Here is a 144,179-nt window from a genome sequence, read left to right as displayed (position 1 = left end):
CATGCAATAAAGGTTCCCTCGCCCTGTGAGGGGGGGGGGGGGGGGGGGGGGGGTTGAGTTAATAAAATGTTTGCTTTGTCGTTTGTCGATCAATTTTGTCTCTTTGTTAATTTTCCTTACTTTTCAAATTAAAATGTAAAAAAAGACAAGTGTAATGGTGTAGGAAGTAAATAAGTCTACCTACATATGGATAAAGGTTTCCTCCACTTGCTCACCTGTCCTTTAAAATCTGTAATAGAGCGATGGAGGAGGTCAGGCTCAGGGCTTTTTAATTGTGACCACACTCATTCCTGAATCTTAATCACATGATTTTAAACTGAGTTTACATTACAAATGAAAGAAAGGGTTACATTTTGTTTTAGTTGCACAATTTTGTTGAGTTTCTGTCGGGCGAACCAGCTGGAGGCTTCTGTAGTGGAGCAGCTATTTAAAATGCAGCGAGTATCTTTGTTAACCAAGCTGCTTTTCAAAGTGGACAGTTTTTAAGTGTTGCAGGAAAAACAGCCTCAGTGAGTGTGTTTTTAAAGAGCTGCAAAGGACAGAGGCGTTTGTGAAACCTGGAAGAACTTCAACGCATCCTCAACTTTAACATTACCACTGACCTTACCGCCATTGTTTGGATTTCTCTTACACTGCAAAACAGCCATTGTCAAGTGGAATAGAATTGACCCCTGGTGAAAACAATATCGTGAAAACAAAAAGTCAAATTTCTTCATCTTCCGGTCTCCACCAGGATGTTAGTTTTTCTCGATTGCTTTAGCAAGATTTTCAAAACAGTGCCCGGTTTTTCAAAACACTAAACACAATTAGCACAATTACACAACCAATCAGCAGAACACCTCAGATCCTTTGCAAAATGAATCACTCTTGTAAAAGCTAAACTCTAATTCATAAAAATAACATATTTTGTTACCATATGAAACACACACGTTTCTTATGACTTAATTCTGTTTGAACCAGTTACACACTGCTGTTGCTAACCTAAAACACCTTTAGCAATTCTACTTCTCAGTGATTAGAGTACTGTAAGTGAGGTACACAGAGAAAGTGCAAATATACAATACATTCACACAACACTACACAAGACCAATGCTGCAGACTGATGAAAATATTATTTCTTTCTATATACCCAAATCTATCAACATGGAGAAACAAACATGTCCCAGTTTTCATGCTACTACTGTAGTGTGCATAACACTGTAAGCTCAGCAAATAACAGACTAACAGAAGTTCTGTATCAGTACAGGTTACAATTACAGTGAAAAAAAAAGAAGATCTGAAACAAACTGAAAATAGAGCTGTTCAGGCTTGTACTCTTATCATGTGACAGAAGTTTTGTAGTGATAGGACAATGCACAGTGGACTTATGAAAACATCGTGTCCTTTGGCGAAGGATGATCCTTCGCCAAACATCAATGTTTACATGGTTTGAGGAAATGTCACAATTCTGACCTTGATTCAATGACTTGACTGAGCTCATTTGAGCTGTATATCTTAAAGCAGCCAGGAGCAGTTCATCAAAGTATAAAACATGTCACTTCCTGTAGCCACCAGGGGGCGCTGTAATTTCAAGTCATAATTTCTGTGTAGATGTCATCAGGATGGCACCCTTGTCTTACATGTCTAGTTTGGACTCGATTGGACAATGTATGTCCGAGATACAGAACCTCGTGTTTTGATGGCGTTTAATCAAACTCAAGACGCCACGCCACGGTCACACGGTGTGACGAAAGGTTAATCTCTTAATCACTTTTTATCTCCATCTTGTTGTGATGGCACTGATCTTAATTTGAAGTTAATCTGATGAAAGCCCTGGGACAAGTGCATCAAGTAAAAATGTGGAATATGGAAAAAAAATGGCCACTTAATCCAAAATGGCGGCCTCCCTGTTTGGTCAAGCATACCTATCCAAGATATTTTTTTGTTTGTTATGAAACGACACATGTCCCGATAGATTTGTATAAATGTCGGCCATCGTAGTGCCGGGGTTGCCCTATAGGGGGCGCTGGTCAGTTTTTTTGCCACGCCCATTTCTTAAAACCATATGAATATCTTCAGGGGGGGGCTGTTGTTACACACATGTAGTTTGAGAGAGATAGAATCATGAACACTGAAGTTACAGCAATTTCGTGTTTCACGGCGAGTTGATGAACTTTAATGCCACGCCATTCATATGGCGTTTGACGAAAAGTCACGGTAATCTTATGTCTTCATTGTCAATGTCTTGGGACCCATTTGATACAGTTTGAAATGGTTGAGGTCAGTGGATGAGGAGAAATTCATCCAAGTGTAAGACAAGCAAAAAACAAGACATTTCCTGTTGCCACCAGGGGGCGCTGCAGTTTTAAGTCATCATTTATGCATAGATGTCATCAGGCGGGGACTATTGTCTTACATGTCTAGTTTGGACTTGATTGGAACATGTATGTCCGAGATACAGATGCCCGTGTTTTGATGGCGTGTAACCAATTTTTAACGCCATGCCACGGTCACACGGTGTGATAAAAAAAAAATCCCTCAATCATTTTTTATCTCCATCTTGTTGTGATGACACTCATCTGAATTTGAAGTTGATCTGATGAAAGCCCTGGGACAAGTACGTAAAAGTAAAAATGTGGGATATTGCCAAAATGGCCACTAAAAGCAAAATGGCGGACTTCCTGTTGCGTTTTTCATAATGCTCCATGAGACTTTTTTTCATGACTGGTCACGATACACCTATATCCAGATTTTGATGAAAATCCGTTATGTGGAAACCTAGGGGCTGGTTCCAGGGGGCGCTGTAGAGCCATTTTGCCACGCCCAATTCCAATTACTCCAGAATACTAAAATATCCGCAGACCTTGAATTTCCTGCAAAGTTTCATAACTTTTTGAGCATGTCTAGACCCTGAAAAAGCCCCCCAAAGGGAAATAATAATAACTAGGGCTACGTTGTAGCACTTGCGGGCCCGAGCACCCGCACGTTGAAGCCTGTTGCGGTCGGTGGAGAGAGCGATCGATGACTAAGCGCACATCATCGATCGAGCATGCACTTTTCCACGTTGCATGCGTTTTGCGCTCTGCGGCAGTAGGTTTGCCAGTAGGTGGCGCCATCACTATTATTACACACAGACTTATAGATCTGTTCAAGTAGCCGCTCTGATGTAGCGTGAGCAGTTTCGTGTCAATTGGAAAATTTTACCACAATGTAATTTTCACACTGATCAGTAGGTGGCGCTATGACCCTGAACTAATGTTTATATATGGAGCTGTTCAGATCAGGATTGTGATCATAGGTCAGAAGTTTGGAGCCGGTTGGATAAGGCAGTGTGGATTAACAAAGTACTTCCTGTTTCATGGATAATCAGTAGGTGGCGCTATGACACTGAGGAAATATTGACACATAGAGCTGTTCAGGCTTGTACTCTTATCATGTGACAGAAGTTTGGTAGTGATAGGACAATGCACAGTGGACTTATGAAAACATCGTGTCCTTTGGCGAAGGATGATCCTTCGCCACACCTCAATGTTTACATGGTTTGAGGAAATGTCACAATTCTGACCTTGATTCAATGACTTGACTGAGCTCATTTGAGCTGTATATTGTAAATCAGCCAGGAGCAGTTCATCAAAGTATAAAACATGTCACTTCCTGTAGCCACCAGGGGGCGCTGTAATTTCAAGTCATAATTTCTGTGTAGATGTCATCAGAATGGCACCCTTGTCTTACATGTCTAGTTTGGACTCGATTGGACAATGTATGTCCGAGATACAGAACCTCGTGTTTTGATGGCGTTTAATCAAACTCAAGACGCCACGCCACGGTCACACGGTGTGACGAAAGGTCAATCTCTTAATCACTTTTTATCTCCATCTTGTTGTGATGGCACTGATCTTAATTTGAAGTTAATCTGATGAAAGCCCTGGGACAAGTGCATCAAGTAAAAATGTGGAATATGGAAAAAAAATGGCCACTTAATCCAAAATGGCGGCCTCCCTGTTTGGTCAAGCATACCTATCCAAGATATTTTTTTGTTTGTTATGAAACGACACATGTCCCGATAGATTTGTATAAATGTCGGCCATCGTAGTGCCGGGGTTGCCCTATAGGGGGCGCTGGTCAGTTTTTTTGCCACGCCCATTTCTTAAAACCATATGAATATCTTCAGGGGGGGGCTGTTGTTACACACATGTAGTTTGAGAGAGATAGAATCATGAACACTGAAGTTACAGCAATTTCGTGTTTCACGGCGAGTTGATGAACTTTAATGCCACGCCATTCATATGGCGTTTGACGAAAAGTCACGGTAATCTTATGTCTTCATTGTCAATGTCTTGGGACCCATTTGATACAGTTTGACATGGTTGAGGTCAGTGGATGAGGAGAAATTCATCCAAGTGTAAGACAAGCAAAAAACAAGACATTTCCTGTTGCCACCAGGGGGCGCTGCGGTTTTAAGTCATCATTTATGCATAGATGTCATCAGGCGGGGACTATTGTCTTACATGTCTAGTTTGGACTTGATTGGAACATGTATGTCCGAGATACAGATGCCCGTGTTTTGATGGCGTGTAACCAATTTTTAACGCCATGCCACGGTCACACGGTGTGATAAAAAAAAAATCCCTCAATCATTTTTTATCTCCATCTTGTTGTGATGACACTCATCTGAATTTGAAGTTGATCTGATGAAAGCCCTGGGACAAGTACGTAAAAGTAAAAATGTGGGATATTGCCAAAATGGCCACTAAAAGCAAAATGGCGGACATCCTGTTGCGTTTTTCATAATGCTCCATGAGACTTTTTTTCATGACTGGTCACGATACACCTATATCCAGATTTTGATGAAAATCCGTTATGTGGAAACCTAGGGGCTGGTTCCAGGGGGCGCTGTAGAGCCATTTTGCCACGCCCAATTCCAATTACTCCAGAATACTAAAATATCCGCAGACCTTGAATTTCCTGCAAAGTTTCATAACTTTTTGAGCATGTCTAGACCCTGAAAAAGCCCCCCAAAGGGAAATAATAATAATAATAATAATAATAATAATAATAATAAAAATCCTTACAGATTCAATAGGGCCTCTCACCATTCGGTGCTCGGGCCCTAAAAAAATCCTTACAGATTCAATAGGGCCTCTCACCATTCGGTGCTCGGGCCCTAACTAGGGCTACGTTGTAGCACTTGCGGGCCCGAGCACCCGCACGTTGAAGCCTGTTGCGTTCGGTGGAGAGAGCGATCGATGACCAAGCGCACATCATCGATCGAGCATGCACTTCTCCACGTTGCATGCGTTTTGCGCTCTGCGGCAGTAGGTTTGCCAGTAGGTGGCGCCATCACTATTATTACGCACAGACATATATATCTGTTCATGTAGGCGCTCTGATGTAGCGTGAGCAATTTTGTGTCAATTGGACAATGTTAACACAACTTAATTTTCACACTGATCAGTAGGTGGCGCTATGACCCTGAACTAATATTTATATGTGGAGCTGTTCAGATCAGTATTGTGATCATAGGTCAGTAGTTTGGAGCCGGTTGGATAATGCAGAGTGGATTAACAAAGTACTTCCTGTTTCCTGGTGAATCAGTAGGTGGCGCTATGACACTGAGGAAATATTGACACATAGAGCTGTTCAGGCTTGTACTCTTATCATGTGACAGAAGTTTGGTAGTGATAGGACAATGCACAGTGGAATTATGAAAACATCGTGTCCTTTGGCGAAGGATGATCCTTCGCCAAACATCAATGTTTACATGGTTTGAGGAAATGTCACAATTCTGACCTTGATTCAATGACTTGACTGAGCTCATTTGAGCTGTATATCTTAAAGCAGCCAGGAGCAGTTCATCAAAGTATAAAACATGTCACTTCATGTTGCCACCAGGGGGCGCTGTGATTTCAAGTCATAATTTCTGTGTAGATGTCATCAGGATGGCACCCTTGTCTTACATGTCTAGTTTGGACTCGATTGGACAATGTATGTCCGAGATACAGAACCTCGTGTTTTGATGGCGTTTAATCAAACTCAAGACGCCACGCCACGGTCACACGGTGTGACGAAAGGTCAATCTCTTAATCACTTTTTATCTCCATCTTGTTGTGATGGCACTGATCTTAATTTGAAGTTAATCTGATGAAAGCCCTGGGACAAGTGCATCAAGTAAAAATGTGGAATATGGAAAAAAAATGGCCACTTAATCCAAAATGGCGGCCTCCCTGTTTGGTCAAGCATACCTATCCAAGATATTTTTTTGTTTGTTATGAAACGACACATGTCCCGATAGATTTGTATAAATGTCGGCCATCTTAGTGCCGGGGTTGCCCTATAGGGGGCGCTGGTCAGTTTTTTTGCCACGCCCATTTCTTAAAACCATATGAATATCTTCAGGGGGGGGCTGTTGTTACACACATGTAGTTTGAGAGAGATAGAATCATGAACACTGAAGTTACAGCAATTTCGTGTTTCACGGCGAGTTGATGAACTTTAATGCCACGCCATTCATATGGCGTTTGACGAAAAGTCACGGTAATCTTATGTCTTCATTGTCAATGTCTTGGGACCCATTTGATACAGTTTGACATGGTTGAGGTCAGTGGATGAGGAGAAATTCATCCAAGTGTAAGACAAGCAAAAAACAAGACATTTCCTGTTGCCACCAGGGGGCGCTGCGGTTTTAAGTCATCATTTATGCATAGATGTCATCAGGCAGGGACTATTGTCTTACATGTCTAGTTTGGACTTGATTGGAACATGTATGTCCGAGATACAGATGCCCGTGTTTTGATGGCGTGTAACCAATTTTTAACGCCATGCCACGGTCACACGGTGTGATAAAAAAAAAATCCCTCAATCATTTTTTATCTCCATCTTGTTGTGATGACACTCATCTGAATTTGAAGTTGATCTGATGAAAGCCCTGGGACAAGTACGTAAAAGTAAAAATGTGGGATATTGCCAAAATGGCCACTAAAAGCAAAATGGCGGACTTCCTGTTGCGTTTTTCATAATGCTCCAATAGACTTTTTTCTATGATTACTCACGTTACACCAGTGTCTAGATTTTGGGGAAAATCGCTTTTGTGGAAACCTAGGGGCTGGTTCCAGGGGGCGCTGTTGAGCCATTTTGCCACGCCCAATTCAAATTACTCCAGAATACTAAATTGTCCGCAGACCTTGAATTTCCTGCAAAGTTTCACAACTTTTTGAGCATGTCTAGACCCTGAAAAAGCCCTCCGAAGGGAAATAATAATAATAATAAAAATCCTTACAATTTCAATAGGGCCTCTCACCTTTCGGTGCTCGGGCCCTAACTAGGGCTACGTTGTAGCACTTGCGGGCCCGAGCACCCGCACGTTGAAGCCTGTTGCGGTCGGTGGAGAGAGCGATCGATGACCAAGCGCACATCATCGATCGAGCATGCACTTCTCCACGTTGCATGCGTTTTACGCTCTGCGGCAGTAGGTTTGCCAGTAGGTGGCGCCATCACTATTATTACGCACAGACATATAGATCTGTTCATGTAGGCGCTCTGATGTAGCGTGAGAAATTTTGTGTCAATTGGACAATGTTTCCGCAACTTAATTTTCACACTGATCAATAGGTGGCGCTATGATCCTGAACTAATATTCATATATGGAGCTGTTCTATTCAGGATTGTGATCATAGGTCAGTAGTTTGGAGCCGGTTGGATAATGCAGAGTGGATTAACAAAGTACTTCCTGTTTCCTGGCGAATCAGTAGGTGGCGCTATGACACTGAGGAAATATTGACACATAGAGCTGTTCAGGCTTGGACTCTGACCATGTGACAGAAGTTTTGTAGTGATAGGACAATGCACAGTGGAGTTATGATAACATCGTGTCCTTTGGCGAAGGAAAATCCTTCGCCGCACATCAATGTTTACACGGTTTGAGGAAACGTCACAATTCTGACCATGATCTAATGACTTGACTGATCTGATTTGAGCTGTATATTGTAAATCAGCCAGGAGCAGTTCATCAAAGTATAAAACATGTCACTTCCTGTAGCCACCAGGGGGCGCTGTAATTTCAAGTCATAATTTCTGTGTAGATGTCATCAGGATGGCACCCTTGTCTTACATGTCTAGTTTGGACTCGATTGGACAATGTATGTCCGAGATACAGAACCTCGTGTTTTGATGGCGTTTAATCAAACTCAAGACGCCACGCCACGGTCACACGGTGTGACGAAAGGTCAATCTCTTAATCACTTTTTATCTCCATCTTGTTGTGATGGCACTGATCTTAATTTGAAGTTAATCTGATGAAAGCCCTGGGACAAGTGCATCAAGTAAAAATGTGGAATATGGAAAAAAAATGGCCACTTAATCCAAAATGGCGGCCTCCCTGTTTGGTCAAGCATACCTATCCAAGATATTTTTTTGTTTGTTATGAAACGACACATGTCCCGATAGATTTGTATAAATGTCGGCCATCGTAGTGCCGGGGTTGCCCTATAGGGGGCGCTGGTCAGTTTTTTTGCCACGCCCATTTCTTAAAACCATATGAATATCTTCAGGGGGGGGCTGTTGTTACACACATGTAGTTTGAGAGAGATAGAATCATGAACACTGAAGTTACAGCAATTTCGTGTTTCACGGCGAGTTGATGAACTTTAATGCCACGCCATTCATATGGCGTTTGACGAAAAGTCACGGTAATCTTATGTCTTCATTGTCAATGTCTTGGGACCCATTTGATACAGTTTGACATGGTTGAGGTCAGTGGATGAGGAGAAATTCATCCAAGTGTAAGACAAGCAAAAAACAAGACATTTCCTGTTGCCACCAGGGGGCGCTGCGGTTTTAAGTCATCATTTATGCATAGATGTCATCAGGCGGGGACTATTGTCTTACATGTCTAGTTTGGACTTGATTGGAACATGTATGTCCGAGATACAGATGCCCGTGTTTTGATGGCGTGTAACCAATTTTTAACGCCATGCCACGGTCACACGGTGTGATAAAAAAAAAATCCCTCAATCATTTTTTATCTCCATCTTGTTGTGATGACACTCATCTGAATTTGAAGTTGATCTGATGAAAGCCCTGGGACAAGTACGTAAAAGTAAAAATGTGGGATATTGCCAAAATGGCCACTAAAAGCAAAATGGCGGACTTCCTGTTGCGTTTTTCATAATGCTCCATGAGACTTTTTTTCATGACTGGTCACGATACACCTATATCCAGATTTTGATGAAAATCCGTTATGTGGAAACCTAGGGGCTGGTTCCAGGGGGCGCTGTAGAGCCATTTTGCCACGCCCAATTCCAATTACTCCAGAATACTAAAATATCCGCAGACCTTGAATTTCCTGCAAAGTTTCATAACTTTTTGAGCATGTCTAGACCCTGAAAAAGCCCCCCAAAGGGAAATAATAATAATAATAATAATAATAATAATAATAATAATAATAATAAAAATCCTTACAGATTCAATAGGGCCTCTCACCATTCGGTGCTCGGGCCCTAATAATAATAAAAATCCTTACAGATTCAATAGGGCCTCTCACCATTCGGTGCTCGGGCCCTAAATACAGTTCAGAAAATGCTACACATCACTTCGCCTAGCTGGATCTGGCCAGAGAATTTCATCAAAATCACAGGCGATAACCTCATTGGCAACACAACGTGGGAAGAACCGTCTTGAATGTCGACTCTGTCCTTGCACAGATGCAGCTTCGATTTGGTCACAGGCCTCCTCCATGGCCTGAATGAGGGGTACCTGAGCCTGGGGCCGGAGAGAGTAAACCCTCCACCGCCATCCCGAGAAAAACTCTTCAATTGGGTTTAGAAATGGAGAGTATGGTGGAAGGTGTATTACTGTAAACTGTGGATGGTGTGAAAGCTCGTTCTCCTCCTGCTTCAGGTCTTCCTCTTCCTCTACCTCGGCCTATACCTCTGGCACGGCGACCGCCTCTCCCTCTTCCTCCTCCTTGGTTTCCCTCCTCACTCTTCTTCTTCTGACTACTTCCATTTTGGTTGAAGGCTGCATTTTTATAGTGCTTAAACCTGATTGGTTTGTCTACAATTAAGCAGCCATGTGTTTGCGCACCTGATGGCTGTGTATAAACAAGGATTGTAATTTTAATGAACAAAGTCATTAACGTACAAAACAACTATAAACACTAAAGCGGAAACTTGATAAACACTAAAGGGGAAAACTGGAGGCTTACACAGGAGATGCAGAGGCTCAGGAGTAACAGGATACAGAGATCAGGACAGGAGAGCAGGACAAGACATCACAACGGTTGGACAAACGACCCGACGAGGAAAAAGGGGAGCACAGAGACTTAATAACAGACACAGGGAGGGCAGGGGCAATTGGATACAGGTGTAACACATGAGTACCGGTGCAGGCAATCACAGACAGGAAGTGAAGAACACACACGAGTAGCAGGGCCTAAAAAATAAAACAGGAAACAGAAAATACTCTTGATAAAGAGGTTGAAAACAAAAACTAAGACGACAAAACATTACAATTGGCTCATAGGGATGGCCATTTGAGAGTCAGTGCTTTGGAATTGCAAGGAAGTGACCTCATGCTATACTTCTGTGTCTAATGTTACAAGTGTGTATAGTGTTTTGCATTTGTTTGGTCCATGTCCCATCCACTAACATGGAGAAGCTGGCTTTAATGATCTATTCTGCGGCCAATCACCAGGGGGTAATTAAAAAGCTTTGTCTTCACTTTTGGGGAGCGGCCAGGGTCAGCCAGTATATTTATAATGAAACTGTGTGTGTGGTTGTGTGTGCCATTTGTATTCAAGTGGAGACTGACTAAAGAAACCCTTGACACCAAACAGGCTAATGAAAGAGTAGCCGCACTGCCGACTGACGAGGCTTTCTACTGGCCCTCAGATAATAATTTGCTCATGTTAATAAACTGCAGTATAACATGAACCCATCACCCGCTTTGTGATCCTCGTGATTTAGACAGAAATGAGAGAATTTTGACATATTTTGGTTCATTGTTGTGAAATATCCAATTTGACAAGAAATGTGGGAGGAATTCTAGTTGCTGTGAAATGTGACTAATTAATGGAACCTCAAAACCATTTCAAGTCACCAGTGGTAGTTTTTAATGGTTTAATTCATGTAGTCACAGAGTTATCCTATTTACATTCATCTTGTCAGTGTAGGCTGGGGATAGAGTCAGGACCTGCACTGTTGATTCAATTTCAAATCCGTCAAAGGTCAAGGTCACAGCACTGGATTAAAATACCTACATATAAAAGGGAAATGCTCTTTCATTCAGTTACAGATTGTGTTAATAAACATGTTCACATGTTTATTGATAGCAGTGGTATAAGCATCGGCACCACACCAAGGACTCACAATAAATACATTCCGTGCATTGGGTTTTATTGTCTCATTTAACAGTTGAGTAATCATTGTGTTGTTTTCACTCGCCTGTATCTGTCTTTTTTTCAATTGTTTAGATCTCAGCTAACTAGTTCAGTGCCTGCTCTAAACCTTCCTATTTATAATGGCCTGTTCTCTTGGCCTGTGACTCAACCTTCAGACCCAATTTATCAACTTTTCGAGATAAAAGGTCTGTAATTACCTTAATAAAAAGCATTGCAGCAGTAAAAGCAATGACGTGCCTTTTTAAGTTCAAGACAAATCGCCTGCTGGAAGTGATTCTGAATGTTAACACGATTGTCATCAGCACCGATGACTCCTGTGAATGTCTATGTAGATGCCACACACACTACTCAAACCCAAGTCCTCCTCACTCTCAGTTTCTCTCTCTCTCTCTCTCTCTCTCTCTCTCTCTCTCTCTCTGTGTGGACTGAGCATGTATTTGCAAATTGTGCTTTTACCATAAAAATTCATGAGTTCAGACTGTTCACACTATTCGGACTCAGACAGTCAGAATGCTATAGTCCCAGACAGTGTCCACATCCTGCCAAGTCATTTTATCTTCATTCTTTTAACGAGTGCTGAGACTCAAATTAGAGACAGTGGACTCGGAGGAGATAATATCACAGTAAAAAGAAAATGTATTTAGAACTGATCCAGATGCCATACAGCGCTTTGCTGTTGTTTTTTTAATCTTTATTGTCCGGAAGTGTATTATAAATGTTCTCTCGGGGCAAGAGACAAAAAAGTACAACTTCATTCATTACCTGTAGCACTTGAGAAATGTCCTTGCAGCATAGTAGACTTACTTAGAGGAAATCCTGCAGAGAATGAACGGGATATTTCCGAAGCACTGTATCTTATTTTATTGATTTGCAATAAGACAAATCATTAGACAATCAACCTGCCTCCTGCTGCCGTCATGCCTTGTGCACTTAAGGACAAACCCTCATCAATCCAGACAGTCTACACACAGTATCCCCATGTTGTCATTGTAATTCACTTCCCTGCTCCCTGAGCTTATTTCCCTCCAATCAGAAGATAACTTGTGCAGAGGGAGTCTGGTGGTGGTGGGGCTGAGGGGGATCAGGGAGGTATGAGCATACTCTGCAGCACATGTCTGTAAACATAGCAATGAACTTTAAAAGTAATTTATTCAGCAGACAGGAGCTGAGAAAGATTGATGTTCATATTTCATCCATCAATGGTTTTCATAATTCACTCGCCTGGTGGACGGGTGCAAGTCAGAGCTTGTCAAGCAAGCCGTTGCAAGTACATTCTCGATTCAGCTGGCTTATTGATAATCAAGTCTTGCCAGTAAGCAAGTCTTGTGGTACATTATGATCAGAGCGAACTTTGGTGTCTCAGGGCTACTGAGGCAGTGGATCTACAAGAGTCTGACAGGACCCTGAGCACACTGCACAAAGCCTGACAGCCATGTTTTCACAACCTTCCCACTGGTGACAAATGTATGAATCTCTATTCTACACACAATTGCAAATGATAAAGAAACTCTCTCCAACATTTGCCATTTTGCTTTAGCTTATGTCATAGTTGTCCTGGTTTTAGGAGATGTCCTATTCATCACTTTCTAATATTTGCGTCTCAATTCAAGAATCTATAAAATAACAGCGTTAGAAAGAACAGTGCATCCTTCCCAGATGAGACTGTCTTTTTATCTCAGAGAAACAGTATTAGCATATTAAGTTTTCCTCAACTCGTAAAATTTCTAATAATCGCCAAGCAGTGTCCTTTAAATGAACAACATGTGATAAATACAATGTTAAAGATGCCCTGGTATACAGTCTATAACTCTTTAGTGAGGCGCCTGATGTCAGATGATAGTGATAATGATGCTGCTTGCTACGTTTAAAGTTTCTTCGATCCCAGAGCAGAGGAAAATCCACTGACCACCACACAGTTCTCAAAGTTCCCGGGTTTTATTTTCCGATCAAGGTGAGTTTGAGGATGATATGAGGAGGCGAAGAGCGAATGATCCGCTCGGAGAGTCTCGCTAGCGAGGAGGGAAGGCAGGAGAACCAGAGAGTGAATCCACTGGTGAGGAAACAAACTGTCGATGACCCCTTGCCTGTGCACACACACACACCTGCGGAGGGGAGACAAAACAAGGGACGGAAAAACACCGGGAGGCCCAGAGGTGCTCTGACACTACTGGTGGCAGGTTATCCAAGTTTTGCACAGAAGTCACTCTTTGCCGTTTTGAAAACAATTGTCTGCTGTCTCAAAGAGAGATTCATACTTCAGTGCAGGTCCTCGGCAGAGGGAAATCTTCAGGATGTAAGTTCAGTTTACAAAGCTTGAATAGAAAGGCTTTTGTAACAAGATTCAAGATTCAAGATTTTTATTTATAAAATGCACAACAATAACATTAAGCAGTCGCTGGCAGTGAAATGCTTGAGTCACAGGCTCTCTTCTAGCAATGTTCAAGTAATTACAACCTATTAAATAAAATAGAAATAGTATAAAATAGAATAAAATAGAATATCAAAATTTAAAATAGAAATAAAGTATATATATCTAAATATATATATAAACAGCTGAAGAGAAAATAAAACAACAATAGTGCATTTATTTGCAATATGCAAATATGTCACGGTGCTGGTCTGGTGGAATTATTGCAGTTCAGAGTAGTTTAAAAGTCTTATGGCCTGGGGGATGAAACTGTCTGTGGGCCTGGTGGTGCGGGCCTGGTGGTGCGGGCCCGGATGCTGCGGTACCGTCGGCCAGACGGCAGCAGGCAAAATTGTTTATGGCTGGGGTGAAAGGGGTCTTTAATAATCTGGCTGCTCTTCTTCCTGCACCGCTGAGTGTGGAGGTCCTCTATGGATGGTAGCGCCGTCCTGGTGATGTGCTGGGCGGACTTCACCACCCTCTGTAAAGCCTTATGGTTCAGTGCGGTGCAGTTGCCATACCAGGCGGTGATGCAGCCAGTCAGAATGCTCTCTATGGTGCACCTGTAGAAGTTGCAGAGAATCCTGGAGTCCATGTGGAGCTTCCGCAGCCTGCGGAGGAAGAAGAGCCGCTGCCTGGCCGTCTTCCTGATGGAGTCTGTGTGATGGGTCCAGGTCAGGTCATCAGTGATGTGGACCCCGAGGAACTTGAAGCTGCTGACTCGCTCCACCGTGGTCCCGTTGTTGGAGAGGGGGTTGTGTTCCACTCCTTGTCTCTTCCTATAGTCCACGATCAGCTCCTTCGTTTTGCTGACGTTGAGATGGAGGTTTTTGTCCTGGCACCAAGATGTCAGGGATCTGACCTCCTCTCTGTAGGCCTTCTCATCGTCGCCGGTGATCAGGCCTATGACAGTGGTGTCATCAGCAAACGATGGCCTGTTGTTGCTTTGTGTTTCAATGATTTAGAGCCATATATTGTCTGGATAGTTGGCTCCACATTACACAAATATTATCAGTTCATTTGGTTTATTCTTCATGAATTGCACTCAACGCAACTGAACAGCTCTTTTATTGTGTTATTGTTTTGCAGATGTTTGTTAGGTCATTTCATTATCTTGTGTTTTTTTGTATTTTTAATTGACCTAAACCCCATTGCCTTTGTGAGTTGTACTGCATTGCATTTTCCTAAATGACTGAAGGAGTTTTAAAAACCTTTCAGCATATCCAGGTGTCATGCAGGCTTTTATACTTGTAGAGTTAGTGCAGCTGCGAGGAATCTCCTGCACGAAGTCTCCTTCTGACTGAGGTATCTGCTTCTTAGCTATTAGCCCACCACAATAACAGAGTCTCTGAAAGAAAGAAATCTTATGAAAGCTGCTTGTCTGACACCAAGTATTAACTTCATTCAAGAGCCCTGGAACATAAGCACCAGAGTGTAGTGCAACAAACATTTGTCGTTGTCTTGGGCATTGTCAAAATAACTTCAGTAAAATAATAACTGGGAGATCACAGACATTATAAAAATGATGTAACTGATACAACGGATTTGTAATCTTTTAAACGTGCTGGTGTCTACATTCGATGATCCAGCTTGTTATTTGTTGTGGATGTGTTTTTGGTTTGTGTATCTTTTTGTGGTCACTGTTTCCAGGATTCAGATGACCAACAATTTCAGCCATTCTCCCAAGCCAGCACCCTGCTCTGCCCCTTCAGCCTCTATAATCCTTTAGCGGGTTTGTTCTAGGATTCTGCCTAGTTTGGTACTCTCACAGAGTTGCGTGATCAAACGTAACTTCAGAATAAATAAAAATATGGAGGCAGACTGCCTGCGTTGTTAGCAAGTTGTTTGTGTCATGTTTTGCACACAAAAAAAATTAAATAAGCTTGTACGGTTGCCAGAATTGAACAAGTTTGTCGTCCGTCTCTACTGTCCATCTGGTAAGGGATTTTTTTCTTTTCTTTTTCGGTTCAACATTTTTCAGATGTATAGACAAATTCACAACATCTGACTGGTGATGGTTCGCTGACAGCTCACTCTCGTCGGCTATTGCAATTAGTGCTCACCCACCCAAACACTGTTTCTTTCATACTTCCAAAAGTGTCCCCGTTTTGAATGGTAACTATCAAACATGAGTGATTATTAAGTCCAATAATCCTCCAGTGTGCAAAAGGCTTAAGGGGTCATTTGGTGGCACATGTTAGATTGAATGTAATTTAACAGCTGAGTCGCTCTGTAATTATTGGTGATAATATTTTATAAATAATAAATCATGTATTTCATAAAACAGGGGTGTATTGTAACCCCAGAATGTGATGAGCCAAATGTATCAGCAGTATGTATGTATCACTCCTTTCTAGTGAATTACATATTCAGAGCCTTCCTATTTGGTTGTTTTGCTGCTATTCATTTTGCATCAATTGGAACCATCCTATTGGCATTCTGCAGACTGTCTTAACCTGTCAGCCGTAAATAATTATATAAGAAAAATAATCAAAATGCAAGGAAGCTTAGGCCTGTCAGTTAATGTGTAATGAGCAATATTCAGCCTGCAAAGACGAAAACCGATCCAGTGGAGTAATTCCTTCTCCCGACTCCTTTCATTTTTACAAAGGGAGCAGTCATGAGACAACCCTGTTCTCCGCCCGACCCGGATGTTTGTGAGAACTTGACAAAGAAACTTTTCACAGGGCTCTCAGACAGAGACACTCGGAGGCCACCATTCAGATTGGAGCTGTCATCGTTTTGGCTCTGCCACCGCAGAAGTAGAAATCTGGGATTTGAGTTTCATATGTCCGCCAGCAGCCTGTTTGTAACAAGCAGCAGGTTTCAGGCCACGCGCTGATTCTCCCACAGAAAGCCGCCTCGATTCAATTCTCCTTAACGTTACGTGACTAACTGCCTCCCAAATGTCCTGCTGAGACACTTGTTTGGATTTGTAACAGGGCCGATAAATTCTCTCTCGACGGGCGGCTCAGACACTGCACCACCTCCGGATGACCACGGCTGACAGCTTATCATGGCCCACAAATTTTGTTTTGCTCATTGTTCATTGTTTTGACAGGGATGGATGTCTCAGTAAGGCATGGAGGACAAATGATGACAAATCCTGTCCCAAGATCCTGGAGACTGTCAAGGATTTTTTGGTTTTGATACTGGGGTATTTTTATTTTCTCAATGGACGGGTCATTTAATCTCGTACGTCTTCATACTTCATACTAGTTTATACAGAGAGATATCATCTGTCAATCATAGAGAATGTTCAAACCCTTCAAGTACCAGCACAACAACACAACACACGAAAATCCACATTACCACTAAAATAAAATCTATGAATTAATCATGTTTTTTTATATTAAAAACATGATTCTCTTTTTAGAATTTAACAAATAGAATTATATTGTTTTGAACTATGTTTTATACAAATTGGTAATTTTATAATTGTTGTTTGGGTCTCAATCAAAGGTTACCAGTTGAATCTGGAAATGGTATTGAATAAAAAACATAGTTTATTGTTTTTCAGAAGAATTTAAAGATAGTGACTACATTGCACATCATTTTTGGTCTTTTTGGAAATTACGTGGAAGAACATCTATTACAAAGCAAATAATCTGCAAGTAATTACCACAGCATAGTAGACATTTGACAAATTATTTCATCCTCATAACAATACTTATAAATAACAGTGTCATTCAGAACCAGGAACTCCACAGACTGATGCCTTTTGTTTTAGTTGCTTGAACTTTCCCATGACCGCTGTAACATTCTTTACTTGTTTAAATTTTCTACTCAACATTTTTGTTCACAAATAGTCAATACAAAGATCAGATAGAAACATCACAACACAAAGACAAACTACATATAATCAAATGTAGCTACTTGTTTAGAGTTCACTGCATCAACCAGTCCTTCATATCCAGGCTTCTTTGTTCTGCCTACAGGGTTTATATCTTTTCAATCTTTATAATGGGGGAAAAAAACAGAGCCTTCAACTAAATGTCTCATATTGATGTGTTCTTGTGTGAGTGTCCATGTCCTTTGTCTCTGTAATGCTGCTGCAGGGCTGAGGCTGCGTGCTCCATGAGTGCCAGTTCTAAGTCCTTCAACCACTTATTTAAACAAATACAATTAGGTTTCCTCGCTTTCCAGCTCTTACCAATGATTCTTTTCACAGATAGCAATGCCAACATTATTAATCGTCGTGTTACTGGAGTTTTAATCCATCCATTATGTTTCCTAACAAGCATTCTTAGGGATACTGATACAGCTTCATTTATTAAAGAGCTCAACTTATTTTTAACTACTTCCCAGAATGTCCCCACTTCTGGGCAGAGACATAACATTATGTATCAGTGATATGTAACCAGTGCCAACATAAATCGGGAATATTGAGTTCGTTTTGTCCAGCTTCGGTCGGGTTATTTATGTTCGGTATAAAATCTTCAACTGTATAAATTTGTATTTAACACAATTTGAGAGATAAGTTATGTGTCCTATTATGGTCTCCCATTGTTTTAGTGGTGAGTTTTTCCCCAGATCACTTTCATAGTGGTATGTATTTTGTTCATGTCATTGCAGAAGGATAAAAGTTTATAAAGTTTGGATACCGTAACTTTATTTGTTACAATCTCTTTGGGTAGTAAATGAGAGTACATTTCGATATACATTTCTGCAATATATATTTCAACTGTAAATAATGCAGGAAACGCAGATCATTACAATTTTTATCTCCTTAAATGGCATTCTTTCCTGCTCAAGGATGTCTCCCAAATATATATTAACATTCTGTATTGTCCACTTATTGATTGTTTAAATTTTTTTATCTTATAAAGCTTCAACTTTCCTCTTCTTCTTACACTTTAAAGGAAACCAGTGCAGTGTCCGTTCTATACCTCGTTGTTTATTTGGCCTGTGGTGATGCTGATTGCAGCTTTCTTTCTGAAACTGTAAAAGGGATGTACAAAGAAAAAGTCCACAGAACCCTGAAGCTGCACCAGCCCTGCTGCACAAAGAGCTGTTCACCTGTAAATTCAAACTTCACTGGAGCTCGACTCAGAACCGTGAACCCGACAATAAGTTGTAGCTGTCATGAACGTTTGAATATCTTCACTGAGTCCTCTCCACCAGTGCTACAGAGTGCTGGTCATCTGTTTATTCAAAGTTTAATGTTGAGCGTATCATGTCTTAATCGCACCAACTTCAACGCTGCTTTTCTCTTTTTCCATTCTCTGATAATAACATTAGTGACTCTTCACCTGTGACTGAACAACATTGCAGCCGTGACGCTTCTCCTTATTATCATGACGACTGTCAGCAACAGGGCATGGGCCAACATTACCTTAACTCCCATCTCTAAACCGTCATTGGCTACGCTCGCCTGTGTCTATGAACCAGACTCTATATCAGGTTTAATAGCTTAGACTAATGAAAGACCACCCTGTGACCTGCAGCAGTATAAGGTAATTATTTCTCCATAATTAAAGTGTAATGTGGTGTGTTTCCCTTTTTCTTTTTAAACTGGAAATAATTTATACACTGAGGCACATATTGTGCAAAGAGCCATTGTATTAGCCATGCTTATTACGCCCACGCATAGCTCATTCATAATTAAGCTGCATATCTTAATAGCTGCAGTTGAATTGTCTCATTTTACTGTGTGGATGTTTAATAGAGGATGGGTGGAGGTTGAGTGGGCCTCGCTTTATGTTTCACCAACATTGGTGCGCTTGACTTCCAGTAGGTTGAATGTGGCTGAGGAATGACGCTGTTAACATAATGTCACAAGACAATATCAGACAAAGGGCTGATGGATTTAAAGAAGTAAAAGAGAATGTGCATATCGTAACAAATCATTTTAGTCCTTTAAAACGGGAGTTGCAATAAAATCTTGACAGTCGAACACAGACGGCTGTTGAATAAATCAAGGTGTTATTCTGCCTGGTGCCCCAGGAGACAAAACCTCCGCTGTAAATGTGAGACGTATGAGACTTCCTCTTTTTATTTTACACCGGTTGAAAATGTATCCACTCTAGTTTGGGCATTACCTGCAAAGTCGCACTTAACCGGCTCTTCCTCGTTCTGGCAGACGGCCGCCTCCCTGGGCGTGACTGCGATGAATAAAGCTTGATATGGAGTAGTGGTGTCGGAGGAGGGGAACAGCCTGGAGGCCCTATCCGTCGGCGCCACATTCATCTCCCGGCTATCAGTTTGAGGAAGCTGCCCTTCAAAGCTCTCAGAGGGTGAAGCCGAGACGATGCAGATAGATAAAGCTCTATTGTGCCTGTCAACTGACGCTCATCACTGCGCGCTTCCCAGAGCAGCGGTAAAGATGGATGAGGTTGCCACTCGAGCTCGCAAGCCGCCACATCCCACGTCTGCGGGACGCTGATGGAAGGCTGTGTTAAAGAGAGATAGGACTTCTGTCCGTCTCATACAGGTGTGAGTCCCCCCACTGTTCTCCATATGGATCCTGCACCAGACAGACAGTCCCCACTGCTCTCTGATCCAAAGGGTCTAAATGTGTGCTGTGCTGGTAAAGTGGCACTCCATGTATCACAGTGGCACCAGTACAATTATTTCATTTATACTGGTCGCTGCCAAAGGCTCATGTGTGCAAGTACAGGGAATCTAAATGCAGGAGATGAGGTGTCATTCTGTGCAGCGGCTCCCAGTGTAATTTCACGTGTAGGCTACATGTCTTGCCTATAGTGCATTTGAGAATGACCACATTATTTTCTCACACATGGATGAGGAAATCATAGCAAGTAAAACTGTTTAAATGTCAAGTAATCATTAATCACTGGAAGAAAAATGAAATTAAACAAATTAACAAATAAAATTAACAAATAAAATAAAATGGGGGTTACAAAAAATCCATTGTATAACTAGAAGGGCATGTCCTCAGTATTTATTTTCTGTCTGTTCTGCGGTGAAGTGCAGATCTGTGACCGTGTCCCAAACGTCCTAACTGGGTTCAGAATCTGGCAGAACTTTTGCCAGATCAGCCGGTTTGAACGTGGTCACAGAGTGTGATTGAATTCCTAAAAGATCAATGATGTGTCTGTTGGAACGGTCGAATTTGAGGCTTTTCAGAAGTTTTAGTCATCTGTTTTGCAGTAAAAGCAGCGCACTGGTTTAATTTCCCACATGGGTGCTGTCAAAACTCATTATAAACTGTAGTGAAGTTCTTTTTAATTTAGCTGGAGAAGTGTTTTACATTCTGTGGCTAAAAAACTTCTCATGACATAGAAACAGATGAATCATACTGTCTGTATTATCCGGCCATCTGTGGCTCTTAGTTTTCTTTCTTTTTTCTCACTTCTCACTCTGATTATTGCAGAAAGTAACGCTCGCTGTTTGCATACGATCAGTGTGAGCAGCCATGTCACAATTAATCTGTTTAGAGTGAGTATAAGGGTCACTGTTTCTGGTCACGCAGAAAACTGATTAGGATGTGACACTTCACACAGTGTAGCTGTGCTCTTCTGCGTATTCCACGCGCGATCCACAGCAGAATAGACAGAGAAAAAGATATTTCACCAAAGTTCTGATGCTTAAATTTTTCCAATATTTCACAAACATACTAACTAACCCTTTTTGCAACACTTCCTGTGGACGATCCGTTTAAATATAAAAGCACTCCAGTTTCCGTTTCTGCTTCTGTTGAATCCATTAATTTGCTTTTAAAAGATATTCAATATGAAATATTTGAATGAGCACAGGATGCATTGCTTTCAATTGTATATTACTGGTCTTTATTTGACTACACAAGACTTATTTATACAAGGATATACAGTACGTATGGAAATGTATTTTTTCAATGGAAGGATACAGCCATTGAAGAAATAACAGGACAAAATAAGCGCTGCTTTAAGAATGCTGGTTAAAGCACATTGTTGTTGATTCTATTTTTATCAATATCTATTCCTGCATACAAATTAATTAATTAAATAAGGAACTCTTAGCCATTTATTTAACTTCAAGTTACTTATTTATTTATTTTAGCAAAATAACATTATTAAAATTCACAATATGTTAAAAAGTTTATACTTAATTATACATTTACACAGTTTGAGTATAATTAACTTCAAACAACTGGAGGTAATGGCCTTGCTTCTTAGCTAATTAGTTTAACGCTAACTTCCTTCTGGCACAAATTGCACAGGGTCTATCCAACATTCTCCACAATTTATTTTTTCAACATACAAGGTGCTGTACTGAATCAAACCGGAGGGGTGGAGTTCAGCATCACATCGGAGATCACAAAGTTTTCAATGGAAATGGCTACACTTCGAGTTAACTCGCATACCGACAAAAACCTATCTTTAAACAGGGTACCTTCAACAGGCATCAAGAGTACGAGCCCTGCATTTGGTAGCTGTACGTGCTCAGAATCGTTGTGAGCATGCACGACTCTATACCGCTAATTGAGAAAATGCAATTTCTGGGAAATGTTGCAAAGAAAGTAAAAGAAATTCCTGGATTCATCCATTTATGGATCTGCTCCAAAATGTAATGACAATCGGTTGAGAAGTTTTTTGCACACAAACAAAGCGGATGAGAACATAAACTCGTTTGTGGAGACACTGATGAACTCTTGTTGATTTCAATTATTTCATTTTTATGAAATATTTTTTCATTGAATTGAGAAGGAAAGAAGTTTTAATTCAAAGCACAGAAACTGGTTTAAATGTCAAAATTATCAGAGTTGACATTTGCTCTGATAATGGTCAATTATAGAAATCATTTATTTATATGACCTTTATTTAAATATATAAGGCTACTTTATAGCACCTCTCACCTGAACACTTAAAGTGCACATGACAATCAGAAGTCTAATCCGCTGGAAGGTAGGCAGCTCTACTTGAGCAAAGATGTTATGTGCCTTGCTCAAGGGCACCTCGGCAATGGTAATGAGGAAAGGATAGCACCTCTGTGGTAGTTCATGGGTCTTTAAAATTGTTTTTATTTGACAATAGCCTTTTACTAATCAACAAATGTGTTTTTGACAATTGCAATTATCCTCAATGACCTGAGCAGCTGTTTGCTCTGAAATAAACAAAGTTTGCCAAATTGAATTAGATGAGTTCCCCATAGATTGTTCTCATAAATATTGTGATAATGCCGAAAATGTGTAAATTGTTTCATAGAAGGTAAATTATGACCAATTGTACATGTAATGCAGTTTAATATTGAGTTGGTTGTCAGACAACTGGTCGTGTATGGTTCATGTATCTGTGTGAGCATATACCTGCATAATAATGAGAATGCGACACAATCGATAAGCTGCTTTCCCTCCACAGAACATCTGGCATGACCTTCTATTACAGATCCAGCTAAATAAGAGTGGATGATAATGATTTTTTTTACTGTCCCCGGCCTCCACATTAATCTCTACGAGCAGGTGTTCACACACTCAGGCCTGTGTTTGCATTCGGTTTGTTAGCGTTGTGCTAGTCATCTCACTGCCGTCCCCATGCCGGGTTGTTTATTCTCTTCACATAATACACTGTGTAAGCGGCGTTGTGGCACGCTGGAGCGAGCAGAAATACAGACCAACACTTGAGCGGGATAAGAAAAGGTAAATGTGTGAGGTTTTTACTTTAGTCTCCTATGCAAAATGTGACAAACAGAAGTTATAGCCTTTGTACTGTTCATATGAAAATATAAGTTGTAAGCAAAAGGAGTATATGCTTAATATATTGCTGTTTTTGTCAAGATAATGAAATCAGGAGTCAGTATTTCCTCTGTCAGGATGGGTTCCTCCCTATAAAATACATTATGCTTTAACCATGTTTTTTGTGAACTATTCCGGTAGTTTTGTGTTTAATTGTGCCAACAAGCAAACAAAAGCAGGTAATGACCTAAAAATCAACTAAACCTGACACTTTGAGCTGCCTCAGCTCTCACCCAGAGAAAAACTGCATATGGATGAGGCATCAGCTCAGATAAGAGCATCAGCATCACAATAAGCAATGAAAACACTGCACTTCTGATCGTGAGGTGTTATCTGCAGTGATGCAGGGTCAGGACCAAAGCCTCCGGAGTCCAAAGAGTAAACATTGAAAGCAGATACCAAAACCCAGAGCTGCTTTGATTCAATGGAAACGTTTTTGCTGTTTTTTTTTTTTCTTCTCTTTTGTAGAAATACAAGAGAAAAATGGAGACCCTGACACCGCTCGCTCTTTCAAGCCTCTTTAAATAACCGCTTACTCATCTGTAGTGAGACGTGGCTTGAAGTGTTGCTACCTCCACATTGTTTCTCTTGGAAAATGTTGAAAGCTCCGTTTTAATGCAAAGCTGCAGGCCTTTGGTTCGCCTTTAAATAGGACAAAGAAGCTGTTAAAAGACCTGAATTATTGCTTAGTGGAGATAAATAAGTAGTTTATAGTTCTACTTCACAAGCAGACTATTGTCTTCGGTTGTTATCGCAGGCATCTTCAATGTTATAATCAGTCATTGGGCCGATTTGAATGGAGAAAAGTTCTCACTGTGCTGTTTGGTGTTGTGTGTACCCCACTGATCATGGCCCAGAAAAAGGTAAAGGAGGGACTTATCTGAGGAGATAAGGAGGAAAATAATTGCCAAGCGTGGTCAAGGTGAGGACTGCAAGACCAAGTCGAAGCAGATTGATGTCCCTGTGTCCACTGCTGCTAATATTATTAATAAGTAAAAGGACCGTGGGAGCGCAGCCAAGCCTCCATAGATGTGACCACAGGAGGGTAATTGACCCCAGAGAGAAGAGAAGGACAGTTCAGAGGGTGTGTTTTGTTGAATGACGGTGGACCGCATGGCAGAAGACCCGGGAAGATCCCAGATTTTTTGACCTTTTGCCTTTATTCTACAGAAGAGAAAGGTAACAAAAGGTGAAAGGACGGGTGTGACATTTAGTAAATGGTCCGAGCCAGGAGTCTAAATTATGATAAGGTGATTGTAGACCTCATCTTTGCCGATGAGGTATACAACATAACCGTTCGACTCTCAGGTCACAACAGAAAACCCAACTTTCTAAAAAGAAACATAAAAGAGTTAAGTAAAAATGTATGTTGATTAAGCCTTAATGTTCTTGGAGGATGTCATTAGGTCAGAACCGTACACATAGATACTTCCTTCAACCCTCCAGAAATAAGGCCAAAATATCCTCAATACAAACATGGCCATCTTGCACCAATGACAGCATTTGGAGCCAGCCTGTGCAGTAGAGATCAGGGGATAAAGCCCCAGTATATTGAGGTCTTATCCACACATGCACCCGACCAATCAACAGTCAATTAAGACGTTTTAATATAATCAATAACAACAAATAATTCAATCAACCTTGTCAGACAGATGAACACTCAGTGTGATAAGAATTTACCTAAAGCGACAGAAACCAAAATGTGTTTAGTTTGGTCCGTGTCCCATGTGCTAACATGGAGGAGGAGGTGGATTATGACCTAGCATGTTGTTGATATTTTTTTTTCTTTTCTGGTCAGATCAAACAAAGTATGGGCTCTGTTCAGAAAACATGAAAACAACCTCACAGGAGGCCCAGTTGTGTTCTGGTCACACCGTCCAGATGTTGTCATTCATATTGCCATTAACATTGTCATGGCACTGAAAAACTCAGAGCCGAAAGGCAGTGGGAAGGGAAGAACAGGGCGGAGCTCTGCTGCTGTCCTGGTTCTGCCAGCTCACTGTGACATAGAGCCACATTAATCACAACCATCCAGTGGACAAGGGGAGAGTCCAAAATTAACATGGCCCCAAATTTAGCCCATTTTGACGACAGAGACGTTGCTACCCCCTCCACAGGAATACCCTGGCCCAAATACTCCCCCTGTCCCTCCGAAGAAGTGAAGACATCCTTCAGCAGTGTTAAAGGTTAAAGTAATCTAAAAATAATTATCTACAAGAGAGACACTGCCAGCAGGAATGTTTGGTTAAAATTAGACACAAAGCATATTGCTGAGCATGTACTATTTTGGAAAGGTCAAATTAATTTATTATGCAAAGCTAATTAAACACACATCAATCTATGATAACCCCCGGTCTGACTGTGTGATTGCTTGAGGCAGATGAGGCCCAGATAACTCTGCAGAAAACAGCCTCTTTCCACACAGGGATACACTAAAGCTCAGTGTATTGATTTGGTATTGATTCAAGGTTCAAGACGTAAAAGGACCTCCGCTCTTAGTTGCATATTTTTTTCTGGAAAGGCACTGCAGCAAATCACATACCGTTGTGTGGAGAATACAACTGGAGGATAACAGAGTTAGGATACAGTAGGGAGGGATTTTGCAATGTGGATGCCGTGATTCGCTTCTCGGCTGCAGGCCCCTGCTCGACGAGATGTAATTTTTGTCACCGCAGATTGAGCACCTCTCAGTCCACGCTGCAGGCGGCTGGCACTCTGTTAGTCATGGTGACAGAGAGTGCAGCCATTTATCAACCTAGGCGATTTCTTAAATGAGGACGTATTGGCAGGTGTCCAGGCTGCGCGAGGCAGAATGAGGGGCTTCGTGTCAGCTGCAGCCAAGAGCGCCGAGGGGACAGCGGACTTCTTTTAATGGGGAGAAGAAGTTCAGCATCGGTGGCCAAAGACACAAAGTCAGTAAATGTGAGCTCTCCGAAATTTGCAATCACTGCATTGTCGCAATAGGCCCCTGCACGCTGAGTGCATTTTAATTGGCGACAAAAATGAAGCCTTGAGAAATAGACAGCGTAGAAATACAAATGATGAACAGGAACTGTCATGTAGAAATATTCCTGGGCCGTCTGTTCAAATATGATAACAAGACATTTTCCCTGTATAAATCAATAGAGCTGCCCTGTTATCAATTCTAATATTTTTTGCTAAGGAGGCAACGCAGTCAAACTGCAGAGGCCACATAATGAGAAATGGGACAAGCTCACTGATTAATTTATAACAAAAGAGTCAACAAAGGACAATGTATTTTATATCACCTGCTGGAGACAAGATATGTACGGGGGCTAAATTATATTTGTTGAGATGCAAACATAGATGGATTACCTCTGTTCCCAAACAGTCAATTAAAATGCAGCGGATTCACCTCGGCAGACGCCACCTCCTGCTTCTTTTTTTCCCATTTTAATTTATTTCCTTATATATTTATTTATTCGTTCAAGCAGGCAGCGGGATGGAATAATAAATAGTCCTCTATGGTGGTGGGTTAAGACTCATTAAAAATGTCTATAAAGCATCAGAGCCAACTGAGGCTGTGTACCGTGTGAGTAGCCTGCAAAATAAATATTGTGCCTCAGCCATCTTTTCATTCAGGGATTTACATTAATAAGATAGTGGGTGTGTGGTAATCAGCTAACGGCATGCCGAGGGCTAATAGCCACGAGGTTGCTTTACAATTAGTGGTGATTGTGGTGGACCAGTGTTTGATTGCAGGCAACAGCTGAGATTGTTCATTACAGAGAAACCAACTACAAGTTGTTGTATTTTTTTATTTAACATGTAATGCTTCGCCCCCTTAGGTGAAAGAAAACTCCAGCCAATCACAAAGTGTACTAATAGACCTGTGATTCCTAACACTTAAAATAATCATTGAGGCAAATATGCAGACATCCCAATGTGAACAAACACAGTCTACATCAGTGCTCTGGGTTTTTAAGTTTTGTGTGTTTATTAGCAAGAGGAAGGCCCTTCCCTTCTAGAACTCACATAATTCTAGCCAGTGCAGCACTTTGAATACATCAATTAAACAATCCTCTAACAGACCTCCATTCAAAAGGACATAATTTAAGCCCTTACAGTAGAACAGCGTGTAAAAATAGCAGCCCACTGGTTTAGGTGGTTTTGCGAGTCCTTGTATCATATCTCACAGCACTGTGTTTGTTCAACAGCTCAGAAAGTTCAAGCTGTAACCAGTGAATCATGGAGAAAAATAATCAAATGTTTAACAAAAGATATTGATATTCCGGAGTTATTTCAGAAATGGCGCAAAATGGAAATGAAATAAACTAAAAGTTTTCTTTTCACATTGGTCGCATGCAGCAAATGAACTTGTCGGTCTTCAGCTCAAATCTTCACTGGGGCTAGTAGGACAGCATAACAGAGTGGCTAGCATGGGTTTAGACTCTTAGGTCTTATTTATGCTCTTTTTACTTACAAAAATACATATGTCCATTTCAAACAATGCAACCTTCACTCCCCTTAGGTTTTTTCTGTCTTCATTCAACAGATTAGTCTTTTAGTATGAGAGCAGAACTGATTGATTTCATATTCAGATTCTGTGAATCCTGCACTCACACTCAAATATATCTGGCTTGTGTCTAGATCTCCTGTGCTCCAGCGTCAGCTTTTCTCCTCATACTCATGCTCGCTCTGTGCTCCTGTGACTTTTTGTGCAAAAAGTCTGTCAAAATCCCCCAACCAACAGAAGGTGCCAGGTGTAGTGTTGACAAGTGGCAGCTGCAGCTTCATAACATGGGCGCTGACATGAAAAGCATGACGTGTGACGAGGCACAAACGCATCCAGTGTGGCCCAGGGATAACAAAGCCGGGGAAAGCGAGAACGGACGCTAACATTTCCTACACTCGCTGGAAGGATGGAGAGAACTTGCTGGTCAAACCATGTTTCAGACAGAGGCTGAAAAGAGGAGCTGCAGCAATGGACAGTCTGAGGAAGGTGATGTGTTTTCTGGGCAGTAGAGCATTAACAAGTAATTATTAACTGATGATGAGCAGACTGCCTTCTTTAAAATTTCTGACCAAGTTATTTAATCTGCCTGAAAGTTTAAGCCATTTATCTAATTTCTTTATTATGTCCCATGATTTCCAGTTGCACTGTTCTTTTCTGTTCAAAAATGTGCGCAAATATGGACAAAACCATTGCAGGGTATGAACAGACGACGACCTCTATATCTGTACCTAATTTTGAGCATTCAACTGCCTTTAGTCTTGTTTAATGTCATGTTTCACAGTTGTAACTGCTCATTCCTAACAGGCCTGTGAATGCACGTTTTGCTATCTTGTTAAATTAACGACATTTTCCCTCACTGCTAACATTCCCTCCCACTGATGGAACCTTTATGAAACTCACTGTTTTGCCCCCCGAGTCTTTAGGCTAATGTGAAGTTGCATGTGTTTGCTTATTTTTCTTATTAAGAACCCCAGTGGCCAGTAATATCTACAAAACATTAAAAAAGGGAACATGAATCATACCAGGGTGGCAGATATGTGAAACAAGGTAACAGAGGAAACGCAAACCAGGTAAAAAGACAAAGTGTAATGAGGATGCATCTGTTCTGGAGGCATTTTCGTGTTTTTTGTGAATCAAAGCTGCAGCTCAGGAGGATGTCGCAGCAGGGTGCTGCTTCCTATCAGCAGGGAGGGAAACTGATTCCTCTCTATTCAAGTCTTCAGTTTGACTTTAAAGCCCCGTTGGACCAGACCTCCTCTGACCCCTGCATTAATGCTGATCATAATGCTTGATTGAAAAAACTTTTCAGGTATGTGGTCACGCTTTCGATTTAGGCATTATTACAATGAATGCATAAAAGCATGTCTTAATGACAATCTGGGCCAACAGAGTTATTCAAATTCATAACCTGGGCAACTGCGTCACTATGCCTCAGATTCTGTGATCTTTATTTCCTATGGAAATTGAGGGCAGGACAAAATAATTCAATACCAGACCTCTAACTCACCAGGGTCAAAGTTGGAAAGGAATTAAATCTATTAGCTTTGCATTTATAAATTATTAAATGGTCAAATTATCTTTCTAATCTTACAGTTTGCATAATAAATTTTAATGTTTTTTCTCTTATTTTAAACAAATATAGCCAAGTTAAAAAGTTGTGCTGCAGAAGTTTGACTGCTGTTCTTGGATTGCTGCCTCCAGTGATGAATGAAGAGACAAACCGGGGTTTTGACCTGCGAACACCCAGCTGAGTTTTGCCTTTGGCCTCTCCTGAAGAACCATCAAAGATGTTTTACAGACTCGTTTTGTTGGGATTTCTTTTTGTAAAATGTCCAATTCCTGGTCTCTGTTTTCTCGTTACGCTCTATCTCTAGAGGGTGATACCGAGTTGGCAGACATACAAGCTGCGGTGCAATACATCCGCCTTTGCATTAAAAGACGGAAAGACCCTGTCTCTCCTCCCCCAGCCCCTTTATGGTGGATTAATGATTTATTGCTCTGGCTTCTCATCTTACTTGGAGGGGGGGCAGTTTAACAAGCGCGCTTGTATTCTCCCCCGGCCTTCTGATAGTTCTCACTCACAGAGAAATGTGTTATGGTGCCACTGCGTGCAACACAGCTGTGACCCAGTTCAGAGACTTTCTCGCCAGAACAGCCTCAGCGGGGAGCGGAGAAATCCAGCATGAAAAGCAACCCCGATGGGCACGGCTCACTCTGCACACTGCTCCAAAAACCTCCGTCCTGCTCCTCTGCCATCTTCATCACGGGCGGGCACGCTGATGCTCACGTCAGGAAAAGTGACTTAATTTCCCTGCACTGTAATGATGATGCGAGTCGGGTAATTTAGGTCACGTGCCAGTTACTCGTCTGATCTGTAACGACACATTGCTCCATTCATTGGACACATACTGTAGCCCTTGGAACAGATGAGTGGGTGATTGAACTGAATTGGTTTAATTTTATTTGTATAGCGGCAATTCACATATACATAATTACTATGTAAAGTGCCTTGAAAGTCTGTTGAGACCTTAGAAATGATAGAGAAACGGTTTCAGTTTCAACAACGAGCTAACATTACGGACTGTGGGGAGATAAAAAACTTGATTTGGGGGCGGCCATTTTCCTCGTCCAGTTGGAGATAGCAGAGAGAAATGGGGAAGAGAGGAGAGGTGGTTGTAAAAGTGCTAGGTAAGCAAAGTGCTGTAGAAATGTGTGAATGGGTGAATGTGAGGTGCCTTGAGTGCTTTATAAATGCTGTTCATTTACCTCCAGAGGGGGAAAAACACCTTTTCACTCATTGTTCAGCAGCAGGTTCGAGGTTCAGAGGTTTGCGATGCCACCAGTGTTTGTCCTCATGGAATTCAATTTGTTTCTGTATTATCCCAGACACAGGCCAAGGAGGTGCACACACATGTGTCCAATGTAGATACAAAGAAGAGTGGAGCGTTCGACAGGTTCAAATGACGTCTAAAGCACAAGATGGCTGCACCTGTACCCGGGATTTGTCAGCTTGATTTGTACATTGGTAGGTCTATGGTACTTTTTTCAGTTCGTACATTCCACATAACTTTCGTGCAGGAGTCGCCACACATGACTCTTCTGCATTATCAAGCCTTAATCGCATCTAGACAAGACATCCATTAGAGGGACACACAAGAGCCAAGAGGTTTTGATAACAACAAACATGGCAACAGTTTAAGAAGTCCCTGTGCTCGGATGACACAGTTTCTTCCCAACTCATGACGTCTGTCCTCAAAAAACTCCTTCCCTCTCGCTTGAACCATTGACTGCACTGTCCATCACTTTTGTCATCTCTTGGAACATTGGTCATCGTGTCTGCTCTGGAGCTGCCCAAAAAATCTGCAACCTTTGTAGTTTTCTGCAGGAAATCAGATTTTTTTTATTGCACTGCACCCACTCTTAAAGATGTTGTTTTCTAGATTTCATTTGCACCTACAAAATCCTGCAAAATTGTATTTGATTTTACCCGTGGGCAATGTTACACAGAGATCAATGTCAATTCAAATCGCCATAACAGACTGGTTTGAGTCCACTTGGCTGAAAATCTGAATTCATCATTATATAAACATATTCGCTGTATTTTAGGATTCAAAAGCACAATGATGATCAGTATGCTGATTCTTTTGAATGTACAAAGAATTAAACTTATTAAAACAGCTTAAAGATTGGCTCCAACCCCCCCCCCGACTGTCAAAGGATAAGCATTATAGATAATGGAAGGATATTTAAAGAATTTACCTTTCATATTTCCGAGGTTGGAAGCAAACTCTTCTGAGAGCTCGTAGACGGAGCCTTTTTATTAATGCTGAAATAACCTTCAGGATGTTCTCTGTGATTACGGGTGCTTTGGTGCTTCACCAACATCATAGCCATAATCCCTGGCAAGAACACCCTCCTGGGTGTTTTTGCTTGAGGCATAACAAACACATAATCAATACAGTTTGAGTTTCTGGCTCTTATTTTCCTCCAGGACCTAATACAACCAAAACGGTGTGCATCTTCTAAAATATCTGTCTGGTCTCTGCAACCAAATATGCAATGTTTAGTCTCCAGTATAATCAACACGTTTTCATTTAGTTATTACAGATCATTGAAAATGTACTGTAGTGGGCATTTAATATGTGATCGACCAGAAATTTGAAAATAGTGATTGGAAAGAAACAAATAACACACTCCAAGAACCAACAAATAGGATTTGAAGGTTTTTCTCTTTAGTGTTTTGTGGCTGAATATTTTAAATCACAGTTGATTTCACGACAGCAGCAATTTTTTTATTCTTAAGTATGTGAAGATCTAAATCAATTAAATCTGAAAGAACCTTTCCAAAGCGTTTGCCTCTCTGCTCTCTGTGGGCATACGGATGTTTTTTCCTTCGATAATTTATAGTCTGCAGTATTGCTCTCTGAAATAGCTGTGAAATGACTTTTTATTAAGTCATTTAATTTAAAGCCCTATCTGTGCAGCCTTCACAATAACCTTGGTATCTACCGCACTCTTTTACTATGGATCATTTTTTATACTGTTCAGGTCGTATATATATTTGGATGGACTTTGGTCGTCATTGCCGACAGATTTTTAGTTTCACCTGTTAATTGTGAAGACTCTTGATATATTTGGACTCCATCAGAGCAGCACAAGCTTTTAGTCAAGTTTAATCAAAGTCTCTATTTTAAAAAGAGTGTTTCAACTGAAAAAAAATCAACCATTGTTCACTCAGATTGTTTGATTCCTTACTTTTAGTTTGAGCTCTCTGTGCCTCTTTGATTAAATTGGCAAACTGTTTTTCATTTATCATTGAAATTCTTAATGGACATAATGAATATATTTTTTCCAAAGCCTTTTGTGAACACGTGGGTTTGAAGGAGTTTTTAAGTGTCCAGATATGGGGGACTGTACGTGGATCTCTGCCGGGAGAGTTGGGATCTCAGGCAGCTGAAAAGAAAGAAGATAATGTTGTCACAAAATTCCTTGCGGCAGCACTTTATAGTTTCATCAAGATAGAGATAGAAACATTGGAACACATATATGAAAATCCTCACACGACTGGTTGAGCTGCTAATAAATTAAATAAGGTTTATCCTTTTGAAGTCCACGTTGAATTTGTCATTGTCACTGTAGGGCCTAGACATAATTGTTGTTTTACAAAATTCCATCTACTGAAATGAATCTTCTTTAATCATCAAATGAAAAGAAAAAGCCTAAAAGTGCAGTTGTCTTCTTCTCTGACCTCATGACGTCTTCCATGGAGGTCGAGGAGGTGTCTTTTTATTTTTGACCTGGGGAGGACCTGCAGTGGTGTCGGCTCCGCTGAACCCAGCTGGTCAAATATAGGGAATAAGAAACTGAATGTCACCCAGTAGAGCTTATACCCTGTAGATCATATACCAAATCAATTAAGCTGCAAATCACATACACTCCTAGTTATCAGTTTCCTAAACACGTCAGATTAAAAAAAAATTCGATCAAGAAGTGAGTTATGTTCTGAGGAATCAGTGGAAATGTCAAAAAACATATCACGATTTTATGGAGAGAGGGAGAAAAGCATGCGCTGGTTCTGCACCAACATTTAAAGAACTGGATCTTGGCACATATGTTGTTCCTGGAAATCTGTTGAGTAGTTTTTTTTCTTTATCCTGCTGAAAAACAAACAAACAAATGGATAAACAGGGTTGAAAAACCAGCTCAAAGAAAAAAGGCTGGTACTGGCGGCCCCTTATGGGATTGTGGCACTTGTCCGGCTCAGCAGGGAGCGATGCCATCACTGCAGAGACGTCCTGGTTAGGACTGTTGTTCAATCACTGCTCTTGACTGTCACTGCCGCTGCCTGTGGCCTTTTGATTGAATGTTTTCTGTTCAAACACAGAGCTCCCCTTATTGGCCCCTTTCATGTGACAGTGATCTATATACAGGTAATTACACCTGGCTGTGATGGATAGTGCTGTCAGATTAACCATGATTATCCTGAGATTAAACATGTTTCAGAAATCCCAAATGTCAAAAACTATAACAAGGTCACGGGACGACTTGGTTCTCTGCTTCAAACAGATTTCTCTTCACGTTAAAAACAGTGGAGGCCATGTAATGTGAAAAACACCACTCCATGAATTCTGACAGGACGCACATGGCCCTTTATGAAGAGCCATGTGAGGCCTCGCTCGTGATGACTAAACCTCATAGCGCGGTCGTCACGTTGTAGAGTGTGAAAACACACTCATCTGATGTTTAGTCTGACAGGTCTGACTGACTGAAGCCTGTCAGAACAGCGACAGATGACAGTCAGTGACGTGGCGTCTTCTGTCAGTGTCGGTAAGGAAAACAACCCAGGAAATGGAGGAAGTAATACCCAGTGCCCTTTTCTGTTGGTGATTTGTCTTCCTGGCATGAACGTCCTAATGAACATAGAGTTCCTTTTAGACCTCGGAGAGGCATTTATCTCAACTGTCATCAGGAGAAACAATTTCTTCTTAATTGACCTCCATTGTTAGGTAAAGGTTATGTGCAGCATAAAAAAACAAAAAATCTCAAGGTTGTTCTCTGAAAGCTGAGCTGGGCCCCCGCCAGCCAACCAGGCAGGAGGAAGCCAGCATTTCCTGAAGTGAGAGGACATCCGCCAGAGAGACGAGGCCTATAAGTCTAATTGGTCTGATTAGAGGGAGCCTTAAGCCAGCACTTTTGATTAAGTGGAGTGATGGAGGCGATAAAGGCCGACTAGGAGGTGGTGCTGGTGCGTTAAGTGGACAAAATGAAGCGAACTTCACTCTTGGCTGGAATGAGTGGGATCCTGTCTTGTGTTTTAGTTGCCGTGCACAGTGATATGTGACCATATCTGTCATCATCTCACACCAGCTCTGGCTCCGTGCGTCCTCCTGCTGCAGCCGGTCACCGACTGACACATAAGTATGGGCGGACTCAGGGATGTTTCTGCCTCAAGAGTTTCACATTTTCCTCCTCAGCCGACATTTACTAATCTTTTTTTGTTTTATTGTTTTGTGTTCATGCTGCTGAACCCGAACTTTGTCTTTGCGCCCTCTCCAATATGCACAGTTCAACATTTCCATTGTGTGTGTCTGTGTGTGCATATAATAAGCAGATTAGATTTCATTTTCCCTCTGAGATACACCAACAAGTAAAATTTTAGTTTAAAAACAATAAGTGGGGAAAGGAGAAGGACCAGTGAGGCTCTGCAGGTGTAGAACATAATCTTTCTCTTTCCTGCACCTCTGGTGATGTTTTGATGTTTTTTGAAAGGAAACACTTCAGTAGTCTCATCACTCCAGATTAAACACACAAGCAAAAACAAACACCACACATAATGTGACAATAGAGAATTATTCATGCACAAATGCACTCTCATGCAGATGCTGCCGTCATCAGTCTCAGGAGTATTGATAAGGAATCACTGATTACATTTACATAAACAGCAAATATTCAAACTAGTAAACTTATTGAGAACAAGAGTGCCACGCAGTAGAGTTCATACCTTTGCCAAGGTCCAGCAGTCCCCTTACCTGCTGCACCAAATTGCACACACCAATAGATATTATTCCCTTAATATAATATTTTTTATTTTGTTGTTTAGAATGCAATTTATCACAGTGACCTTACACGAACCTAGCAAAAAATATGTAGATGGTAACTACTCAGGTTGGCAGAGGCATAAAACCACTGTGCAGTAGTTTTAGTATTTAGTATGTTTGTGTTAAGTATGCCCTTAAAAACAAGATGGTTAATTTCAATGGGCTGAAATTGCTAATAAATGTTTATATTTCAGATTTTGTGGCTGCCGCATAAACCAGCCAAATAAGTGTGATTGATTCATTTAAGAGTGACACAGTTCAATAAATACTTTGGGAATTAATGCAAGTCACTTTTCTACTTTTTGTATGATACGTATAATGGTAATATACATTAAACTTAAAAATGCATTTCAACACAAACTTGGGGGAGTGAAACATTTTAAAAGGTTAAGGGGAAGAGTCTTAATGACATTTCTCTCTCTGGTAAATAAACTGACGACTACAAAAGTCATTGCCTCCACAGCTCCTCTTTAAACATTCTGTATTTAACAAACAATATGTGTGCCAGGAGGAGTTTCTCAATCATCAGAAGACCTAGTTTGATGATGTCGTGAAGCAGCATCGCGTCAAGGAAGTTGTTTTCACCACCAACGCCAATGAAAATGTATCTGACGTGACTCAGGCACAAATCAGAGTATTAAGGGTTTTCATTCATTTTACGCAGCACAGCAATGAATATTGTTGATCCATTATGAGAGACCAATAAAAAAAAAAAGACCTGCTAGCATTGAGTTTTTCCTTCATCATTTGTCATTTGAAGTTATGAGGGAAACAGGTGAAGTGGCTATGGCTAAATTCAGAAGCGATCAAAGTGAAATGTTACCTTGGATAAAATTGGAGTTTTCTCTGGGTTTGAGCATTGTTGGATAATATACAGACACTTGTAGACCACATACATATTTTGAATGAGTAATTGTTAGAGATTAAATCTTTAAAGACTAAAGTCAGATGGCACCATTTGACCTTGTATTGTACAGGATATGAGAACGTGAATTTAATTCCATACACGCCTGTATCTAGACACGTTTATGAGACAATATCACAACCAAGTGACACAGCTCCACTGTTCTGCAGCCGGAGCCTGGACACAATTGTGCACTATTGTTGCTCATTCTAACAAACACTGTCCACTCACCATGTGAGGAAGAGGGAGTCTCAAGAGGTTCCTCTTTTCATGATACACGTCAAGTCCTTATTGCCTCCAGGTTATTAAAAGTAAATGTTATATTGACAATTCAATCACTCAGCCTTATTGCTTTCTCCAAGACACTAACAGAAAGCGCTTGCAACTGAGGAAATGATTCTCGGACCCCTGTTTTCAGTTACATGCAAAGCTTACGCTGCGAGAGCAAAGGTCACGCTGAGAGTCTGTGAATGTTTTTGTAGCCCGCCTCAACCCTGCGTAATTAGCTTTCCACGACAACTCACACTTCTCTGGAGTCTCTGGAGAGGTTAGAGCAACCTGCTGTAAAATGCAGCTGGAGGTTTTGCTGAGCACACACACACACACTGCGTGGATAAATTCAATGCAAATGTGGATTTTTCATTTCCTGTGTTCTGCCTCTGTGCTGCATATCCAAGTGTACGTTGGTGGTTTAATTGGAAAAATGTCATTTGGTTTCCTTTTCAACGCGAATGTGTGTTTATGAAACCCTCAGCATCTATGCCAATCCTTAATAAACCTCTGCTTCCTCTCAGTCTCTGCCCGGTGACAGTTTCCAAAGCTCTGACATTTATATCCAAATGGTAATTGATTCAGAGGAGCCTGTTAGTATGCAGCAACAATTTAACAACTCTTCTCTTGGGGGAAGGGATCAAGCCCTGGAAAGGGGAGACAAGATTTTGTTTGGGCTTTTTTTTGTATGCAGCTCCTCTCTCTTCCTCTTCCTCCTCCAACCCCCCCCCCCCCCCCCCCCCTCAAATCTGATGTGAGATCAGATTTGAAAAAGAGAAGCGGCTTTGTTTTTCGCACATTTTGCTTCCCGACTCGACACAACTGCAGCTCATGCTGTGGGACGCCGCTGAGGCTGTTATTGATTGGATGCCACTGACAGAATGGACTTTGTCACAGTCGGCACTCTCTGCTCGGGCTGCAGGCTGTGTTTACTGGTGCGTCCTACCTGCGACATGGAGGCACCGACACCAGCGGACAACAAAGACGACGACGACAACAACAACAAGACGAGGGACTGTGAGCAGCAGTAATCCACCCCAGATAGTGTCTGGCCTGCTGAGTAGAAATAATGGCATCACATCCGACGCACGTACTGACTACATGAGAGTTGTCATTCATGATTAGTGCTCGGAAGCTTTGCAGCCATGGACCGTTACAATTATGACATACTTAACAAGAACAAATGAAGGAATGATTGGCCATAAATTGTGACCTCTAGCAACTGGCAGCCGGGTTCATGTTGGGCCTGAGTGTGCGTTTTCCGTGTAACATCTGCTAACACGGGTGAAGGTAATCGCTTATTACGAAAGACGCGTTCAACAAAACAAAAACAAATCCTGGAGTTTAAAAAGGAGCGATTGCTTTTGTCTCCGTTCGTTACAGCAGTCCGGAGCTCCTCCTACAAAACAGTGGCCCCGGCACTCGATTTGAAGTTGGGCTATAGAGCAGAGGTGAAATGAGTTTAGCGCCACAATCTCAGCTAAACAAGACAAATGCACTGTGATCTACGGTTTACACCTTCTAATCTAGCCTCCCTCTGGATCATTAGTGTTGCACAAGTGATGATAAGGAGGGAATAATCCGCTCTCTCAGCTGTAAGGCCTCGGTTTCCTCAGGCGTCCTTCTTTCATTACACTCAATTTTCTATTGGAATCACTTGAACCAGCGCGATGAGGATGCACGACTCCTCTTTCCATTAGAACAATAACCTTAAACAAAAATTATTATTATTTGGTTTTATATGTGTGCCAGACATATATCAGTGACACAGTGTCCCTCTAAAGACCAGTGTTCTCTCTTAAAACTTCACTTTATTTGCCTTTCTTCTGACGGCCCGATGTCGTCTATAAATGTGTGTTTATTTGTCACAAAACGCCTGTGATGGTGTGCTGCACACACACACACACACATACTTACGCACACACACACGTACACACACACACACACACTCTACTCTTTTTGTTCTAGTCTTTGCAATCAACAATCTCCTCTGAGGAAATCTCAGTAATTTCCTCTCCCTCCCTCACACACTGATTCTGCACCTTGAGTTCATACCCCGCTTTTACGCAGCATCTTAAAAACACACAAAAAAGCAAACAATCAAACAACTATGCGAAAGTCTTATTTCCCTTGACCCTACTTTGCATTCTTTAGGTATTCATTACGTATGCTTTGAGGTACGACTCATCCCCTCACACACGGTTTAGTGTAGTTTATAATCCACTAGCATGCATCGCAGAGCAGTGAGGTGCGTCGAACCGAAACAAATTACAGGAATCAGCTCAGTCTCACTGGATGCCCAGCTTTAGTAAGTTTGTTGAAAAGACAGAGTTGGGCGTCTGAAACTTGGAAGACTCCTGCAGATCCACTGTCTATAATAATTTGAGTCCGGTTGTAATATTAAACTGGCCGGAGAGAGGAAGAGGCAATTTAGTGTAATAAAGTGAGATTCAACACCACACTTGTTTTGTAAGGACCCTTAGACTTTCTTCATTTTACGGTCAAACGAACTGACCAAAATTCATCCTGACCAAGACTTGTGGTCATTGTCTGAATCAAACAGAGCCGTGGTTAGATTGGTTTGCAGTGTGAAAACACTTTAGTGAACAATTGACACTTTCTGCAGTTCGCAGAGTTGCTTTTAATCTTCACCTCCGACGATATAAAGTTTGAATGACAAGGACCTTCCTTTTGCTGGTAGTTATACCACAATACAATACTGGCACCGGAACTAACAAAGTGAACCAGTTCATTCAATCTATCATTCAAACAAAAAGACGACTACCCACCCAACTCACTACACACGCCGACATCAGACACGCAGTCCTCCCACAAACGAATCAATGTCAAGCATAGGTAGACGCAGCCCGACAGGACGAACGCACATCATACAACATTCTTTAGTCTGTGCCCTAAATTAAAATGTGAAACAAAAAACTAACCTGATCAAAAGTAAACAATGTGACAAAGACATGGAGCTTGATTCTGAGTTTTAAGTGTGAAGTTTTCAAGGTTGGAAACATCTCAATGATCCCAGGCAACCCGAAACCTTTTATCCATATTGTTGCTGCTTTAAGTTAAGAGGCACAGTATGGAGGATCCGACACCTTCAAGGTCATTGGGATATGTGCTGCACAGCCTCTTTAATGATGCACATGCAGCCACACCAAAATGGTGATAAGATGCTCTTGCATCGAGTTTTGAGCTCTTGAAACATTGAAGCCTCCTGGCTCATTAACAAAGGCGACAGAACGGACCCTTGAACAGGGCCGCTGTCAGAGGAGAGCAAATTCCCCTCTGCAACAGAACTGGGGCAGACATTTTGGTCCGGTGCACTGAGTTAAGCCAAATCATTACCCAAGTAAAATCCCTGATTGAAACGCAAAATATAGACCAGTTAGATCCTGCAGAGAAGAGATGGGACCTAGTCATTGTGTTGCAGGAGGTCTAAGCTTTAATGATTTAAGAAAGCTATATAACTAGGATACTTAGCTGCTAAGCTAATGTTAGCTGAGAATTAGCTCGCAAACTGTTTACATAGCGTCGACTTCTTGTTCTTTCCACAGCTTCGAATATTTAACGAGGTTGGATGCTGCATTTTCTCCATCTCTAATTTTGGAACCACACAGTTTGCAGACTGCAGTGTGTTTTGTGTTGACAACCTTGTCATTCTTGGATGTAAATGAATAATCATTGATATGTTTTTTGTCCATTTGTGACTCATTAACTTCATGATTTTCTACTGAAACTCAGAAACCATTGTTGATCAGGTGTAAGTGAGTTGCTATAGGAGAGGCATAGCAGGCAGTCGCCTGGGGCCCGTAGCAGAGAGCAGCCGCCAAGAGCTACCAATTACGCTAGTCCACAGCAATGATAATTTAGCCCCTGTCCCAATACACCCCTTAGCCCTACCACTGTGGCCCCATGCAACTAACTTTCTGCCAAAAGACAAGAATGTCTAAATGTGTCTGTAAAATGTGTCTGGGATGAAAGTGAAGGTTTAGACTTAAACTTTACTTCTTTACTTTTATGTATGTGTCTGCACAGTATGACAGTGTTTATAGTTTTGATTGTAAATATACAATTTTGAAGAGTAAAATATTGTGGTCTGGGGTGTGTGTGTTTGGTTCGATGTAAGGCTACACAGGTTCCTTCTCACCTGTTGCCCCCAAAGTCCCTGAAGCACTCTTGATCTGAGGATTGCGTGTCGCTTGATGGTAATGAATAGCATTCATTGATTCAGCAAATTGATTAATTCTTAGGACAATTTTTGAATAACATACTTTTTAATCTAGGGGTTTAGTTGAAGCTATCGAGTATTTTCCAGTCAAAAGGCTCAAGTCCAAGTGAAGTCAGGAGTCTGGTCTTGAGTGTGAAGTCAAATGTATGACTCAACTCCCACTCAGCATGTCACGTGACCACAGTCCTCGCCCTGAAAGTGGGACAAATATCTGTGATACTGATCAACGTGACAGATACATGGTGACTGCTTTCAACAGCCGTCCCCCTTTGGTGTGAGGAGCTGGATCCCTTTCCCAGTGAGATTGTTTTGTGCTGCTGCTGTGGTAAGCAAACTCCGAGCTCCAGATCTCTTCGGTGTCATCCACTATTTCTTTCTTCTGTGGAATTATGGTCTCATTATTCTTCAGCCAGTGTCGACCCTGCCGTTACCTGTCAGCGCTTTTTGCTGAGGCTTGCGAACTCCGAGCTGTTTAACACTAATGGACAATCCCTCTTCCCTTTGTGCGCAACATGCCATCTGATGTGGCATTCTGACTGACAGAAGAACGGAGGGCCAATTTGCAAATGCTGTCTTCCAGAGCATCCAGTGTGCAAAGACATTCATCAAAAGCTCTGTGCACTTTTTCTTGTCTCCTTGTCATATTATCTGTACAGCGCTGTCAGGGGCGCTGTCGAGTTTTTTAAAATTCTTTTAAAAGGCCTGCAGGGGTAGATCACATGACTGGTTTAAAGTATGGGTGAACAATTAAAGTCCACTTCTTCTTCCTCCTCTTTTGTCTCAGATGAGCAGTGTGAAATAAGGTGCTTTGGACAACTAAGTCCTGATTACATGCATTCAACCAGAATTCCGTCTGAATATTCTAGAGCCTGTCACAGGTTTACAATGGTTAGAAACTGTAGGATGATGGCAATGTTAAAAACATCTATGAGAAGGGGCAATGTGTGGCTCAGTATTTTGCCCGAGGACACTTTGGCATGCAGACTAGGGAAGACTCGGATCAAACTACCGACAATATGGTTAGAGGACGAACCACTCTAACCCCTGAGCCACAGCCGCTGGTTTCCATATTTTTTAACTTGACCATTTAAAACAATGCAAAGTCCACAACAACCTCTTATCAAAGTTTCAAGGAAGCAAATACATCATAAGCCTAAAATTAAACATAATTTTCGAGCTTATGCTATTCAGTAAGTTGCAAGAACGAAGCTAAACAAACACAAACAAAACTCTTTATCAAGCATCTGCTCAGATTCATCTTGTGACCCCATTCAATTATATTTTTTATTTCTTTTTAGTATAAATATCTTAAATAACAACATCCTTTTCATCTACTTTATGTAATTAAGATACAAGCAATATATTTACAAGTACAGTAATACAGTGTCATAAAACAGTAAAAACAAATAGAGTATATAAGAAAGGAGGGGTTGTAGCCTGCTTCCATTTGATTAAAATTAGTTTTCTATAACTAAGAGTAACAAAAGAATAGCAATTTGACCAATGCCTCAGGTAGATGAAAGCTACATAATGGATACCAAAGTTTGCTGGGAGAGTATTTTATGAATTTATAGGTATTTTAAGAGTCTTTGATTGGGCATCAAGCCCCGGGTGCCGGGCAAAACCAGGTTGTACTAGTATTGCAGGAAACTTTTTACAAGTCGATGAGAAGTTCTTGAAAATGTATTTGACCACTCGCATCAATATCCAATGGCAATGCCTGTTAATAACAGTATTGATAATAACTGCAATACTGTGTCCAGGTGAGGGTGAAAGAAAGAAAGAGATTGAGGAGCTGATGAAAATAATAAATATTCTAACTGTCCAGGTGTCTCTGTCCGTCCCGACCTGTCTCCACCTGCAAAAAGGAAGAAAGCAAAAGACAGCAGAGGGAGCAGTGAGTGAGTCTGAGGCTGTCATAGTATCTATGTCTGTCTTGTTTGTTACAGCAACAGGAAAGCCCCTGACAAGCAACCTGTTTGTGGAAAAGCCAGTAAGAGCTCACACTGTACAGGACAAGTTTATTTGAAGTTACAGGGTGTCAAGCCGTCTGGAAACTGTCGGGGAGAGTTCTTAAGGGAAATGTGTCCAAAAAGACTATATATATATATGCTGCAGCCATGGACACATTCAGTCTGGGGTTTGAATGTGTCTGAATTTATATCAACTTTTTGTCGTTTGATGAAGAACTGTGATAAGATGGTAAGAGTTGGCTCAAGGGGAAACTTAATGTTATATACAGCATGTATATTTCATTAAATTTCCAAACTTACCAGTAGACAAAAGTTTAGTGAGTCATAAAACAAGAGTGTCCTGTGCCCAACAAGTCAGGCTTTGTAATCAAGGCTACTTTCATAAAGATTGGTGTGTTTATAGCTGTTAAAGGTACAAGGTTGGTAAGTTGTTTCTGAAGCTCTTTCTTGAAATTCTCTACACATTCCAATAGCCAGCAATAACTACAGTCATACAAGAAATAAAGCTGTGTCAGTGGCCCTCGCCACAGAGGAAAAGGAGAGATGGACACACACACTCATGAATCAGAGAAGATAGTTAGAAGTTAGCGAACACTATTCTCTAGCCTCTTAAGTCACATTCACAGTTTCCACCATCTCTTATAAGCTCCACATTCTCTCTTTACTCCCAATCACAACCTGATACACTCGCCTTGAGCCAATCACCCGTAGGCTGTCAACATTTAAATGTCCTCTCTCTCCCTCCTGTCAGGTCTGTATCTGATCGCTGAGGGACCACCCTCCGCCCCTGCACCACTTCAACTCATCATCATCTCCCCTTAACCCTCCAATCAGAAGCCTCCATGAGCAACCCTTCTTCGTACTTCATTCCTCATCATCACCACCAGCGTCTCTGTTCTGTCCTTCATATCCCAAAATATCAGATTCATAGGACTACTTCTTTGTAGTTCTATTTTCTGTCAGGGTCTGGGCACCAAAGTTTATTCCTCTGTTGTTTCCTCTTTCTCTCTTGATTGTAATAACTTCAGGTTAAATGTTGCAGATGGTCCCAATAAGTGCGATAACACTGACTTATTAGAGGCTGCGTCAAACATCTCTACGATAACGACACATATCTCTCGAACAGTGCTCACCTTGATCAAATCGCTCTCATGCTGCCTGAAACAGCCACATCTTGGCAGAAGGTTCCGTCAGTGCACCAGATGGATGAGCTTTGACTCACCGGATGATGACTGAGTGAATGAGGACAACAAAGTATTTGAAAGTCAATTTGACACAACTTCCTCTCGTTGTCAAATTACCTGGGTGTTTCAACGTGGTGATTTTCACCATCTGGTGCAGCCAGATTTGACCAAATTAAAACACAGTTATGAATACGATTAAGCCACCATTGAAATGAGGAATATATTATTTGTCATTAATACTCTCGACACAAGATATTTGTCCTTGTGATGTCTTTGGAGAGAGTGCTTTACTAAAGTTAATGATCTATAATTAAAACATGCAGGCTCGAAAAGCGGCATTTTGAAGTGTAAAAGAATTGAAATAGTTAGAATCCTTCAGACTCAGGATTTGGAGAATATCATCACACTGAGATTGTTTATCAGGAAAAATTTAAGTCTTTGAATTTTAAGAATAAAAGTCCACCCAGAGAGAAAAGTGGACTCTTAATATGAAGTTAGGAGTAATAACTTTGAGTTACTTCAAATTAAAGTTGTAAATCTGAGAATACATTTAGAGTTCTGAGAGGAAAGTGGAATCTGGGAAGTTTTGTGACGAGAAAACCTGCTAATAAAGTCATGAAAGTAATACAGTAATAACTCATCATGAGCTTTGTCAGAATTTTTAGAATAACATAGAAATTCAAAGAGTCTGAAAGCAAACATTTTTAAGATTGGGTGATGTGAAAAAGCACCAATAGCTGCCAGTTTAGCAGAGGCCAGGATGTATGCAGTCGGTCTAGCTGTGGGTCTTTGCTGCTTCCCCGCTCTGACTGCTTGCTTGGTGAGGCAGGATTGCTCGGTCCGATTGACTCCTGCGCTGTCGACTTCAGCCTCTAGGATCTGGTCCTGCCTCTGTCAGTTAACTGTTCCTCCCCCAGTGTCTTTGAGCAGCTGCTTAAAATATGCGCCACTGTCCCATGTTTGAAATACAGTGGACATGAGGGTGACTCCACTTTGGAAGTTGAATATGTTTTTGTAAATAAAGTTGCTATTTTCTGAATAATTTAAATGTAAAAGGTATTATAAAGAGCCTGACTTTGATCTGACCACCCTTTCACTTCTTTTTGTTACTGTAAATGCTTCTATCATACTACATCTGCTGCTATCTTTACCTGTTATTTACTACAACCTATGGATATACATTACTTCCCATGAAGTATTTGTGCACTATTCTTGTTTGCACTGCTATCATGCGGCGTGTGCCTTAGTACTTATATGTTCTGTCTACTTCCATCGGGGATCAGAGAGACACAGCATTTCAATCCTGTCCTTGTCCTGTTCAAATAGCAGAGTTAAAAATAAAGTAGGCTTTGACTAAATAAGACAGTAACGTGGATTATTAACATAAACTGGGGACATCTGAATTAAAGCAAACATGAGGCAGGTTCAGAAATCCAGCAGGTTTATACTTTGAAAGACAGATTAACATTTCCCCTTTTGCACGCCAGATATTTTTAAACAACCAAATCCGGGACAGCGTTTGATTTGTAATTCCAAGGTAAACCAGGCGAATACACAAGGCATGCATCGCGGGGCGTGATTGGTGACTTGTGAGTGGATGCAGCTTGAGTGCGCGCTGGAGCGTGAATGGACACCGGCGGCAGCGCCTCATCGCCTCTCGCACAGACAACTTCCATAATACACTCTTGTCTTCCTGTGCTTTTCCACCTCCGCCAGTTATCGAGTGGAGCCCGGAGGCATATGACCGAAGATGGAGAAGGAGGAGGGGGGAGATCGGGATTGATAATTAACTGAGGTGCCTGAATCGGTGACGAGAGAGAGAGAGAGAGAGAGAGAGAGAGAGAGAGAGAGAGGCGGGCCGGAGAGGAGAGAGCGAGGGAGGAAAGGAGGGAGAGAGAGGGAGAGGGAGGTCTTGGCTTCTGTGTTGCTGAGGCTCTTTGATTCAGTGGCAGTGGCTGAGACATCCCTGGTTTACCGGCCACCACTAACCCGGTAAGTCTTCATCATCCACTTTTTTATTTCCACCTAACACTTTTTTTTCAATCTCTCGTTTGAAAAAACAACAGAAGTTAAGGCTCAATTCATGCAAGCTGATAGTGTTTGTTATTTTACCTAAATGTTAATATGTGTTATTTTTAAGTTGAAATATCACAGAGTGAGATCGAACTTGTGTAGTTTTGTAGCCGAGGAGCTCAAACCAAACCAAATGGAAACTTGGGCGCTGTCCGTGGTGCTGAAAGTGTTCTCCGGTCCAACTATCGCCAATAATCGATCCAGATTCTTTCCGTTACGTCTGTTCATTTATAAAGTTTGTTCTTGATAGATGACCTAACCTTAAGTTCAGTCTGCCGACTAATGCACCGTGTATTCACACATCTCTTCTACGCAGCGAAACTAAGAGACTCGGTCATACACACGAACAACCGCTCATGGTAAAGAAAAGACCAATTTCCCTGGAGGACATCGGGTCGTGCCACGTCTCTGCAGACCAAAAGCAAAGAAGACGCCTTTTCAAAGCGAATTTCTGTAAGAAAACGAGCTCAGCGGTTGATGACGACAAAGTCTGAAGATACACAAGATGCGAGAAAGCTGCCAGTCAAAGTTCGTCAGTGAGAGCGCGACGCGTAAAGGAGCCACTGCGATGAAGAAACCTTCAAGAAGCTCCACTCGGTAAGAGGTGGAAGAGTGACGCTGAGAGAGAAAAGACAGAAGAGTGGAGGCAAAAGGACAAACACCAGCGCGTCCTCAAATGATGGGGATAAAGCACCTTCTGCTTCTTTTGATTTACTTAGACCCACTGAATGTCCTGTGCTCCGCCACCGCCAACAAGAAGACCAGAACCCCGCCGAGGAGGCCCCCAAAGGTGAAGGAGGTCAACGGCAGCTCCACGGCGGTCCCGGCGGCCGCGGCCGTCCCGGGGAAGATCACGCAGCTCCAGGCTCCCTCGGTCGTCCAGCACGACACCTGCCTGGGCTACTACGACGTGAGCGGGCAGTACGACAAAGAGTTCGCCTGCAACAACACCGACCACCGCTTCTGCTGCGGCAGCTGCTTCCTGCGCTTCTGCTGCGCGGACCGGGGGAAGCGGTTGGAGCAGAGGAGCTGCACCAACTACAACACCCCGGACTGGATCAAAACCCAGCCCCCGTCTCCGGCGCCTACAGGCGACACGTACGACCCGGAGCTGGACCAGACCAACGCCACGGTGTACATCACCTGCGGGGTCATAGCGCTCATCATTGCCATTGGGATTTCTGCAAAAGTTGCCTATGATAAAGCCACCAAGCCTCCTCAGGAAATGAATGTTCACAGGTAAGATTTTTCAATGATGTGGGATGATGAATGAAAAAAGTAGAAAATACATTTTTATTTCATCTTGTGTGAGGTCCTAGTGGGAACCAGTAGGTTTGAGCACTTAGGCAGATGTTTGCCTGTCCAGCTGTGTGTAAACCGGAAACTTTACAGGTATTTCACACCTCTGAAGATATTAGAAGTGATGTAATCCCATTTGTATGAATTTACACTGTAAAGCTTTACCCAAGGGTTTTTAGTTGGAGGCAGGATCCACACATATGCCCCTGATGCACTTTCAAGTGTGTTGATTCAAGTGCGTCATTATCATAGTATAAAAAACGTTATATAGTCTTAGCCTGTAGTGACACTGCATTCAAATAGAGGGAAAGGACTCACTACAATGATAATTTTTTTTGCCCTTCCAGTAGCGTTAAAGTGAAAATCTAAGGGTGTGTACATTTAGCTATGCTCCCAGCAACTCATCCGATTTACAGAAGCCTACAAGACTTACAGCTTCAATATCACATGTTCCCTTCGGCCCGTGACCTTCAACACACGCCTCCCCAGAGCTTCCCTGTCAAAAATGTCAAGCTTGTATACATTTTCATGGTACATGTCCCATTCCGTGTAGATGCTTGGATGGGGAGGGGTGGTATTTTATTATATACGTTCAACCTCGGGTGGGACGGAACAAATGCCACTGAAAACCATAATCATCTTCATCCTGAAGGGAGCCACTTCAATGACCATATTTCTTTTACCTTGAGGCGCTGAATTGTTCAATGAGCATTAAAGCCGTATAAAAAAGACATCCTGTGGCTGATTCAGTCACCAGCTGCAAACTGCTAGAGGGGATATTATATATCCCACTGTCATCAGGACACCACATGATTTTCTTGTTTTGTACTATTTCATACAAGGAACTGCTGTTTCCTGCTCCTGCGTCCAGAAACAAGCAGCTTTAATCCAATAAACCAATAATTCCAATTCAAAGGTTATGAGTTCTTCAGTGATGAACGACAACTGTAACAAGATTTTAGTACGAAGGTTGCTTACTTGTGATTGGTGGGACCCGTCTTTGTTCAAGTGAGCTTCTTCCATTTCAAAACTGTGAGATAAGCACAAAGAAAAACACAAATAATTTACTGGATGGATGGATACGTCTCTCATGTGGAGTAATTCTGAACTGTTTGAAAAACTATTTGGTGTCCTTTTCCTAATCCTTAGCCCAAAGAAAGAGGCTGTTTGAGAAAATACGTTATCAGGGTCTTTAAAGATGGATGAATCCTCTACCTCTCCTTTAAATGGATCTAAACTTCCACTTGATTCCTCTTTTCATATTCAAATTTCATGCGTTTACTTGTCTTTCATTTTGGGCTTCAGGAATATATGAGTGTCTTGAATATTTCCCATCTCAATTAGCAAAATTATCAGCTTGTTAATTAATCATAAAAACTGCATATATGGAACCGGTCAGCTACGAAGTGAAAGCAGCAATGATCTTTGCTTTTAAAAGGGTATGTGAACAATTTAAAGTGAAATGAATTGAATTCTAGACTGAGCCAGGAAAAATATCTTCTAACTATATGGTTCCTGACACTGCTACAGAGCATTAAAGGGACATAGTGTAAAGATTTACTGATTGGGTTCAGTCTCCCCCCTTTCTTATGGTCATTTTCAGTCATAGGCAGCTGGTTTTAATGAAGGAGATCGTACACTAATAAAGAAAACCGGTTCCAACACAAGCCAGCAGACACACACAGTCTCAAACAGAACAAGTGAACATGTGGGACGTTACTTCACATTTCTAGATTTTTGTTAATTGACAAGATCGACAAATAAACTTCATAGGTGGGTTGTGTTCATGGCTTATTCTCACTGCTTCCAATTGGCCCCAAAATGGTTATTAAAGGTTTAAGTTTTGAGAATGACAGGAGAGACAACTTAAACATGCAATTTTGCTGTGGTGTGTTTCCAGGTAGAATCCATGCATTGGTTTCAATCTTATCTTATCATGAATGTCCTTCCACAAGAAAAACTACGAATGTGTTTGTCTACCAACCTGCACAATTAAGATTAAATTGAGAAATACATGCACATGTCCAAGCTGCATTTTGTGCAATGCATGCTGGGATATTCGCAATACATGCTTCAGTGTAGTTGGAAATTGTAGAAAGGGGTGAACAGGTGTTGAGTTCGGTGTTGGGTCGGAATGAAATTCCATTTTTTCCACCCACTGATAAAGAAAAAAATTGTAGACACTTAGTCATTGCTCTTATCCCAGCGTCACTTGAGTCACCTGCTATTATCCAAAGTTCATTTTGGACAGAGCAGAGGAGGACGTCTTGTTCCTCAGCCAGAGCCCTGATGGTTGATTGAATGAAGACAATTGAGCATTGTTTTGCGCCGGTAATTTCAGTGCCTGCTGCTTTGAAAATGTGAAGGGAGATTACTCATCTTTCTTGCACAGAGGAACACAGGATCAAGTTCATGATGGACGAGAGTAAATTCAAAATTTAGGCCTTGACTGTGACACACAGGATCTCTCAGATCAGCTATATATTAAAGTCAAACTCCGCTTAGTAGTGTTAGTGCTTTTCTCAAAAGCTGCCAATTCTCTGATTTTATATCCACGTTGACTTAAGAGTCTCCATTATACAGTATTTTTTTTTTAAACAAAACATCAAATCTCCTCATGGTGCATTTTTATTTTCCATCTATTCTCTGAGAAATGCAGAGATGAGGAAGTTTATGTCTTCTTACTGGTTCCTCTATCCTAGCCAGGGGGCGCACTTTCAAGTGGATCTGCTTAATGCCGTTTACTTCAGTGTGAGCTGTGGCCATGCGAGTTTGGAGAGAGGACGATTAAATGAGGAGGCATGGCTTCCTGGGTGCTCAATGGTGTCATTTCATCCTTTATGATTTGTTTATTCTCACCCCCATTTGGCGCATTGAGCAGTCATAATGAGGTCTGCTGGAATAGACCCCAGAGGCTGGAAGCGGACATCCACGCTAACAGCTGTGACCAAAGAGAAGTAGTGGAACATAGGATTAGCTTTATATTTGGCAAGGGTGTGCTCCTTATAAGTGGGAGGCTCCTTTGTTAATTTCCTGTGCTTCTCCAAAGTGATTTAGACTGATGGAGCACTGCGAACAGACTACTGAGCTGTTGGCAGACCTTTGCTGTTTGGTCTATGACCTTCACCGAAACACAAGTAATGCCAAGTGAGAGCTAAAGCCAATGATTTGAACAGGCCGTATTGATCACCTTCTGCAGAGCAAACTGAGGTGCAATTTATGCCAGCTAGGTGAGAATAATGTTTTGGTCTCTGACTGTGAGATATAGAAATTGAGGTAAAAGCTAAGTGGACTGAGAATGGGTAAAAGAGAAAAGCAGCAGAATAACTGAAAGTTCAATTTCAAAGATGCAGAAATACTCTATAAAAAAATTTGTTAGGATTTAGCAATTTAAGCTTTGCAATAATATACTGGTTTGTCTAAACGTGCTGTGCAATATAAAATAACAGAGCTCAATGTGAATACCAAAGATATTTTCAAGGTCATCGTACCAATGAATACATGAAAATACACTGACACTGTGGTTTTTAGCAAATCATGCTTAACTTGATATTCAAACACATTTTTAAATAAAACATTCTCAGGAGCAGGACAGAGAACATTGTATTAAAACTAGACTTTGTTCTTTATTCTGTGTTATAAATTAAAATATCCCCTTATGCATAAGTGTTGCTCAATGATGTGTAAATAGTTTTTGGACAACATAAAGCTGTTTGGCACAGCTGAATAACATCTTTAACACTGTTTAGTAGCTGTATGTTTTATTGATTTATATGCAGAGCTTTTTAAAGCACTTAATAATATGTTGCTTGTTTTTTCCTTTCTTACTAAAACAGCTTACAAATGCTGGGCCTGTTCTTGCAAACTATACCTCCTGCTGCTCACGACATAGCAGCCAACTAGGACAATTCAAAATCAGGTCGCCTCTGTCTGTGAAAAAGAGGCGGCTAAAGTGTGCTCCTCCTGGAAGGGAAATGCTATTAATATGCAATAAATCTCCCAAAGTCACTGAGTTATAGAAAAGTAGACTATGCGGAGGCTTTAGGTTGACATTGACATTGTTAAATTGGCCTTTCATGTCCTTTAAGAAAATGCAAAGCCATCCAGCACTCCACTCACAGACTGATCCTGTGGCTCCAGACATTTTGAAATGGTGTTGATGAAATATCACTCTTATGTTGTGGCTTCAAAGAAGATAGGCAATGTTCACTTTTTGTAAATGGCCCTTGAGCTCTGGTCTGACAAAAATAACAGAACGGGTCTCTACCGTGCTATTGGAAGTGTCTGACTCCCTTGCAACTGTTGTTGTAGTTAGCCTCTTTGCCTTATTGCCAGCCTCCATGCTTTAATGGAACTGTGGCGAAATAAATTAGGAAGACCTTGAGGGGGCTGGCAAGGAGAACAAAAATGAAAATGTTGGTAATTGAAAAAGGGAAATATTTCTGTTTAGATGTTTTCATTTGTGTATTTCTTTACATTTTTAGAGCCCTGGCAGACATTCTGAGGCAACAAGGACCAGTTCCAATATCTCAGTATGAAGATGAGAACATTGCAGCATTTGACGGGTCACCCAAAGACGAAACACCAGTCAGAACCTCGAAGAATCATTACACACCTGTTCACGCCAAGCCCTCCAACCACGGTGAGTGACATTGTTTTTTTTATAGATCAATAGCTCAGACACTGTATGTTTGAAGGCCATATGATTTACCCTGTGTGTAGAATTCACTCCGTGACCATTTATAAAAATCCAACTTAACTGGGGTGTAAAGCTTTCAGTGTCTCATAAGGAGAGACTGTCTCTGCTATCTCGTCATCATCCTGTGATTGACATCCCCGGAAGTAAATAGATGGGCGCCGAGTCTTAAGCTTCCCAAGGAAAAAACGTGTTAGAAAATATATAGCAAATTAAATGCAAAAGTTCTGCTCTTCCACACGCTGTTTTAACACAAGCCCCCTCAGCACTGGCTCAAAATTTAGATGCAAATGATCATGTTCTGCGAGAGACGCAAGCTTTTTGTCCGGAGATAATTCTGTCGTGCAAACGCTGTTCCTCCTACTTTTATCCCGTCGGCCTCCAGATTCCTGCTCCTGGGATCAGCTCGTTTTCTAAGTGCCCTACTATGGTGTCCCAGATTCAACAGGGTTATGTTTCACTCTCGTGTCACCCTGCCTCCACCCTCCTCTTCAGAAGCACCATCACCCATCATGGAGGGAAAGTGTCAGAGGACAGCTGATATAGACCGAACGGCAGGATGTGAGCTGCTTTTCTCACGTCTCTACAGCAGAAGGTTTTGAATTTACTGGTGTAGGTTTAGGAGAAACTACTTTTGCCTGAGTTCTGAAAGCCTAAGTAAAGTCGATTACTACATGGTCACTAATCCAGCTGGTCTTCGGTTATGTTCTCCTCGCCTCACGTTTGCTGTAAGACTTGAGGACGCAGTTAGATGATATAACCGAATCAGCAAATGTATCTTTAATTCTGTCCTTTTCCTTTCTTTTTAACACAACTAGTGCAGTGTTCTAAACCTTTGTGGTGGTTTAGAACAGAGGTAATGCTCCCGAGCTTCTTCAGAACTATTCCTTGCATTAGTGAGTCCTCCTCAAACAGTTCTTATATATATGCTGTCAGTTTGTATTGTTTGTATTCTGGCTACTGTGTCCAGACACCTGGTTTATCTGCAATCAAAATTTGATAATCACTGTTTTTCATGAAACCATTTTATAAATGTTAAACATACCGTGTGTTCGAATTGCACCAAATTTGACAACGCACGTCCCAAGAACACTAAGAAATACACAGCCCAAGTTTAAAGCGGTAAAGTTGAACAGCTTTTACATACATACAGACATATGCAGTATTTATAGGGTTCAAGATGTTTCCAAACAAATACAGGAACGCAGATAATATATGATAATCAAAGGTTGGTTTTCAATAAGCCGAAGCAGAATTCAGAGAAGATGAAAAAAAAAAAAAAAAGCCGAATGAACTGTGTTAGTGCCACTAAGACTGAATTATCAACTATCCAACTTGTTGTTCCAGGCCCCCTGGAGCTATAAGCCTGCTGTAATTAAATTTCCCTCAAATTTGTTTGATGATTCTGCATGCACCATAAAAACCTTGAACTCAGTGTATGATCCGCAGCACTTGCATTATTACTTGTTATTAAAGACGGGCCTAGAATACGATTACTTTATTTTGCATCCATGGATTGTGAACAGTTTACTGAAAAATTCTAATTACTCGCTGCAGAAATATGGGCTTGACGTACTAGCACAACCGGATTTCAACCGGTGTATTAATCTGGCCCGAAAGCTGAAGGGACTTGCACTTCATCCACAGAAAACACAACAAAGAAAATGGCACCTTAATGGCCCAACGGTCCAACATCTTATCTATTGAAGAAGCTGCAGGATTACAAAGGCAAAGGCAAAGACTGCACAGCAACAAAACCAAATAAATTGCCACATGTTTTAAAATCCGTCTCTCAAAACCACTCAGATGAAAACCTTTTATGAAGCTCGGTTCACTTAGCGCATAAAAATGGTTTAATGCATAGACGAAGATTCTCTCCTGACAAATGATTTAGAACAGTTTTGCTGAAAAGTGCTGTGAATTGCTGTGCGCTCAACTTTTTAAAGTCGATGTGGTGCTTCTTGTACACCACGGTACCTTTTTGTGAGACTCAATGTGGAATAAGGTTTAATCCTTGTGTGTGAATCTCAAAACCACGCAGCAGCACTTTGCTCGTTATTTGAAAAAACACGAAGAAAAGATGTCGTGATTGTCCAGCCTGTGTCATATTAGCCCGCTATTGTCTGATGTGTGAACAGTAGCACGACATAATGAAAGGGTTTTGAGTGGAAAAGTCATTAGAGAGGGGGGGTGGGGGGGTCCAATGGGAAGACATGACTCAGATTTAATGACAAAGGTATGGACTTTAACACGATGTGCAGCAATGGTTGGTTTCTCCGCAGCAGTTTGTGATTTAAACTCATCTCACTTTGCTGTTCCCGAAAATATATCATACTCAGACGAAGCGCTGATAGTGTGCGTCTTGTGGTGTGGATGGCTCCTCCAGAACTGTCCAATAGAGAGTGAGCATTATCTCTCCAATATCCCAGAGCTCTGATCTGTTCTGTTCTCGCATTTTGTGCTCTAAAGTTTCTCTGCTGCTGTGGAAGTAGGTGACTAATGTCCTCCACACTTTGCAGACAGAGAGAGCAATTATCTCTTTAGGACACTGACAGCAACTGGATATGAGATCAACTCTGGGATGACGTTTTTAGAGGATGACGTCATGTCATGGAGATGAGTCTGGATATTTCGGTCTATCTGTAGAGCAGCAATAAGAGACATTTTGAAAAGATAGACGTGTATTTATTTGAGAAACCATATCTGCTGCCATCACAGCCACCAAGCTTATAGTTTTGGGGGTTTTCACATTGTAAATCACGGATGTTCCAGATCGTTCCTCAGGTGATGGATGGTTAGATCCTTATTTCCTTCCTTTGCCAGAGTTAGAAGCCTTCCTATAGCTCTGTTGTAGATATGATGCTACAGCCGAGTAGCCTGTTAGCTTATTAGAACATAAAGGCTAGAAACAAGAGGAAACAACAAGCGTGGCTCTGTCCAATGTTAACAACGTGTTACATCTCATGTATTTCCTCTGCTCAGATGTGTGGGATTGTTTCCTGGATGTTTGCACCAGTCACCTCGCGGCTCCTTGCCAATCATGTAGTTGCCAGACAACCAGATGAGAAAATTGCTGCTCCCGTCCAAGAAAGCATCCCACACATAACCCCTGTAAAACCACACGTTTCCATCTTTACATATGGGTTTCATGCAATAAACAGTTCAGATATAGTCAAAGTAATATTTGTCCAATATTCTGGGCTCTGTTGGTCTGATTCATTTACCCTCAAAGACAAGGCAAATCAACCCAAATTGTGTAGTAGTTAAATGAACTTGAATGACCCATCTGTACTTCTGACCAACATGATGGATGGATGCATAGTTCTAGAAACCCACCTACCCCTCACCTTTCTGACGCCGAAAAGGGGAAGTCTGGACTCGACCATTTGTGTCATTTTCCAGCACTTCATACCATGATTACTCCGCATTTTGAAAGTGAGACAGGCGACAGGTATTTTTCCTCTCTCCCCAGCTCTCAACAAATTAAGCTTTGTGGCACTCTTAATGCGAACGCACAAGTGCAACATTATAAATGCTCTCCCTGCGACCGGCCAACCTCCCCACCCCTTGTCTGTCCAAACCAGGTTTTTACTCCACCTTCCAGTGGCAGGTTCAGTACAATTATAAACACTTTTGATTTCCCACCATATACGACAGCACGTCAGAACTAGTTCTGGGAAACAATAAACAAAGAGGTGCTGGCAGGTCAATTTTGTGTTCTGTTGGACCAAGCCAGCTTCTCTACCCCCATCGAAGCTCTTTTTGTTCATATTTATGGTACAGAGAGTGACATCGTACTATTTAACTATTTATTTAGGACTTCCATTCATTGGAATTAATAAGCATCTGAAATTGAAAACGGCAACAGATCAAATGCAGATACACATAAATGAATAGAGTTATTTTGACAGTTTTAAACAAATATCCTCTCTGGAGATTAAATGACAACTTTTATAGCACTTATCTAAATAAGATTATGAAGTGCAATAAAAATAAAAGGAAAAAATAAAAGGTAAGGGACACATTCAATTAAATTCCATTTTAAGTGCCAAATCATAACATATATATAGCAAGTAACCTTTAGCAGAACCAGACTCAGTATGGGCGGCCATCTCCCTGGACTGGTTGTGCTCAGCAAAGCAAAATGGAAAAGAAGGGGGGGCAGGAACAGTTGCGTGACTATCATATTTAAGCTCCTTCAGACTGGTTGTAATGAGAATAATAATATTCAGTAGTAGCGTCATTAAGGTGTTTTGTCCTTTTGATCAATATAGCGTTGCAAGCCGAGACTGAGGGTACGTTGAGGCTCTTACCTGATTGGCTACAGGTTGGTATGGCAGTACTAAAGCCATGTGATGCGGTTGAGGTAAAGTTTTCCTGAAGGATGATATTAACTCCTACCCTAGTTGAGTATTGGATTGAGTCACTAATTTGATGACTGTTTACTATTTCACTCAATCATGATGTTTGAGTGTCTATCTCTGAAACAAAACCGTTTCCCCTTCCTTCCTGAACGTTAGGAGGAAAAGTGGTTATTCGTTTAAACGAGGGTTCGATTCTTTTTCATTGAAAGTGTAGATAAGGCGATTTTGATGAATGTTTCTCTAGTTAAGGGGCTTGAGGTCTGCACTGGCACATGGGAGCAATTTATATCACAGTCAGCGTCTTCTGATTCCAGCTCCAAAGCGTCTTCCTTGGAGCAATGCAGAGGTTATGAATCATCAGCATTTCACTCTGCGAGACATCGCACTGATACTAGACTGCTTCATCCACATGGATACAACACGGCGCTGTTAAATCAATCACATCTTGTCTTTTGGGTATTTCTTGATTTCTTCGATGGTCCCAAATGATCGACAGTGGTCAGGGTGCATCAGTAATCGGGTTATAGTCCTCCTCAGGGTTTGATCATTTGAAAGAAGCCATGGGGCTGAGGATTTAGTGCCAAACCTTGTTGTGATGAAGACCAGGCCCAGTGGTCCCACGTGTTTCTTCTCATTATGATGATTTGAAATGCTCTTCGATCGCCGCTTCTCGAGGCCCAAAGGTCTGAGTGATGTTATTGACTTTGAAGTGGCTCCTTGGAGACAGAGGCATTTAACTGTTTGCCGGTTAATGTCGAGTGAAAGGAGGAGATGTGATCTGATGAAGCAGCTCTACAGTTTCGGGATCTTTTTTTTCCCTCAGTTCATCAACACTGTGTTCTTTAATTTCTTTGAAGAATGGTCTGTGATTGGCAGGACAATGGAACGTTGTCAGGGACCTTGTCTTGCTCCTCGTGTTCACGCTGTACTCTCAATTATAGCAGTGGTTCGGAGGAGCGTTAGCAGTGATGTGGTACAAATTGCATTACACCGTGATCCTCTAACGCAGAGGAAGTTCAAAAAGTGTGTATACCTGAGGTGAACTGCATTGCATTCTTACACGTATCTCCCCAAAGACTTAAAAGGGGGTTAAATCGATTCTGAAATCAAGTGTAACAAAGCCAATTATCTTTCCCCTTGGTGGGCTAAGAGCACCGCAATTTCAGTATCTAATTAATTTAAACTTTTCCTTTACTGCGAAGAAAGAGGAATGTTTGATAAACAGGGGCTGAAGCCTGCGGATTGCATCTCTGGCGTCCTTTAGCAATATATTGATGAGGTGATGATCCCACCTGAGAGTCACTTTAGTCAGTCATACCATTTTAGCTCTGTTTAGTATTCTTGTCGTAAGTGGCTGCTCTTTTTTACAAAATGGCAGAACTGACTGGGGAATGGAGTAAAGATACTTCTCGGTATTAAAGCACAGTCACACCAGCTTCTAAAATGGTGGAATTTTTCAGTTCAATCAGTTTTCAATTTGTGTTGTTGTTGGATTTACGCTTTCAAACAAAGACAGTTTGAGTCACTGACACTAATGTCTGACGCTGATCACGAACTGTCCTCTCATTGAAGATCTTTTATGGATCACATAGCAAATTTAGATTCCAAGATGAAAGAAGATATGGTTGAGTGGAAAAGTGATAATGGCCACTGACTTCGGGAGAGTTTATCCTCATTCTGTTTTACCATGTCAACATTTCTTTACAAAATATCCTCATTATTACTTCACAAAAAAACAAATCGACTCTCCCGATAAAGTAGCGACCCTATAAGTGTATGCTAAGTGTAGCCTTAGCTACTATTGTCTGTGGCATGTGAGTGATGTGAAATAGAGAGGCAGCTGAATCAAAACATTTGAAACAATAACAACTTTTTGCTGCAACCTACGCGCTGATACGTTTGGATGAAGATTGGATGTTACCCATTGTAATGACTGTGCCCGTCTTGTCACGAATGCATGACTCGTGAAATTGTAGCTTTTGAATATTTTTGCTGAAATTCTCCGCCATTTTGTTTTTGTCTTACCAGGCCACTATGGGAAAGAGAACCTTCGCAGCGGAGGCCAAGACATGCACAACTTCATCTCCTCTGGGTTTGTGACGCTTGGACGTGGCCACTTAAAAGGTAAATGCCAATCTTCACTATCTGTACTTCACAGTGCCCTGAAAACCAACTTAAGACCGATAACACGTTTACTGTCAGAGCGTCTGTGTCATGCTGTCATCCTCTTTCTGCCAAATGAGTGTGCGGTCTAATAATCGAAGAATGTGACTTTTGTTTCGGCTCAGTGCAAGTTGGACATTGTGACACATCATGGCTGGAAGTGACATCTTGCAATGTCCACGCACACATTTATCATCTATGGTTAAATCCACACTTCCAAAAGACAAAGTCACACTTCTGCACTTGATAAGCAGCCAGTGTGAATACAGCCGGGCACAGCCGTTGATTTCCATTCTATTGCCTTCCTTTGGGGATCTAATAAATCAAAAGCGGCCCTGGAGTGAGAATGAGCTGTAAACAAGAGGCTTGTTGTTGTTGTTTTTTACAGCGCAGCACTCCATAGACGAATCGCAGATGTCCTGGCAGGGCGATCTGGACATCCCCATGTCCTACGGTACGTTCGTCATGTTATTCAAATGTTCTGCTTTCCTGCTTGAGAGAAAAGCAACACAACCTGCTTTCTGCTCGCACCTGATAAGAAAACTCCCCCACACTACACACACACACACACACACACCCACACACACACAAACCAGTTGAGTGCCCTTGGCCTGTAATCACAGCACAGCACGTCATTGGTCGCAGGGTGCCAGAGTCATAATATTTTATTTATTTCTTACAATAGGTGGTTTTGTATTTCCACTGGTGCTTGCCCGACAGCAGGTTTGAATGAATGCAGGCGGCCTTGCACTTAAGTTTTATTTAGGTGACTTCTGTGGAGGCGAGGGCGTCAGATACACAACAGGGCTGCCATGATGATTAACAGTATGGGTCGAGGAAACACATTTTAGGGGGTTGCAAGGTAAATAGTAAGTTTTCCGACTTTCAACTTCATAGCGTCTGCCCCTGATTGAGAGCGACAATCTGGTGTAATTGTGTTTGTATATTCAGATATTGTGGGTTTGCGCTGCAGCTTGCAGAGATCCGTCACAGTTAGCATTTGATGGTGACAGCTCCCAACTTGACGTTGTTTGGCTTCCTGTTCCGCTGCGGTGATGGAGCTGCTCATGCTGACTACCCGGTGCTTCCATGTGTTGTCGAGGTCTCCAGTATGGCTGAGGTTTATACAGGTTTCATAAAATCTCAATCCAGTTTTTCAGTCCACTCTGTCTCTTTGAATCCCTTATTGTGTCCACATATGAAATGTTGATGACATCATGTATTGGATTTATTTCCCCCAATGTATAATATCGTAATGATAATTACCAATATCATATATAATTATATAATTTCTGGCCATTTCTTCCAGCCCGTATCCATATATATACATGTATACACATATATATATGTATATATATGTACATTTCATCGTAATTTGATGAAATGTACTGAAGTAAAATTTAAACTAGGCGGGTTAACTAATTTTATCTCCCCATTCTAGAGTAGAAAGTAGATATGTATACTATTGTAAATGTAGTGGGGTAAGAGTGAAAAGTATTTGAAAATAAATTAATTACAAAAATGTACGCAAGTAGAGTAAGTGGGTAAATGTACTTTGATACATCCCAATACTGCCAAGTACAAGAGATAATTCCCCCAAACTATTACATTGATTATCTTAATCTATTTGGATGAATGAATGTTTAACTGGAAGATTGTAGCAGATGCAAAAAGTATTTCGGACTTGTTTCGACTATCCCCCGGGTTTGAAAATTAAATTATAACGTGTTAGTTTCTGGGAGTTTTTCCAGCTTGCTAAAGCGATCGATGGCAGCCTGTTGTAAGTTCCCGTGCTCTGTGCTATCAGTTCACGAGGTCTCTCTTGTTGATGAGCTACTGCTCCAGCTTGTCTAAGCAGTGCCCCATCTGGGAGAAGACACACACTTTGTTTTACTTGCTTCCTTTAGTTTTGGATTCACATCAGGTTCTGCTTCAAGTGATAGAAAAAGTGCCCTTGGCCAAAAATATGTTTCTCTTTAGGAAACTGTTTTGGCATGAGGTGTATTTTATTAAGTTGATTATCTTAACTTCCAAGTTTTTGAAGATACCCTTCCCCTTGCTTCTTGCCTTTCCTTACTACGTTTCCTTGCTACCTTCCTTCCCTTCTAACTTCTTATATCTCTGATTTCCTCCTTTCCTTACTTCTCTTTATTTCTCTTTGTGTTTTTTCAGACCTTTCAATATCTATCACTTGAACATACTTTTTTCTCCTTTTCCCATTTATTATGTATTCCTTCCTTCCTCTCTATCAACCTGTCAGGCTGACTCAAAAGTCTCAACGCTTGGTTTCGTTTCTGGACATTGTTGCATCATGGTGATAGTTTTTTGTGCCACTATCTCATCTAACACCAGCGACAGCAACAGTGCGACTGGAAGACACGACAATCTTACAACTATAGATGTATAAAAGATGAATGATCCATCCCCGCTAAAAGAAAACTGTTAAGAAATTTGATGACTTGAACAAACATCAGTGTGATAAGAACTAACCGAAATGACAGACAATATCTTTGAAAAATATTTATTTTTTCATGTATTTTCATGACAAATGAGTTTTGTAATGGAAACTCTGGATCATACAAAATATGGTGTTAATGAAAATGTTGAATGGAAAAAGCTGCACCTGACCAGTCACCGTACTTGTGCCATCTCCATTGCAGCTTTAGCCTGACATGAATTTATACTAGAATTGCACTCAGAAGAGCACTTACCTCTGGCAAGGCTCAAAGGGTGATTTTAAATTCAGTCAAATTGTTACACGTTTATAGACGTCGGTCATCATTTCTTGGATCTGCAGCCTGATCTCGATCCACAGCAACATGTTGTGGGTTTTTCAGCCTCCTTCCACCAAGTGATAATCCGTCCAGTAGTTGTTTATGTAATGCTGCCATCTAACAAACAAACATATTCTGAAGGAAACAAACTCTTTGGCAGAAGTAATAAGGAAATTAAGGAAATGCTCATTTTTCGAGCCGCAGGTCAAAATACTTGTTGACTTCTCATTTAAAATCGGATTAAATTCATATCATTTTACATTGTGGTTCCACTTACTGACATTGTTTTGCCATTTTCTAGACATTTAATGTCACCTGCTTAAATTAAATGACACACATTAATTCTTGGTGACACTTTACAACCCTTAGGCTACGTTAGTGTCACTCACTCAAGAAAGCAATGAAATGAAATGTCGTAAATAAACGCACACATCACATTAAAGTAAATATTGACCAGCAGGCTTGACGACGTCATCTCTCGTGAACTGAACGATGAATCCTTTCGAACAAAGACTCGTATTTAAGATGTTGTAAGAGGCAGCGACTCCCTCCCAACTGTACCTGTCGCCCTCCTTCTGCACCTATTAGGTGACAGGCTTTAGCGGCCTGATGGCGTTAGCTGTCACTTCAAAGCGGAGGTCCTGTCAGGCTCCATCGTACATGTCTGAGTTTAACAGCTGGCTGTCAGCAGGCTTCGTGTACACACACACACACACACACTCACCGCCTTTCAGGAGGAAGCAGACTGACAGATGTGCAGCATGTCACTGCTCACTGCGTCCAACCCTCGCTCCAGCGCCGCTGTGCAAACATCGGCCCTCTTATTTCTGCAGACAGCAGATCATATCTACAGTGAATGTGTCTGCACAGGTCATCTGACTCTGGGCTCATCAGAGTGCAGTTGTGGTACGATAGTTGTGGTACGGGTGATAATGACAATAATATCTGGCCCAGTAAATGATTTTGATAATTTGATTTGACTATTATTTCCAGATAATGGACTGATGTAGACCTGGGTGTATCGGGGTGCTGATCTCTCTCATGGCAGCAACTTTCTTTAAATCACTTCCTTTTTATATCATATTTTCTACTAAGCAACATTTTCTTTGTTACTGCAATGCTTTATGTCGAGCTGAATTATAGAGCTTTTATTTTGAAAAGTTGCGATCTTGGGTGTGACATTTGTGTTGATGGCTTCACAGACGTCTGAAATAGCAGAAACGCAATGTATGACAAAAGGTCAGTCAATCATTCAAACTTATATATACGCACCACACTTGTGTATAGTAATAAATTTAGTTTTATCTCATAAAAAACATTAAATATAGATTGACTAGAACCCAGTTGATCTTAGATGCACAATGGCTTCATTGTAGAAACCAAGTAGGATGACCACAAGGTTTTCTAACTTCACTTTGAACCATAGACCGATTATAAAAAGCTCTGCACACAACCACCAGCACACAAACAATAACAAAATAACAGTATATTGTAGAACTGTCTGAGGAGGACTCACTAATGATGAGGAATAACTCTGAAGAAGTTCTGGAACATTAACACAGGACAAGAGAACAGCCCATTACAAACGGGCAGGTTTAGAATATTCACAGCACTAGTCTCTTCAAACTCATAAAATCCAGCATAATCTGTTTCCTATCCTCCCTCGTATCTCTTGTTCCCCTACTTCTTTCCTCTTTCCTTTTTTCTCTCCCTCCTTCATGCCTCAGAAATTGCATTGTTCACTCACAATACATTTATTAGGTAAATTTTATCACCAATAACTATATATATATTTTATGACCTTTCCAACATTTTTGCTTGCGTTCTTCCTTTCCCCACGTTTTTTGTCCATTTTCTCTTCATTTCCCAACCTGCCTTTCTTCCTATATCCTCCTTCTCTATTTTATGACTCGCACAATCCTTCTGTTTGGTTCTTGAAACCAATTTTATTCCGTCCAATCGTAATTGTACATTTTTTCTTTTCACCATTGAATGGTTTCCATCCTTCCTTCTGTTCACTCCTCATCCCTCTTATCCTCTCCACTCTCCTTCTTGTCCTTCATTATTCTCTCTCTTCTTTCCGGTAATTCCTTTTTGTGTTGTGATCTGTAAAACATTAAATATGAAGAAACAAGGTTTTGACTTTTTATCAGATGTAAATATTTGATTATTTCTACAGCACATGTTAACAGCTCATGACAATCCATGCGCGGGGCTAGATTGGATTTGAATGATTTTCTATTAGTGTGCATTGAAGACTATTTATTTTCACTGCGTTGTGATCAGGCTGCTTTTATTTGCTGTAACACACCGTGTGCCTCAGATAAACACATTTACATTCACATCCACTCCCTGTAAATCCACTGTTTTCTAAGAAAAACAACGTCTGGGTACAAACGGCTGCGACCTCACACTCAACTGTGTGTGTCTGTGTGTGCAACGTGTCTTTGTTTGTGTAAGAGCGTCGTAGTGAAAGGAACAGTACAAACGGTACAGATGCGAATGTACGTCACGGACTAACGAGCTGCTAAACAAAGCTCCAAGTAGTGTTGTCATTAATATTCATGCATCCGTGATACGACACAACACTGTCGAGCTTTGTGTGAATCCGCGGAGACGCACAATCAACCACCGCTCGAGTGTTCGGCTCACGCAGTAAAGTGACTGTGTGAGGCCACCGCCAAGGCTACGAGAGACGGATTTATGTCAGATATCAGTGAGTGCTGGGAGAGAATGGTTGTGTTCGCCGGCCCCCGTCTGTCCGTCTCTATTCGAAGTGATGGATCGTCTGCAGCGAAGCGGCCGTTTAAAAGCCCCGGACCCGAGCGGGTGGATTTTGATGGAAGCCAAACAGCTGCCACAGTAGATGTCTGAGCAGAATAACATTCCTAAACCTGAACGAGAAGCTGAAAGAGTTGAGAGATCAATATCTGCCTCCTGAAGCCCCTCAGTGTTAGACAGAGTTTGGTCTTCTACAGGATCGGGGCTGCTGTTATTACAGTTTTTTTTTTTCTTTGCAGCAACAAATCCTGTTATTATACCAAAACCCAAAACAACAATACCGCCTGACTTCTCTTTCCTATCTCTGGCACTCAGCTGCCAGAGATAGGTTCTTTCTTAACAAACTCAAATCCTTTGAAACAGCTCTTTAACCTTTGCTTTCGTTTTACAGTAATTTCCAGGTCAACTGTGAACTGTACTTATATTTATATTCTTAAACATAATGACAGTCAAACAGGTGCAAATAGTAGTTTATTATGAGACTGTTCTTCAGTTGGGGAATAACCTTTAGTGCTCTAATAAGTTGCAGGCTGTGGAATATTTTCACTGACCCAGAAATAAGCAGTGCCCATGTTTATTTAAAAGTTGTCACTAGCAAATTACTGTATATTTACTCTAAACTTTAATTTCTGAATCCACATCCAAACTGAAGAGTGTGTTTTCCTGCATCTATTGATCATTTATGTTCTAAAATCCATCAATAACCATTACTTTTTCTGTCAAATCGCCAAAATACATCACTTATTCAAAACGTTCTTTGAAGCAGACGTCGTGCAGAGACTTATGTGTGACTGTCAGAAGATGGAACGTTAAAGAAGATCAATGCCGGTTTTCTGCCGAGGCTGATGTGTTGGCTCGTGCTTGCTGTGAACCCACTGACGTCTTTTGCAGATTGTTCGCTGACGTGGGCGGGAGATGAGTCTATGAGGTCGGGTTGGTGGTCACAGTAAATGTCTCATAACCAAGTTGTTGAAAGTTATAAAACTGAACAAAAACTGTTAATCATAATGGTTTTATAAGGAGTATATTGGTCACGTTATCTTTATTTTGAAACTGAATTGCTGACCTGTGATGGAAATGCAACTTCACGTAAACAGCCTCGAATTAAATGTGTGTGTTCGTGGGATCCAGAACCACTGAGCCCAGGCAGCACATCACCTTCCACTCTATTGCAACTTTACTGGCTTCTGCTCCTGCATCCTTCAAAAAAAGCCCTCCTCCTCCGTACCCTGACCCACCAGCACATGCCTGATCTCCACACCTATATCTCATCCCAGACCCTACGGTCCTCGGACATGGGTCTGATTTCCATCCCCTGCACCAACCTGAAAGCTTATGGCGCTGGGGCATTCAGTTTGGCAGCCCCCTCCCACTGGAACTCTATTCTATAGAGATCAGCAACGCCCCACCTCTGCACATTACTTCAATTCCTCTTCAATTCCTCAACACCCTGTCCACATTGTTACAGATATTTTGAATAACTTGCGTTTTAACTAACTTAGACTGGGATTTTTACCAAAGCCTTTTCAAGTGCAGATATTCAAAAACTCTGGTTTCTATGTAAAACAGAGTTTGGACACTTACGTCACAGATTACTTTGCCCATGCCCTCAGAAACCCAGACACACAATGGAGGCCACATGCCACTTTCTCTATGTTTGGTTGGCACTAATGGGTCTAATAACAAGAATGCACTGCACCACATTACCCACATTTCTGTCTCGCCAAATATTACTTGGACCATAGCATTCTTCTCTGGTATTTCGCGGATCACCACCTCCATGCTTGTTTGAGGGAATGGATTTGTTTTTGTGTTCTCATCTGGATGGAGATATTTTGCAGAACAAAGTTTTCACATTCAAAAGAAGAAAACAAATCTGCCGTAGTGTAGACAAGGCATAGAACCCACCTGTTATGTAGGCTAGCTTCATCGTCTGCTGCTATTTAGTGTTCTTGGTTGAAAAGCGGCTGAAGCTAAGAACGTTAACGTTTTTTTGCTTGAAAAATGACTTTGATTCACCATATATGTTATAGAAAAGAATGAAGACAATTTTTTTTGCAGCATTTCACGAAACCGACCAATCGCATCTCTAAATTGTGCGAGGTTAAACAAACACATTTAGCAATCTCTAGCATCTCCCATATGTTGTGTACAAACATTCCCCCTCGTCCCCGGGGCTTTTTCATTTCTCTCCTTGTCTTCTCCGCCAGTGGCATCCACTGATGTGCATCCTGCTTAATTACTTTTTCATGAATTGCTCCCTGTTTTCCTCCGGAGGGAATTGCTTTTCCCTCCTCATCCCCAATCCACTTAAGGTGACCTTGTCTTATTGGGACGCACTCTTGCAGCGCCCCCACCTCCCTGCGCTCTAATCCCTCCAGACCTACAGTGTCTGTGCATGGGCATGAGTGCGGGCTGTGTGGCTGAGTCTGAGTGCAAATGGAGGGGAGTTAAAGTGTGCCGAGGAGGTATCACTTGCCCGGTTCGCCTCCATTACCGAGTCCTTACGCGTCTCTCTCTCTCTCCAGAGCTGATGTTGGTGGCTCTAAACTCGAGTAGACAGTAACTGAAAACCTTGAGGATCATTGATCGATAAATCCTGTGCCCTGACATCATCAGCACACTGCACACTCATGTTTACCAACTTACCCATGATGCTTAATATTGATTCATAGAGATCAAACTGTGAGTCAAGCTCTCGCTGGATCGGATGCTCGCTCAACCTCCAGCTGCCGCTGTCAACTCTGAAGTTTGTCCCTTTTAGCAGAGTGATGTTTATCTGCTCCAGCTACCAACGTTTCATTTCCACAAACCAGAGTGGACTGGAGGCCTATCTCTTTTATAGCCCCTGGTCCTGGTTTAAACTCATGAAGTGCGATGTGACTTTATGCAGCTCTTTGGTGCTGATTGCCTTATTGTTCAGGTATTGTGTTGCGGTCCTTGAATCTCTTGTGTAATGTCTTCAGAAAGACTTCATGAAAACCTTTTAGAAATTAACCAGAATGTGTCAGTAGAGCAAACACCTCTGCCAAGGCCAAGCTGTCCCCTTTTGAAACCATATTTAAATTCCCTAGTTCCAGATATTTTTCATTTGGATCTGCACACACAAATATCAGTCCCAGAAAACGCAATAATAAAGAATAGGACAACCAAATTACACATCCTTCCACCAAACTTTAATTAAGTTTAATGGTTAATCTATTCAGATGTTTTTGTGTAATCTTTCTTACAATCACACCAACAAAGAAAACACTCAGTTGAAATGAAATGAGATAAATGGTTGCGCTTCATTAAGTAAAATCACAGAGGAAACTGATGCTTACAGGTCTGTGTGGATAGATTTTTCAATGTAAAGATATGTTTAATCATACGCGAGTTTTGTTCAATCGACAGTCCAGGATATCCAGGAAGTATGTTCAAATTGAAATAAATTTGGTCCAGTGCAGACACAGGAGGTGGTGTGCTGAACGTTCAGGGTGAGGGTTGTATCGTGTTAGCCTTTTAATGCTGAAGGCCACAGTTCCACAACCATGTCCTGTAAATAACCTTCATTTGAATCTTTCCCTAACTCTCGCCACTCCCTTACAACGGTCTAGTTACCAAAATTACACTATTTCCCTCTTGCTAACCATAATAATCAGATGCTAAATAAAGTATGAATAAACTGGAGTAGCATCAGTAGAGCGTATATCTCCGACAAGGCCCAACAATCCCCTAAAATGTATCAAGCTGCACCTAATTACACAAGCTCATGTATATCAATTATTCATAATTATGCCCTGATTTTCATCAACATCCACGAAATCTTCAAAATCAATGCAAATTTTGAAAAATACACTATATTGAAAAGTTAAAGAAAGAAAAACAAATGTGTAAGATGCGCATATCGCACCCTTCACCATGTGTTGTGGTTATCAGATCTTTAGTTATCTTGCTGACAAACAAATAAACAAACCAACCACCCAATGAACGGATAGGGGTGAAAAGAGGTAAACAAAGAGAAATGTAAAAGTATTTTCTGGTTCCTTTTTATCAGTCAACCGATAAGTCAGCCGGACTCTCCTCTCTGCATCGAGACGTGGATACAGAGTCAGAACTTCAGCTTCAAGACTTGCGCAGATCAGAGCGTTCAGAGAGCTGCGACTCAAAGACCAGACATCAGATAGAGAGTGAGGCTGCGCCGACAGCTTCCTGTCACAGAGCTGTGAACTTCACATCCTGGTGATTTGTGTGACAGTGGGAACTCGCTGAGGCAGAGATATGAGCCCAGACGCACACGCAGAGAGAGCTGTACATTTTGACCAAACCACGCACGTCTCCGATGTACCGACAAGCTCTTTTTTTTTTCTGCAAAGGTTGAAAAGCAAAGAGACTGAAATATTTATTAACTGATCGAGTTTGTGCAGCAGAGGAGGCATTAGTGCAGTTTGCTTGGGATTAGACAAGCAGGTGATTACAAGGTTAAATGAGCAGATTTCTTCAGACAGTATACAACAGTAATTACTGTATTTGCATAAAGTTCATTCGCAACTAATGTTTTAATAAAAACTCCAATTATAAAAGAAATCTTCCCTTATTAAAAAAACAGTTGTCTCTAAGCTAACTCTGCTTAGAGACAGAATCTGCCCCCGGCTGTATATTGTGAATTTGGTTTAAACACAACAAACCAAACTAAATGAATAATGCATTAATCTTCTACTTTCATGAGTTGAATGTCGAAGAATAAAATAATGTTGGTGCAGGGGTCAAATGTGGATGAAGAACAACAAAAATGTCAGAGGGCCACGTCGCCGTTGGGCTTAGTGATACTGCTGAAAACAGTATTCTTCCAAATTCTGGATAAAAATATGGATAATATCATTAAAAAATCCTTAAAATTTCTGCTTAAATATGCCATGCACGCCAGCACTGCAGTTTCTTACGTGAGGTGGTCACCCAACAATTTATACAGACAACAATGCGACATGTTTGTGCTCTACAGCTCTGACAGACAAAAAGAAAACGAGAGTGAGAGTGACGATGCCTCGCGCTCCGTCCCAACAAGGGATGTGAGATCATGGTTGGCATGGTCTTAAATAAACATTGTGCAGGGACTTTTAAATAGAGATGCTGCAGTTTGAAGTCTAACCGTCTGGTAGTGCAGATAACAGGGTGATGCTGCCTCATTGTATTTCCAACCACAGCCGCTCATCATGTGCATGTGCACGGTCAAAGCTGAGGACAAGTGAGCTCTGACGTTCCAGGCTGATGAAGCTGGATTGAGATCACACCCAAGAAACACTTGAATTTGTAGGCGGGTTGAAAAATCGATGCTAGTTTTTTTTTTGCTTTGGTGTTGATATCCCACATGAAAACTAAAAAATGTGATAGAAGAAATCGTATTACAAGATATGAAGACAAAGGAGTTGCATTTATTCCATATCATATTAAGAAATCTGTTGATTCTGCTCTTCAGGCTGTATATTGTGTGTTGGAGAGGAAACAGAAGCGAGAGAGAGAGAGGGAGAGAGACTGTGAAAGTGTTTCCAACAAATGGACAAAGAAAATTAAAGGTTTAAAACCCTATCAGATAACAGCACAAGCATTTAAGGCCTCTATAGGGGGATTATTAACTGTTAATCATTAATTTGTAAAACAAAATCTTGTAAAATGAGAAAAGACATTTCACTGCTGTGTTGAAAGTTGATCCTGATTCTTGTGTCTCTGTTTTCTCCTGTGATGTTCTCCTAAGTGAGAAAAAGAAAACGCAGGGAGGAGACAGACGTGAGATCAAGAGATAAGATAGAAAGACAATTAACACTAAACACACTCAAATGGGTTATTAAATGGAACAAGTCATTTGCACCTGAACCCAAAATTGAGAAGTGTAATTTTTTGTGCAGGATATTATAAAGCCTCAAGAATATCTATATTCACATAAATCCGAGGTTCTACATCCTCCAGTTATGACCTTGTAGCATCTTTGTAAACTTCATCCTCCCATTCTGTCGCTGGGCAGATTCCAGGCAGCTTCCAGGCTGTGATTGGTCTTTCATTGGGTCATTTCAAGTCAGAGCACTGTTCGTCAATTCTGCGTCTTTCCTCAATGAGCGTGATTCAGAGCAGAAAGGAGCCGGTTCTCTCTCCGCACCCAGATCTGCAACCGTCAAACGCACAATATGAACTGATTCTTCTCCTTATCTCGTCCGTCCGTTAAATGGGAGGCTAATGAAGCTGATTGGGTCGCTTAGATGAAACTCACTCCCGATCCCACAAGACGGCCAAGAGTGAATAATGTGACTCATACAACCCTGTCACACACAACACACAGCCTATTACCAGCCGCTCGTCATGCATTATGTAGTGCATGTTTGTAGACTGGAATCCCATCTGAAGAGCTAACTGGAAGTGGAAGGTCACACTGTGCTGTCACACATTAGAGCCCAACTCACCTTTTCCAAGCGTTCTTTATCTCAAATTGGAAAATGTATAAATGTCCTTTTTCCTTTTTTTTTTCATATCATGAATCTCATATTGGTTGGTGGATTTTTTCTTATAATCCCAGAATATTAATGTGAAAATTATCCCACTGATTTGTTATGTGGGCATATATTATTTCAATGTAGGCATTATTCAAGATGTTTGTGTAGACTATAGCACAAAAGATACTTCTTACTTCTCATGAGCGAAATCTACAGCATCTTTTAATCGAAATTGTGGATAGGGGGGAATGAATGTCAGGTCATGTGGAAGGTTTGGGATCATAGACTCAATATAAAGATGGACGACACATCTCCACCTCAGCCCACTATCCAGAAATTAATATCCTTGATATGACATATATGGATAGATATGTCATTTGGAGCTGGAATCTGCAAAGCAGTGATTGCAGGATGGAGTCTCAGTAGCGAGGCTCCACGGATAGACATGCTCGACCAATCGTGAGTCAGTCTCAGCTGTCTGAAGTTTCACCCAATTCATTATATAATCAAATGACTTATTAAACACAAACATTTTAGAAACACAAACACCTGCACATACATCAGAACTGTCTCATATGACAGAAATCTTCTTTGAGAAATACTTATTTGACTTAAACTGTTTTTGTTGGTCTTTTTCTCATCCGCTAACATGGAGGAGGCTGATTTATGATCTATTCTGCAGCCAGCCACCAGGTGGCTATTGAGATGCTTTGATTTCACTGTTGGGGGGGTCTTGTTGTCCATCTTTATAGAGTCAATGGTTCCCCCATGTGAGCGAAAGGCAGTTTGTGAGATAAACTGGAAAAGTTTTGTCCGTTTGAATTGGTAAATTTCCAAAATACGATATTGACTCTTCTGAAAGATAAATCATATATATTGTTATAAATCATTTTTAGATGTTTCTTTGTATTTTCATTGTGACTGGTAAATGCATATTTATGTGAAAAATCAGCTGCTTGCCTGTAAAATACATGTCAGTGAATACATCTATTACTTTTGCATTTCAATGATATTCATTTTTAGGATCACATATTAATACAAAAATGGACAATGTGCTGAATCCAATATACATTAGTTCACCTGCTCAGACATTTAAACCTGAACGTATCCTTCCCTCTGAAGGCCGCTGGCTGTGCCACCGTGAAATACCATTAGCGGCAAAACAAAGTTGCGAATTAAAGAGGCAGCGGTGAGAAAGCACAATATGACACGTGAAATCCTGTTAGGATGCAGATTAGCGTTATCTCCGCTGCACCTGTCAATATCTATTATGAGTGGAGATCAAGGACGGGGCAGAGCTGGACATGGAAATGCTTCTGTCAGCACAGTGGCCGCAGCCCAGCACCAATACTAAAAAGAGGACAGCTTGTATTGGTATGCAAAGAATTGGTTGTGAGACAGTAGGAAGGCTGGCCCGAGGCGGCATTGTTTTCATCATGCTGGAGCTAATCTTCCTTTTCATGGGGTTGCATACACACCGGAAAGCTTCAGAATAGAAGAATAGTTAGAGAAATAAAAAAAAATTGGGGGGAAAAAGGTGATGATCGAGGATGTAGAAAACGAGCGCCAGTGCAGTGAAAGGAGGGGGGGGGGGGGAGTTAGTGGCCTAGTCATGAAGGACAATGTCTTAATTTGGAAAATAAAGATAGCTAATTTTTCAGAATACTCACACCAGCTTAATGGCACAATGAAAAGATTCCATTCCACATTTAACATTTGACTACTTTTAGGCCAAATTCCAAAACTAAGCGAAGATTATAGAAAATGTGGTGTCGGGTACACTAAAGTATTATCGGTTTTTACTGGATTTTATCTTTAAAGAATTCAAATAAATTCTCTTGCAGTAGAGGGTCAGTGATGGTTCTATAAAATGCATGTACATGTATCTAGGAATAATTGGGATTAGACTGAGTTGCTCTTTAATAGTTGTACAAACAACATTTTGAACCTGTAAAGGGTTAGGGTTAGTGGATACAGTAGAAAAGTGGTGTCTGGGAAGAGAATGACGTAACTCTCTCGCTGTTCGTCATGATCTGACCTTCTTTGTTTAGGAAGCTGGTCCAGGCACACTTTCAGGTTGAGGAAGGTGAGTCCCTCCCGATGAAACTGCTGGCTTTCCCCATCTCCAGTAAAAAGTAAAAAGCTAAAGGACAACGAAAGAGATATGCTCATAGTCATATTTCTAAGATGGAGCCCTACGAGCTGCCAACAGGCTCCGACCGATGTCGACCCAGATGTCATATGTCTTGCTTTGCAGTTACCAACGTTAAGAATTTGTTTGGCAAAGTTGCTACCAGTAGTTGGTTTGCTGTCAGCACTGCAGTAACCTCTATCAAACAGATTGTACATGTGAAAATGCATTTTATGTCGGCGAGGGACACCATTTTTGGTTCAGGTTAGAGATTAGGTAACTTCTGGTTTCTGTTTGCAGCTTGACCAATCACACGCAGTGGGCACAGTGAATGGGGACAGGAAGACAGATTTTTGGCCTAGATAACCGCTGTCTACAAAGGAAGCACCAACATATTGGCTGTTGCCCCCAAAGGCTAATTCATCATTGCATGACAGCCAAAGGGCTCAGAGATTGAAAACACAGGAAAGGGTAACTTTATGCAATTGTGTGTCTCGTTGTGGGTTTGGACTCGTTTCCACTGGGCATGGCAACACCTCGCTGAGAACAGGGAGGGAAAAGAGAGGTGGAGTTGATGGTAGGCCAGGATTGTGATTAGCAAAGTATTTGTTTTGATCTGAGCTCATTATGCTCTGGTGACCTAACATAGTGAAAGTTACCTATCGTATGGTATTGTATAATATCGTATTGTATTCACATATTGAATTTGCAAATTATGGCTGCCCAATTATGACCAACCATTAAAAAAAATTGTAAATCTTAATTTTTTCAAATAAACTTTTTTTTAAATAAATACTACAATTTGGGTAAAGGACTAAATAAAACATTTAAAACCCCATTGTGTGCTGTTTCTCTTTTATGTGTGAAAAAGATGCCATTTTGAGATAAACAAAATCCTTGTTTATTTGAATGTAGCATCTATTTACAAGCACAATGATCTAATCTGGAGTCTTCACTCGCCGGCAATCAGAGCACAGTCATACACAGCAAATGAAAGACTGGGTGAGGGCACAATAAGCTCATCAGAGACAGAGAAAAACCACCACACAAACAAATCAGAGCCGAGTTGGGTGATTTTTGATCCACATCAAACCACCCACTCTCCCCCACTCCTCTCTACACGACGCTTGTGCGACTGCTCAAGTGTCAAATTACAAGCCGCAGCGAGCTCTCACTCCCAGCACACAAACGGATGGTAATTGTATACAAAATGGCATCAGAAATTACAGTTGTAACTCATCTGCAGGTGTTTTCCAAGACTGCCGGGGTCTGCCTTTAAATGCTCCCACTGAATGTCTGTGTGCGAGAAGCCGAGCCGCCCACCAGTTTCCTGTGACCCTTCAGGGCAGGCCTGCATTTCAATACATCCTACACACCAGGCCTCATTCATAAATCCGGTACTTTAAAAGCAAAAGATGTGAAGGAGCAGGAAAAAAATTAAATGTTCGTACAGCACCATGCTGTGACGCTAAGATCAGGGATGGCTGGCGTACCACCGAGAAAATCTGTGGAGTAAGACAGTGGTGTTAAGAGCTGAGAGTGGGTAGCAGTGTTCGGCCTGTGATTAGCAACCATCCCTCGTGTGTTGTCCTGGAAAAATCAAGCGGCACACGGTGCCCCGCATGACAAAGTAGCAAAGACAGAATAAGGAAGGGAAGAAAACGAGAGACTTCTGATGTTTGGTTATTCCAAGCGGGGCCTTTTTGCACCTAATGTGACGCATGTATCAGAGCTGTGTCAACAAGCTGTGTGGCCACTCGGCGCACATTAAGAGTCGACACAAGCTGGGTGCCTGCATGAATGCATGATGGCTCATTGTAATATTTACCCATTTTGCTCTCATTCATCATCGAAAATAATGTGGTTTCCGCTGCTCTATCAGAATTATTGTGAGTTTGTGCCGCTCAGTTTAATATGCAGCCCACAGCAGCTCTGTCTCCCCATAGTAGAATGGTTCTGGACTGCCCTGATCCAGTTCCACCAACAGTGCTGATGAGTCTGAGTCAAAAAAATGCTAAGATTCACTTCAAGTGTTGAGAACAGATGGAGGATCTCTGGGAAGTGTTTTAGTTTTTAACCGACGCCAGGTTCGTAAAACAGGTCCAGGTTCCTGGTCACACTTGGAAAAACAAAGTTATTCTGAAGTTGAAGGCAGGAAGACAGACCTTATTTGAAGGTCATGTCTGAAAAGATCTCTATTCAGCTCCTGAACTTGATCTGACTACAGCCAATAGGCTCAAATTCTCTAATGAGCTGCATATCGAGATAAATTTAAGTATTTTCCGTTGAAATGAGATGAAAAAGAGATGTCTTTATGGAGCCGTAATGATGCATGCGGCTGTCTCATCGTCGCTTATCGCCGTTATGTGAGCTTTAATATGCTGCAGAGCCGTGGCCCTATCAGATCAGATGTGGCTCCGGGCGAGCGGCGCCTTCATGGGTGGAAGGGATATAGGCGAGGAGGAGGAGGAGGGGCTGAGCGGCTGCGGCTCGAGGTGCATCATATTCTCCCCATTTCTCTCCAGTTCCAGACAACAGGCCCCGGTGAAATGACTGTGGGGGCCGCCAACTGTGAAATTAATTGAACTTGTGATCCGAGGGGTAGAGACCAGCATCCGGCCCGAGGAGGCGAGTGTGCATCCACGCTTACATTAGCCCATGACAAGGGAACAGCCAAGCCCAGAGGCAGTGACCGGATCCGTGGTCAGTTTACCCGACAAGATGTCTGCGGACACGACTCAGCTTCACTTGACTTGTGTGACATTGCAGCGGAGTGCGTGAGACGTGTTGTCTTGCTGTTGGCTCTTGTTTAGGGGCATTCTTTTGGTGAGGAATGGGATGTATTCATTGATCCATCAGGTGAAGCTGACAGTGAGTCTGCAGATCATAGTTCTGATCTCAGGACACGTTTCCTTGCATGAGATTACGTCCAGTTCAAATCCAAAATCCAGAGGATAATCCACCTAGTTACAGTTTAATCCCCATTTTTCAGTTTGAACATAGTATCTTACTCATGACAAGATTGCTCCTCAAAACCTTATTACAGAATATAAGAGTGTATTTAGAGAAAGTGGCTGAAGTATAATGTGAGATAACAGGAGGTATCTGACAGGTTGCCAGCAAACTAACATCAAAAAGAAAGGTTAAGTTGAAACCAGGACCCGAATTGTGTGTTGTAAATATTCATCTCTCTTTAATAATCTACTCTTTTCACCCCAGGATATTCACTCTTGCTTGCTACATTTTTACCTCAAAAATTGTGTGTTATATCATCTGGGAAAACTGTGACCCAAGTTGGGATCGAGGTGATTAACACTAAAATCGTTCTTTACTATATTCACACTTTGGATATTCTTAACACCGAGTTCCTGTAGATCTTTTAACTCCAACTGAAAAGATTAAAAACAATATTTTTGATGCAGCTCTGGGGAATTATTTTTTTAATAATTTAAAACAGACAAATCTGTCTTTCATATCATCAGTGTCAGCTTTGGACGATTAACTGAGAAGTTTACTGGCAGAGGAAGCACCTGATGGGTTCATTTCTTCACAGGAGCTCAGTCTTGCAATGTTTTTGCCTTCGTGCTATTTATAATGAGATTTCTTTTTTCTTATTCATCCTGTAGTTCTACCATTTGAGACGCTTACTGTGATTTGATCTGCTTTGTGCATTTCTTTGAACTAACAATGACCAAGTGATGATTGTTTTTTCCTCTGGGCCAATATCAAAGTTAACAGTACAGACACCTTTGACTCTGTATTCGCCGTTAAAGCTTGATTTAATTTGCACCCGAAAGTGATCGTCGCTGGAGGGAAACATGAAAATCAATGGGAACATGAAAGGCATGCAGATTCAGGGTAACATCTGCCATCATGTTTCAAACTGTTGTCGTCTATGAGCTTGATGAAATTGAATCAGTGTGCGGTAAATGAAGCTGTCATCCATTTCCCTAATTTTTCCTTCTGGCCTCGCACCAGAGATAGAGCTGGAGTGAGGAGAGTAGGCCAGGCTCTATCAGCGTTCTGCTTTAAGCACTTTGTGTCCCTGAAGTTTCCTGGCTCTGCGGTCCCCGGCCCTGTGGATACAATGCAATCTGCGCTGCCCCACATTAGATAAGTATCCTCCAGCTCTCATCCAGGTCACATTGCACCGCAGAGTCCAGCAGGGCTTCCAAGACTCCGCAGCAGCTGCTCAGGTGGAGGAAGCACTGCGTACGTGACAAAGAGCCTGTTGGTCGGACTGATCCAGGTCAGTCAAATTGCACCACCGATCGTTAGTTGTTGGTTATTAGATAGAAGTCTGTCATGATGTTCACCTCTAATGTCATGAAGTTCCATCGTCACTAATGCAGCAGAAATACTGACTGCATCAATAAAATGATGCCTTTTCTTCTCTGTTATTAAAAGTATCCCTCCAATCAAAGAATTGAGTCAACAACTTGTACATGAATTCCATCTCACCTTAAAATAATAATGCACAAGCGGCAGAGCAATTGAGTCCAAATTGATCCAAGTCCAAATTGAGTCATGTCCAACCAAGATGAAGTTGGGTCTCAAGTCGTTTTTCAATAATGTCGATTCGGGTCTTAGCTGTTGCCACATCAGGGTAATGCAAGTCAAGACTACAGGCCAAGTGTGAGCCAAACCTCATCTAACCAAGTCTCAGGTCGAAGGCAGAATGTCTAAGTAAAGTCTTAAGTACTGGTAAACATGTCTCTTGTCCAGGGTTCTTGAAGGTGAGTACCGGTGGAGCCATATCCAACTGGGATTATGTCGAGTTTAAAGTAAGAAGACAAATACTCAGGGCCACTAGCACCTGCATCTTGGACCAAAACAAATTCTTCATCAGTTACACCTCCACCTGTCTTCATATCCAGAGCAAATGGTTTTGTATACAGCCTATGGGCGTTAGAAAGCCCAATGAAAGTGGCCTCTAGCACGACTGAATAAAGTTACCCTGCTATTAGGAGAACACACAGCGAATCAGTCCAGCTAGCTGCTGTACACTCTGGTAGCATTGATCTGTTGTGTCTCATCCATGGGGTGGATGCTCTGTCAGAGGCTGAGCCTCAGTGTGAGACGCTTTGGTCGGTAAACGTGTGCTTGTCTGTCTGTTTCCTGGTTGACAGCACTGTGGTGGGCTGGTGACGTGTGCTCACTGTTTGTTTATCTGAACGGAGTCTCAGTGTGAAAAAGTTCTGAAAATGATCATGTCTCAAGTCATTTTCGTCCCGTCTAATGTCCAGTCCAACCAAGTCCTAGTCAAGTCCATAACTCCATAAGACATTTGAGTCATATGTCTGTATTTAAATTCTCTGAATGCCAAGCAAACACATCATGATTTCCACTTGTTGTCCTCGTATCCTTTTCAGCCGCAACTAAGTCCCTTAAATACATATGATTTCATATTTGAATAAACAATTTGTGGGGCTCTGACGATCTGCCTGCTTGGTGTTAATGTTTGTCATTTATTTTTTTATTTTACCCGTTTAACACTTGACACATATAGACTCAAGGCTTCAGGAAACCAAGCATCATGTAGCTGAGGCCATTCAAGGATGAGTAATCGTTGTGGCATAAAGAATAAGTAAATAAATGCTTCTTAAAGTTGTTTGGTGATTATGTGAAAACACAAATATATAAGAATCCAAAAACAGCCATTGAACACCAAGTGTCCAGAAAGCATTTAGACTATTCTACAAAAAGCTGTGAAGAAATTTCCTCTGTCACTCCGATGGAAAAAGAAAAAGAAAGAACCTCAATATGATATTCATTTATTTATAGAACTCAGAGTATGGTGATATTTAATTAGAACTCTTTTAATATGTCGTTCAAATGTCACAACCTTCAAGGAAACACTCGCCTTTCTTACCAAGCGCCATGGCTGCCTGCTTGCCTTAATCAATTAAACGTGTAAGCTTTTCAGCTCATTCCTTTTTATATCTGTGATATGCATAATAATGACCTCATCACTGTATTGTGTCGGGGAGATTGGATGCAAAACGCACTTTTATCATCTGTAATTCCTCCTCCGGAGAGGCAGAGGAGGGAAAGAAACAATCGGTGGGAGGCGGCTCGGAGGCTGCGACAGAGAAACCAGACATGAAATTGAAACCGGTCTGAGTCATTCAAGGCATGAACACACATCCAACCGTATGTGGCAGCCGTGCTATTGGCTCCTGGTCGACTGCAGGGTGTATAAAAGAAAAGTCACTTTTTCAATGACACGTCCGCCCTCTACATATGAAACATGTCATCTGAAGGCTTTTGACGAAGCCAGCTGCCAAAAGGAAAAAGAGAAACGACCTCTTTAACAGAGAACAGGCCTTGGACTTGTTCTCTTTCAACCTGTTTCTTCAGACTCTGTCTCATTGAAAAAGTTCAGAGCACTCTGCTTTTAAAAAATATATATATCCCGATTTTAGCACAATAATTTAAACACATTTCTGTATGAAATTGAATATCGTATGAGGAGGTAGCTCCTTGCGTTATTTAACAGAATGCATTAAAGAGCTTTTTTGCAGATAACAAATCCAGGCTTTTTCTAATTCCATGCCAGCAGACTGTCTGACACTGTGAGTGTTTCTATCCACTGTGTTCTCACTGCTTTTCACACCCTTGACTTTCTTCCATCCTGTCTCATGTCCTAATATTTCAGAACAGGTTTCCCAGATTAGATTTAATCAAATGTCCCCTAAAACCAGAGCAAGACATTCGTGTTTTCACAGATTTGTTTTGGAAAAAGTGACTTAATAACCCTGTTGAAAGTTCTGATTCCCTAAAGGAACATGAATTTATTCAGATGAATGCTGCCTGCCAGTGGATACATGTGGATTATTATTTAAGAACAATGTACTACACACAAAGCTGTTTTCATGATAGATTGTATTTAAAGGAAGACGGTACGATGGGGCCGATTGATAATGTTAAATCTTCTGGGTCACCCCCTGGTGGCTGGCTGCAGCTTGGGTCATAAACCCTGCCTCCTCCATGTTAGCAGATCGGACATAGACTAAACTTAAATAATCAAAGTACATGTTAGGTACATTTTAGGAACTTATCTTAAAATATAATTTATATAAAACGAACCCTGACAACTATTTCCTTTAATCAGTTTTTACTTCTTACTTCTCTTCACTTGAATTCAAAGGGTTTAAGTGAGCTCAATCTTTTTATCTCCTTAAGTTTAGTGCCAGTTAATCACTTAGTTCTTTTTTTTATTGATTCAAACGACTGATGTAATTTGCTGCAGTGTCCCCCCCCCCGAGCAGCATCCTGTGCAGCTACTCGCTCTAATAATGAGGACCAACACAGGTGTTTGAGATAAGTCTGTGAACGCCTCGGTCGGGATCGAGTGTGTGTACGAGCCAGAGCTCTCAGCTCCCGGAGGGTTTCATCATCTGCATGACAAATGACTCCCGCTGTCCTTTGACTCTTGGGTCAAACGTCTCTCAAATGTTATCAGAACAAAAGACTGTGAGGTTAATTAGAGAAAGGAAAAAGCGGGAGGGATCCGCCTCCCAAGACCGTGCAGAGTGTACAGAGTAAAAACAGGCACAAGAGGGAGAACTAGTACAATCACATCGCAGACAGGATGATAATCAATGTATTCATTTGGTGACACCTTTGTTTCACTGCGCTTTAAGTTTTGAGGCATGACTTGTCACATGAGTCGGCCACAGAGCCTCATTTGAAAGACACAGATTAGCCCTGTAAGTCTGCCTTCAAACTTTAAGTTGAAGCAAGTGTTATATTTGTACCTGGAGCAACAACCCTAATGTTTTTAATATTTTCATCCGAAACAATAAAGTTAAAACTCATGTTAAAGAACCTAAGAAAGGATGTCGCATAAGGGCTCTTAAACCTAAGCTTGTAAATGCAGGTTTTCTTAAATGTGGATAGACCTAAAAAAAAAAGGCAATTTAGAGGAGTCACCTTCCTGTTCTTCTTTGTTCCCCCTGAACGACAATGGAGAGTGTCAGGTTTCCATCAGTGCTGATCAGAAGCTGGAGCCAATTGAAACCTGTGTCTAGTGCAGAGGCATCTGACCCGGGAGTGAATTTGGGGATTTTTGGACCAGCTGACTGTTTAATTGACAGCTGCAAGCATCAACCCCCATATGTTCAAACCCCCCTCAGTCAACTCACCCTGATTCTAGACCTGGTCTGTGTTATTGGATTCTGTATATCTACATGAGTTAAAATAAGAAACTATGGAAGGAATTAAGGCATATATTGTTTGGTGTTAACGGCTGCCAGGATCACTGACTTTGCATCATGCACTTGTGTCGGAGTTGATGAAAATCAAGCAGCTCAACATGCTTTCTGTTGTCTGGGTTACCAACTTGTTTCAACCGATGAGTGGGAAAGCGTTGGTTCAGTCGCCGGTCGCTCCCTAGGCATAGGCCCCTAATTATAGAGGAAGAGAAAATCAAGGATTTAGATTTAAATGTACAATGATGACCTTTTTGTTGACAAATTTGGTAAAAAAGGAAAGAAATGAACTTGTATTTTTCATTTGGAAGGATTTCCAAGCCTGAAGAAGTCTTAGGATTAATTCAATAACAATAACTGCATTTGGTATTATCGAAACTGAGTTTGAAGCTATTTCATTTTTTATTCTGCAAAAAAACACGAGTAAAAATCTGCTGCAGGATCCTTCGGTGAATTCCTGCAACGTAATGAGTGTTTTGAACATCTCTCTGGCAGTAAAGTCTTATCCCACAGTCACTTCCACACTGCGTCTGTGGCTGCTTGTCCATTCTCTTAGTAATGATAATCAGATTGTTCCTCCACGGTGCAGTGAAATAATACGAACGTGATCCCGGTCTGATGATCCCTGCAGCAGTCCTGACCGGCCCCACTGCTGTGCACAGATGCTGTTTCCTCTCTGTCACACCATCGGGGAGCCTTGTTGGCTTGAAAAACAGGTTTGTTTGTGTGCTGGTGAAAAATACAAGTTCCATCTGCTCTCTCTGCTACAGCCAGACTGACTGACAGTGAGAGAACCCTATGGATCCTTATTAACTACCTTATTTAGTCATGTGTCGCTGGAACTAACTTCTGTGGTGGCAAGACAAAGTTCAAACGATCTTTATTCCAGGCTCACGGCTTCACACCGGCCTCAGTGAATAAACTGTTTGTCTGAATTTATCTCAACAAGCTTTACTTCATCTGTAAAGGGTTTGAGCATTCCTGAAGAAAGAAACAGGATTTGTCAGAGATTTATTCAACACCTACACTCCAAAACATTTACACCCGTCCTTTTGTAAGAGTTGTTTTCTCCATGGAGGGAAATGCAATTAGCCAAGCAGTCAGCAGGGATCTCAAATGAAATGTTTCTTTCTGTCCTTTTTTTCTTTTTCTTGTGATGAGTTCATTCGATTTCAGAGGAGCGCGGTGCGAGTGGAGGAACCCCTTTGGCAAACAAGAGATGTACACGCAGTTTAACAAAACAAAACTGGCACAGAGCGAGTAAGATACATTTTGAAGAGGGATTAGAGAAGGTTAACAGACGCTCCTGCAGGATTGTACAGGATCAATCAAACTTGTGCAGTTGTCTGAAGGAAAATCGTCCGGCGTGTATCTTTTAATTCGCCTCTTTAATTCACTTCACTGTCTGTCATCATGTCACTTCTCATACTTTTTTTTGTGTCTGTGGCTTTGTACTAGTGCTGTGATTAAATTGACTTGTGATGATCTAAAACCCTGTTGCACTGGCAATATATTCTACTCTGCAGCCACTGTGGCAATTAAAATGTCACAGTGAGAGAAGAAGGCGGCGCGATGCAGATCAGAGAGAAAGCGAGAGGAAATGAAATTCAGAGGCGGCATACTTACCACTTGACCCCATTATGAAGAGTGAGCAGAGAGGCGTGTCTCTTCTTTAACGGCCTTTTGCCCCGACGGTGTTCATTTCACAATGACCTTTTGGTTTTCATGGCTGCGATATCCACACTTTCAAGATCAGACGTTGAATTAATAACATCCTGATAGATATCACGCTTCCTCGACTCTCAGATATTACTTTCTCAGGATTACATAATTCTGTAGACCAGATTCTTGTTACTCCTTAATTCACCTGTCCCCCACTTCGCAAAAAACAAGACATCAATATTTAAAATAGTTTATCTGTTCAAAAAAAAATAATCACTCTAGTAAAACTGAACTCAAAGTGAATATTTTTAGTATTTAAAAATCTTCTCCTAACATCCATACTATAGGTGAGTAACTTGGTGAGTGCAGCACTATTTTGTGTTCCATAAAGTTGTTAGTGTCCAGACAGTCAGTTCTTTCCCTCACGTGAGAACTTATCTTTCATTCTTCAGTCTGTTTATCAGTCACTCAGACTCACCACCACATATAGAATAATTCTGCGGTAAACGCTTTGTATTTTACTGTAGAGTGTGGATCCCCAACCCCAGCCCACTTGGACCCACTGGGCTGGGGTCAGACACAAATCTTGAAATTGCTGCCAGCTGTTTCCTGTTTTATTTTTTGAAAGGTCTTCTCTCTTCCTTTGTCTGGTTTCCCTCCTCTGTTGATAAACTGCCCATAATTAATTACACATCTGTCTTTTAAATCTAATCCATGAATTTCCTCTTCCTCTTCCTCTCAGTGGTTTCTCAGTGTTCTCCTAGCTTTTATTCCTAGTGTTCATAAAGTGTGCGTTTGTTTTTTCGCCATGACTTTTGAGATTTTTTTCACGACCACTTCTATCATATATTTTGGATATATTGTGTTGTTAAAATCAATCCTCTTCTTTAGTTGGTGCACCCCAATGTATTCCTCATCAATCACCTTCCTGTATTCCTCTAACACTATACATGGTCCCAAAGTTAAGTGTGTTGATTAATTTGAGATTTTACATTCAACATAAAATATCAAAATAAATATCTAATTTTGACAGCTTTTATAGCTACCACTGCAGGATCGGCCTATGTTGATGTTGATCAGTGGTGAAATAAACAATCTATGAAAACCCAGTGACACCTGGGGCCCTGGCGATTTTTCCTGCTTCCCTCGGTATCTTATCGAGCCTTGGGCTTGTTGAGATTCAACACCCTGATTCCACTGCTTACACAGCTTTGAATGTTAATCAAATGTTTGCCATGTCTTTCGAACGATAAGCTACAAGTGTGAATCTCTGATAGAACTATCCGTGCATGAGCCAATTAAATGAAACCACGATACGTGATGTTTTCAGTTTAAAACGCCATTGATTGAGGTTTTTCAGACAACCATCCGTTTTGTCCCTCGCTAACTCCTTAGGCACATATACAAGTTACATCTAGGGTCGTTTTCACACCAGAAAGTCTGAACCAAGCTTCATGATTAAACTGAAAATCTGTACCTAACGGAATAGGTGTGAAAATGCCCTATATGATCAGCTAAAGGCGTCATTAAGCTCTCTAGCTACTCGCCAGTTTCCAGTATATGCTTCTTTTGTCTGCTCATGAGTTCACGTGCAGCGCTTTTAATGAATCAGATGTCAGTATTTGGAAACAAGCTTGATGAGAGTAGCTGTGTGTGTTTGCATGCATACATGCAACATCATAATTTAAACCCACAAAAAGATTTTAATGCGTTTTACTGTTCATGTGAGTTGTTGCCTTGCTGGTCGGTATGTAGTAACCATGGCAACACACCTTTATGTCTGTGATGTAAAGGACCGAAGGGAGGTTAGATGTGATGCACCAACATGGTGTGATATGGACGGGGGGGTCGTACACAGTGTGCCTGCTGATGCCCGGCATCGGCTGCAGACGCTGAGCTGCCCTGCGGCCCTCTGCCGCGTCCTGTTTACAAGCTCCCTGTCAGGATGGGCTGTCAGATACCAATGAGGCTGAAAGGTTCAAGAGTAAATAAATAAATAAGGTGGAGAGGTGAGTACACCATCTTTAACACTGCTGGGAAAAATAAATGCTTTACAGTCAGATAGATTTATTTTTTTGTGGCTGGATTTACTTGGTCATGGGGGGGGTCAAAACGTACAGTGTGAATCGCTGAGCAAGCTCTCCTCCAAGGAGAGTGTGGCCCGGCTGAAAGGATTTAGTTTGTGAAAAACATTCTCATTACCTCTGGGTTAAAGGGAAATGAAAAGACCTTGACTTTTTATGTCTCGAAGTGCATTTGTTCCAATACAATCCAAACTCCAGCACTTTATCTCCCCCCTTGTGATAAATGACCAAAATGTAAAGCTGCTTCTAATTGGAGCAAAACAATAAACTGCCTGGACCCCCAGTGACATAGCTTAATGTGGCATAGATGACAATCGGTCCCCCAGACTGGAGCGTCCATTTTAGACGACACAAGTTTCAATACTTGCTAAAGTAATGAACACAAAGTTGTAACTTGTGAAACTCAACTAGACCCTTTGGTCATTTGTCAAACTCACCAAACTTTCCTTAGATTTTAACTGGAGCTCTCAGGGTTTTCATCGGGCATCCGATATGTCAGAGTGAATATCAGGGGAAATGGTTCTCAAAGTGAGGCATGAGGCATCTAGAAGTATTTTATCTGATGGAATGGTGCAGCCCTCTAGAAACTGAGACAACTGTGGCCTCCGATGACAGCCCTCATTAACATGGATTTAGCAAGTTACACGTTGGGCAGCAGCAGCGGGCTACACTCTTGTAAATCAGCATCATTTAGAGAATTCTGGATTAGCTATCAGCAGTTCCCGCCTGCAGTGTATCAGTTGATGCATGTACAGATATCACGAGATCACTCCGATTCTAAGAAAACCAACATCATGAGGATTCTCAGGCGAGTTCCGATGTTATGAAGTCCGGCGACATGATTACAACAATCATGTGCTCAAGGTTTTAGAGCCCTTTCCTCACCTCTATGAAGTGTGTGTAACACCTACTGCTGCTGCAACCTTTGTCTGTGTTGATAAGTGGGTCAAATCAACAGGTCACAGACTACCGGCCTGTTGTTTACAGAACTAACACCTGTGTCTTTCTTCCCAAGCACAAAATCTATTCTCTGTCAAATCAAAACAGTTTTTCATATTTGAAAGCAGAGATTTCACCTGATTTCAACTGATTTCACTTTTAAACTCAGATGCTCTTTCCTGTTGGGTTCAGGTAACCAATATTGTTCCCAGGGATCATAAACTATGAAAACATATGAGCGCAATACTTTTTTTTTAGATGATTTTTATTTAATACGAAAAGGAAAGACTCATTCACACCGCGGCTGTGGCTGAGGGGTAGAGCGGTCGTCCTCCAACCTGAAGGTCGGTAGTTCTCTCCCCAGTCTTTCCCATCTGCATGCCTGGGCAAGATGCTGAGCCCTGATCTATCCCTCATAGAACAAGAAAAGTGCTGCTAATAGATGCACTGTATGAATGGGTGTGTGAATGGGTGAATGTAAAACTGTACTGTAAAGCGCTTTGAGTGGTCATCCAGACTATGAAAGCACTATATAAATACAAACCATTTACCATTTACCGCAGTAAAAGCATGAAATGCATGCTTGAATTCCATCATGCAGTTTTAATAGAAGCAGGAAACGTAGCGAATATTTGTGACAATGTCACTTTTACTGAGCAGTAGCGCCCCCTGCAGCCACACATGGTTATTCATCCTGTTGGGTTCTGAGTCAGAGCAATACAGCGGACTTTCATGCAGAGTGAAAAAAACTCGATCAATGTGTTGAGAGGAGATCTGACTGCTCTGTCCCACTCATCGAACTGATACACACCGGAACTGAGGATATTACCCATGATCCCCGGCTTCCTGAACCAGAAGAGCTGCAGCTGTAATAACCAATACACCAAACTCTGTATAGAATTCCTATATTTTTGGTTTCCTTACTGAATATTGGAGATAAACGTTGTTTTTCAGAGATGTGTAATATTTTTAGCTGATCCACAGCTCAGCCTTGCTCTTGCTGGACCCGGTTCTGGCAATTGAAGCTGCGACTATCAGTCAGTTCCACACTTCTCACAGGAGATCGTTCCAACTCAGCAGGAGTGGGAATGAAAGAGGGAACATCCTCCCTATTGTAAGTCAGTGAAGCATCCAACTTGTTTTGAAGCTGCTATCATTTATCAGCCTGCATGGCCACGCCCTGCTGATTACCTTATCAGCCGCACCATTACTGGGTGGTCAAGTGTTTAGAGCATAATTGAAGACTGAGCTAATAGACATTAAACCATTATTTGTGTTCCATTGTCTGATGAAGGCTGCGGTTTTGGCAACAATTCAACTGGCTGAGAGCAATTCCATTTAAAGTCCTAAATTAGGGGAATTGATTCCGTGTTAAGCTCAGTCACCAGAGACGAGCAGCACAAATTAGAAAAAGGAGGTGATTCATCTTTAATATTTGGGGCAGTCCTGCCTCCACTCAGAAAAAAAAAAAAAAACACTGTATCCGTTCCGGTCCTCGCAAATGTTATTCTTCTCAAACTAATTAATGATTTTTTTTTTTTTTTTGTGTGATACATACAATAGAGGATCAAGGTAAAGTGATAGAAAAGTGCTGGTGTTTCATTATATAATGCAGACAATTAACCAGGGCGAGCAGGAGCCAGCGAGGCTATCACGACTCACATTAGGTTACACCAGGCTTCTTTCATTGTTCTCTAGAGGCACATTCATCTTATGCCAGTCACCAAATATTGACCGTAATGGTGACAAATGCTGCCTGCATTGTACAACACTTTGCAGCTTTTATTGTGCTCTCCTGTATAAGCCCAGTTCATTACTGGAATTCATTATATGTGCAGGACAGACTGGGTAATGCTGCAAGAATTGAAAGGCCCCAATTTACTTTTAACAATATTCAAAGCTCCCTTAATCCCCTGCGATAGACTTCATCAGTGAAAAGGACGGCCGTGAATATGAAGCCCATGAATCTTTAACCACCGCCGCTCCGTTCGCTTGTTTTTAAAAAAAAAACAGTTGCGAGAAGTTGCTTTGCTGGCGCTTCTAAAATTCAAGGTAGAAGCTCTGGAGTTAATCCTCGGCTGTGTTCGCTCCCTGCTCAGTCAGCTGGGTCGCTGTGCAGCAGGTGAAATGATGACATTTTGCTCCCGATATCTTGCACGACTCTATCACGCCTGGTTTAATAAGCAAACCTGCAGTTAGCTGGAATCCTGCATTATCCCATGTTGGTTTATGTAAGTCGCGTCCCGCCAGCGTGGACAGGTTTGCCGTGCAGCGTGCTACACCCCGAGCTGCGAGTGCTGCCCTAGTTTAAGGTGTATTTTAAGACTTCCCACACGGCTTCATTTGCCCTCGTCTCCATCTCAAGTTCAGCTTTTTTTTCCTCCTGAAGCATCTTAGTGTCAGACCAAAGAAGGCGCGTGTTTGGTTTGTGTTCCATCCACCCATCTATAGCTATACCTCATTTATACTTTGGGGGTTGGCCCAAATTGGGCAAGAAGGGACTGTCAGCGAATCACAGAGCTAACATATAGATCCATCTGAGCTCTTTGTGAGCTGTCTCTACAATCATGGGTTTACGGTCTGATGGTTGTTAAAGGTTTTAGATTTTTCATATTCCTACACAGTCAACATTAGCATTATATCTTTTTTACTTTCTTCTGAGCGCAAACTTTGTGAGATCAGCATCAAACGGCATTCCTTTACTCATCGAGTTCTGTCCTCAGCAGTGTAAACAACACTTTCCAAGGGCAGACACTGTAGCATCCAGTCTGTCCTAAAGAGCTAGTGCTGCTCAGATCAATACATCTTGTTTCGTAAATAGACCTTTGGCTGAAGCTCTTGGCAAAAACAAACCGTCACGAGAAAGAAATCCCATTTGGTGGAAGGCAAAACTTACAGATATGTAGAAAAAAAATCTATATATTATATACTATTAAAGATGACTAAATAATAAAAGTATAATATATTAATGATAAGGATTCTAATGAAATGAAATGTATCATTTAAGGACTGAATACAATTGAAATACTTCACATTAAAAGCCTGTTTCAGGAAAGTCAGTGCACATTAAAGGTTAAAGTGAAGACACACGTTTTTATCTTTCTTTTAAAATATCTAGCGAGCTGGCCTGCCCCATATCTACAGGTTGCTCGTTCTTTAGCTTTGGGTTGTAGTGTAATCACTGTGTATAAAAATGAATGTACAGGAAGGGAAGCCAACAAGGAGGGGCCTGAAACCGGTATTCTCTAGAATTACCGACAGAGGGCCACTCTGGTTTTAAAAGAAGTCGGTTTCTCACTTGATCTATAACGTCAGTAAACTTGAGGCTCACAGACCAATCGGTGATGTCAGGGTTTACACTTATGGAGGGTTTAAACTTAATTAAAATTATATTCATTTGATTTAAGTGGAATAATTTGTGTAACACTCCGGAGAGTTGATTATAACCACACTAACATGTCTGGTGTGGTCTGTTATTATCGACCACATGTGATTAAACACATAATGAATTTTGAATACTATAATGAGAATTCACCTATTGACACAGCTGCTTTTTAAGCACACACTGTGTAGAAATGACACGGCACATTCAGTTGTGTGGAGCAGAACAGTGCAACACTGATTTAATGATGTGACCCAGCAGTTGCTCAGTTAATGTTTCCTTCACTTATCACCATTTTAATCTTTGGATGTGCTTCAGATGAATGTAATTTCAGTAACGCTCCACTCAAACAGCAGTGAAATCATTTTAATGGCTTTCTCTTGACTTCTGGCGGAATTTAATTAGCTGGATATTATTTCAAATCGTCTTGTTCCCACTGGGATGTATTATTTTGTGCTTCTCTCTGTGACCTGATGTGACGATGGCTGCTCCCTCCTCAGACCGGATCCTGTCGCACGAACATGTCTTTCATCAAACACTCGCACACTGGAAATGTTTAATGCATTTGAAATGGGCTTTAAATCTGCCGAGGTGATAATATAGGTTTCTGACCATGTCAGCAGTAGAGCAGGTGCCCAGCAGTTCATAATGGAGGCTCATTACTTCACATACTCCTGATCAGCATTTCCGTGGAAGCTGGGGAGGATCATTAGTAATTCAATTTAAAATCTCCTCCTCCTACAAATGTTTGAAGAGCTTTTCGACCATTGTAAAGTTCATTCTTGACCTTTATCCTTTAAGCAAACATTTGGCCAGAGTAGAACTAACCAATACAAAGTGCATTTTTTTTCTGGGGCCCATCTTACCAAACACTTTGGATTTCAATGTAGCCCAAACTTGTAAGCAAGGCATGTTAGCAGATAGGACATTTTTCTCAAACATTCTGTCATTTATATAGTTGTTATCACACTGATCTATGTTCAACTGTTCACGTTTCTAATAAATTTATTTGGCTGTTAGCAACATTGCACAAAAACTACTACAGATTCTGAGTGGCAGGTACACAGAATAAAGCGTTGCATGCAACCTACCTCTCCACCCACCATAAGAGCTCTTATGTGGTAATGAGGAGTGTAAAAGGCACGTTCCCTGGCGGTAGTTTGATGCTAACAACAGGGTGAAACGTGTATCAGCGGTACCTTGACACCTCAAGTCCACACCACGATCACAACAGGGCAGACTTCAAAAGCGCAAGATGGCAGTGGAAACACAACGTCCATCTTACTTTACTGTCTGTGACCAAAACATGGAACAGCCTCACAATATAGCACACACAAGTATGTGGACACATGCCTTGAAAGTGCAGGATGTTTGAAGGGACTCATCAACAAATGAATCCCACGAATCCCCAGCAGACTCTCAGATTTGTGGTCTATAAACAGTATTCTGTGCCACAACAGGTTGTTTTTCCCAGAGTAATAAAACATTAACTAGCTCCTCTTGTTAGTCCCTGAGAGCGCCTGTTTTCCTCGTCAGGAGCAAGCCGCTGACAGGGAGCAGCCTGAATCGGTTTGTGGACTCCAGCCATGCGGTGCCCACTAGGATTCCATCTCCAAGCAGTCATAACCCCCGCCAGCCCACAGATAAATGTGTCTGGCACCTGAAATGAACAGAAACAAGCGAGAGGTGGAAAAACGAGCCACTCTGAGGGCTTGTTAGGGCATCCCTTTGTCTTGTGAGAAGAGCCTGGATGCTGCCCCCCCGCCCCACACCCTTTCCCCATAGTGGCAGAGGTGTGTGTTTTCAAGTCCGCTGCACCCTGATTCTTTCTTCCTATTCATCTGTCACTTTTGGCTAGGTTCGGTTTTTATTTAGCTTTCATCTATCAGGTCCTCGAATGGCAATATTTTTATTTTTGTATATAAGGTGCTGTCTGTGTGATTGTCACAGCGTGTTAGCCTGACGACCAGATTTGCAGTAAACACACAGAGAATTCATCGCTCAGTTAATGCAATCTCCTTTCAGACTGAACAATACATTTTAGGTTCAAGTGAAAATGAAAAAGGGGGGTTGGGGGGTACATGCAAATAAAAAATGAAGCAGCTTCTTCCTGGGTCTAATTAAAAAGCCTGATATGTTTGGTTCGATTGGGAGTGAGAGACATCAAGGCAAAGATCAAAATGTGAGCGTCGGAGGCTCCCTGACAGCGGGGGGGCTTCAGATGGGAGACGAGCGGAAGCAGCCACTTAGTTCACTTCGCCATGTGGGACACTTGGAACGTGCAACGCAGCTCCAAACAAATCAGACTTCATCTCTCACTGTAAATGAGAGTGCATCCTCCACATGCACAGGAATGCAAATCACATGGAGCTGATTCTTTTCATCCTGTATTTTCATTGGATTTCTTTTGCGACTGTGATTCCTGCAGGATGTCTGATCATGTGTTTCCTGTGTTTTTATTTCCGTTAAATCTACCATTGACACAAATCAACATGTATTTCAAATGCAGAGAGACAGTAGCTGTTTAAAGTGGAAGTGGCAGGACTCCCTGTGACAAATGTCATTACAGCAGGAGGGAGTAAGTGGCTTTGATTTCACCAGCGCTCGGTGACAACAAGCCCTCCGACGGATTTGGCGTTTGATCGATGGCACAGTGACATGGCATCCATGAAAAGGTTCAAAGTAGCCATTTTAACTTTTGCTGTGTTTCTTTGGTAAACAAAGCAAACACAAAGAAGTGTGAAGTAATGCATCCATGTGAGGTTACGGTTAAACACATGGACTTTCCAGGTTAACGATCATGAAACACTATTTTGTCATTCATAGAGCAAAAATGCAAATAAACATTTAACAGTTTCAGATTCTGTTTTATCTGATCTTATTATTTTACATTTAACGTTTAAACTTTAAGTACGAAAAGAGTATTGTCCATTTCAAACGATGCAACTGCCCACGCACTTTCATACATACTTTATGTCGGCATTGTCATTAACAAAAAACATTGATGATAGATAGATAGATAGATAGATAGATACTTTATTAATCCCGCGGGAAATTCAGATCATCCAGTAGCTTATACACTTAACACATCACTGACATACATACATAAATCACATACGGAGAACAAATTTACAGATACAAGAATGGAATGCAATGATGTGATTGTGTCCGTGTCCAATAGGAAAGTGTTCTTGTGCTGCTGGAGTGGATAGTACAATAAAATATAAACTGTATAAATATATAAAAACAGCAGGAAAAAAAAAATATATATATATAAATATATAAGAATACGTAGTGGTAAAGTCTGTGTATGGGGCTAGTATAACCAGTGAAGGGATTGGATAGTACAATAAAATGTAAAATGTATATATATATAAAAACGGCAGAAAAATACCTATATATATAAATATCTAAATATTAGGGCTGTGAAATGATTACAATTTTTAATCAAATTAATCACAGGTTTCTATGGATTAATCATGATTAATCACATTACCGATTTTTTCGGAATATTTTTGTGAAAACAAGATTTATGACATTTAACTTTTCTTTTGTGCTGCAACTCAGCAGTTCTTCAGCAGTTATCATTGCTTTTCCATATGGAACATTAATATAATCTTCATCCTAAACAGAATTCGGGCTCCTTAGCCATTGTGTGGTTGAATAAAACTTTTTTTTTTAAATTAAACAGAAATTATTTGAGCTTCTTAGCCATAGGATGGTTGACATTTTTTATATTTTTTGTCACACAACCATTAACCACACCATGATACAATCTAATGCCTCTAAAGGCCCTCTTAGCTACTCGTTCTGTAGCCAGTTGGTGAGGCAAACTAACTTGTTCAAATTCTCTGACAGTAAAGCTGACCGCTTCTTTTGCACAATGTGTCCGGCGAGTGAGTCTGGTTTGGCGCATTCCACTTGAACGCCCCTCGCCGACCAACACATGCTTCGCGTTGCGGTGGTTAGGCGGGTATTGCTACGGTGAAACGATAACGTCTTCTCGCAGAGTGTGCATATCACCTTGGTTTTACTGAATGTTCGATCTTTGTTTTTTTGGAACACGATCTTCCCGTCCAGAAGGTCCTCAGGTTAATCAGAATTATCCATGTTGTTTGTTTGTTTGAATGGCAGCTGCCGTCTGACTGCATTAGAGGTTAGGAAGGTCCTTCTGCGCATGCGTTAAATGCGTTAAAAAAAAAAAGAATTAATCCTGTAATTTAATCATAACGCGTTAACGCGTTATTTTTCACAGCTCTACTAAATATATAAGAATATGTAGTGGTGAGACAAACATGAGGAGAGGGGAGGGGGTTGCGATAATGCAGCAAACCCCTTTGCCAACTGGAAGTCTTCTCAAATGAAGCCATTATTGAAATGTCTTCCTTGTGTGTGATGGTTGTTCTGCTTGAAGTACTGGCTACACTGCCCCCTATGATTTCCAGTGTTATGGCCCCTCTACATCTGTTTATTCCGTATCTGTAAGCTTTCAAAAACATTGGAACAAAATGAACACAGAGTACGGACAGAAGTCAAGTCTTTGTCTGTTTCTCTGCATGTTCCTATAATGTTGAGCATAAATGAGCCTTTACACTGTAGACAGGCAGCGTCATCCAGTTAGTAAGACACTGATTTCGATGAACTATCTTCTAGTGAGTGCAGAAGATGCAGCGAACCCAACTCGGAGAGGAGAGCACAGTTTCACTCTCTGTACTTCACCATCCCTCTCTTTGATGCTGCCTCGGTCAGAAAATGTCTCGCATCCCCTCGGAGGTTTGCATCCACCCTCCGGTCTCACCTGTATTTTCTCATTCTCTTTGAGTGTTGGATTTCTTCACCTGTGCATATAACAGAGTGCCCCCATCTGCTCGCTGACCTCTCCTTTTGTAGCAAACAGGAACCTCTTCAAAAGCCCCGATGCAGAGGCAGAAAATCACTCCTCTGTTTCAACACACATTCATTCTCTTTCAGTCCTTCGCTTTCATCTCGTACCCATTAAAATAAATCACTTCTCCTGCGATGATCGGGTTCCACCTCAGTTCTCTTCCTCGTGGACGACATGAAATAAAATAACACTGCATCGGGTGCATATCGTATTTCAAGCAGGAGACCATGTACGAAACAAGGCAACAGAAAGAAACCATTCTCCGAGTTATACACAAATAAGTTCTCTTTCTGCAGCGGGCGTCCCTGCTGTTGTATAATTAGCAGTCACTCCTGCAGTCAGGGCCGTGAGGGGTGCTTTGAGCAGCAGGTGGACTACCAAATACTGTGGACACACAGCGAGTACAAAAAGGCCTCCCTGAGAAACAAGTCAATTATCTCGCCTCCTCAAAGTATTGCAGCTTAGTTTCGTGTCGTTGTGGCTGTATGGTAATTTACCAGCACAGTGCTGCTGGTGCACAAACACGGAACAGGTGGAGAGACATTATAAAACACGGCACAGTGGAAATAGAGCTCAACAGTGTCGTCAATGGTGAATTTCCATCAATGTGTTCCACCTCCTTTGCTCTCCTGTTGACCATTTTATGGTGAGACGTCACCAGAAGGGTTCCAGGTCCAAAATGTCGTCCCTCACCCACAGACTGCTTCAGATCTTCAGTGATATCATTTGTGCCGTCAACAACGATAATGATCCTGTAATGCACGTTGGACCTCCGATTTTGACCAATAACAAGTAAATGTGTATACTGATATCATTGCTGTGACATCGGTCATGCTGAACCAGGATACTCAACAACGTGGAGTATGAGTAGCAGTCCCCTAAACTCCAGGATTGTTACAGGAGCATTGTGATACAGTGGTCAAACCTGCAGCCACACCTTTGGCAAACACTTTACACCTGCAGCTCATTGTCAAGCTGGAGGCATGTTGGCAGAGCAGAAGAGCCCAGAGGCTCCTGGGGCTTGAAGCCAACCTTTTAATAAGCAGTCTGACTGTGTACCTGTTGAGGCGCAGCCTGACTAGAGGGCATGTTTGACACAAGGCTGCACAGGGTGAGAAAATGTTCTGAACACATGCGTGCAGGGGCCTCGGGCGGGGTCGATCTCACACACAACAGCAGGCAGAAGGATCACACACTCGATTATGTCACCAGCTTATGAATACACAATCAAGAAATTGTTGATAGTTGTTATAAAAATGGGGTGTGTGGCATCTATTTAAAAAAGGTCGTCCCATTTTGAATCCATTTGGGTTCATCTTGACATTTTGAAAAGTCCCGCTGCACTGAAATGTTAACGAGTTGTGGCATTATCACTCAAGTGTTCATCTGAGATTGTTATGAGGGCGGTCACTACTGTGGATGAAGGCAATTAGGCCCCGCGGCCTGCCTGAGGGATTGCAGCGCTGCAGCCGCTTTGTCTCTGCTTCCGTTGGAAAAAAAAACGAATCTTTCTCCGACTCCTAATGAAGCAGTATTAATCACAAGTCTCACAATAAACACCATTAGACGAATGCAATCGTGGCGTCTCTCAATGCGAGCCACCTCAGTGTTCAGCCGTTAATTAGCATCATCATCCGGAATTGTTTGCTTGTCGCGAATGATCATTTAATTAGGTAACTTCAGACGGAGGATCCAAATATTGAGGATGGTTCATAACAAGATCAGCAGCAGATGGCTCATGCAGCGGCTTAAGGAAGCAGTATAAGCAAGTATCAATCACATTTATATGTAAATAGATGTAATTATCGGTTCTAATCATCACACTCTTGAGACGGGGGGGGGGGGGGGGGAAAAGGGGCGTTTGCTGCTCGAGTTCTGTGAAAGTGGCAGAAGTGTGAAGGGGACAAAGCCACTCAAAGACACGCAGCACCGAGCCAAGAAACGCTCCACTGATGGAAGCGGCTGTAAAATAACACCCACTTACTGAAACGCTTCCTGGTAAAAGATTCTCGGAGGAGTCGGTAAAACGGTCGGAGACACTGATGCCGTTTCTTTTGTTTTTTTCCTGCCGGAACACGAGGCTCAGGTCAGCCGCTGGAGGAGAGGACAGGGAGCTCACACATCTGCAAAGGGCAACAAAGTCAGCTTTTAATGCAGACTGGCTCCCCTGTAATTTGACAACTCGCAAAGTCTTTCCTCAAAGGGATGAGATGAACAGAGCGTGGACAGAAGGCTCCCTCCGCTTCTGCATGAGCATCTCATACTGAGCGTAAATTAGCATTTATTGAAGGGGACACGGTTTCTGATGAGTCTCGTTATACTTAGTTGATTGATGATGTAAAACCGAGGTGTAACATCAGGATTGACAGCTGAGACTGACTCACGCTTGGTCGAATGCATGTAATGGGAGGACCTTGATACCGCGGCTTCCCTCTATTTAAAGCTTATGGTATAGACTAGGAAGATAGAACCGCTGAAGATGGAACAGCTGAACTGAACCAATCGGTCATTTTGTATAATTAAACAATAAATGGAATTCCTGTGAAAAGTGTTGCTCACAGATCATATTACTTTCAGGGATGAATGACACAACATTGTTATGTTTGTTGTTATCACAAACAGGAGCTTTAAATGTCACTATTTCAACAAACAACAATCTTTTATGAAAGATTCATGTTCGAAGCACATCAGCAATACTAATATTCTCACTAATGCTTATTTTACTTAATTTGTTGTCTAGTATGTACACTACATGTCTTTCTATATTAAAAACACAGTCTCTGTAGGGAAATCTCCTTTCTCCGAACAGCCAGGAGTTAAAGTGTACACAGTATTATATAATTATATCAATATTCAGTGAAAAGAAAACACTGGAATCAGCTCATAAAACCCCAAATGTTCACTAGGTTTTTAATTGGACGTCCTAAACTCCCTCCAGGATGAGGACGTGACCTTGACATCTTCATTGTTAACTAAAGCTCTGGACAGAGTGTATTTCATGAGCTGATCTTTGTTTTCATTCCTTGTCCCTCAATGGTCATCTATCCCTCTGCGCGCTCCGGAGAGCTCGGGACTTTGATATTTCTTATTTCTGACAAGAAGTCACAAGGTCAGCCTGAAGGGAGCGGTGAAGACAACGGGCGCTGTCTTCTCTTGACTGGAAAAAGCGTCTCGGTAGTGCATGACGCGCCCAGGAGCTGTGACACACAATCCCTAATCAATACGGGAGAAACAGAGATCCTCGGCTTCGGGCCTCATGGGAAGTCGTCTTGTGTCACGCCGAGCCAGTCACCTCAGGTCTCCTGTCCCTGTCTTTGGGGAGAAAGGAGAGAGGGAACGGTGTCTGAACCACACCGACATATAGATGGGACTAAAATAAGGGAAGAGAAAGGGACAAATACACAATTCAGGGATGATCTGGCCTGTACACAGCCACTTGTTTCCTCCTTCTCCGAGGTGTGTCTCTGCACAACAGCAGCTTAACAAAGAGCATTACTCAGTCGCCTGAATTCCCAGCCCGTTATGAATTTAACATGAGCCCACAGTTGTGTCTGATCAAAGTGTGAACTCAAATTAGCCGAGTCTCAACCGGAGACGCTTCCTCAACACTGAAGCGAAAGGATGTGAACGTTCAGATTTAGCATTCTGCACGCGCTGGTCGTTAAATGCCAGCTAGCAGCCAAGTTGGGCTCATAATTGCAAAGTCATTAAAAGATCTCGGTTGTAATTTTCCAGTTTGTGCCATTTTCCCAAAGCCTGTCTCCTCTCCTTCGTTTAATCGTTTCATCAGCCTGCTTATCAACAGTTGCTTTGTAGCAAACTACCGACGTGATTACAGGAAAACACGGAGCGTAATTATGGAGAATAACCCACTGGATAATTCACTTTTGGAATAGTCTGCTTCCCTTTACACCAAACATAGTCTTAAAATGCTGTGCGTTACCCTCACCATTTATTGTCTTCTTTTTCTGTGCAGTGAGCCTCGATAAACGCTGCTTCTTAAGCTTTGAACCATCAAAGCTTCATCATTAAACTCCCTCCAGTAGAGAGCTCTTCACTGTAAATGTTCTCTAAGTGCAAACACACTTCTGGTTGCCAAAAAAGTTCAACAATAAAAGAAAAGTTTTCTTTAATGAGTTCACTATATATCTATAAGGCACTCAGAAAGTAAACGCATGCAATTTCAGAACCAGGGGGCATGAAGCTGCTGCTGTAACAGCCTTCATGCTGCTGCTCTGTAGCTTAACACCACATTGTGGAACCTGGCTGCAGGGACCTGCTGCCACTGAGTCACAGGAGCGTCAGTGAGGTCCATGGCTGATGTGTTTACTTTAGTAGTCATTATTTGTCGTTATTAATTAGTCTTCAAGCGCTTGTTATTAGATATTTTAATGGACAAGCAATAAATATAGTCGTGACAGCTCATAAAAAGCAGGTATGTTTTATTTTACTTGCTTGCTTGGACTGTTGATCAATATCTTATCCACCCATACATCATTTTTTAGTGTATCTTTTTATCATAGAAAATACACAAAAAGGGTGACCCCAATAAAGTAATCAGCTGGACATGCAGGCATTTACTGCAATGAATGCAGCCTCATATCCTCCTGAGAAGAACTCATGTTCTGCAGTTACATCAATGTAGCCATTTTATTCTTTAGAAGGATAAATATGATTAAAAAATGTCTACGTGCTTTGTTTTAGGGACTAAAAGAAATAATGAATGCATTGATTTTTGCTTTGACTTGTTTTTGTCTTTTAAATGAAAAACTCTTTATTTCATCTCTAGGATTAGGATTTGTCTGTAGTGCTAAGCTTCCACTCAGAGATAAACTGATTTGTTGTACATCATCACCAAGTGATGAGGCAACAGCTCCACTGTCAGCTGAATTGTTTGTAGGAGTGTCAATATTCGATTTTATTTTGATGTAAATAGTATCAGAGGTTGTGCATTTGCAACCATTTGTCAAACGGTTTGTTGACATGTGTAGTTTTATAAATATCAGTGTTGGAAAGTTTCTGAGTTGGAGTCTGACACCAACGTTTTTTTTTACTTGTTTACTCGACATGAACACTGCCTTAAATTATTATATTATTAAATATATTATGATATCTTTCGCCACAGTTTCAGTGTTTAATGTGTCTGTTTATGTCACAAACATAACGATTTGCAACACTTCCTCTACCCCCAAAAAAGTACTGTAGTATTCTTATTAAATTAATCCATTCATTTGCTTAACAAGGCTTTTATTGTGAAGTATTTGCAGGGACCAGAAGATGCACAGCTTCATACGGTGCAGTCCTGGCATTTAATGGAAAACATAGGTCAATTTATTCAAGGAAACAGTCCAACCAGAAACCTCACGTAGCCCACTCCCTTGTGACATAACCGATCACCGGTGCTCATCATAAACCCAGTGCTGCCCAGGCATTAGACAGATGTTGTTCAGATGAAGCAGTTGCATGAGTGCCAATGTCAAAACAAAGAGTTGCTCACCCAGCAGAGACATTGAAACTGTCAACACGGCATTTTGAAATACGTGCGTGCAGACATCTCTTGTTTGCGTTAATGAGGTGAAGTCTGCGAGTTCAGGAAGTCAACGCCAGTCCGCCGTCCCGCTCCTCTCTGCAAACACCAACTGTCACTTCGTTGTTTTTCATGCCACCTCCACTCCAGCATCCACCTCTGAGTCTATACCTTCCCCTGGGGAGAGAGGCTGTCATGAGGTTGGTGTTTACTCATGAGGAGTGACAAGGTCAGAAGCTGCGCTGCTCTGTGCTCACATTTAACCTGTCCCACGATCACTGGCTGCCTGATTCTGCAGTTTCCTTGTGAGTTTTAGAGAGTGGGAGGGAAACTGTTGACATCATGATAATAAATAAGGATAAATATGATCCTTCCACCTAATATTGTAAACCGCCGATAAGGGTTTTGGCAGCCTTTGGAATATAAAATATTTTATTGGTTCACTTGGCAGGTTCCTTACTCACCACATCCACATTGAAGGCACTCTCTTGCAGATGCTTTTCATGAAGTGCAATTTTCAGTCAAAATGTGTGTTTGTCTGAGTTTGAGGTCAGAGCTCTGTGCCGACACGTTCTCACCGAGAAAACTATGATTCATCAAACCGACTTGGTCAATGGGGATATTGACAAACACAATAGCACAGTACATGTAACATTATGATTCTTCTTAATGAGTCAAACTGTTTGTGTCCCTCTCTGTTATGTTTTTCAAATCGAGCAGATTCTTGTCACGGTGCAGGTTTTTCTCCAATGTTCCGGACGTTATTTCATCTTCAGCTTTTCACTCTGATCCTTCATCAGTGCCGGAACATCCGTGTCGGATCTCACCAATGCTGAGGCTGTTATATGAGATAATCGGGCTCAGGAGGTTAAGCGGGTTATCTACTTGTTGTAGGGTTTGATTCCTGTCACGTCCAGTCCACGTGTGTCCTTGGGCAAGACACTGAATCCTAAATCGCCCCCTCATGCAACCGCTTTGCTGTGAGTGGTCATTAAACTAGAAAAGTGCTGTATAAATGCTGTGTCTGTTTACCATTAATCCTCATGAATCACATGTCAAAACATCACACACGGGAGCAGTGTCCTCATACATTTATGTGCAGCATTGAGTTTATGTTCCCTCATCTTGGATAATTCAGTATCACAGCAGGAGCAAAGAAGTGGTATCATCCATCCAAGGCTGTTGTAAAACACTGTGGTGTGATGCAGCAGCAGTTTGGTTGACTGTGAAGACCCCGCCCCGGCTGGTAACTCGGCTGCCTCAGTTTTCATCCTCTTGATTCACGGAGTCCCTTATTCCACAGCAAGGATAACGGCAGCTTTGTATGATGTTACTTCTGACATATCGAGGAAGACATCAGATAAATCTGTGCTTATCCTTGTTAGTAATTCACAGACTCCGAGGAAGCCGCGCTCCCCGAGACGCCGTCGGTCAAGCTCATGACACCGCATGGGCCCGGCTGAGAGAGTGGATCAGGGCTCTCTGCTGCACACGCCTGACCCTGTGCTGAGGAACCTTCTTTTTTTTTTAACAATGAAATAATCAGGATAGAGGGACGTGTTTCTTTCACAGCTGCAGCTTTTGAAATGGAAAATGAACTGACTTGTTATCAGCAGGGGAAAAGACTGGTAAAAACGTTATTATCAAAAAAAAAAAAATGCTCAGGATTTACAGGACATGGCTCACTTGTAAACAGAATTAATATTCATTCATGTACAGAGACAAATACTATAATTGCCTTGAGTGCACAAAGTGGAAAATGCTACAGGGGATGTGCAGTTTAATTTTTTAATTCCAGGGTGGGGAGACTTAAAATGCTCTGGTGTGTTTCATTAAAGAGAGGACAGGAGAGAATGCTGAGACAAAACACAAGTCATCACAAATAAACCGGCCGATAATAAAGGAGACCAATGATGCAATTTCAGGTTTTTCTCTCCTCAAGTGTGTTCTATGGGCTTTTTGTGACTGTAAAAGTTCTGCAAAGTTAAATGCACAAAGCTTGTGGTAAAGGGAACTCTTCTTCATAAACCACTGAAGCTCCTGAAACACCTCAGACATTTGACTGATACTTCTGTATTAATGTGCTGTCATGTGACAATTTAATAATATATTAATACATTTCTTTTATTGATATTTATTTATTTATTTTGACCGTAAAGAAATCCCACTTTTAGCTCAAAACAAGCTGAATAGCTCTTTTATTGTGTTACCATTTGTGTGGACGTGTGTGTCTGTATCTTTTTATCGTCTTCTTTTTCTTGCCCTTAATCAAACTGTCTTCGTGATTTATAAACTTGTATTGTACTGTATTGTATCAGCACACATTTGCACAATATATCCAGAAGCTGTGTCTCAAGTCAGGAGCTGCAGACTTTGCAGGAAACATTCTACGCGGCCAACGATGACCGCCTCCTTTGTCAGCAGCGTAGACGGCAAAGGCCGAAACCGAAATGAGACGGTCTGGTATAGAGGCTTTCTGTGATGGGCAGGACCAGCTTATTAAGCCCTCGCTTGTTGCTGAGCGAGAGTTGTAGTTAGAAAGTTTCCATGCCTGGTTTTTTGACATGTGTACCATTAGCTGTTTGGTTGGATGCTCCCATCACTTGCCTGCGTTTGTCACTAAGGGTGCAATGAATCCTGGGATATGCTGGGCCAAGTGGGATCCACCTAATGGAGCCTTTGTTTCTCTGGGATGACGCAATGTCGGAGCCTTCGACAGCCTAGTTGTGCTGTCGTGACGCAATCGGTCTTCAAATGGAGCCTCCGAAGGATTCAGCCCTGAACTGAGACAAAGCTAAGGTCTGCGAAAAAGAACAACATTTCCTACATGCGCTGGAAGAAATTGACCAATCGCAACAGAGCTTTGTCAGAGGTGGGTTCTTTAAAGGACAGGAGATAAAACCAAGTGTTGCAGAGAGGTCTTGAAAAGAGGAGCTGCACTAATGGGCAGTTTGAGGAAGGTGATGTGTTTTCTGAACATTAGGCCAAATTAAAATGATCAACCTGAGTATGTTTTAATTATTAAACATTATATTGTTGTGTTGAACTTGGCCAAAGTTTCAAATAAAGAGGTGAACATATGAAAACGTAACGAATGTGATATCAAAGTTCAGGCGTCAGAACGTGAAGTTTAATGTGACATCAGCTCCTCATAGCTTTTCTTTTTACAGACCTGTTATAACAGCTGCAATTGAAATCTATGGGACTATTTCATTGTCGATATACATCTTTAGATTTACATTTTAACCAGTTCACATCGGTCTAATGTGTGTTATCCTCACTGTACTGGAGAACCAGTGGGAGTTCAAAAATAAATGCTTCAAAGCAACGTTAATTCCCTGAGCACATAATGATTTTTTGTCCCTGGAGCTCAAACCCTTTTAGAGACTATTTGTTCAAATGGGCCTATTTGATACTGAAAGCAAAAGGATTTGGGTGAAGCGTCACTTCTATGTAATGACGATGAATTGCAACAGTTGCCAGCTGCTCTGTATATTCAGAGAGATAACAATGTGATTTGTTCTGATAATCAGTTTGGAAATGTCCCTTATTCTTTCCGGTTGCAAAATTCTCCACTGGGGTTAAATGCTTGTCACAGATCCATTAGAGATTAAAGTCCGGAGTGTTTCGAAGGTGAAGACACAAAATGGCTGCATGCTCCCCCTTTCTGTGTGACTTTCCATCACACTTTCATATGCACAAGGACAAGACAGGGTGATCTCTCCCACCAGGTGCTTCACACTCTGCCAGGCTAATGACATAGCACGGGCTCTCTCTCCGTACCCGGCGTCTGTCCCTCAGCTTCCCTGGAGCGAGGCATTTAAAATGGATCTGGGTCACAGTGGGATCCCCTCTGTCCACCCACTGGAACCTGGAAGCATTTGATTCGTTTGTGACAGAGTCACAAATCGACAAGACACATGCTTGGCTGTCAGCGAGAGCTGCTGCATTATGTATTAACACTTAGCAGGTGTGTTCTCCTCCAGATACTTCACATGGTGCGAACTCTGTGTCAGAGGGATTCAGCATGTCAGCGCCTCAGTGTGAAAGAATCAACTGATATGTAGGAGAAGAGGAGGAAATCCCCTAAAGTCCTTGTGATGTACAGGTGATGCAGCGCTGCACAATGATTTGAGTATTTTTATCAATCTGTATTAAATTATTCGCCTCATCCATGTTAGCAGATGAGACATGGACCATCTAAAATGTCAAAATGCACATTAAATATTTTTGTCTCAAAGATGGTTCCTGTCATTTAGGTTGCCACGGTTCCATTGCTCATCACTGTCACTCAGACTCTTGCTCTAAATGACGTAACAGGTGCAAGATGGCAGTTTTCATATCCAGAATATTTTGGCTTCATTTCCCATCAGTGGAAGAAGGTGGAGATGCATCATCCATGTTCATTTACATTCATTGGTTTATACAGAATAAGATGCATAGATATATAACTTGGTCAGTGATGAATTGACCTTGATGTTTTGGTCAGGGGTTTTGTAATCTGCTTGCACAGTTAGTCAGATTTACGTGAAACAGACAATGTACAAGTAAAATGTCAGATAAAAAATATACTGCAAAGGACTCAAGGACTTTTTATAATGATGGACAACATCTTGCCTCCTTCATGCTAGCAGATGGGACATGGTGCAAACTAAAACATCAAAGTAGTAGTAGTAGTTGATTTTTTTGTTGATTTTCTGGGGGTAATAATTAGTTATTTGATGATATAAAAACAATGAGAGAAGTCACGATCAACAGCTGAGCCTGTCTTGTGATTGGTCAGATGTGTGTCTTGGCAGGAGCTCAATACTACAGCTCCAGCTCACAATCACAACTGCACAGACTCTGGCTCCAAATGACGTAAACAGCACAAGATACCGCTGCTTGGCTATTTCATTTTGGTGCGGTGGGGGGGAGGAGACATGTCGTCCATCTTTATTTTCAGTCATTGGTTGGACATCATCAAAGCTCTTGTAGCTGAATGGGAAAAATCCTCGCAACCAGTTTCCATCATATACAAATATTAAGACCAGAGGAATGGAGGCTGTTACGGCAGCAGAATAATCACAGTTAACGTCATAATGAAATATATTCACATGTTCGGGTGTCCTCATACATTTATGTATTTTGTATATATATATAACGGTACATGTTCTGCATATAATGGATTTTTGAGCAGGTGAAATAGCAAAAACAATAGAGAAGTGACAAAATTCATAAAACACCATCGATCCATGGTTGTTGCAAAGATGGCCTCATGTACCAACATCACCTATCTTCCTGCTCTTGTGTGTTCGGAGGTACTGAAAGTGATTTCAGTTATGCACGCTGGCCCCGTCTCAGTTCATCGGTGTGGTTCTCCCTCCTTGGTGCGTATGAGAAGACAGAGCAGTGTATGTGCGTCAGATGGCCCTCTGACCAAACACTCCTCGAGGCCGTGGTGCGCGGGTCCTTAAGTTGTTGTCAGATTGCTGCGGTTTGCTCGAGGAGGGAACGTCAAATTTTCAGGCTACTCGCTGCAGCATTCGGGTTCCACTCGAGTCAACACTCCAGCCTCAGAAATAAGTGTATTTGTGTCTTGAATGTTTTTCCTCTGACGGTTTTGTGTTGTGTGATTGCTCACTGTCCCCGGGCTGAATCGTGCCTGGCTGCATCATCGTGTGCCCGGACCAGACTTTGCTTTGAAATGCACATTCCTCGTAAACAAATTACATATTATTACTTTTTTGTGTGCTGAATTTACTGCCTGGGATGCTGCACAAGAGCAATAACATTGAAATATAAGATAAAATTGGATAGTACACATTTAAGGCCAGAATGGGGGATTACAGCAAAGGAAAAATGTCCTTGCTCGGTGATAAACTTTTGAACCATCTGCAACATTTTAATGTACGAAATGCATTGAAATTCACTGATGAAAAAGGTTATTTATTTGGTGACATAACCACTTTCATTTCGACTTCATAGCAGAGTGTTTTAGCAACAGGCAGAAATGTCAGATCCATCCACTGAGGAAGCAACATCATTGAAATACAATCAGTGATCTTTATCAAAAGCAGAACCCCACCCCCCTGTTGTCAGTCCAAAGCTAAAGAGCTCATACACATTGTTTAAAGCTATGAGAGTTTGGTTTTTATCGTCATTAGCTCTCTTACAGGAAGATAGATGAACATATTAAAATGCAAATAAGGTGCAACCATCATATATCCACGCTTTGTATGCTCTGCTTTCAGAAGCAGCTGATCTAATTGAATAAAGGCAATATTTTCCTCTCTGAAATTATTTGAACTCCCCTGGCTGCTCGGCGATGGAATCTGGTTTGTTCTCTGACCGCTCAAACAACACGTAACGATGTTAGTGCAACATCAAATGAGTCACTTACAGGGAAGATGGATCACCGTGAGGTGGAGCCATGTTCCGTGGCTCCTTTTTTCATAAAGAGGCTGTAATCAATCATTTTGGCAAAGCAGAGCTTCACTGTGGATTCCGTCAGATTGACGAAGCACTCACAGAGCCGCAACTGAGCAGTGACAGTTTAATGTTTGCTGGAGACGCACGGAACAAATCAAAGCTTCATATCTGGGGATGCAGCGGACACTGAATGATGCTGATGGAAACTCCACCTGATCAATGATGGAGACAATTGCTGCAGAGCTTATTGTGCTGATCCCAACAAGAGAGTGAGGTTTTTTTAATATGATTAAGGCAAGACAACGAGTATTTACCCACATATGGCCAATTTAAATGTACTAAGGGAGAAATATATATATATATACAGTATATTGCAGTGTGTGTTTCCTCTAGTGTGTTATATAGGTTTTTAGGTATCTAAAAGGTCTGCAAAGTTAAGAAGCAGAAAGTCCACCCCACAGAAAACACTGCTCCTGAAGCTGTGATGTGTCGTCCATTCCAAAACTTCCATGGAATTAGGATGTCACCTGACAAGATTCCACACATTTGCCTAAGGCACGGCCAGCGGCTAGTCTGACACGCCCCCTAGCCAACCCAGGTTAAGTGGGAACAGAAGCTGAAGTTTCCTACATGTGCTCGAAGCAGTTGCCCACTCATAACTCAGTGAGCTGACCAATCATCTGGAAGGGGGACTTAAAGAGACAGGAGCTGAAAAATTGACGGGAGTTCCAGACATAGGCTGAATGGAGGAGCTCCAGCAATGGACAATATAAGAAAAGTGATGTGTTTTCATGAGAGCATCTGAACCTTTTTAGGTAATAACCCAAATTATAACCATCAACCTGGATATGAAGAGAATTTGTCTTCTTTAAAGTCTGAATTTTTATGGAGCTGATCTGAAGTCATTGAGGAAGCAAGGGAAATCCCTCGCAGGCATGGTCTGAGGAGTTTGTGTTGGGTATTAAGTTGTAACTTTCAGGCGAGGTCCTGCACTTGATTCTTAATCTGTTTACTGTTGCTTGACTGTGAGCTTCCAATTTTTGCTGGAAGAGTAACTGGATTAAACCGTAGATTGCGTTATGCTGTGCTGTTTTAAAATGTAAATGTCACCCGCATCGTTTTGGGGTTTGTGGAGAAATATCTCAAATACTGTGCAAAACCAATTTAAACTGACCACTTGATAACAAAAAGGTCAAAAGGGAAGATCTATCTTTTAAAAAATGGTTTTGATTGAAGTGACCCTTTAACGTGACCCTTCATGCACAGGAACCTAACACATTCCTGTGAGTTGAACACACTTTGTTGAAATCCAGTGGTAACTCTCTCTGTGCTCTTCTCACAATAGGAAACCACCACCACGACTATCAGCACAGCCACCTGGATCTGACAGCGCTCACACCTAAACTAGGTAAGAAGAACTGTCATGCTGTGTTGTCCTTAACATGGGATGTGACATTGCATGTGTCTCCACAATTCACCATGCTTGAAAATGAGAATACACATTTGTAAGGCTCGCCAGCAAAGTATCCAGACAAATCTTTCCGTCCTTTCAACTTCTCTGAACGTTAAGGAAAGACCTGACGGTTGCCGTCGACCTGACTTGACTTGTTAAAATGATATGCATTGTTATCTGTCTCTAAACGAAAGAAAGCCAGACAGATCTTTCGGGCAGACTATTTCCATTTTCAAGGACAAAAGTATATCTCTCCCGGGGAAATTAAAATCCGAGAGAACGATAAAGGAGTCTGGAGAGAAAATGAAAAGCAAAAAGTGCAGGATAATCAAAGGATCATCTGAGCAGTTTGCTGAAGTTATTGAAAACCAAATTACTGCTACCGCGTCCTATGTATTTCTCTGAATGCGATTTCCCCTGAAAGAGGAGCAGCGTTCACTGTGGAATTACTGAATGGTCCTGCAACTAAACGGCAATGAAATGAAACACAGTGTAATTAAAGAGGGAATCAGGCATTGTTTGTTACATAAATCCCCTCTCTGCTCTTCTAAAAACTGCAGCGGCAGATGTTTGGTGTCAGTGTCTCCCAAGTTAAAGATGAGAGACACTCACTGGATCACAGTACATCGTTTTCCACCATTAATGGAACGCTGTCTCTTAAGCAGGGCGGTCTTTACTGGGAAAATGGGTTTCAAAAGTGCTTTCAGTGCCAAATAAAACTCTTCAGGCTTTGGCTTTTGAAGTGTATTTAGTTTCTGACGAGGATCGTAGCTGTATAATTCAAGAGTTGCCGGTTTGGAGTTTGCATCAAACCTGGGCAGCATTATTTTTTGCAGTATTGGCTCTGAATAAGGCCGACCTCTGCTATGGGAGACTCGGTTAAAAACTGTGCACGTTGATTGTGATTGATCCTTTTTTTCTCACTTGGATTTGTTAGCCCACCGACAAATGAGATACGGTAAGTGATACACATGCACATGGTGTTTATGTGTATTTGTTTGCTTCATCTTTTCTACCACACATATCATGTAGAGATCCAAATTCTTACCCGCACACTGGAGGTCATTTTTTATTCTCCTCTCTCCTCTTTTTTTTTTTTTTTTGTAAGCGCTTGTCTATTTTACGCAGTCTCCAAACTTCACGCCTCTGCATTATAATCCATGACCTTTACTCCGATCTCAAAATCTTTTCTTTGCACATGAAGTTTTTTTTGCCCCCTTCACTCCTCTAACCAGCTTTATCCTCCCCACGCCCCCCCCTCCATCCCCTCCACCCCACACCCACACTTCTTCAGACATTGAAAATTTCCCCTCTACACCATATGTTCCTTGGTGTTGTGTGTCCCTGTCCTCCTTGCTGCAGTATAGTCGCCCAGACCTATTTTTAAACCCAGAGTCCCTGCCCGTATCGCACCCCTCCCCACCCACTGTGCCCGTTGACCCATGACGGGGCGTCCCGAATACTGAAGCCACAGGAGCTCCACGCAGTGCAGGCAGCGTTAATGGGGCCATATCAGCGATAACTCAAAATGAACCGATGAAGACATTTTGCTGCAGTAAAGCAACACTTTGAATCAGACAAAATAATTTGCTGGAATTCATCAGTTCAGCCTAATACAGCAGTTCGTCATTTTAGTCATTAGTCTACGCTCAAGCTTTGTCAACACACACATATGGATGTGCCCAAAGAAAATACCTGAGTGTAGCGACAGGTCTCAGAGAGCCCAGCTTGTATACGTCCCAAAGCACAACAGCTGTTGGGATCAAACCAGGTGGTGGATGTTCCACCACCTGGTCATCTGGACATGTAAAAAACTACATTTTAAAAAATATTAAAAAAATTGTGAAGGCTTCAAGAGGCAGGTACATACAGGTAACGATGAAAGTTGATGCAAATTTATGCAAATTGAACGTGAAAGTTGCTTTTTCTTATTGTCATAGTAAATGAGTTATTATATTACGTATATGATTTAGCTTTTCTGGATTAATTAATGATCATAAAAACAAATATATGAAAAAACAAGCCCTTATTATTGGGATACAAACCACTAACACAACCTGTGCATTGGGTATTTTTCATATTTGTTCGAAAAATACCTCTAGGAGTAAACACAAACAATTTAAAGTAGTTCCCTATATCTAGTCATAGTTTTTATATCCAATCCAATTTATTTTGGTCCAAACAAAACCACTGCAACATTGTGCTGCACGCCCCCAGGAAACGCAGGCAGGCCTTCCGAGTCAGATTCATAAAAACTGACCTCCAGTTCATCCATCAGCCGGTGTGTAAGTTCAGGTCACCTTCAAGCTGCCGCTCCGCCCCCCCTCCCGTTTCTGCCTGACTGTCTACTGACTGCACTGCACCGCTTCCTCCTCTGTCGCCTGTAGAAAGACCCCAGCGGATGAACAACATCCTGACCTCAGCCACAGAGCCCTACGACGTGTCCCTCTCCAGATCCTTCCAGAACCTCAGCCATCTGCCGCCCTCCTACGAGCTAGCCCTCAAGCCTGACTTAAGTAAATACTCCTCCTCTCTGCACAGATTAAGTAGGTGGTCTGCCAGTTCATCCTCCATCGCCGTATTTGCTCGATGCAGTTGAGGAAAAAAAAAGAGACGGGGAATGACGTCACCCTCATGCCCCCGCGCATTCAAGGGTCGTCGCATTCACCGGGTCTGGCCCGATGAAGTGTCTGAATGTTCATTAAAGACATGTGCAACATGATAAGTATCTCCAGATGTGTGGCACCTGATCTTTTCACCTTTTTGAGGGCTTCTTAAAATGCCCGACAACTTGCTGGAGCCTCCATACTCATTCCCATGAGCTATTGGCCCATCGACTGACAACTAATTGGCATGTAATTTGGCTCCATCTGCGGCCCATGTCATGTTGCTAATGTCTCTTAATGACATATTAACAGACAATTTTTTCCAGGCTGAATGGCTCTTTTACTCCGACAGGATGGTGCTTTCTTGTCTCAGTGATGCTACAGTTCATTATCTCTGCTGTGACATTTTCAGCTCGATGATGGAGTTGATGCTGCCATTTCAACCTCATGACGAGCGCATGCCTGCCTAAGATTCTTTTCTTTTTTTTTTCATTCAAGTTTTTATTTATTTAAGCGTGAAGCCTCAAGACGCCATAGAGCAGGGAGGGATGAAAACAAGGTTTATCTTGGAACTTATTCCTGACACAGCCTGGAGCCTGGACTCTTTGGTCAGACGATTTTAGTTGTACTAAAGTTAGTTAGTTTCACTGCGATTGTAGCATTTAAGCAATCTAAGGATGGATTAATGGACATATTAGCAGATTTTTAAATGAATTTTAACGTTTTTTAACGTCAATACAGTGGATGCTGCTATAGTTAGCTCATATGATGAGCATCGCTTGTCTATAGCAAAGTAAAGACTGTAAGAGAATTCTTGTAAAATCAGGTAAATGTTCTTTTCAGATTGAGATCCAACATTTATAGTTGATGACCATTTCTTATATTGTATTGTCGAGCAATGTATTTTTTGTTGCAGCTGGTCTTCTCTCAACTGTGCATGTAAAGTTCCTTTCAGTCACTGAACCAAGTGTTAATCTATATATTTCTTTTATCATGCTCATGTAAACAGACACTGAATAGGTGCTGTTACATGTCCCTTCAGGTTCTGTTGACTGAATCAAGCAGTACAGTGTGAACAAGCTGTATGTCTGCCTGTGTATTATGTTGTTATAAGATATAACAGATTTGTTTACAGTCAAACATTTCTGTCAGAAACTGCTTCCTTTAACCTCCAGAAGCTTTTCTGAGTTTAAAATGTCAGTAGAAACATTACAGAGGCCTTGATCCAGGTCTTTTGTGTCGTGTTTTTTTTTTTATTTCTATGAAGCACAATGCAGTGTCTACTGTCCTTGAATCTTAACAGGAGTTGCACATGGGAGGAAGCTATTTAAATATGGCTTCAGCCCCTTTCTAGTGGCCCAGTTGTGCGATTGGGGCAATCTCCTCTCAGTGCATTCAGCACTCCTCCTTTACACATTTGCCTTTTCTCTCGCTGATCAACTCGAGGTTATCTTGCTGGAGCCTTGGACACACATTGAATATCTCACAGATTAATCACGTTGAACTACAAAGAGTCTTTTCACACTAGAGACAGAGGACCAGTAGAATTTGTCAAATGAGCGGGCAAAAGTTGTCCCTTGAAAAAAAGGCTAAGGTTTGAGCATGAGTGCGGTCTTTGGAAATGAGCCTCTATGAAAGTTAATAGATTGCTGTTTTAATTAAACCATCTGGAGAGAAGATGGTGACTTCAATAAATCAGTATAGTTTATTTGCAAACTTTAAATGCTAGAGGATTGTGTATGTGTGTGTGTGTGACTCCTCTTCCATTCTAGCCATCCTTCTGTGATGACAGAAAAGGCAAAGATCGAGGACACAGCTCTAAAATATCCCGTTCAGCTCCTCCCTCCCCTTTCAGAACACCAGCCACGTCTTAATCCCAAGAACAACAACAACAAAAAGAAAATAGAACACAAAACGATACTGCTGCTTTCCTCCATTCATGCTCCAAACATCTCCAAAGTTCACTATATAATGGATGTTCCACCAGTTCCACGAGTGAAAGTGCATTACACGATTACAGTCCTCCGCGATCAATGGCTGACACATAAATATACTGGCTCTATTGAATCTAATCTTGCAGAGTGGGAGCTGGGGCTTAATTAGCCGATGTTAGCAATTTCCTACGTATGCAGCTCCGATGCTCGCTCGGGACCCGCTCGCCCCTCACAAACATGTTAATTGTAAAGTGCTGCGTTTTATCAGCGCCGCAGAGGTGAGATCAAGCAGTATGCATCCGTCATTTCAGCGTATGCAGCGCAACGTGTGTGTAAATAAAAAGCATAAATCAAGAGGCACCTCTAGGTAAACACATTGTGTATTTGTAGCTGACACATTTTGAGCCAATTCCCCCTTAAAATGTGTATTATTTAATGTAATTATAATAAGCTTTTATCGTTTGCTAAACTGAAACCTTTTTTTCATTTGCTGTTCATACTGATTGCTGCTAATGTGACCTCAATTCTCTCTCCATGTTTGCACATTGTCATGATAACGTCAGGATATTGTGTTTAAAGCACTGACTCTAATCAGTCTGGCATTTAGGGGTTCAGTATCTTGCCAAGGACACTTAGGCATGCAGATGGGATAGAGTGGGATTCGAACTGGCAACCTTCTTGTTGCAGAGCACCCGCTCTATCCCCTAGGCCACGCTCTCCCTTCCTTGGATCCTTAACATTGAGTTAACATTTCCGAAGGTTCATCAATGCAGCTCGTTGGTAGACATCAGAGGACTTTTAGGCTTTATAAGATGGTGTAAATTACGTTGTGTATAGTCGAATATGAATGTCAGGTCTTATTTGACACTTAAATGACACCACAGGAGCCGTATGGAGTTTTTAACGTTTGAAGACAGTTCACTAAAATCTTTGGTTGTATTGGATTCGGCTGCTACACTGTTTACCCCTGACACTCTAGAAGAGTTTTGTGGAGTCAAACACTTTACCCACCCCTCCACTGGCAGAGTGGTGGGAAGATAATGAGTGAATTATCATTTTTGGGTGAACTATCCCTTAAAGTAAAAAAGAAACAAGGAAGAAAAGCAGGCAAACAAGAATGCAGTCTCCCCTTTGTTTTAATGCTGCACCTAACCTGGGGTAAATCTGACCACTCTACACCCTATTTTCTGAGGCGTAGGCTTGGATCCTCTTATATAATATGTTTCTGCCACGTGTTTTTCTCTTTCCAAAAAGGGCTTGAGTGTATAATCACTTCAGATCTCTCACAGTGACTGGATCCTTGATTTTGACCTATTAGTGGAGCTACGGGCCACGGCTTGTCAATTGTCTGCACATTTGTCGCCTCTGGTTGCGTTTGGTTGACATTTTCTGCCATAATGTCACATCTAAACCAATTCTGTGGGGGAAGACACTAGAGCACTCGGACCACTGTCATTAGGAATGCACAGAGCAGTGGACGTGAAACCCCTCATGGAGGGACAATGAGGTGACATTCTGTATCCAGGCATGAAACTTCTCCCTGGGCATACAGACAAACAATTCCCATATGACGAAGTATGGTACTAAAATAGTTATCCGACCTCTGTGTTCCTTAATAATAAACGACTGCAGAGGTAACAACCCCTCAGCTGAAGCAGCCAATCACAGAGTCTCAGTGGTTGCGTTCTCTTGAGTATCAGAGTTGCTTAAAATATAAAGGGTTGACAGAACTCTGCAGACAAGTGATCCCTGCCTGTGGTAAGTACAGCCGTAATGACTTCACCATTACGACACACACAACCCAGAGGAGGACCGTCTTTCTGGCAGAGGAATTAAACAACACATGAACTGTTGAGGACTGATGAGGACTGTGGCACCGTAATGAGGCCTCGTCCTGTTTTTCATGAGCAAAAAGGATTTAAAGCTGTTTTAACAGAATTCAACCTCTGTTGTGCTCAACCTATTTAAAATATTTAAGAACTAAAAAGAGTATTTTGGCAGTTGGTTTATGTCACCAGAGAATACACAGCACAGTTAGAGGTTATCTGAAGCTCATTTGAACAGAACCCTGAAGGCAACCCTTCAGGCCAGAGAAAACATCCACCCAAACACTGGTGCTCTGTCCACGGGGACCATCCCTGTGATGTGACAGTGTCACCAATTGATCAGGTAGTGAATCAATTTATATAATGACAGTTTCCACTGAGGGAATCTGCAAAGCCTCAGGAGAAACCATTAGTTGTGTTCAATGAATGGTTTTGGCGCAGGTGGGCTTTAGTCCTGAGGTTGGCCAATGGCCGCTCTCCACCTTTAGGATAATGACTACCGGTGGACATGATGGGATATATCTGGGTCTTTAATGTCCTCTATGGTGGAAGAAAAGGCACAAAACATAAACAAATAATATTTTCAACTCTTGTAGTCCAAAGGCACAAAGGTGATTTAGAGTTTCTTGGCAGCATCACGTTTCACAAAGGATTGGTTCTTGAATATTGCCGATACCTTTGCAATATTGAGTTACTGCAGGGTCCTTGTTTCAATGATTTGTGGAGATAAACGTGTCAAGTTAATGAGAACAGAAATGATGTCATGCTGCAAATTGCATCTTGTATGGAACAAATTTGTATAAATGGCCCCAAGGAGCCCGACAAAACATCATTGTTGTTGATTGTTATTGAGCGGTATAGAATGTTATTCTAGGAAACATAGGAATCATTAATGAGACAAGAGTGCACTTTCAGATGGAGATTTAAAAATTAATAATTATATTGCTTGAATACAAAACACCTAATTTTATGCAGATGTAAACCATACTCTAAAAGAATCCAAGGATGTGTTTATTTATTTAAAGCAAAACCAGTTATTCTAATACAACATCCGTTTCCTTACTTCTTAGTTGATAAGGATGTGGAGGAGTACTACACAAGGAAGCATCATCATCCTGACTTCGGTGGCCGGGGACCGACCCACATGGTGAAGCTGAATGCTGATCCTGTGCAGCATCAGCAGCACCAGCAGCACCAGCAGCACCAGCAGCATCAGCAACATCAGCAGCACCAGCAGCACCAGCAGCAGCAGCAGCAACAGCAGAGGCAGCGGCCCCGCAGAGTCCAGAGGGCTATGTCCCAGGACCACGTCCTGTCTCCTCCCAGGACACCGCGACGCGGAGACTATGGCTTATCTTCATATGGCGTCATGGCAGCCGCTGCATATGGAAGCAGCCGACACCTCTCAGAGGAGCAGCTGCTGTCAGCGGACCGCCTCCTTTCCCAGGATCCCTTGCTGTCCCCGGCAATGAGGCGTGACAAGTTCCGGGAGAAGGCAATGTCACGTGCCATGTCTCACGCTGACATGCTGATGCCAACCACGCCGGTCATGGACCGCCATAAGATAGCGAAGATGCACTCTCAACCCAGTGCCTCTAATGATTCCTACAACACACTGACGGTCAACCACCAAGCGCCCACGTCTAAGAGGCAGGCGTTTGCCTCCCGACGAACACACACAGTGGACCACCTACAGTACATTCCCGGCCACCACCACACATACCGCACTGCCAGTAAGAACGAGGTAACTGTTTAACCACTAAGTAGAAGGAATCCTTTGACACACCGAGGACAATTATCACGTTAGAACAGCCTCCTGCATTAAACACTTCCTGCTTTTTAGCACAAGCTTCCTGTGTCATCCATATTTTGGGGTAACTAGAATCCACCCTAGCAAAGACTTTTCTCTCTTAGAGCATCATAAGGGCTTTGAGTGTTGACACAGAGGGATCCTTCATGTCAAACAAGTGACAGTGTGAAGAAAATATTTTTTAAAGAGGACATCGGACTGGAAGGGAATTGTATCAACTTTATAAATATATAAATATATTTACTATTTGTATTTTCAGTCCTTGTTATAGCTTTAGAGATTCTTATTGACTCATGTAAGCACTACAAATGGTGCCTCTAAAAATCGTCCCATTTCAGTGATGGAGTGGATTTGTGGGTTAAAAAGCACAATTAATGAATTCACTTTTGTTCGTTTAGTTTTACTCTCTTCTTTGATTTAAAAATGGCCAGAACATATCAGCTCATTAGTGAAAACAGAGGTTATTTCTGTTGCATACAATAGATGATTGTAAATAGGCTATATTAGCAGCATTCAAAGAAAAAAGCTGGTCCTTTGGCCTTATTATTTAAGTGTTTCTTCTCCCACCTGGAATCTATAATGGATTCATAATTTTTTTTTTTTATTCTAGATAAGTCAAAGATCTCAAATAAATATTTCCACGAATATCAAAGAAATATGTGGCTCTAATATGTATAAGGGGAATTTTTGTTTTCTTTCTTAACTGTGCTTGTAGCATAGAGCGGTTGTGTATGAAGTATCCTCTCACTCCTATCGTTTGGCACCTTCAGTCTGCAGATGTTGATCCACAGATTAAAATGGTTGGTTTTTATGGTTGGATTTGTTGAATTTACCTAATTTCTTACTTCTTACTTCATTACTTTTGCGTCCGTGTGTTGACTCTCGCCTGCCCACCCTGCTTTATTTGTGATTGGCCAGCTGCCTTCATCTCTACATATCAGGTAATCTGTGTCGGAAACTAAGCGGCGTATAGGTCCAGTCGTAGTTTTGTGCCGATGTGATGACTGAAACAATCAATACTGAAGAGAACGTCATAACTGCTAGTCAATCAAGCATTATTTAAAACTGTGAACTGTTTGTCCAAATGTTTTCATTAAAGCAATGCCTTATTTTATCGAATCCCATATGCTCTTAATTGCAACAATCATGCTTTTGTCTCGTCTCTTTGTCTTAGCTCATTGTGCAACATTCCTGACTGTGATTTACCAGCAGAACCAGCAGTAAAAGCCTGTTCAGCGATAGATGATACGGTACATACAGTATACCTCGAAAAGACTCAATTCAATTGCAGAAGTCTAAAACTCTTAAAACTAAAACAATCGGTACAAATAGGAACATCATATTCTTATTGGAAATTTGCTCAACTACTGTCATTACATGAATTAGATTTGTTTCACATTTACAGGCTTGTATGCAGTGCTTTTGTTTTAATTTTATCAGTCAGATGACTTGGAAAGTAGAAGTCTTCATGGTTCCGCTTGTGTCCTTGTAATCGAGGCCATTCCGGGTTGGACAGATTCTAAATATTAGTCAGTGTTTTCAGGTTGGGTAGAATGTCTTCATTATGTCTAGTCCCTCAGAGGGTCCCTTTCGGACTCCCTATCAGCTACATGGTCACAATATTTCATTATCAAAGTTAATAGATGGATAATCATGGTGCTGGAGGCAACACATTATTTGAAGATCTGAAGCAAGTCTCAAAAAGTCCCAACTCAAGATTTGATCAGATACCCTATCAAGACAGTTCAGTCCAAACTCAAGGCAATTCAGAATTGAGCAGTCCCAAGGTGAGGCGATTTTGTCCCAAGTCAAGGCAAATGAAAACTGAGTAGTCCTAAGGTAAGATGATTCAGTTCCAAGTCAAGACAGTTCAGGCCCAACTCAAATCCATGTTATGTCAAGTCCTAGCAAGTCAATGCAATTTAGTGATAATTAGGTGACAGGTCAGGTCCCCAGTCAATGAAATTCAGAGCCATGCAGTCCCAAATCAGAACAATTAAATCCCAAGTACCAAATCAATCCTGTTTCAAATTCCATGTGAAATTACTTCAGTCCCTCGTCAAATCTCGAGTCCAATTAATTCAGTCCCAAGTCAAGAACATTGAGTCCCAGGTGAAGCCTCAAGTTAAGATAAATTAATTCAGAGTCAAAAATTAGTCAAGTCAACTAAGTCTCTTTCGTCCCTGGTAAAATCCTATATCAAGACGACAAACAAAGTCCAATTGATTTTGACCTGTGAACAACTCTAGAGTGTAAAACAGTGTTCAGGAGGGAAATCTTCCTTATTGTAGACTCTCACCGTCAATTCTAAATATCAGAATATAATATCATTTTGGTTCAAGAAAAACATCAGGGACATTGCTGGTTCTTCAGATATATAATTAGATGGCTACTGTACTTTAAAAAGCTGAATACAATTGTTTATCTGTGATCAGAACTGTGGCAGCAAAGCAATGTCTCAAAACACATAATTATTTGTTGAAATGCGCTCACACAATGTTGCATGTTTTTGTTTGTCAACTGTCATTTACTGACAGCGAAGGGATCAGAAAAGTCGTCCAAATCTCTCTTGAGTTTAAATAATTTATTTCTCGATGTTACACTTTAATTTATATTAAATGATGTCAATTAGAGATCATCTTTTCCCCAAAATTCTTGTTGTGTACATAGTTTATTTTTTTGGAGAGTGCTTGTTAGGTAATGAATTGCATTTTATAGCTATGGGTAAAAGAAGGGGTGTTAATGGTTTAGTAGACTACAAATACAACTTTCCTTGCCAAGGCTCAGCTGATCACACTTTCTGCTCCTTCTTTTCACTTAATTAATAATGATGTCATCCCAAGAGCCTTTTTCTCAATGTGCAATATTTCCTGTTTATGCAGTATAACTTTATAGCCACTTTTTAAAATGTTGTGAGGTTCATTTGCTCTCATAAAGGCTTTGTTTTCCTTGCTCTTCATGTTTTTTTTATAATACAGCTAAATGTGGTATGAATGAAAACAGGTGTCAGTGTAATTGCACAAATAACTGAATACTAATTGAAAAGCTTCAAAACAACAAATATTGACTTCTTGTGCAGTTTTCTGTTTGTTTTCAAATCATTAATGCACATCCTCTGTATATTGTATACATCAATTAAAATGGTATCACAATTTCAAATGACAGGATTCAGAGCGACTATGAACCACATTTGTGTGTGTGCTAATGATTACTAAGCTACGGAAGCAATTATTTCTAATCAGTGTTTTTAATGTAACATATCTACCTTTTAACAAAAAGTATAACTATTTTGAAACATACCAATTTCCCTTTTGAACGTTTGATTAAAAAGCCATTCAAATTAACATATGCTGTAGTTTTACATGTTATTAAACATAAGAAGGATTAAACTCATTCAAAAGCCATCAGAAATGACTGTTGCAAGCAATAACTACCTAAGAGTTGAAAAGTCTCTGTCTGCCCTTGGATTTTATCAACAACTGCTGACCTGAAACCAGTGTCAGTTGTGAAGTTCTTCAAATTAGAGCCTCGATGATAACCATTAAGATAAACTTAGACCTCTTTCTGACAGTTTAGTATTACAATCCCCATGATGGATTGTGTATAAAAGGCCTGATGTTTTCTATACTTCATTATTTCTCTTTATCAGAGGGGCAAGTGAGTGTGTCACAATAAGGTTATCTTTTTTTGTTATTACTGTTATTATTATCATTATTAGTAATAGTAGCCTTCAGTAACATGGCGGCCTCAATAGAGAGGACCCCCTCCCGATGTAAATAGAAAGTATGTAAATATAAAGGGCCCATTCTAGGTTAAAGAAACACAACAATTTGTACAATTTAGATGAAACACAGTAGTGAAAACATCATTAGGATTATTTTATATTAAGATCTGCCAATAAATCCTTTCCATCCAAATGTTAAACATTGGACCCTAACCCAAATCAGATTTGAAAGTGTATTTATATCTTTAAACTCAGACATGGAGATTAATGAATGAAAAGTATTTTGCTTCAAGAGCTGAAAATACAGACCAGTCAACAATATGGCAAAAGCCATTTGGGTTAGGGTTAGGGTTAGCATGTATGCGTTCACAGATTCGTCTACACATTGACAGATATAAATGACATTTTTTCAAATCTGAATACTTCATCAAGGCAATCTATAACCAGTGACACTGTGACATTAAAGAAATGCTTTGCTTAATAACATATAGAGTTATTATATATAGCCTGGATGGAGTTGAATAGTGAGTCATAATGTTATTCTTTCCGCTTAAGATATTCAGAGTAATCACCTGTAAAACTAAACCATAGACAAGCCCTCAACACACAGAGCTGCTGAAGGAAGGTGAAAGGACAAAACTGAGGGTAAATGAGTTTGTTAAAGAAAAGTTCAAACTGATAGAAGAGCGGTGCACACAGTTTAATACTAAAGCCTCAGAGGCAGAAAAACTCAAACAGATTAACTGGAATATGGAAAGTAAAAATCAGGAGCTCAGTGAAGAACTGGAGATGATGAAAGAAAAATTCAAAATTACAGAAGAGCGGTGCGAGGATTTTTCGTCGAATCGCTCAACTGGCAACAAGGAACTCATAATTTGTCGCACTGTTATACAATAAACTGATTAATAGTACTAAGGAGATCACGGAGGAGCTGATGCCAATGAAAGAAAAGGAAAAGGTGGCTAAAGCTGTAACTCCTGAGGCAAGTGAGAGGGAAGTAGAACTCAGAAAGGAGAAAGAGAATCTGGTAAATGACAATGTGAAGCTCTTGAATTTACCGATGCATGGAAAGAGAGTGACTGCTGACCTCCACATCCAGCTCTTCGAAACACAGAGGATACTGCTGAGACTACAGTCGAACTGGATCAAACTTCAGGGAAGCTATGATAAGGTCAAAGCAAAGCTGAAGTCTGAAACAAGGTCAAAAGTTGCCCTACGCTTAATGATCCAGCATCTTAGAGAAATATCAGAGAGGCGGGTCAGACAGACCACAGGAGGACAGAGCAGCCAGAAGCCTCTGGAGGAGGAGGTGGAGGATGTGAGCTCTGTGCCAGCACCTGAGCCTGCACCGGTGAGCTGTGAACAAACCAACGAGCTGCCTGCAGCACCAGGACAAAAGAAGAAGTATAGGTTGACGAGGATCGTTCGCCTCTTTGCTTCTAGCAGAAAACACTTAAAGTCAGGTGAGGAGAGCGAATCAAACTGAAGGAGAGAAAAGTTAAAGATGCAGATAGATGGATTTATTGTGTCTCTGTGGGATTGCTCGCAGATTTTCTGTTTTATATGTGAAATAAAAAATGATATTCTGTTTGTATATCTGTTTAATGGTCTCTGCTTGCGACATATGGTTAAGAAAAAACCTTCAGCTTTAAGTATAGTATACTGGGTTTGTCAGATATCAGAGCTGTAAGGATGATTGCTTAATCAGCAACCACACTATTCTTTCCCTTTTTCTTTATTATTATTTTTCTTCTACCGCCACATTTTCTGTTGCTCCCTTAAACCTATTTCTACTATTGCTCTGGGTGCTCCAGGCTCCTACCAACTCTATTTAATAATAATTTATTGAAAAAATTCAAATGAAAAACTATAGAATTACCGTGCAGCTTCCGTGTACATATTAACCAGATTTATATTAGGTCACCGTGACCTTTGATAACAGAAAACCAATCACTCATCTTCGATTCCAATTGACAACTGATCAAAAGTTGATAAAGTTCCCTCAGGATGGTGAGATATCACTTTCAAGAGACCCAAAACAATATTTTATTGGACCACTGTGACCTTGAACTTTGAATATTTGAAGATATTAGCTTTACACATTTTCAAATCTGTCTACACACACACATATTCCAAATACAGATTTGCAGATCCATGTACACATTTACAAATCTCATTACACACAGATGGATTTAGACTCACATTTGTCCATAGTTTAGCTACAATAATGCTAATAATAATACTGATCCACTTCATCTTTTCATGAGTGGAGATGCAGTTAGAGGACAACCTCTATTGTTGTCACATTAAGTCTAACAATTTTTTGAAAATACTTGTGACCTTTGGGTCTTTCTCAAGATTCCTTAGAGAGAAAGTTGTTTGTAAGCCGAGGTGGTAAAGAACACATTATTTACTTAAGTAGAAGAACAGGTACTTGAATTTAAAATGAATCAAGTAAAAGCACAACTTCTGATTCAACCTTTTTACTCAAGTGAACAATTTGAAAGTGCAGGTTCTGAAATAGACTCAAAGCGTAAAAGTCAAACTTGTTTTGCAAATTAAACAGTCATAGTCAGAGTCATGTCACATTAATATAGGTCAAAGACTTAACTTTAAATATTCTTACTTCAAATAAAATTAATCAAACTATTTACTGAAATAGGGTTAAAGCAAGAAGAGATTTGTGAGTACGAAAAACTGTCCAGGAGGAAATGTGTACAATGTATTGAATTAGGTATTCCTCATTTAAATAATAAATGTTGTTCTGCTTCATCGTTATCAACATTGTCAGTGATGTTGTTACTTCTTCTTCCATGTTGTTACTTCTTGTCACGAACATATGAACTGTGACTGCGTCTGTGATGAATAGGGAACAAGGATACAGTCTCTTCTGTGTTTTTGTCCATTAAGGTTGAAATCTGTCTAAATGTTAGAAAGGCCCAACTCAATACAAAAATAACTGATAATTGCCCTCAAATAGTTTAAACAAAAGTAGCGAACCTTTTCTGAAAAATATAAGGGGTCGAACATATAGATATTTGTGTTAAAATGAAGGGAGTAAACGAAAAGTTTACAAATTGTCAGAAAAATGTATACCAAGAAAAATACTATATAAGTATAAGTACTATAACGAAGTATTTGTACTAGTTACTTCCCACCTCTGCTACAAATACAAATCAATATATTTATGGGTTGTTTTTAAGACCCCAACCTGCTTTCGCCATGCATGGTAAGGCTTTGCATTCCTGGTCACTGACACCATAAACAAAATGCACGGAGACTCCTATATACACATGTATTAATATCTGCATTTCCCATCACGTTCAGGGCCATCTGAAACCTTCTTGGAATTCATAGAGTGAGAGGGCATTGCATTTCTCACAATACCTAAACAAAACCTTGTGGTTACAATAGTGCACACACAAATGGGAAGATAGCAAATGGCAGTGGTATTCCACTTCCTTCAGCACTTGTCCATTTGCATTTAGATGGAAAAGGGAACAAGGTTATTTAGAAAGCTGTGGCCAAAATGGAGGAACAATGGTCAAATGTTTGGCCATGAAACAATTCACCTTATCAGGTGAATTCATTTAGTGCTGCTTGAATGATCCTGATCATCTAATGGGCATCGATCCGCCATCCATAAATGTGATATTGTTTGTATTGTAACAAGCACTCTCCTAAGTGGTCTGACCATCAGAGGGCTCCATCTCCAGGAAAAAAAACCTGTCTATATTCAAACCTAAACCTATATACACGTTTTACCATAAATCTTACTATTCACTGATTGTGCATCCTTGCTGTCAAGCTCTGATATGTGTTTTTGTATGGGATGACCTTTACAAAGAATACATGAAGACCTCTGGGAGCAAGCCTGAACTTTCTGCCTTTTATTATTCTTGAGATTTTTAACAGAGTGAAGGTTTTCAGAAGTCTGCAGTTGACCTTATGTATCACTGGGGACCAGATGCGATCAGAAGCCACAGCACCGTGAGGGACAAGTTTGGCTTTGAATGAATGATGTCTCAAACAAAGAAGACAAGGACAAGAGGAGGCCAAGTCTGACCAAACATGGTGACAGAGGTACTGAAATAGTTTAAAGCTGTCATAATCAATATTTGTGTTTGATGCGTCATGTGATATTGTCGTGCCAGATCCATCACCCGACGCTGCAGCTTCCCATTACCTTTCTGTAGCACTGACGCATCTTTCAGAGCAGTTTTGGTTTTACAGCCGACAACTTTGTCCTTTAGTTTTATTCTGAAACAGACTTTACAAGCTCTCAATTAGTGGCACCAACATGATGGAAAGACAAAGTTAGCAACTAGCTCCTAAACACAGCAGCCAAAGAGTCAGATATTACTCTGAGAGGTGGAGACCAAATACAGAGATAAAATAGAGTGAATATTGGTCAGAGATATGTCCCTCTCTAACTGAATATCACCAGGCTTCCAAATCATTATGTGGGGTTCCATTCAATTCAAATTTTAGTTTATGTTTAATTTAAATATTTTATATTACATTACTCAGTAATGAGTCAGTTTCAACTTCAATATTCTCATATTTCATTCAGTATTCTCATGAATTCAATTGTGTTACTCACACTTTCATATTTTTGACGTAATACCTCCTGCTCGTATTTTGTTCAGTATCCGCAGGTCTTTAGTAAAATATTTTAAGATTTAATTCGATAACATGCAATTCAGACTTTTATTTTGTATGTTGAAGATTTGTATTGATTTTTCACAAATACCATGCCTGCTTGAGAGTTACAACAATAATATACATGATATTTCCCACCCCCTTATTATATTTACACAAAATCAGATAAAATAAGTGAACTGGAAAGTGGAATATTTCCCTCTGGAATCTCTTTACTATTAAGAGGAAGCACTCACATAATGAATGTTCTTAGTTACTCTCCACTGCTGACCAACCACCCAAGCAGAAATAGGAGTCATTATCTGAACTGCAATTATACCAACAACATCCAACCTGAGCAGAAATTGGACAATTTGTGTTATTTATGGTTCACAGCCACCGCTTCTTCACCTCAAGGGACAAAACGAATGGATGTGGGCATCATGTAAATGCAGGGAGTTAATAGAGCAGGGTGCTTAAGGAGCCTGAGTGTGTAAACACCACGGCATGTACCGGTGACCATACCACCACCATGGGATTCGGATGATGAATGCGACTAATAGGCTGAGGCATTTCTCAGCACACACACAAGCAAACACAAACACACATGTAGTTCTCGTAGGCGGCTGATATCGATTCTTCCCTGACATACTGCTTCACCACTGCTTAAAAGAGAGCAGTCAATAGCAGAGCTGTCTCTGAGATGGCCCCAAGTGTTTCTGCAGTGGAATGGATAGTTGTAGTCTGAGAAATGAAGAAAAGATTGTTGTTGTTGTTTTAAAAAAAAGGAGAGAAAATGGTGTAACTACATCCTAAAGGGAAAAATCTACAAAAATGTACTCCTGTGTCTCTGCAAATGCAGAAGATCTGATTGTCTGCTATATTTCTTTTTTTCCCTTTTATTTGTCCACTTGTTTTTTAGTTCCATAGCTTTTATGAGCTTTTATGAGCTTTTATGAGAGTTCAAGAGTGAAATGAAAGACATTGAGCTGACCGAACATGGTCGCAGGCAAAAGGAAAACACAAACGAAACCACTTTGTCTTAGATGTTTGACCTTGGATTGGGCGAAATAATAATATTGGGAAACTACACTGCTCAAAAAAATTTAAGGAACACTTTGAAAACACATCAGATCTCATTGTGAAAAAAAGAATGTTGGATATTCATACTGATATGGACAGTTTAATGTCTTAGGAACAAAAGGATGCCACATCTTTGATGGAAATAAAAGTTTTCAGCCTACAGAGGGCTCAATTTTATAGACACCCCGAAAATCATAGTGAAAAAGTGATGTGGCACGGTTGTCCATTTTGCCAAAATTCAAGTTCTGCAACTCAAAATGCTTCTCAATATCTTGTGTGGCGCCCACGTGCTTGTATGCATGCTTGACAACGTTGCGGCATGCTCCTAAGGAGACAACGGATGGTGTCTTGTGGGATGTCCTCCCAGGTCTGTCTAAGGGCATCAGTGAGCTCCTGTAAAGCCTGAGGTGCGTCCCTCCATGGATATGCCTCCAGAGTCCATCACTGACCCACCACCAAACCGGTCATGCTGAACGATGTTGCAGGCAGCATAGCGTTCTCCTTGGCTTCTCCAGACCCTTTCACGTCTATCATAGGTGCTCAGGGTGAACCTGCTCTCATCTGTGAAACGCACAGGGCGCCAGTGGCGGACATGCCAATTCTTGTGTTCTATAGCAAATGCCAATCGAGCTCCATGGAGCTGGGCAGTCAGCACAGGGCACACTACAGGACGTCACGCCCTGAGGCCACCCTCATGAAGTCTGTTTCTGACTGTTTGGGCAGGGACATTCACACCAGTGGCCTGCTGGAGGTCATTCTGTAGGGCTCGGGCAGTGCTCAACCTGTTCCTCCTTGCACAAAGCAGAAGATATCGGTCCTGCTGATGGGTTGAGGACCTTCTACGGCCCTGTCCAGCTCTCCTAGAGTAACTGCCTGTCTCCTGGAATCTCCTCCATGTTCTGGAGATTATGCTGGGAGACACATCAAATCTCCTTGCAACGGCACGCATGGATGTGCCATCTTGGAGGAGTTGGACAATCTGTGCAACTTCTGTAGGGTTAAGAAATCGCCTCATGCTCCCAGTAGAGATAATGACTCTAGCTAAAGCCAACACTAATGGAAAACCAGTCGAAGTGATCAAGAGGGAGAAACTTGAAATGGCCTCCACATGCAAAACCACTCCTATTTTGGGGGTTGTCTCATTGTTGCCCCTCTAGTGCACCTGTTGTTAATTCCATCAACACCAATGCAGCTGAATCTGATTAACAACCCCCTCTGCTACTTAACTGACCAGATAATTATAAAAAAAAGTGCAATTGAATTCATGCCATACCCTGATAAAAAAGTGTTCCTTTAATTTGTTTGAGCAGTGTAGTAATGTGTCCAGTGAAGATAAATATTTGACAGTGTCAAAGCAAATATGCAGTACATTCCCATGCACACCCCGTAGAATATCACCCATTGTCAACCAAAAAAATTACAATAATCAATCTTAATTAAAAGTAATTTTCTCATCGTTATAAAACACTAAGCCACTATTATGACATAAGTCATAGCATCTCATCATATACAAAGCCATTATAAGAAGTGTCCTCCACTTATTTTCAAGAGACAGAAACAGAATTCAGATCGTAGTATTATAGCTTTAACTTGCAGACCTGTTTCTTTAGTCAATTTCTGCTTCTGGAATTTGTTCCGGACCTTCAAGCAGCAACAAGCTTGTTTTAAACAAATGGCTTAGCTGGGCACATTTGGTCGCGTCAGTTTGTGACACTTGGATTCCTCTATCGTCTCCTGACAGAGCTAGTACTGTCCAAACATGTATAAAAAGACCCAAAATGGACGCTGTAGGCGGAGCTGTGGATAGGCCCCTGGGTGTCTGCCCCGGGCTTGGTGGCGTTACGGCCTGGCTGTCTGATATCTTGCCCGGGCAGTGGAGCCGTCTATGCCTCATGTCCCCCCAGTCCATACTTGAGGGAATTTCTTCAACTTTTGATCAGGTTTCTCTTGGAAGACAAAGTTATTACGTTTCAGTTGTCAAAGGTAAAGGTCACACTGACCTTTATATGAATTTGAAGAAAGATATGTGTGCAGAGAATACACTGGTTGGTGGAGGCACACAACTGCAGTGCAGTAATTCTAGTAAATCGAGACTGATCAGTGCTCTGAAAGAAATGCTAACATCACAATGCTAACTCACTTACAGTTAATATGCTGTTTATTAAATTAAATGTTTATCATCTTACTTTAGAGCAGTAGCATGCTACACTCTGCAAATGACAACTAAACATATACGCCTACAAATGGATGGTACAACTTTTACTGGGAAATTAAGCTACAGGTAGATGAGTTGATGCTTAATATAGTGATTAGAAATTAAAGGCTCAAAATTTGAGCCTTCACTATTTCACAATGTGTAGACACCAATACATGCTGAACATTACTGTGTTGCTTCATGACATTGAGCATAACTCTCAGCTTTAGCTAAAAAATCAGGTTCTATGTGCTCCACATTCAGAGAGAGCATTTTTCAATTATAGTCAGAGCCTCCTGCCAGATCGACGACTTAATATCCCCCCTGCATTGTCTTATTGATAAGCACCTTCATTAATCACAATAAATACACACAGTTCAGTCTCCATCTGTTGCCAGGATAACAAGGTTTCATGTCCACACGCACTCCTCCTTTTCATTCTCTGTCTCACATCTTTCCTCTCATCACCTTGAGATTTATTTTCCTCTTCTGGCCAAAGTCACTTCTTCACTTCTTCTCGATGATGCCGAGCAGAGACTTCAGAAGGCTCAGGTGGTCACTGGAGAGATCAGACTGGCTCTCCAGAGACTGGCTCATGTGTCCCTTTGATCAAATGCCAACATAAGAAAATAAATCAAATAGTCTGTATGAATGAGAAACCACCAAACACAAGGATTTCCTCCAAACTGCTCATGGTGTATTTCCTTTAAAAATTAAAAGAGCATGGGCTCTATCTCTGCGTGGTGAATAGACTTGTTGGTTGACTCTCTCAAACCCTTTTTTAAATGCTCTGTAAAAAACCATACACACAAAATTGGGGCATTTTTTGAATTTGCCCATCCCCTTTTTAAATTAATTTCTTCCAAATATAATTTAAATATTATCAACATTTATTTGAAAAAGTAATTATGACATGATAAATGTTTTATGACCATAACTAGGAAACCTTCTAGATTTTGACAACTCTACAACTCCACAATTGTGTTGAAATGAAATCCCACAGAAAGCGCAGAGGAAATTAAACCAAACACCAGTTTAAAGACATACATTTTACAAACTTTATATCCAATTTCCCTCCTTTTAACAGCTTATTTCATACATTTTAAATCATTTGATTGAAGTATTAAATGTTCACATTTTTGTAAACTCACTGAGACAGTTACCAGTATATACTGTGGATGGGGTACCTCCAGGTGAACCAGGGACACGTGACTGGCACAGCGGAGATTAGTTGGCTCTCCCTGGAATCATAAGGCACCGCAGAGCTGCCACAGTGAGAGAAGGAAGGAGAGACACTGACTGACATATGAGAAGAAAGAGACCGAGCTGAGCTGAGCTGCCACGCCAGCAGAAACCGCCGGACCGTTTAAGTTCTTTTAAGGTTTATGTTTGCAAGTGCGTCTGATAATAAATGTGCTGAAAAGCAACTGGTTTGTCTCTGGCTGTTGTTGGGAGACCCCGGTGACATGTCTTTATTGTGTCCAATGATGACACTCGTTCTGAGGGAGAAAGAGGGTCCTCACACTTAGATGGGGCAAGGGAGTCAGACGTTAGGGTAATGCCAGCTGCCCCCTCATGTCATTGGCCATGCCTTTCGCTCCACCTCCGTTGAACAGTGGCATATATTTGCTCAAACACCCTGGCACAGGTGACCTGCAATGTCGATTTATCAATTGCCAGAAGTTCATTACGGGTTGGATTGATATTGTAGGAATTCAGGAGGTCTCGTTCTTTGTCCGAGACAAAATCCTCATGAGATGAAAACAGAAAAAATAACAAAAAAATTGATGAAAATTCGCCTGAAATAAAAACAGCACAATGACAATCAATCAATCAAATGCTGTCTCATAAGGCTTAACAAGGTGAGACATCCTCTGCCCTTAACCCCTTACCAAGAGAAAAAGCCCTATTAACAGGTGAGGGATCCCTCTCCCAGGACAGACAGATATAACAAATAACAATATTTACAAAAGACTGGGTCTAACAGGGTATATACTTCAGAAAATGTCCATCAGAGATGAAGGGAAGCAATCTGGTTGTATTAATATTCCCTGATCAGCTGCCACCAGGATCCCCATCCTTGATCATGATCCACGATCATCCACCATGGTCTGCGAGCCACGATGTGGCAGCAGCAGCGATCCTATGTGCAAACAATAAAACACAAAGACTCCGGCAAGTAAGTTAAGTCAGTAATATTGATGAGAAACTAATGTGATGAAGAGGAAGAGGATCTCCTCCGATATTCTAAACCTATAGCTATTTTATCTTGTGTTTCTGTTTTTTATTCTTTCTACCGCAATATTTTATATTTTATATTTTATTCTATTGTATTGTATTTTATTGTATTCAAATGTACCGGTGTATCGAATGTATCTATCTATCTATCTAAAACGACTAATTATAAGCTTTGACAAAAAAGGTTTTAAGTCATCTCTTAAACGTAGAGAGGGTGTCTGCCTTCGGAACTGAAACTGGGAGATGATTCCACAGGAGTGGAGCTTGACAGCTGAAAGCTGTGGCTCCTTGTCGACCTTTAGAGACTTCAGGGGAGACAAGTAAGCCTGCATTCTGGGAGTGCAGTGCTGTAGTGGAGTGATATGGTACTATGAGCTCTTTAAGTTATGATGGGGCCATATTATTCCAAAACTACTATCCTAAATATAACAGGAAGTGTAGTGAAGCTAACACGGGAGATTGGTTATTGAATTTGCATCACCAAACACAATCATGCAGCTGCTGATTTACAGTGGTCTTCAGCAGATCTTAAAAGAGTGTCATTTTTACATCATGGGAGTGTCACCCACGCTGGTCTGGTTTTCTGGCGGCGACACAGGAACCCGATGTGGGACCTCCTGTTTCCTCTTCGTGTGAGGGGGGTGCTGAGATGAGGCGTGAGGCGTCCTACTGTTTGTACATGATGAAACAAGGATGTTCACCAGCCGTCAACAAGATGCCGCTGAGCTGACTGTGTCCTGCTGAGGACTCTCTGACAGAGTGAGCCCCCAGCAGAGACCAGCACTTGGTTACACAGACGTTTCGCTCTCGCACATGTTCCCCTGCACTCAAATGTATCTTTAAGTGTGTCAGGTTATATGTAAGACACTATCTCCTGTTGTTCGAGACCTGGATGTGAGACTGTCTAAGTGAGGGGTCTAAAAAAAACTGATATAAAACACCTGAAGGTTTTTGGAATTATTTGCAGCGAGGGAAACTCACTCTGCTTTGCTAAAAGTTGCGTGGCAACTCGAACCAAGCGTGCACAGGATGGCGATATTCAATCTAGGCAAGTAGGCTGAAGTCTCTCAGAGGAGTTTCCTGGAGGGGCACAAAGTAAGCACAGAAGAAAAGAAAATACTCACCATCAGTTCCTCTGCAGTAAGCAGCTCTCTCTGACAGATCAGCTGTGTCAAGAGTTCACGTTGCGAAGTTGTCAATCAACAGCAGTGATGCTGCGGAGGGCTCAACATGAGGCCCGTGATCCTTCACTGAATCACAGTGTGCAAAGACATTTGAATTTAATGCATTATTTCAAATATATGTACTGTATTTTTGGGGGGAGGGGGGGTTGTTTTAAGAAACGTGCACAAATGTGCAGCGCCAACTTCCACTGAGAGCCACCCTGGTAATACGAGGCCAATGAACAGCTTGTCACATGAGACGAACTGTCCTGGATTCCAAAGACACTGTGTGACCTTGATTTCTACAGGAGAGAAACCTACAGAGCTCTGATTTATTTCCCTGAGCCTAAAGGGAAAGCTGCAGGATGTGTGTGAGCAGAGTGACCTGGAACAGCCTACTTCACTGTGGAGGCCGCTGAGGGAGGAGCAGAGGACAGGTATTGATACGGACAAAAACTAGTTTGATTCTGAAACTGGGACAACACCACCATAAGCTCTATTTACACCTGTGCTATGAGTCTGCTCTCTAATGAACTGGTAAAGATTCTGAAAGATAATTTTTTAATGGGATGGACGTTCTACATGGTTTTCCTCGTGTTTCTGGATTTGTGTTTGTTGCCCTCCTGTCAGTGAACGATGGTTGGATGCATCACACAAAGGGCAGCAGATTTCTTAAATTCAGTCAAAACAATATGTTTTAATGTGAATTTCCGCTCTGAGAAAGTCAACCATGTGTTTTCAATAAACAATGCCAGTGAAATAAACATGGTTATACATTTGAATGTATTGTTAACAGTATTATTTATTTATTTATCTTTATAATTATTAGTTTAGCTTGCTGGACTGACATTTAGCAGCTTTTAAGTTTGTAAAGAACAAACAACTGAAATGAATATCTCTCACCCTTACAGTAATATTATTATTCAGCACTGCACGCTGCTACAATTCTCATATTCATCCAAAACTATCTGTTATAATGTGGATATCCGTTTCGCTTTCTACCTGATTTTTTTGACGCTCTCTACCTGAGAAAGTTAACAAGGAAGCACAAAGACTAGACAGACAGTCCCCCTAGTGGTGAGGTGACAAATTGAAATCTCACTCATGAGAAATAAGGAAAATTTGAAATCATAATCGGTAAAATGAGACGAACAATTCTGTTTACAGGATATATGCATATGAACTACTATTCGAACACAAACTTGTGTCTCTATCTTGCTTTGCTTCCTGTGTTATGGATTATGACGCACACCAAATCAGCTTGTGGAAAAACACATGTTATAAATGCTTATTTTGCACTTGAGAATATGTACTTTTTAGTAAAGAGCACATTAATGGCCATGTGTAAATGTGTAAATAAACTTGTTTGCCTCAGTTTGTGTTGCCATGGTCTGCTCTGTTCTGCTCTGCTCTTTTACCAACACAACTCACAGATTTGTCTTGTGTTGATCATAAAAGTCGAACTACAGCATCAGGAATATTAGGGACGTACATTGAAAAACTTACTCTGTGAAAATATCAACAACAGAAAACCTGTCTGTCTTTACCTTGAATAATTAAGCAAATTTTGTTAAGAATAAGAAGGAGTGGAATTGCAAGAAAGAGAAGTCTAAGACATCCTGCCCTCTCTCCTCTCGTTTCTCAGCCATTTTTCTTCCAGGCTTGTTTTGTTGAGTTCTGTTCCCCATTCTGTTTTCAGCTTTAGTTTTGTATCATCTGAATCCGACATGCCAACCTACTATGGATAAGCCTGTTGATTTGTGAATAAATATCTTTCTAGCAGTTTCTGTTTTGTTCTTTGATGCCTGCATTTGGGTACAGCTCTGCAAAGAGCCTGATCACCTGGTAGTAAAATGTGTTTTGTATCCAGATATGATTTTAACCTGGTTACAGTTACACCACAGTTATGAATGTGTGTGAATGTTCATCAAGACTAGAGAAGTGCAAATAAATATAGACCATTTACATCACACCCTTCCGCAGATACAAAAAACAATAAACACCAAAAAAGTATAGAAGAAGAAGGGAAGAAGATGGTGGCCATCTTTGAAGCTTTGAGCTCTGATGGGATGAACCGACTAAATTGAGACAGCTGGTGTGTTTTCTTGCTTTTTGATTGGACCTGGCTTCACTCTAAGTGTGTCTTCAATAACATGAGGACTGAGGAGGGTGCTACTGCCTAATGGCTGCAATCTGCCTAACTGCTGTTACAATGCTAGTTCGGAACAGTTGCACATGATTTTCTTCCAGCCCAGATACCTCTTGTATGAAGTTTGTCAATGTAATTATAATGAGTCCCAGACCACCTACTGATCACAGCCCAGCCTCAGTGCATCTTAGGCACTTTTACACCTTCACCTTCTTGTAGCCAAGCACCACAAGATTGCAATCTGATCATAACACTGCCAGGGTGTAAATGGTCTAATAAGGGTGTAGTATCAAATAGGTCACACCTCTATTGCATAACCACTAAATTTATTATTGATATCTGTAATATTATATGATAACTATTTTTATGTATATTAAATCTTAAATGTGGACCCCACTAAAAGTAGCTCTGTCTTAGGGTAGAGCTAATGGGGATCCTTCTAAATAAACAAAAACCTCTACAAGAAAGGCAGACATGGCCTGAGAGCTCTGTAGTTTCTATCACCAGACTCTCCTCCTTCTCCTCTCCTCTTCTGCCTCAATCAGTTCAATGGTCATACTTATCACCTCCTTCGGTGTCTGCTACTGACAACCCTTCAGAAAACACAAAGGATCCTTTCTGGAGCCAATATTAGATTTTGTCCATTGTTAGCCACTGTAGAAAAATGAAATTGAAATTTTTTTAATTAGACAACATCCCTGTACAAGGTTAATACCTGGCATGAATAGCTCTGCATTGTTTCTATTATTGTGCTCCATGAGAGAGGTACTTGACATTTTGGTCATTCAAATTAACATTTTAGTCTCTCTGCAATTATGTTTGTAAGTTTCATTTCTAGATTAAAGTTATAGTATAATATGCTGACATATGTGTTATTTAATTTCTGTAGGGGCTACACATATGTACAAAATAGGGCTGTAACGATCCTCAAACTGAGACCGAAATCATAGTCCAAACTGTCCATGGTTTTGTGTTGCTATTCCAGAAGACAAAACCCAAAACGCTTACACAACTGCTCATGCAGCCTGTTGAGCTCTCATTACAGCATGCCCGGGACCCACTGGTGGCTGTGTGTCACGATTCTGTGTTGTTCACACAGGCGAAGTGTTCTGTGTGTTTCCTTTTTGCAGTCTTTACTGGTTTCCAGTGTTTTTTCTGTTTATGAATGTTCTGGACTTAATTTTTTTAACCCTGTTTTCTGTAAGTCCCTTGGTTTAATTAAAATACCTTATGTTTGTATTACTTCTGGAAAGGTGTGGGTCCACTTGCTCACTTTACTCTGAAACTGGCACAAGAAAGAAACATTCAAATATCAAAATCATGCATTGAATGTTAGTTCGTTATCGATAACGAGGCTTATCAGTACTTATGACTCTGGACTCATACAACGACCTCTCCATTAACAGCAGTTTGAATTGCAGAATAATTTCTAAATAATCTGTGCACATGTGGTTGGTTTTACGGACATTTGATTTTAAAAAGGAGTTATCAAACCACTCAATGAACACATCCTCTGCTGTGCCATGCTGCTGTGTCCTTCCACTGTAACACTCTTTTTCAGAGTTTCTGCTTTTTTGTTACGCAACGCAGACATTGCTAGAAGCCACCAGTTACATATACATTGATGAAATCGCACATTACTATTATTTTCCAATTCAGGCCAAAGATCCTTCTTAACCTATACACTGGTTCTTAAAATAATTTCAGAGCACAACCAGGCTGAATTAATTGTGAAATGAAAAGTGCTACATTTGAATCCTGGGATGTGGAAACCAGGCTAACAGCTACCCCAATTACTTGGCCTCCCTCCTGTGATTTGCCGAATCAGAGTACTAATTTCCCCCAGCACTGCAGAAACTACCTGAAGCCCAGAAGTAGTGTTTAATTCATTTGTGGTGAAATCGCTGCTGTGTTTTTTATTGAAGCCTATACACGCTCAAAAAACAGATTCATAAAGAAATGGTTTTCCATGCTTGGTGTGGAAGAACTTTACTGGTCTGGTCAGACAGCAGTCAAATCCCAGGTCTCTCACTCTGAACCACAAATTCTCCAACAATGGGAATTTCACAACAATCCCCTGAAGGCAGCACAAATGCACTGATATGAAAATATGCGGTTATTTTTATTATATATGTTTACTGAAGCTAAATCATATTTTTTAATCACTTTAATCACTAAATCGTTCTCGTTTTGGTTATTGCCGGCTTGTGTGTGTTCTTTTCTGTCACCTTTATGAGTGCAATGCTTAAATGTGTGTGTCCCTGGCGTCCTGGCTGCCTGCATCTCCCACCAGGTCGGCTGACTCAGTGAACTCTTTTAAGTCCCTTCTGAAAACACTTTTATCAGAGAGCCTTTCCTGATTTTACTTGAGTCTTAACTTTCTTTATAACTGTCTTTTAATTCTTAATTCTTATTTTAATTATATTTACCTGCTTTTTTCTAAACCGGATTTGTTTTGTGAACTGTCTGTTTTTAACTTGCTGCCTTTGTAAAGCACTTTGTAACATATGATTTGAATATAAACATATAATAAAGTTTATCATTAGTAGTAATATTAATAGTCTTTCCGTTTGAACGGAGAAAGTGAACAAACCGGCTAATTTGCTTGCCACCGTAATATCATTGTGGTGTTCACTAACTTCAGGCCAGGTACTTCACACTAGTTTGAATGCATCAAATGAACGTCCTTGTTGTTTAAATTGAAAGCATTCAGTCTCGGGAAGTTCACTGAACCGTAAAACCAATGTCTTTGCACCCAGCGCCTGAGTATACCCGTCTGATTGCTTTCTTTGCTGCCATTACAAAATCTCCTCACCTGATTCATTGGTTGTTAATAAATCTCTAAATTGAGTCTACACACATGTCTCCTGTGTTCGGAGTTGAGACACTGATCCCTTGAATACAACAGAAAGACTGCAGCCTAGCCTGTAGGTCCCTGATGTTGTGTTAACATATTGATATAAATTAATCATAGCTTACATATGGCCAGGGGCGGACTGGCCATCGGGAATACCGGGGACATCCCCGGTGGGCCGATGGCCGAAAATATAAATCCAACGGCCCATCACTATGATGTACCGGCCCACGCCCATCATCGCATCAGCCCTACAATGGTTGAAACAGCGGCACAAGCGTAATTTTCTCCAAGAGCTATACCTATCTATTCGCACTGACTGCTTTTATACTGCTACTCGCAATCGGTCTTCACACTCATGGTGACTATTTTTCGATTTTTTTTTAAGTGTCTTTTAATATGTGTTTTACAGACTTCGGAAGTCCAAAGTAAGAAAAGATCTCCACCTTATTAATAAACACCTCTAAATTGGTTCTTACACAGCCGAAGTGTAGAGAATTTGGATTTGCATACATACACGCAACGCGGCACCCAGTTATACGCATGCGCACAACCCATGAGGCCCAGCTCTTCGTTGCCTTCGTTGTTTTGGAGAGTGCGAGAGCATGCCGTCGGCACCAAAACGAAAAGGTGGAGCTGAAAAGCTAAGAGATAAAAAGAAAAAATGTCTGGAGAAAGGTGCCTCAAAACATTTAAAAATATCAAATTTCTTTGGAAAACCACCGACTGGTGACAGTGAAAAGGTAAGATAACCCTAACCCCATAGACCGTTATGATCTGGTAAAATAAGCAAGCTGGTGTTGTTGTCAACATCTAGATTATCTATTTTAACATGTTAGCCGTAGTCACTGGCTTACAATTGATGAGCAAGCTATCCATGGTGGTAGTTGTAAATAGGACAATCTTATAATTTCTATTAACCTGTGACAAATAAGTTAACCAGCTAGTTTGTTATGCTAAAATCTAAAATTATAAATAATGTTTATATGTTATCTAGATTGTTAATATGTTATGTAGAGGCGTTGACTTGGCCAAGTATAGCATGCATTTCACAACATATTAAACAAAATGTTAATATGTTATCTAGATTGATGATTCAGCTGCTGGAAGCAGCAGCCAGGGGCATGAGAGCCAAGATAAGAGCCAGGGTACAACGTACACCGTAAGTAACACTTTAATATACCAAGTACAAAAATAGTGTATTTCAATTGAGCAGATGTATTAAGATAAAGTCAGATTAACGAGTTATTAACGACGCTGCAAACCCATTTTAACGACGTCAATGTTTTTCTCGCGAGATTAACGTTCCTTTTGGTCAACAGGCTTGTCTACTTTCTATTGGTAACCTAACTGTTAAGGTTCATTGTTTCTTAAATAAGAGGCCTGGCGATGTTCACAGCAAACTTGAAAAAATGAATTATTAAGCCATGGTTTGACTGCACTATAGGCTGAGTCTTTGTGAAATGTGCACTTTATAATTATATTTTGTAGCGCCCTGTTTGGCAATGTTGTTTTTCAATAAAATAAAACATTTGCATAAAGCAAGCCAATCCACTTTTCCATGTTGATAAGAGCATTACAATAATAGGGACATTCAAAAATTGCGATTAATTGTGTTTAAATATTTTAATAGTTTGACTCATTTCAAGTATATTTATCTAATACACATTGAGTGTACTAACCAATAGTGGAAACTTAATTATAAAAAAGTATTCTTAGTACACTTAAATGTAATGTTTATTAAGTGTAGTTTGCTGATAGTGTTGTGTCAATGGTTTAACATACTAACATGATAAACCTTATTTACCACTCACGTAGGCTGAAGATGACAGTGATAGGGATATCAGCCAGGATGACAGAGAAAGTCAAGGCCAAGAGGATAGGGATAGCAGCCAGGATGACAGAGAAAGTCAAGGCCAAGAGGACAGGGATAGCAGCCATGATGATAGAGAAAGTCGAGGCCAAGATGACAGGGATGATCAAGGGCAAGAAGACACAGAAAGTGAAGGCAAAGATTTTGATTATTTCACCAGGCCGAAGTCAGACACATTTGACCACTTCTTCCGTTTTCACCCACAGCAGAAGGCAGACAAGGCTGTAGTGCAGAGAGCTTTTTTTTGTAAAGACGGCACAAACAGAAAATGGCTTTCATACAGTCAAGAAAAAGAAGCCCTCTTCTGTTCCCTTTGTCTCGCCTTTGCTAATCACACAGAAAGCAGCACGTTCATCACTGGCATGTCCAACCTCACACACATACACCAGAGAGTTGAAGAGCATGAGAAGAGCCAACTACACAGAGGTTGCGCTGAGGCATATTTTCTCAGATCTTCAAGAAGCACGATCCAGGACCTTCTCATGGGACCTCAGATGTCACTTCACAGAGAGCAAGTCCGCAGAAGGCGACAAGTGTTGGAGCGCATTATAGATGTAATAAAGCTCATCGGCAAAAGAGGTTTGAGCTACAGAGGCAGGCAGAAAGAGGCAGCATACACACTGGATGACGACACTATTGACCATGGTAACTTTTTGGAAATAACAGTTTTACTGGGAAAATATGATGTTTGTCTCAAGGACACCTCACTCTCTGCATCGAAAAGAGCAAGCAGATTCACCAGTCTGGTTCAACAAAAGGTAGAGGTGCCCTTGTCACTCTCCTATCCAAAACGACCATCGACTACATCATCACCACCATTCAACGCCTCATGAAAAGTGCCATCGCTGCTGAAGTCCGGAAATCTGGAATGTACTCGGTCCAGATCGACACCACACAGGACATCACAGCCCATGATCAGTGCTCTGTTGTCATACGGTATGTGACAGACACTGTTCATGAGCGACTAGTTGCTGTGACCAGATGTGAGGCTTCCACTGGGCAGTACTTTGCCCAACTTGTGAATGGCGTGCTGGTGGCCATGGATCTGGATGTGAAGCAGTGTATTGGGAATTCCACCGATGGGGCCTCCAATATGCAAGGCCAATATAAAGGCTTCTCTGCATTGCTCTCTGAAAAGTGCCCAACACAAATCCATGTGTGGTGCTATTCACACATATTAAATCTTGTGCTGACAGACACAACACAGTGTGTGCTGGCAAGTGGCTCTCTTTTTTCTCTTATGAACCACATCGCTGTCTTCTTCAGAGAGTCCTACCAGAGGATGAACATCTGGGAAAAGGAGAGCAAAGACCCAAGACGCAGACGTCTCACCTCTATAGGAGAAACGCGCTGGTGGTCCAAAGATGCTGCTCTGACGAAGGTGTTTGGCTCTTTTGGAAAGCCAGACGGGGCCCTGTATTTTGATGTCCTTCACACCCTCTCAGCCATTCAAGATGGAGAGACCATCAATGCCACGGCGAGAGTAAATGCCCAGGGATACATCGGCCAGCTTCTAAAGTATGAAACTATACTAACAGCTCAGATCTTCCTGCGAATTTTCCAGGTCACTTCACCAGTTTCAAAATATCTTCAAACCAGTGGAATGGACATCCTGACAGCTCATCGGATGGTTGCGACTGCAGAAGCAGAGCTGAAAGAAATGACCAGAGATTTTCAGAGCATCAAGACAGCAGCCGACAAATTCATCCAGTGGGCCAACTATAAAATTGGGGAGGAGAGTGAGGAGACTGAGCTGGAGGTGGAGACCACTCTGCCACAGAAACGGGGAAGAAGGAAAAAATCGATGCCTGGAGAGAGGTCCCGAGATGAGGCTGTGACAGATGCCGAAGCATCATACAAGATTGAGGTTCACAATCGAATAATGGACACAGTCGCAGGAAGCATGCACCAACGTTTCCTCAAGAATGGCACTTTGTATGCTGATCTGGCACTTCTGGACCCAAAAAACTTCAGCCAGGTTATATCCTACGGCGAAAGTTTCCCAGAGGCAGCACTTCAAGAGCTAAGCAAATGTTTGCTGCCATTTGATGACAGAGCAACAGAGGCAGAGTTACAGAGCGAACTCAAAAGTCTGGCACGACAATGGGATAGGCTGAAGTCATCAGTATTTGATGAATACACAACAAAGACAACAGAACCCGGGCCAGAGGATGCTGAAGATGAGGCAGAGATAGTGTACAAAAAGTGCTCATCTTGCAAGGACTGTCCAATCTGTTGCTACCGAGTTCTGAAGCAGTACAACCTCCTGACAGATGCATACCACATCATAGGCCTTGCATACAGGTTCCTGCTTACCCTCTCTGTCACACAGGTAGCATGTGAGCGAAGCTTTTCAACCCTGAAATACATAAAAAACAGGCTCAGGAGCTCACTCTCTCAACAGCACCTGGAGGCTTTTATGTTGATGGCTACTCAAACAGATGTTTTGCAGATGCTGGACAGTGAGAAAATCATTGACGGTGTTGCAGAAAAGAGTGAGCTGCTGCAAAAACTACTCATGTAGTGGGCTTATAATAAAACTGTTATAGTATGGAGTATACTGATATTGTTTTTTATATCTATATATATATATATATATATTTATTTATAACCATATATATATATTTATTTATTTATGACCTTAAAGAACCTGGGCTGCTAGTTTAGGTTCTGTTATGTAACTTACTGTTTTGTTATGCACCTTCAGCACCCCTACACACACAAACAATCACACACCCAGCATGCAACACTACTGATACCACTGATGTTCACACCCCATCGTATGTTCTGTTCTATTCATTTCTAATATATTGTTCATACAAATTCTACCCACTGATTCCAGTTTCTTTATTGTGTGGTCTTTCTCTGCTGACATTCATTCCTTAAGGCTTGGTAGTTATACTTGTATAACCATCTGATACTAGCAAAGAGTTAAGCATATTCATCTAGCAAACTATACCTACCTTGGAGTGTTACAATAGCCAATAATCATTTTATTCCATGTGTCCATCCAGGCAAATTGGTGGATCCAAATGTTATTAAAAAACAAACATACATATATGATGTAATTTCTTTGTAATCATCCAAAATAATGTTAAGTGTATGGGTATTTTTCCCAGAAGGCCACTGACTGTTCGATACGCGCGATCCATTGAGTGGGCAACGCGGCTACTTAGTGGGCCGCGCGCCGTGTATTGAGTGGGCCGGTCTGACAGAAACTCCCGGGCCACTTTTTTCCCCCAGTCCGCCCCTGCATATGGCTACATAACTAACACCTTTTACTATTGTTGCAGTTTCCATATAATCTGTAGAATAGGTCACACACATGAAGAAATATACATATCCAAATATGCTTCACTATTTAATAATCAAACGTAGGCCATAATTCCACTCAAAATTAAACAATCAAAATGCTGCCCCTGCATATATCGATTTGAAAGTATGAGAGAGCAGGAATAACATCAAGAAGTGTCCAAACCACTGTCTCTCTGGACCAGTTCTCTCTCTGAGCCTGATAAAAGACAGTTGACCTTAACTGGTGTTCACTGCAGACGAAACGTCAATGAGAGAAAATGAGCAGAACTCACTTTATTTGTATTTTTCAGCAGTCCAGCAAACCAGTGCAAGTAATGTGCTTGAAAAAAATAAAAATAAAAGTAATAACACATTTAGAAAAAAAGCATAAATGCTGTTATCTAAAATGGCAAAAAGATTTCCCTGTTAAGGTCAAACCTCGCAGTGTTTGCCTCTGTGCGGCTGCAGAATAATTAAACGTGGCGGGACAGTTTGGAGAAAAACAACATTATATTATAATAATCATGAATAGTTCAAAATGTTGGTCTTTCAGCAAACTGCACATTGTACCGGGTGTAAGAATAAAGCTGAAGAGAACGTGTTTGTACTGACAAGGTTTGATTCGAGTTGAAAAAAACAAGCAGGATGAAACGAGGTGACAAACAAAATCAGGTTTACAGTTCGGAATCTACAGACACCGTGGAGCTGCTGTAATTATATTCCTGTTCCTCTTTTGAAATGAAGTAAAAAAAAAAAAAATCAATGGGTGTCTCGACAGAGAGATGAAAATGAAGGGGGTGAAAAAAAAAATCCATTTTATCGAACATAATCCAGGGTTGTAAGTGTTCCTCTGCCTGTTTGTCTGAAAAGTGCTGAATGAAATCTTTATACCTGATTGAAATCTTTAAAGCTCAAACAGCAGAGAAAGGAAGTGAGACTTCAATCGTCAAAGCTTCATTTTACCAATAAATTGCACCATCTGAACATCTGAGGGAGGAGCTCATGCTGGTAATAAAACTGTGTGACTTCATCTCTTCTGTAGCCACACGACGGAGTTTGTTAAGTTGTGCATCCTGAGCCTGACACAACATCGTATTCTTCTGTGTCCAAGATGTATTCATTGACCACACAATACACAAAGGTTCATGTTGTTTCAATCCCACTCACACACACAATGTTCTACTGCTGTTTCCTCTTCTATGAGGAGAGGCGGTGGACTAGTGGCAGAAACTTGGACTATGGGCAGAAAAGGTCTCTGGTTCGTCTCTGGTTCGACTCCACGGAGAAACAACAAAAAGACGAACCTGGATTGATCTGTCCAAACATCCAAGAGGATTCTCCCTACCCTGTCTAGTGCCCCTGAGCAAGGCACCTTACTCCCCCAACATCTGCTCCCCGGGGGCCGTACATGGTCGCTCACTGCTCTGTGTGTACTGCACCAGATGGGTCAAAAGCAGAGGTTAAATTTCCCTACCTGCATGAGTGTGCCTGTGCATGTCTGTGCATGTGTTAGGGATAAATAAATGCATCTTAATCTTAATACACAAAGGTTCATGTTGTTTCAATCCCACTCAACACACAATGTTCTGTTCATTTGTTCAATTCAACCACATTTCATATGACAACTAAAGACTCAATTTGCTTCAAGATAAAAAGCTATGATATACAACAAAAACATCACATTACTGTACATACGAGATGAAAACATGTCCAAAACAAGGATATTCCAAATATAAAAATATAAAAAATAACATCTAACATAAATATGAGGATATGAAAACAAATAAGACAAGAAACATTATGGTAAAAATGGAACACTGTAAAAAACCTATACCACTTAACTTGTAAGAGTTGTGGGAGGCTGGAGCCATTCCCTGCGAGAGGCAGGGTACACCTGGACATGCAGGTCACCAGTGCATCACACATACAGAGACTAACAACCATTCACACCTACAAACAATTTACAGTCTCCAATTAACCCACGGACAGGGTGGAGGAGTCAGAAAGAGCTGAAGTGACTCAGTTGTGCCATCATGCAACAGTCTTTATCTTGTATCTCGTATCTTTATCTTTATCTTGTATCTCAAGTGTAACGGATTTGATCTTGTGAAAATATACAGGTTAGATTGATTACATTGAAGATGATGGCCCCGATGTGCAGCCTCAAGGCAGCAGAAGCGAGTTCCCCTGTGATCACTGCTACAAGAGTCATTGCAGCTGTGGTTTCCAGTTAAGGCCGATTCTTAGAGCACGTTTACAAAACACCTCCAGTTGTCTTTCTTTTCTGTGATTTCAATGGAAGTTTCCGCCTTTAAACTTTGATTAGCTTCAACTCCAAATGTAATCATTCAGTTTTAGTTTCAATTCTTTAAAGTACACACACAGGGAAATATTGCAGTGTGACACAACAGTATAAATGCTCATGAGGTTGTAGGCCACCTGTGTAGGGTACAGCATAAGCTCTGACTTAGAGCTATCTTGGGGTGAGCAGAGCTTCCTCAATGTTTGGCAAGGGTTGCCTCTAATGGCCCCACATGATGAGGAAGTACCAGCCATTATAATTCAGATGAGACCTTCCTTTCCAAGAAAATACAGGGTTAAATCAAAAGTTTGCAGCCATGGTGATTCTGAACATGTGCCATGCAGGACACAAAATGACTCAATGCCTCTGCAACATTTGCTGAGTCAATTGACTACCCCGAATAACAAGCAAAACAAAAACAAAAACAGCATTCAAGCAGATCATACTCACCTCAGACTGACACATAATTGGAGCGGGTTGAACAGGTGGTCCAACTTCATCTAACGTGTGCCATCTCCACACAGAGGCAGAGATTAATGAGATCAGCTCACAGAGGCACAAGAAGCCGAAACCAGCCGTCATGCTGATTGTTTGGACTTTGAATGAAGAGTGTTTTCGGTTGCAGGGATTTATGTTTCTCCCTGATTTGTGTTTCCTGTTTTTATTTTGTGGCTTTGCTCCTTGTGTGTATTCCTGCTTGACTTCCTGTCTTTGGCCTGTCTCCCCGCCCTTGTGATGGTCTGCACCTGTTCCTCATGTGTTTCGCCTGTCTCCAATTACACCTGTCTAAGTCTCTGTGCATCCCTTTGTCTTTGTCAGTTCCTCGTCCTCGTCATGGCCTCACGTCACCCACCTCTCTCCATCACTTGTTTTTGCTGTTTAGCCCTGATGAGTTTTAGGTACTCTGGATCACCGTGTTTATTAATTAACAAATGTCTATTAATAAAAGGAAAATTTTGGTTATACTTTCTGTTTCTGCATATTTGGGTCCCCAAACTAGTCCTTAAATACCTGACAAGCCGATCCCAGTGGTCACAGGTCATGGTCTCACCAGCTAATGGTGATTGTAGTGTCATGGTTTGAGAATGTG

The 144,179-nt window shown here is 41.3% G+C and overlaps 1 protein-coding gene across 2 annotated transcripts; it reads left to right on the top strand.

Moving 5' to 3' along the window:
• Positions 1–46,849: 46,849 nt before the first annotated feature.
• LOC128458679 (protein shisa-6) lies at positions 46,850–118,725 on the top strand. 2 transcript variants are annotated; one of them, XM_053443601.1, is made up of 8 exons: positions 46,850–47,412; positions 51,957–52,114; positions 58,561–58,656; positions 59,084–59,149; positions 107,291–107,353; positions 108,336–108,356; positions 109,786–109,944; positions 114,835–118,725. In XM_053443601.1, the coding sequence occupies exons 1-8, from the start codon at positions 46,850–46,852 to the stop codon at positions 115,518–115,520; spliced, it is 1,812 nt and encodes a 603-aa protein (XP_053299576.1). In that variant the 3' UTR covers positions 115,521–118,725. The 2 variants fall into 2 exon arrangements, 1 of the variants encoding a protein (XP_053299576.1); XR_008342047.1 differs by lacking the exons at positions 46,850–47,412; positions 51,957–52,114; positions 58,561–58,656; ... (1 more) ...; positions 107,291–107,353; positions 109,786–109,944 and having other exon boundaries at positions 108,091–108,356; positions 114,835–114,967.
• The last annotated feature ends 25,454 nt before the right edge of the window (positions 118,726–144,179 follow it).

The sequence above is a fragment of the Pleuronectes platessa genome, chromosome 16 (genome assembly GCF_947347685.1).
Source record: "Pleuronectes platessa chromosome 16, fPlePla1.1, whole genome shotgun sequence".
Taxonomy (NCBI): domain Eukaryota; kingdom Metazoa; phylum Chordata; class Actinopteri; order Pleuronectiformes; family Pleuronectidae; genus Pleuronectes; species Pleuronectes platessa.
Note: the sequence above shows the minus strand (reverse complement) of the source record. Positions and strands in the feature narration are given on the sequence as shown.

Coding starts and splice junctions, on each gene's coding strand:
- LOC128458679 (XM_053443601.1), top strand. CDS start 46,850: ATGATGGGGATAAAGCACCTTCTGCTTCTTTTGATTTACTTAGACCCA. Junction 47,413..51,956: donor CAGGAAATGAATGTTCACAG/GTAAGATTTTTC, acceptor TTACATTTTTAG/AGCCCTGGCAGACATTCTGA. Junction 109,945..114,834: donor CTCCTCTCTGCACAGATTAA/GTAGGTGGTCTG, acceptor CTTACTTCTTAG/TTGATAAGGATGTGGAGGAG.